Genomic DNA, 144,179 nt, shown 5'->3' on the forward strand with positions numbered 1-144,179 from the left:
AATGGATGTTTGACCACGCTCCCACTCAGGAGCATCACAAAATACCATGCTATGCCAGCACAATCTTACTGGAGTGTTATTCTCGGTTCAGAGAAAAAAAAATAGACATTTGTCTGAGCAAGAATATGTACCAACAGTTTCTAACAGTGGGGAAAGTTCAATACCAAGCTTAAAATATTTAATGGTTTTATTAAAGTGGTTTCATAAGCTTTAATATGCTCTCTTGCACTTGGCTAGTGATATTTTAAGTAAATATTCCACAGATTTAGTTTATAGATTCAATCTTAGATGGGTTTGAGGGGAAAAAAATGAATAAAACCCTCCAAAGGGAAACATGTCCATCTTTTGTTGTGACTACTCAAATGCCTAAAAGCATTTTATACAGAATACTACTTAGGAAACATACTTGGCCCACACATCTGTGCTCCATTGTATTTTCCTGGGCAAATCAACCCAGCGACTATAAAACAAGAATTCGTATAAAAGTGTATGTGAGGAAGACACATTTCCCTTTTTAAAAGCTCATTCATCCGTGATGAAGCTATTAAAAGTAAGTTCAAGTTAACAATAAAAACAAGGGATAATTATGTGGATATATGTGGTGGGAAGACCAACCCAGTCAAATAGTGGGTTAGAATGATGGAGACTCAGATACTGCACAGACCACAAGGATGTCCTCTGGGGCATGTTTGGGTAGAAATAAAAAGAAGAAAAGCTATCTAGATGTGCTGAAGACTCATGCAGCAGGCAGCTGCATTCCAGCTGGTGAGGAAGGTGCCATGGGATGTGCCCAAGTTATAAAAGGAGAAGGCTAAGTGGGGAACAGGATTAGTGTTGGAAAGGAATGAGCAGGCAACAATACACAGAGGTTAAGCCTTCAGTATCTGGGAGCCCAGCTGTAGCATGGGATTTGTACACATCTCACAGGGCCCGAGTTCTTGAGAAACTGGGATAATAGGTAGGATCACAAAGCAAAGGTTCAAGCACAAAGTGAACCTCCTTCTGAGAACAGAAGGTCCAGAAAGAATTCTCAAAATGGGAAGAGGACCTTTGAATAAGTGTCCCTTGAGTAGAGTAAGGAAAAGCTGTTGCCAAAATGCATGATTCTTTTACTCCTATCTAGCCTCTTCTCTATTGTCACAAGCTAACCTTACCAATAAGATAAACATCTTGTTGCACAAGTGTGTTTGTGCAAATTAAAGAGATGGAATGCAGAAAATCACTGAAAAACATGCTTGGTCATAAAAGAGCCAAGTAGAGAGTTCACTATGCATAATTCCTGAGCTCAGTATCAGAAGCAGAACTGCATTTAGGTAGATCTAGATGCTGAGCTGTGAGTACCAGGGAACTGGGTAAATGGAGAGTTAATATACCTTGGAGTGAGGGTGACTAGGGCTCAATTCCCAACCTGCCATAGAGCTTAGGCATATTTTCAAGTTCACTGACTCTCATTCTCTTTGTACTACTTTAGATCTTCATGATCATGCGTTTAAGAAAAAGACTCGGCACGTTTTCTATACTTTCGTTCTTCTGTATCTTATAACATCCTCCCAACTAAGCCTACCATCATCTGTCTCTTCCCAACCAGCTGGAAGATGGTAGGAAGTGTCCTCAAGTCTGATTTCTTAGGAGTAAGGATAACAAAGGATGCTAGGAGAAGGAGCAGTAGAAATTAAAGAAAGATAAATTGGGAGTTTAGTGGGAAAGTAATCATGATCATGATTTCTCAGCAAGTCAGGGAAGGGAGGCTGATGAGGATTGGGGACCATCTAGTGTAAAACCAAAAAAAAAAAATACCTGTGGGAAGCCATCCATAAAATACATGAGGATCTTCTCTCAGCATGGAAGCCAGGGAGACATAGGCCTGACATTGGGAACTTTCTGTGGCTCTCCCAGGGCAATAGAATGCCCAATGCATGTGACCTTTCCCTTCACTCGTCTAGGAAGGTTCCTCATAGTAGCTCTGGAGAGGGCATAACCCATTAGGAACTGAACAGCCCACCTTTAACCTTTTTAGGAAAAGAATATTCTATATAATCTCTTTGATGTCTCCCAATATAAATAAAGTAGGCGGGGGGGGGGGGCTTTATCTTTGCCAGAAGCCCCATCTGTCTGATCTTGCCCATCCTGTCCCCACTTTTGAAACTACTTCCTGTGTTCTGTAGTGTTTTTTTTCCCATTCTATTTCTCTTAGCTTTTATTTCTACGCCATCCCATTCCACAGAGGGGAACCCTATTTCCACCCCTACTTGAGATGTGGGCCTGAAACACCCACCCTTGCATGGCCAGAGGAGTCTGGGTTCAACATTCTCTTTGTGTTCTTGGGTTTCCAGTTACCACTTGCCATCTCTTATCTCTTTATCATGGATCTCTTTATCTCTTTTCTTCTTGATTCTCTGAAGAGTGTCCTATGGTTGCAAACATTAAAATAAATTAATAACACAAAAATACATATGTATAAACCAAGATAAGTATTAAGTAAGAAAAGGAAAGAATAGAATGAGAAAGGATCATGAGGATTCTATTTCAGACTGGAGGTTAGCATTGAGAATTGGGGAAGTAGAAAGGGTAGAAGTTAAACACACAGAGAATAGGAGAAAAGGAGTTTCTAGGCAAAGGGGATGCTAAGATATCTATTTTTTTATCACTTGTAATAATTCTAAGAAGTTATGTAAGTACCTGTCTCTCTTATCTAGAAACCAGCTGCTTCAGAACTAATTCACCTATTTGCTTAATGAACCAAAAGGAAAAATAACCTGGCAACACTTAAATTTTTCAGAAGACTAAATTGGGAATATAAAATGAGAAAATAAATTATAATTATTGGAATGTGTTTATTTTCATGTCATGTAAAATACTGTATATAACTTTTAGCAGGCCAATAGAAGGAAGGGGGAGATAAAACATCAGAAACCAGGGATTTTCTGTGCTGTCAAAAGCATGAGACATCTGCTCAATTGAAGGTGAAGAGATGTGACTTGGGGTAAATAAAAGAAATGTTCAACTCTGTTCAAGTCTTAGAGATTCATAGGAAGGGGAAAATGAGAGTATGAGGCAAATGGTTTCTTCTGATTTTCCCTCTGAGGTGGGGAGAACATTCCAGAAGGGTGAGGAAAGCACTGAAGGCAGAGAAAACGTAAGAGGATGGTGTTGGAGAATATCATGCTAAGTGAAGTAAGCCAATCCCAAAAAAACCAACGGCCAAATGTTGTCTTTGGTAAGTGGATGCTGATCCATAATGGGGGTGGGAGTGTGTGTGGGGAGAATGGAGGAACATTGATTGGGCAAAGGGGAGGGAGCAGAGGGGAGGGGCCATGGAAGCAGGCAAGATGGTGGAATGAGATGGACATCATTACCCTAGGTACATGTAAGGCTGCACAAATGGTGACTACATCCTGTACAACCAGAGAAATGAAAATTTGTGCCCCATTTGTGTACAATGAACCAAAATGTATTCTGCTGTTACGTATAACTAATTAGAAAAAAAAAAGAGGTCACTTCTGAAAACTCCTCAAGGTAATTGGTATGAAGCTGGAATGTGGCCACAGCGACTGGGCACCACCTGGTAGTCAGACAGAGATTGGCCTCAAAGGTTAACTTTCTGGAGCCATCCTGGGTTTTAAAGTAACTGAGACTCTGGCTATGGAGCTTGTCACACTGGTTTGACAAGATAACTTTGTACCAAGGTTATTGTGTAGACTATAAGGCTGAAATCCAACTGAATTAAACACCTGCAGTGTCTGTACACAGAAGCCATTGTGAAGCTCATTCTCCAGGCTATTGCTCCGATCTGACCAGGCTGAGAAAGACCAATTCAGGAATTGACCATGCTGCAGACTCCAGCTACAAATGCAAGAAAACTAGGGCCTTACCAGTTTAGGCATTGCAAGCCATATTTGTGCTTGCAATAACTTAGGAAGAGAAAGACTGAAAGGTTAAAAATACCATTTAAATTAAGGTAATAGTTATACCAGGTGTTTATGCTCAATATTATTGTTGGATTTATTTTTAATTCTTATTTTTGATGATGGTGATTGAATGAGCATCTCAAGTTGAAGAATCGTGTTTTTATTTTTCATTTTTGCATCATTTACAGTACCTGACCCATAGCTCCTATTATAGAGGGAGATAAAAATCAAAAGACAAACAGAAAACCCTGTTGAATGAGTAATGAGTAAATAGATATTACTATTTTAAATTCTCAATGGTTCACAAAATCCTAGAGAGCAGAACGTGCTATCTTAAACTTTTCTCCTTATTTCCACACTTCCCTAACTCAGAGCTCCAGAGATATAAATTACCGTGTGTGAGAAGAAAACCAAGTCCCCATGATTGGCTTTCAAAACTAAGGTTTTTTTGGTTTTGTTTTGATTTTTCCTGTTTTCCTCTAACTTTTATATTGGGAAGAGACAAGCACATCTAGTTTGTGGAATCCTGGCTATAAGAAACTTTTTTGGTCTACACACAAAGACTCACAGAGATTGTTCCTTCCAAGAATAATCTCCCAGGGCCCCATTCAACAATAAATATTTCCCAACTTCTCTGGGCAGAAGTCAGCACAAGGCTGCAAATACTAAGGAAATTGCCTCTGCATCCAGCCGGCTGATTTGGCAGACCAAGAGTCAATGCACAAAGAAGGTCTGTCTCTGTTTGTATTCTTCATACTTTCCTCCTCACTGAGCAGTAAGCCATGGAGAATTATAGAAAAGCCTGGGAAGAATGTGATAGAGACTCCCTCTTCCTACAGACCCTCTAATTATGAAAACCCAAAGATGTGCTTTCACTGACTGGACAGTAGTGATTCCAACCATTGGACAGAGTGAAAACCTGTAAAACAGTCTGGAAGGAGAAAGCTCTGAATCTTCACTCATTTTATTTCATTTGGGGCTTCTTCCCCAGCAAAATTAAAATTAAGGGAATAGCCATTGTATGACTCATTGCCCTTTTTACCCAGGAGAATCCTAAGGGACATTCCAGTTCTGGTGTCACAGAAAGAACACCAAAAATAAAAATAAATAAGTAGTTAGATATCTTTTTTAAAAAAAGGAACTTAGCTTGTGTTATTGTATGGGTGAAGCCACTAACTTTCTATGTGACATTGGCCAAGACCCCTGACCTCCCCGGATCTAAATTTCTATCCTTAGTTAAAAGAGACCTTGGAATTGTTTTAAAATTCTGTTATACAGATTTATTTATTTTTATTGTTAACTGAATTTAATACTTGGGCATTTTAGCCTCAGTTATGCTTTTGTTGCAAGGATAATTTTGGATTATTTTCTAACTCGCTTATTGAATATATCAGCTTGAACTATTCAATAAATATAAAGTATCCTTACAAACTATTTTGATTCTTTAAGATAAAATTCATATAGGGAATATAGAATAGATATTCAATTCATTCCTATTATCACAGATGCTATTATCAAAGCAGAGAGTGTCATGATTTATGCATAGAATTCTTTGTGATTTTTTCATTGTAGTTGTGAATAACTGTCTCTTCTAGATAACTGTGGTTAGTTTGTGTATTCAGCTGAAATAAGGTGTTTTCTAAAACCAGTGTTGGTCCATTGACTAGTTTTGGAATTTGTAATAATCTAATAGCTTTATTAATCAAAGGTCTCTTGTGCTGTATAATATATACATACACACACACACACACACACACACACAAATAATCTAGGTACTCTAAATAAAAGAAAAAGTACTTGTTATGGAAGATAAAACATCAGTGAGACATTGAGAAGGCAATTTGAAAATAGGAATTTGGGGTAAGAAATACCATAGAAAAGAGTTGCAACACACATTCAGAAGCATATATTCAAAATGATTAAGTGAAATTGTTCCTATAATTTGCACTGGTTATGCAAAATGGAGGTCATTGTGTTAAAAATTGTATATGTGTTGGAAAGAAGACCTTTCAACAAAAGCATGCTATTTGTGTTTTTGAAATACTAGCTTCCATAAACTATATATATATACACATACTGCTCTATTCTTATCAATATACACTTGGCAAGCCAAGAATGGCTTTATTAATTTTTAAAGAATATCTAGATTAGCAACCCCTAACATCTACACTTGAGTCAAACAAGGTCAACTATCTAACAGAAATCAATAAAGAACATAACATGTGGAACCACTACTTTTGCATTTACAGGTGATTATGTCCCCAAAAGAATGCAATAATTCCTTTAATGTTAACTCTACTTAAATGTCCATTTTCCACCTTTGTCTCTTGCCAGAAGCACAATAATTATTCCAGATCTAGGCTGTGTTATAAATGTCTGGGAATAGTTAACTTGCTTGATCTGTTCTTCAAACTAAGACATAGAACATGTGGTATTCCACCATCTGGGTTCATTATATGTAACTCTTCCTGGTTCTCTACTAGAGTTAGTCACATGTTCTGAATACAATAATGCAAATAATAATACAATAGTGTTTCACCTTTGGTTCAACTTACTACTCAAAGACCCTAAGGAAACCAATTAAACTGTTCATTTAAAATGAGTTCTTAAAAAAAAAGTTTTGTTAGAAAATAATGCAGAAATTACACTTATATTTTAAATTCTAAAACTATTACCAAAGTATTAGAAGTTTACAGCTTCATGGTAATCCTCAAACAGAAACCAAGTGGAGGGAGGATTTAGGAATCAAATGATCACATTTTAACATGTAACAAGGGAGGTGATGAAAGCATATTAAGAATGAAAAAAAGTAAAATGCTAACAGATGTGAAATATTGTACCAAGTCCAAACCCAATAGGCATCCATGTGGAGAAGAGATGAACCATGGAAATGAAAAGCTAAAAGGAGTTTCCTGCAGTTGTTTTTTTGGAGGCTGGACTTGGTAAAATTTGCCTAGAAATTTGCATTTGCCTGCCCACCCTGAATACATGATAAATAAGTCTTAAATGTCAAGATAAGTGAGTGACCCACTGGGTTCAAGTGTGGACTAGAAACAGCATAGGTGAGACATTCTCAGTGCTAAAATGTACAACACTGTACACATCTCATTACACAATGTGCTCTTGAAAATGCAAAAGCTCATTCTGAAAGCATCTTGGTGGACAATAGTCATGGTCCTGTGTTTCTCTTCTAGCCATCACCCCAGATCCTGGCTGGACATGTCTATTCAGGGTTTACCCAACTGGTGACTTCCTTGAATTATCACCTGAGCTCACCCATCATCAGAGGTCACACAAGGTTACTCTTACTGAAGAGTATTATTCTTCAAGAGTTTGCTATAACCTACAGGGTTCCATGATCTGGCCCAGCTTTGCCCACTAAACTCAATCTGGTATACTCTGAAACTCCACAGCTCACTGGATTTCTGTCAATCTCCAAAATAAAACATGCTCGTTCCTTTTCCCTGCCTTTTCATGTGCCTGAAATGTCTTTCCCCATGTTCTTCCATGTTTGAATTGGTTTTGTTATTCAGATCTCAACTTAAATGTAAAAACTCTTCAAAGAAGCTTCTCCTGAACACCAGGTAAAGCATTTCTCCTTTATGTAGAAAGGGATCCTTCTCATTAGTATCTGTAGCAGCCACCCCCCACTCTGCATCGTTTTTGTTGATGTGTTTACTGTTGGCTCCCCTCACTGGAGTGTGACTGTGTGGGGAATTGTTGTCTCATCTGTTATAACATCCCCACAGCCTAGCCCCGCTTCTGGAACATGGTAGGCCTCAGAACAATGTCATTAATAAAAGTGAATTAAGCATGAAAAAGTTTTATAGACAAAATGGAAAGATGGAAGGAGAAAAGTACATGTGGATAACGAAGATGTGTAAAGAGAATTAGCATAAGAAGTTTCTTCCTGTGAATTATTTCTAACCACCCTCCTCCAAGAAAAAAAAAAAAAAAAAGAAAACTGTGGACAAGAGATCCTTCAGGGATACAACTAAGGGATTTGACCTCAGGAAAGAAAGGAGAGTTAGGGAGGAATAGCTAAAATACCACAAACAAAAGTCTTCAGATTGCCTACCAGGGCTAATGGAGCCTCTTAAAACTCTCAGAGACTGGTTACCTTAGTCATTTACCTTGTCTGTGAGTGGAAAAATTCAGCCCTGCTAGAAGACTGAAGCTTAAACATCTGAAATGTGTTAATTCAAATGAATAATAAGAATGGAGGACAAAAATCAGAACAAGGTTTGCTAGAAGACAGAAAAAAAGGCAGTAAAAAGCATGCTTATTATAAACACAGTTCAAACTCTTTAGAAACAGCATGTGATTGAAGGTGTGTATTTAGAGAGGTCAAGAATGGGAATCAGAACAGGGGCACAGCTGAGAGCAGGGTTGGGGCAACCTGCAGCCAGATCCCCTCCTGGCAGAAGCCCTTGGTTCAGGTCAGTTGGTTCAGTGACCTTCCGTTAGGCTGCTTGAATGCAATGGATGTTTCCGCTACCACTGAGAATGGAGCAGTTTTTCCCTGATGTCTACTAAGTGGAACTTGGACTATAAAACAACATCAGCAAAAAGGGAATGGTCCACTGAAGCGTTTTCCCACAAGCACAGGGCTCTCATTCGTCCCTGGCAAAGGCTCTACCCAGTCTGCACTGAGCCTCACGCAGAAGCCCTGCTGAGGGAACAGCTGCAGCTGGCCTGGCGCCCACTGTGGACCTGAGGAGAATAATGCTCCCCACTTCACTCAGGGCTTAAAATAAAGCTGAGTCACTACTTTGGAGATACAGAATATGTCAGCCTGGGGAGACTGAGGTCATTGTCTGTGATCCTTCTGGATCCGACAGGAATGGAGGCCTTCAGAAGATATGTCAACTGTACCACAAACCGAATCACTTCAGCTCACCAACTTGAATTATTTCCCTGGATACTACAGAGAAGATACATGCATGGATTTTTCTAAATGATTTTTGCTCCTTCAGTCATTTCAGAAAGTTGAGGATAACTTTCCAGATCTTGAAAAGTACTTCTAACATAATGCTTTCTAAAGAGATCATAGAATGCTCCCAGACCAGGGTATGTGTGGTCCAAAATATCTAGGGACATGCAGGCTCCAGAATCATCATCAAGCATCCTGAATTTCCTTTCCCTTCTACCCCAAGGTGATGGCAGAGTTTCAAGAAATAGATAGAGCAGCATTTTCACAAATGATTAGACACAGAATTAGTTAACAGGAGAAAGAATGCAACCATGGCTTCTTAGAATACCCGAATAATATAATTACAAAGGTTTCCTGGGATGCAGCTCCTAAAGATTCATCTTCCTTTTGGACACAGCATTCTTAAACAAATATAATAATTCACTATGTACAAAGACTCTGTGTCATCAGAAACAATTTATGAAGCAGTAGGAGGTAGTATGTGGCAGTATATTAAACACTTCTCAAACACATGAACAGCTGGGGGGGCTTATATGTAAATAATTTAAGTTTTCTATTAATCATCTCACAAACTTCAGAGGAAAAGAGAGCACAGAAGGGGCATGGAAGCACTAGAGATATAGAAATATCTTTAAATACATCTAAGAGACTAGATAATATCTTAAGGATGTAGTGTAGTTCTTTTAAAATTGGTGAACTAAATGTTTTAACAGAGGTGTACATATGGACCAGAATATTCCATCCCCCTTTCTATTAAATAAAATTATTTATTTCTTAAATATTTGTTGACACCTGCTTTTGTGTCAGGCACTGTGTTGGACAATAGGGATATAAAAGTAATAATGAGGTAGACAAGATTCATGCTCTCAGACAACTGATTATCACAGCATGCAGACTAATTAGCATATTGAATTATTTCAATTGTATCTAAGAAAGAAATAACTGGCCTTAAAAGAGTTGGTTGCAGGATATCCTGATTTAATCCGGAAAGTCAAATGAGGGTTTTCTGAGGAAGTGGCATTACTCTGATATGAGAAGGGTGAATAGTATTAAAGGAGAGGAAAAGCATTCTAGGCCAAGGAACAGCATTGTGAAAGAGTAGAGACTGGAAGAGGTGAGCAAGCCTAATAACTGAAAAGAGTGCTCCCCCAGTGGCTGGAACATCAGATACAAGAAAGGGAATGATGAAGGTGAAAATATAAATGCAAGCAGGATGGTGCCCATTTCTTATATTAAAATTTCAAATTTTATGTTGAGTCAATTAGAAATTTCTGAGATATTTGATACACTAGAATGGTAATAATTGCACATGCAATTTTAATGATTGATGTTTTACAAAAACATGAATTTAAACATTTTTCTTGGGAACAAAGATTTGTGTAGAGAGATGCATTTGGCAGCTATTGCAAGGACCGGAAGAGTGAGCATAGCAGCATGAGTTTGGGTGGTAGTAGTGGTAGAAATGGAAAAGAGTAAATGGATCTGCATTATAATGAGGAACACTTGACTTATCTGGTACATAGAAGCCTTAAATAAATACTTGTTAAATGAATGACTGATTCATTTTGTATTTGGGAAGAGAGAAGAATCAAGGATAACTCTTACATTGATTTAAGAACGTATTAGGATGGGCTGGGGTTGTGGCTCAGCAGTAGAGCGCCCCCCTAGCACAGGTGAGGCACTGGGTTTGATCCTCAGCACCACATAAAAATAAATAAAAGTATTGTGTCTAACTACAACTAAAATATAAATATTTTTTAAAAGAATGTATTAGTAATAAAGCTCTCTCTACTTAAACAGTTGTCTACATACTCTAACATACTGGTTCAGGCACTGACTTCCTTAACAAGACCTGTAAAGCTCAAGAAATAAAGCCAATAATCAATTAATGAGATGGCATCAAATTAAAAAGCTTCTGCAAAGCAAAGGAAATTATTAAGAATAATTAAGAGGAGCCTACAGAATGGGAGATAATCTTTGCCAACTGTTCCTCTGACTGGGGATTAATATCCAGAATATATAAAGAACTTAAAAAGCATAACACCCCAAAATAACAACCCAATCAAAAAATGAACAAAAGAACCAAATAGTCAGAGTCCCAGTAAGCAAAAAAAAAAAAAAAAGACATATAAATTGCCAACAAATATATGAAAAAATGTTCAACATCCCTAATAATCAGGGAAATGCAAATCAAAATTACATTAAGATTTTATCTTACTCCAGTTCTAATGGCAATCATCAAGAATACAAATAATAATAAATGTTTGTGATGGTGTGAGGGGAAAGATATATTCATACACTGTGACACTGGAAATTTATACAAACACTCTGAAAAACAGAATGGACATTCCTAAAAAAATCTAGGAATGGAATCACCACATGACCCAACTATTCCACTTCTCTTTTATCCAAAAGAACCAGAATTAACAAGCTATATAGTGATACAGGCACATCAATGTTTATAGCAGCAAGACTTGCAATAATCAAGTTATGGAACCAGCCCAGGTGCCCATTGACAGATGAATGTTTTAAGAAAATGTATGTATACACAATCAAGTTTTATTCAGCCATAAAGAACAATGAAATTGTGCAATTTTTCAGTAAATTGATGAAACTGGAGAACACTGTGCTAAGTAAAATAAGCCCAACTCAGAAAATTAAAGGTTGAATGTTTTCTCTCATATGGAATCTAGAGCAAAATAAGGGCAAAGGAGGAGAGGATCTCCTATGAATAGAGGTAAGATCAGTGGAATACAAGAGGGAGATTAGTGAAGAGGGAGGAGCGATGGAAAAAGGAAGGAAATACAGAATAAATTTGACAAAATTACACTATGTACATGTACAAATATGCAACAGTGAATTCCATCTTTATATCTATTAAGCACCAATTAAAATATAAATAAACAAATAGAAGGAATACCAGTAGAACAGGGGTATATGGGGAGGAAGGAGGGGAGGGAAAGAGGCGGCACTGAGGACTGAAATGGAGCAATGCATGTGTGGTTATGTCAAAATGAACCCGACTATCATCTATAAATATATTGCACTAATCAAATCAATACAAAAAACAGTTGTCTGCACACCAGCAGCATCAGCATCACCTGAGAGCTTACTAGAAATGCAGATGTTGACCCTCTCCCCAGACTTACTGGGACTCTATTAGTGAGATCCCCAGGTGATCTGTATGCACATTAAAGACAGAGTGTTCTGAGACAAGGCAACACTGAGGCTCAGTGTTGATAACATAATCATCACATAAAATTTTAAGAGGGCATGTTAGAATCAAAGCCAAATGAAGGAAATGCAGGGATGATAGATAAAAACCTACCCAAAAGGGGCTTGAGTTCATAATTAGATGAGACCTTTTATGTAACTCCTCACCAATATAACCAAATTAAATTTTCAAAAATTTAAAATAATAAAACAATGTTGGTGAGGAAGTTATTTCTCTGCCAAATGATGATGTTGATAATTGTGAGCAACATGGAAGGGTTGTGTTTTAGAGTTACTTATTTCTTGTTTTATATATTTTTTCTTTAGAGAAATTTAAGTTAAAGAAAAAAAAATCACTTCAGGGCAGAGAGCAAAGGCATTGTATGTTTTATCATGTACATGAAAATGTTGAAATTCTTAATTACTTCCAAGTAGTTTGACAGAGGTTAATAAAAAAACTAGAATCAATATTAAAGTCCTACATAGCAATTTAATAAAATCAATGTGCCCTATGTACAAGAAAAATTATGCTGGGCATTTCTACTGAGCAAGCACTGAAATATTGAAATATGGAGGAGAAGTGTGTCCAGTGTTGTTATATCAGTATGAATCTTAATAGAAGGAAAATGTCAAAAATAGTTCTGAGCTGCACTTTAACCCCAAGTACCATGCAACCAAGATTACTAGTCTGCTCACCATTATGCACTAGATCAGTTCCATATAGCCCAAAAGCATAAGGAGAGGGGGCGGTGAGCCACAGTATTGCACGTATCCATAATATATTGCCAAAAATAGACAAGGTTCAATGGTGCTCAATGGTTCCTGAGGTCACAGAACATCATTCTTTTCTAAAGTTCCAGCTGGCAGATACTTTCTCTGACTCTCCTCTGCTCCCTTGTGTTTATTTTACATTCATGCACATGACAATGAAGTTACCAACTCTGCCTGTGCAATCTTGCAATTACTGTTTTCTGAAGAAAAGCACATGATAAGCATTAGATCAACAACTGAATAATTCAAAGCAGTCAGTTAATATTAATATCATATGTATATAACTTGAAAAGGGCACAGAGAGGAGCAACCAAGAATGTTGCAAGGTAGAAATATTTGACCTAAGAAGAAAGAATAAAAAGGTGACTTGCTTGACTTTGGAAACAGGAGGCTGGAGAAGGAAATAAGAAGACTAAGAATACATAAGACAGGCATTAAAGGGGCAGGCACCAGAACTTGGTCAACATGGAAACAAAGGACCATGATGAAAATGAGCTCTAATGGTCAAAAAGGTTCAGGATAAACCTTGTAGGAATCAGAGAACCCTAGTATAGTGAACAACAACACAGAGCTTTGGGTGTCAATATTCCTGGATCCAAAAGTCAACAGATTGACATGTTTCTATTATTTCAATATATTCGTATACATGATAAAACATACAATGCCTTTCCTCTAGGTTAGGATAAAACTAACCAGAAAACTGTAGACAGAGAAAAAATATGTAACGCTGTTTTGGTAATGTTTTAAAAGGTTAGAGCACAAAAATCGGGAATGCTCTTATTTAAAACACATCAGCCACCTCTGATTTGTGATTCTATCAGTTACTTGGTAAGTTAATTTATTTTTTTATTTCACCAGCTCTGAAGTCACACTTCCTGGGTTTGAATATTTATTCACTCATTTGAAGTCTTTGGTCTCATATTTTAACATAGAAATAAGAGTACCTTTGTTGTATGATAATGTCACCTTTCTGGTTGACTGGGGTATAGTAAACCCTCAATGAATTTTAGCTTTTTTATTATTCTTGGACTGTATAAGGCACTAAGTACTTGTAAGAAATTTAAAAATGGGGCTGAGGGGTGGTGGTATAGTACCTACTAGCATGCAAGAGGCCCTGAGTTTCATCCCCAGTAACACACACACACACACACACACACACACACACACATCAAAGATGAATCTAGTAAGGAAAATAAATATAATAGGTTTTAGAATCAAGTAGAAGATATAAGACATGAATTTAAATGACCTTAATAAAGAGGACTGTATCTGCCTCAAGGGAGAGGTCAAATAATATGTGCATTTAAAAAATAGAACTGACTTTAAAGGACAGCATGAATATGGGAAGAATTTTGAGGGAAGGTGGTATTTGACTGGATTTAAATACATAGGGTTTGATTCTCTGGAGTTGGGGTTAGTATGGTACAGTCAGCAAAATAGTGGCACCTTGCATTGGTAAGTTAGGGAATAGGATAGGCATTCATTTGGCAAGGTCTCAGATTCTAATGCTGGCACAAAGATATGTTTAATCAAATTTTCCCTCTAAACATATTCCAACACTCTTTTGCATTTTGAGAAGTCAGTTGACCTGCACCCCAGCCTCAACCCTGTGATGCTTTTGTAAAGAAGCAGCAACCACTTCTGTGAAACACCACAGCCTAGCATCGGCACAACCCGGTACAGTGAGTTTTCATTGTTATCCCATTATGGACTTACTCCCCAATTTTATCATTTAATCATCCATGTTGTGCAAGAACAGTAGTTTATTCATGATTGCTAAAAGTGCAAGTAAAACCCCAACTATTCAAAACAAAACTATTTAGACTCTGAGTATAAAACTCGAAAGAGCATCTATTTTGCAACTACTGTTCCATTTCACACTTTGATTCAAATTGAAATTTTGGAAATCCTGAACATCAATAAATTAAAGATTTTAGAAAAGAATGGATTCATTTTCTGAGACACAGAGAATTTATTGGGATTAAAATACTAGGGGGAAATGTACTTGGCAAAATACATTCTTGATGTTCCTTCAGACAGTTAGCTTGGACACTTGCATAACAACAAGGAAATGACTGGGAGACTCCTACACAAAGCTTTCTCTCTCTGCTCCCCATCCCATCCTTGCTTATAATATAGTTTTTAAAAAACCACACTTATATAAATATAAGCCTTTTAGAGTTGTGCATAGCAATAAAAATTCTACTGGTGTTGTCTGGGAACTTAAATTCTTACCTCCACCCAGGGGGCCTTGCTTTCTGAAATTTTGCTGAATAAGGTATAAGGAAGGTGAGGATGCCATCATTTTAATAACTTGACCCAATCAATTCAGAACAGCTGAGAGGAAAATAGAAACAGATACAGAGTAAACTAGCCCACCTTGGGGAACATTAACATCCTCCAGCTAAAGTGTCCCAATGAATCGAGTATGCATCTCTGACCTCCATAAGATGGCAAAACTTTGAGCAAAGGGTCATGGTGAAACTTTTTCAACTTTAGTCATAAGCGATAGCATTTTACTCATCTTTGAAATGAAATAAATTGAATTTTTTTCAGAATCTTACATTCCTAAACTTCCTAAAAATTAAATCTATTACCAGATCAAGTTTCTTCAAAGATAAATCAGATTTGTAATCTCAAAAGAGCTGATATGAATTGATTTCAGTCCAATATGGAGACCCCTCCTGGGGCTGCATTTCTTCTACTAATATCCTTTCTACATTTGAGACATAATTTTATTTTTATTCCCTTGTATTTTTCTCCATAAATGAAAAAGTTCAGAGAATTTCTTAAGAAGGGTAATGCCCAGATTTATGAAAAACATAATGTCTTGGGAAACTCACTTTGTTGTAAACATTTAAAAAAAAATACTTCCATGAAGTAGACTGTCCTGTGGGAAATCGAGGGCAGCCCGTCATCTGTAGACCAGATGATCTGATAGTTGAACAGCTGTGGTATACATATGCATTGATTCACATATTGAAAGTGATAGCTACATCGGAGCCCACAATTCTAAAGAAAACTACATTGAGTATCATCAGATTGTAGCAGTGCAGCAAGGTTTATCAAAAGTGGATGAGGACACAAGCCTGCCCTAGGGAGTTCATTTTATGAGAAGATCAATGAATTCTAAATTCTGGGTCATGAGAAATGCCAAATATTGAGAAAGGAATGCTGTGCCTGTCTGTGTCAAACAGAAGACACAGCAGTATTTTTTTTAAACACATGATCTCAGGAAGGCAGTATTGCACAGTGGAAAGAACGTGAACTTTTTAGAGCAAGAATAGCTGCATTTGAATCCAACCTCTGCTACTCACAGGAATCCTGATCTTAAGTTGTTTATTTCTCTGAGTTATAGTTTCTTATATATCTCACGTAGAAATAGTAATGCATATCTAGAAAGCTAACTGTGGGGGCTTAGATAAAATCATCTACATAGTCCAATCATCTCTAGACTTCATGAGGCCCTGGGTACTCTTGGCAACAATGCAGATTTCAGTGTCTCTTGCCCAGTGCCTCATAATGGAATATTTGTATCTTATCTAGGTCTTACCCATGTATTAACATCCCTGGAGAAATTTCCTTAAAAGTTTATAACACCCAATACCTTCTTCAGAAGGTTTCTCTGAGCACAAAACCCTCCCTAAGCCTGGGCTGCTGATGTACTTTATGACAAGCACAATGGATGTGCTGAGAACATTGGCTTCCAACACTTCCTGAGAGGAACCCCCTCAAGGTGTTTGGAGACTTCTCTTGAATCCTACTTGTACTGAAACCAGGAAGAGATCTACTCAGAACTGAAAGAGAGTCTCTTTGTCTCAAATTCTGTTACACTGTGTCATCTTAGTCCAAAACCTGTTTGTGCCACCTTGGTTTTCAAAGTCACTTACAAATCCAGTTTCTTCACCCTTTGTCTGCCACTTCTCTCTCCACACTGCCAAGAATGAATGCACCTAGGCTATAGAGAATGGCTGTGTGATCATAAGTCTCTTAAACGTTCTATATCTCAGTCTCCTGCTATATAATAAAGTTACTATAATAATATGTGCTATATAGGGTTGTTGTCGTGACCAGATGTAAGACAAATGCACACTGTAAAGACTGCATAAGGATTGGTGCTTATTAGAACTAGCATCATCCTCAGAATTGTTCTAGAATGCAGGCTCTGGGAATAAGAGGAAAATGTTGGAAGAGGTTATGTGACTCAAACTATTTAATTGAAATATTACAAGGAGAGTGGGTTAACACTGTGCCCCACACTAGTATAGTTATTTCCATTTATAATTAAGTTTCAAAAAAATATTTATTTTTCTTGTATTCTTAGAAAATGCAGGAAAAATTAAGTTTTCTTAGGGATGCAAGTGGGACAGGATTCATATTAGAGTTAGTGTTTTTGAAGGATCTGGAAAATACAGAGTGATTTTGAAAAAAGAGAAGATGAGATGGTAAAGCCAGATTGATGCTATGTCAAGCAGTAGAGACAGGCATAAAATAAAGGAAAACTGGAGAATGCTGACTGGTATGTGGGGTAATGGAAATGGAAGAACAGTGGAAGATCAAGTTTGAAAAATAAGATTGGATGACATTGAATAATATGCTCAGAAGTTTAGACTTTCTCAAACAAATGAATAAACACCAAAAATCTTTGTAAATGGAGCTCTCAATGATTTTGATGTTTTCAAACAATGCACATTTTTAGATATACTGAGAACCCTTAAAATTGCCTTTTATTTTCTAATTTACACATTTATACCCATCCAATGAATTATCATTTTGGTAGGAGTGCTTACCATATAATTTGCAGGTGTGTCAACGTCTTCACACAGGAATTTCTGGAATGTATATGTCTTATTGAATTTTACCCATAATATTTCATAAGCAGAAAATGTTTTAAAATAGTGATGACATTTGTGATAAGCAACGACCTGATGAACTAAATAAATTCGAGATCAAGATGGTAATCATTAAACTAAACACAGAGACTACTAAGGCTCCATTGGACACTCTTTGGACCTAAGCCTGTTGACTACAAAATGAGTAATTAGGAAAGGAAAGAACAAAGTTAAAGAACATGTGTGAAACGCTAGTCATAAAATTTTAAGACTGTGTCTAAAAAGTGAACTTTAATTAAGCATTTGGATTAGTTTTTAGACTTCCAGCAATAGTTTTCCTGATACTATTTAATGACATAGGTGACTCACATACATTTGGGTTTGGTAAGTTTTTAGGAACATTGTTATGTAGGAAAATCAGGGACTATTTGAAGTTGATACTCTAGATAGGAACCTAAGATAGCTATGCAAATGGGGGAGGAAACCTTTGTTATAACCCAAATTAAAGATGCTGCAGACCCAAGGCAAAAGCAGAGAGAATGGAAAGAGGTCCCATAGGAACTGCACAAGGAAGAGAAGGAAGATCAGAAAGGAAAGGAACTGGGATGATGGAAGGTGGTCCTGACTCTTCAGTATGTTTCATGAGGTGTCTATGGGCTTAAAAGCAGACAAGGACAAACAGAAAAGGAAAATTGCAGTGCAATCTGTTTTCACATTTTCATAAAAGTCCTAAGAAAATATGATCAAACCAAAGATAATGGTACATAAAAAAAAATCATGACCCCATGGATTTATTCCATGAGTGAAAGTTTCACATTAAATATTTAATGTACATCATTACATTAGCAAAAACAAATCATCATTTTAAGTTGTACAGGGAAAACCCTTTAACTAAATTTAATGTCTATTCATAATTACATTTATAATAAATTTTTTAACAAAATAAGAATGGAAGAAAACCTGCCTAACCTGGTGTATCTGTCCGAGACCAATCAGGAGAGGGAAACCAGAGAGCAATATGAATAGGAAAAGTATGATGTAAAGGGTTTTTTTGTTTTGTTTTTAACTCTTAACAAGTAATTGGAGTAATGGATTGACCCGGTGAGATATCAAAAGAATACTAAATAACACAGATAATATAAAAAAGCAGTACTGAAAAGAAGTTGGCCCAGGACTGATCACATAAACACATGAAGAATAAAGGCAAAAGCAGATTGATTGTCATGAGCCTGACAGGATGCCCCTTGCCACACACACACACCCTCTCTACCCTGCAGAAAAAGAGCAGCAGCATCTCCCCCTCAATCCTTACCTTTACTAGGTAAAAATCATGGCCTTGAATTAGAGATGGGGTTAGCCCTTGAGATTGGCATTGTAAGCATCACCTGATTTCAGGGAAGGCAAGTTTCTATTTCTTGTGGAAAGAGACTGGCAAGTTTCTATTTTTCAAGGATGGGCAAGTTATTTCTTAAGAACAATAATAATATTCATTAGGTGGGGGTGGGGAAAGGAAGACAGCTGTAGTTATGCCAACAAGCACTGTGCCTAGGGTTGGATACTGTGTCTAAGGAGGACCCTACTACCACCTCTGCTGAGGTCCAGACTTCCCTGAAGAATGAGATGGCAGAGAAATTACTATGGAGCCATGTCAGAAATTTGGTTGAAATCCTGCCTCAAGGAATTCTCAGAAACCTACTTAAGGATTTTGGGGAAAAAAATCATTCATAGGGAGGTGTCTTGCTGGGGAAGCCATGCAGTGAGGCAATATAAGAGGGAAGCTTGTGGAAGCTGCTGCTCATTAATTGTTATTGACTTCCAGGCAGGACATTAGCCCAGTTATGAAGGAGCTGGATATTGGGGAAGTTGACAAAGCTAATGGTGCCTAGGAGCCCGGCCCCTGAAGACTACAGTGCAAAAAGCAAAACTGCCTTTGCGGCTGGGTTGCAGTGGTGCACGCCTGTAATCCCAGCAGCTCAGGAGACTGAGGCAGGAGAATCTCGAGTTTAAAGCCAGTCTCAGTCAAAGCGAGGTGCCAAGCAACTCAGCAAGAATCCCATCTCTAAATAAAGTACAAAATAGGAGTCAGTGGTTGAGTGCTTCTGAGTTCAATCCCTAGTAACCCCCTGCCCCACCACCCAAAACAAACAAACAACAACAACAAAATAAAACTGCTTTTGTTTCTATTGCTGGGCACTGCAGAATCCAATGAGCAGGAGCAGGTTCAGTTAGCACCCTGCCATCAGGAAAGAAAACACTTCCTTCTTGCAGTATCACTCTACAAACTGAAATTGGCCAAGTTTAACACCAGCTTGTCAGAGGGAAAACATTTAAAGGATATATTCCAGTTTCACTTTCCATTTTCACAGAGCAGACAAAGAAAGGGGTATGTGGCACCGAGAGGCAATAATTTGATAACTAGTGCAGCTAGTAATAGAAATCTAACATAAGTATGTAGTCTATACAGCAACTAATGTGATTTTACAATGTTTTAAAGCATTCCACTTAAAATCAAGAACAGAACACAGATTCTAGCTGTTATTGCTTCAATTTAACATGGAACTAAAAAATCTAGCTGGTAAAATAAGATAGAAAATAAAATATATAAATATTGGGATCAAGGGAGAGTACTCTTATATTTTTATTAAAAACATAAAATATATTGTAGATAAGAAATCAGACTTAATATTATTTTTAATCTAGGCTGTCATATCTTTAATCACTTTTGTATGTTGTGCTCTTAAACAATTTTCAAAGACGAGCGGGCCTTTAAACATTTGTCTGTGTCATATTTTTAGGTTCCATCTACTTCATGCTTCTAAAGCTGAAGAATATACTCTGAGCATTCCCTACAGATATGGAAATTCATTAAACCCTATAGTACATAAACATGCACACACATATACAAATAAATGCAAAGAGGAAAGAACTGAAGAAACAGATTATATTAGCCATGGGACTATGGCCCGGTTTTTACTTCATCTGGATATCTGATATGGCTCACATTTTTATGGTTGAGATTCAATATACTACTTCAATATCCAACAAATATTCATTGAGCATTTGCTATGGGTCAGATGATTTTTAAGATGCTGGGAAAACAGCAGTAAAAAGATAAGCAACGTCCTTGCTCTCTTCAACTTATGTTCAGATTACAGAAGTTCTATGAACAAAGACAAGGTGATCTATCAGGAGTCTTGGTAGGCTTAGCAAAAGTCCTTCTTCTAACAAATCAATTCAACATATATCGTCTGTCTCATGAGTTTTAGTACTGGTTACAAAACCAAATTTGATATGGCATCCTTAACAAACTCACAATCCTACCCATCACTTTCAGTATTATTCAATACCTAAGATAGTCTTGAATAAACGAACCTCAATTTAAAGCCTCCATTCACCACTTTCTGGGTATTCATGATAAAATAAGGCTGGTGATTGGGCTGGGGATGTGGCTCAAGTGGTAACGCGCTTGCCTGACATGCGCAGGGCGCTGGGTTCGATCCTCAGCACCACAAAAAAATAAAATGTTGTGTCCACCAAAAACTAAAAAATAAATATTAAAAAAACTTCTCTCTCTCTCTTTAAAAAAATTAAAAATAAGGATGGTGATAAAAATGATGATGCATATCTAATACATAAAAGCATGTACACTCTCTTATGGTGGTTATCAGGATTGGATGAAGCATGACCATTAAAGTGCTGGGGACAGTTAATCAAAAGGTAGCTTGTACTCAATAAATATTGAAGATGACAATTTTATTTTATTAAAAAGGATCTTATTTGTGTAAAAAGTCATATATCTTAACTCATAAACAGATACCCTATCCAAAACATACAGCCACTCAAATGGCAGGCTTGTCTGATCGTTACTGAGCTGGGTGAATGAGTTTGTTGATCTACATCCAACTACAAAATCTAAAGGGTTTTGCTGTTAAAGACATTATTAAGGCCAGGGAAACAGTGTTCTACATGTTTCTCACCACTGGGTATAGGCACTCCAGTTTTAGTGGAAACACATTTATCGGCAAGCTTACATGGAACCATAGTTTGGATTTATATAAAACTATACATTTTCAAAGCATGTTATGATTATTTCCCACATTGCCACGATAAAAAGCTAAAGCTATAAATTAGTATTGTTTGGGAAATGCTTACAAATTGACTACAAAGAATAAATAAAAAGTGCTTACAGAAGTTTTAAAGGAAAGAATAAAAAAGTCTTAAAAAAAAACCCCATTCAGTATTTTTATTTTTTGTTGAAATGCTGAATCAACCTTCTGTGGTGATCACTGTAGGTTAAGATTGGTGATGTAATAATGTTACCTCACAAGTCTCTTGCCAGTAGTAGATTACCAGGTTTTGAGTACTGGTATCAAAATGAAGTTAAAGCGAGAAGGGGACAGAGTGACAGAGAGAGGGAGGCATGGAAGGAAGATGAGAGAGAAGGTGGAGGTGGAGAGAGGACTCTACAGCTTCTGATAATGGCTCATGGGTATGTTCCATTTAAAGCTATAGCTGAGACACTCCTGTAAATGAATTTCTTTTCTTTTCCTTCTCACCATCCAGACTCCCTCATTCTCCTTCTCTTATACTACTTTTCTTATTTCCTTTTGACTCCTTCCCTAAGCCAGTTATTATATTGACTTTTGACACTTTACTATCTATTTGTTAACAGAAAGAATGCTCTCTCCATGTCATTGGAGAAACTAAATAACAATGTTGAGCCCTCTACCCTTATAGATATAACACAACTAAAGCCTTACCTAGAAGGAGGAATTAAGCAAATTACCTAAAAAGTTTATTCTTGGTGGAAAGAATAGATGGAGATATTTTATTGTTTTTCATCATCGGAAAGAGCTGCAGCTATATCCCCAGTAGCACCTTAGTGATAGATATCTCTGGCCCTAAGCATTATTATATGTAAAATGTAATACATAAAAATGATTATAATGGAACTAAGTAATTTTCCACCTACCCAGAAGTCTCTCTTTCCCTAATCCCACTTTGATTTCTGCCTGAGGAATCATCTTTTCTCCAGGTATACAGTTTTGCTGAGCAGTAGTATCTGCCTCCTGTTGCAGAGTCACATGATCAGATTTTTCTCTGTATGCCTCTGTGCATACAATGTATTATGTACTCAAGGCCAGGACAAAGAGATGCTTTGTCCCTGGACCAGAATAGAAATTCCATGAGGGCAGGGACCTTACCTATGTTCAGCAACCCATGGTACTTGACTTTTGGAAGGCACATAATATATACTGCTGGAACAAATGATTGCATTTCATTTTTTAAATTTAATGTGATAATATGGTATTTACTAGAGTACTAAAATAATTATAATAATATTTTTAATTCCCATAACAACCCTATGAGGTTGGAATCAGTATTATCTTCATTTGAATGATTTATCAAGCTGAGGCACTAGGGTGTTAAGACAGGAGTAGGAGAGCTAAGGTTCATAATCGGCAGCTGGCTCTAAAATCACCTTCCTTCATGTCTTGCTTCCTGAATGACAATTAGAATGATTTAATTAACAAGTTGACTAATAAAATACTAGTCCACTATAGGTGGTCTGAGAAGGCACAGTTTAAACTTAAAAAGCCGGGATTGCTCATGTAACTCATGAGTTTGCCCTAAGAGGTCCAGCCAGGCTGCAGGAATGCCTCTCTCACCAACCACAATTGTACTGGACAGGGTTGAAGGTTGTTAGGCTGCAGTGATAGTTTATGAATGTTGATAAAATATTTCATATCTGTTTAATTTTGTTCTATAACTATTGTCTGTTGAAAAGACATCAATTATCTTATTCATGGGGAAAGATCGAGATGAGGAAAGACCTCAAAGGCAAATTTTTCCCATTCTTTACAAAGTAGTCTCAACATTTTATAATGTTAGACCAACCATTTTATAGTTGCTGCTGTTAAATTTCTGAAATGCATTTCAAATCCTACCTCCCATTTTCTTTAAAAATTTTGCAATACTTATGACTCCACAGTACTCATTATCCGCAAATACAATAAATTATAATAGAAAGGATGTTCCTCATTTAATCTTCAAAGCCATTTTTATGTTAACCAACCTTTAAAAGCTGTGGGTATATCCTTTTCTTTCCATTGAAAACATTATTCTTCCCTTGTGATACATGACTTTCCCCCCCCCCTTCTTTGGGTACAACTTAATCCTTACTGAAACAAGTTGCAGCTGTTGTACAAATTCATATTTTTATGCTGATAGAAAGCAGTGAGACATTTCAAGTATTCAGTTTTGTTTAAAAGTAAGTGAACAGTTCAGTTCATTCTTAAGAAAACACCAATGAAGAAATGGTACAAGAATGTATTTATGGCCAATGAATGTTTGTGATTAAAAATACTTGTGAAGGCAGCACAGATAGACTTGAAAAGAGATACGAGTATGTAGGCTGGGAGAACTGTATTGAGGAAGAATCCACTAACTCTGGAAGTGGTAGCTTTTGACCTCTGGCACTGGTAAATACCAGCCAAATGATGAACAGATTCACTTCTAAGTGAATCAGCCCTTACATAATTTCCTTTTCTTAACAACTCCATGAAGGCTATGATACTTAGAACTACAGAACCTTACATAACAAGATCCATTTTGATTCCAGTCTCCCCTGAAAACCAACCACTCTTTCCTCATATCTCTATTCCTGACACAGAACCACATTAATTTCCTTTGCTGAAAACTTGGAAAGCATTGAAAAAAAAATCATCATTTTGTACACTGTCTCTACTCACCCATATTTCTCACTAGCAACTCACATTTTACTTAATCTTATAAAACAGTGGTTAAAGGCATGGCCCTGGGTTTAAACTTACCAGAAGTGGAATATGCTTAATGTAGGCTTGTTAGAAAGTAGCCCTACCATTTAACAGCTGGGTATTATTCAGGGTAGATAACTTTCAAAAACCGCAGGTTTTTTTTTTTTTCTATAGCAAAGGGATAAAAATTTTTTACTTCATAGAATATCAGGGGGCATTAAAGAAAACAATCTATGCCAATACCAGGTATCTGATAGTTCATCAACAAATTCCCCCAATAATTATAGGAAATATCAAAAGCTTAACTTACAATCAAATATTTAGTTACAGCTTGTATGAGTTTGTATGTGTTAGGACTTATTCAAATTAATCTTAGGGAAAAATTCTTAGTCATACCCCAATACTAGAGTATCTTATAGAAATCAAGGATAGCAATGCCACCGCTCTCAGGAAGGACTGGGTAAGGAACTTCAAAACCATCAGGATTCTGTCTCTCCTCCATCCATATGTCTGAATATCCACGTGATCCTTATCTTCCCTGGTTTCTTCTCCTTCTCTTGACCATGTGGTAGATGTCATGACCATAAATATCTACCAAAGGTTACAAATTCAGCTATTCAAGAAGAAAATTATTTATCTACTTACATGCCAAATCCAAATCCCTGATGAAAAGCTTCTTTACTCCACTGGCTTAAGTGTCCACTGTTGGCCCAGTAACTGCGGCCAGGGGACCCCTTGCTACAACCATGCTGGGGGAAGGGTTAGCAGTATTCAGAACAATTTACTTTCTTGGAAAGGGTTTTCTTGGGGGGCCATGAAAATCACCAGCCTGATCTAACTCTGTCTGCCCAGCTCTCTTCTTTTGTCATGTGCACTTGGAATGGAGAGATTCCTTTTTCTTGAGTCAATTCTTGGACATTCTGGCTGTCATGGTTGCTGACACTCTTCTAAACCCAGGCCATGATACCCTTTTGCAGTATTTGTTTTATGAGCAAGCTACAGCCATTGAAATAACATTTTCTCAAAAGTGTGTACCTGGTCTAAATGCCTTTTTCTATCCTCCTCCAGGTAGATTTAGAATTTCAGTACTTCAAAGTTACAGAAACCACACACATATCACACAACACACACACACACACACACACACACACACACACACACACACATTTTAAGGATGAGAAGACTAAAGTCCAGATAAGCAAAGTCCTTAGCTAATGTCACACAGCCAATTAATAAATCAGGGACATAAGCCAACTCTTTGGATTGTAAACCAATCCTCTTCTTTCTCAATAAGCTGATTATTTCTGTGTCACCTATCACCACTCATGACCCAATCCAGTTCTTTCTCTACAACATGCTGACTGTTTCTGGGTCAAGAGCACTGTTCTTTGCCAAAAGTAGCTTCCTTTCTCAACTCACCCTAGTGATGATGGCTTTGCTGATTATATCCAACCACAGCAAAGGGAGTGCTGCACACAGTTGTAAACTTCTGTTGCTTTTACCTTGGAGGCAACAAACTATATGTGAAGGGGATTTAAATTGTAGATCATAATCATTATCTTTGTTATTTATTTTTCTTTGATAAGTTTTTTTGTTTTTAGTACATATATTAAACAGCCAAATTTCTCATTAGTGACTCTTTTCAAGTATTTATAGGTGCAGACAGCAAATAATGCACAGAAGTGAAGAATTTGTACTACATTCTGAGACATTATAAATGTGCCTGTGCCTTTGAAGTAGCTTGACTTTTTTTTTTCCTAATTTCAAAAGGGAAAGGGATCAATCATTCCTATAAGAAAAAATTAGAGAGAAACCCCAATTAAAAATTATTTTTTCTTTTGGTGAGTCTCCAAATAACCTTAAATATAAAAACTAAGGAATATTCAACAATTACTGCCCAATGTACAATGTTTCATTGATTAGGTTATGATGTACTAAGTTCTATGATTATTTTTATATTATCTCTATATATGTATATACTCCCTATTGATATAATATCTGTACTTTTCCTCATCTGTACATAGTTCATATTGCTTGATTTGGGCTGCTTAGATAGTACTCTAATTTTCTAAAGTTACGCTTTCTCCACTGTGGTTCATATGGTTCTAGAAAATTGGTTCCAACTTTATAGCCATGTCATCAAAATTAGAACACCAATATCCTCTGGCCATGCTCAGGAATAATTATGTGTTCTAATAAAAGATACTGAAACTCAATTTTAAGACATTAACTGGAATAATTGGATAGAATGCTTAAAGTTAAATTGTAAGTTCAAGTAATTGGAAATCTCCAGGAAAAGGAAGTTATTCTGAGACTTGAAACAACACGGAAGAAAGCCAACTGAAAGATAAATTAAATAAAGGTTTTAGTTGGTACTGATATGCATACTAGATCTAGCCATGCATGCTTTTTTAAAAACAAATTTAAGATAGTTTAATTATTCTTATCTTCAGTTGTAGTTGGAGGAATAGGAATACTGACCACGTTGATGTGAAAACTTCTTTTACAAATCTCTACTTCATATAATCACTCTTTGATAGCCTGCTTTTTAGAAATGTAGAACTCATTGAAAAGTAAAATTGGAATAGCACAAGATCCAAAAGAAGAGAATGTTATATTTTCCAAAATGAAAAGACTGATAATTAACAATAATGCACTCACACTAGAATTGGATTTTTTAAAAGTAGACTATAGTAATCAAGATGGGATAGCCACCCCTTAAAAGATGAAGAAGAGAGCAGGGATTGCACATTGTAAATCTGGAGGGGGAACACCAGCATTGGTAATAATGCTATTTGCATTCTTGTTTTCATACCTTTGGTGATAGGTGGTATGATTCAGTGCATTTGGAGACAGGGAAGAACAAGGGATCATGAAAGGAAAATTCAATGTTCTTTGCTGAATTTTCTTTGATTTGCCACCAAGACAGCTGGGTTCAGAGTTCTGCAGCCTGGCTCATAGGTGAATAAATCAATTTGCATATGTTGTGTGTGCGTAGAGAAGGTGGTTAAATGAGAGTAGAGGAATGAGCAATGGGGGACCTTAGAGATTAGAGCACAAGGTCCAAACTAGCGTGCTAGAAGCTCACAGAAATTGTGAAGAGAACTGTGAGAAATGGTACCCCTGGCATCAGGAATTTTAAAAGGTAGGAGAGGTAAGCTGGAGAGGGACACATCTTTTCTGTTGGAACATTCAGAGAGGCCAGAGAAGCTGAGCTGGGAGTAATTTTCTAGCCCTTGGCCTGTGTGTCAGAGGCTACTCACAGTATAACATGAATTAAGGGGAAGAAAATCAAGATCTTGAGTTTTACTTTAATGTAAATTTAGCCATTGTATCAATTTTTTATAATACTCTCCTAGTTTGCTTATTTTCAAAAAAATCACATGGCAGAAAAAAGTCCTCAGATACGTGTTCAATCAGTGCAAAATAGGTCATGAAGCAAAACATTGTGGTTGTTCTCTTCTTACCAGTAAGACACCTGTTTCTCAACTACTAAATTCCTGGTGATTTACTTAAAGCAACATTCTCTTAAAAAAATTTAATAAAAATGATAGTTTGATGATATACAACAATCTATAGTGTATGATGTTGAGGGGTCTTTGACCTTATGTTCTGTTAAAACATAGTTTACACTGAAGCATCACTTTAGTATAATTTAAATAACTAAACATATGTCGATGTTAATATTACCTTTCATATAAATAGTATAAGGATTTGTCATTTGGAACAAAAATAGACATGGCATAGTACTTAATTTTCTTGAAAATGGAATATTATTCATTTATATACATTGTTTGAATTGATACATCTTGATCAATTCTTAAAACACTTTGTTTTATTGCCAGAATATTATGCATGGGATTATTTGCATTTCGGGAAATAACTATAGAAACTATAATTATTAACAAAAATAAATTTATTAATTCTATAACTAGAATTACTTTATTAATTCTAATATGATTTTCATAAAATGATTCTTTGCTTAATAGAGCTATGTGATCATTAATTTTGTTAATCCTTTTTCTTTGAAAAATTAGAAAGGATACTTGGAAGTAAAAATAAACATGGATTTTCACAAGAATGTATCTCAATCCCCCAAAAGTCAATGAACAACTAGTAGATAAAAATCACATGTTAAATATTTTAATACTTCATGATGGTTAAGTTAAAAAGTACATTTAGACAATACTTATGCCTAAATCAACCTACTTCTAAACTTTTGTGACTAATTTAAAAGAATGGAGAAAAAAGAAGAGAAAGAAGAATAGCATGTTTGCCTTTCTTTTCAGTTCTAACAGTAATTCTAATTAAAGTATACAAATATCAAGAATGAAATTTACAAAAACATGGTATGGACTTGATGGTCCACCAATTTGGAACACCTTAAGAGGCATCCTGCACTATTGCAGTACTCTTTTTTGAGATTTGAGACAAATAGGACCTGTTTTTGAGGTAAAAACATAAAATTCTATGGCCAAGGTGTTTTCCCATGTATTTGACTTCCAGATGGGATTCTTGCCTTGAATCTCCCATTTAAAAAATTCCTCAGAGTCTCATTTAATCCATAAAACCCTCTCTAACAATTCCTGCCCTGCTCTTATCCCAACTATCTTTAGACAACAGTTTTAAAATGAGAACATGTAAGTGGCCAGAGTGTTGACTGCCATCTTTAACACTAAAAATACATCACTAGTTGATATTATAAGGGTCATGTCTTTTCCTTGACTTACAGTTTTTATTCAGTTTCCCTACTTTAACTATGTCTATTTTTATCCCTCAGACCATATTATCATCTTATAGAGAATTTTTTTCCTTTCATGCTTCTAAAATTTATCTTATGTGCTCAGGAGTTTGTCCCACTGCCTCTTATAAATTCTAATATTTATTACTATGTTAAATGTACTGGATAACATTTTGATTGAAGAATCTAACTATAAAAGTCATCTTGTATCATCTTCAGGTCTTTTATTTTTATATTTCTAGTTTCTTTAGAAATGCCTGAGTAGAAATCTAAGTAAATTTAACAATGTTTGATGGGCTGAAAGATATATTGTTTGGAAACACACACTGGAAAGGCTGCAGGCAATCATTTAAACAAAGCACATAACTCATTTATTTAGTGATTCACTAGTCTAGGTGGAATATTTTCTATACAGTAATCATAGATGGAGGTATATTAGGAGTAGTAGTAATAGAGAAGTATCCAATTTCATTGTTCCATAATTTTTCTCCTTTCTATACCCAACCAAACAGAAGCAATAAAAAGCACTTTTTTTTTTCCTACTCCTTGAAGTTGTGCTATTTTGGAAACTTTATTACATTTCCATTTTATTCTTCAATAGGGAATACACTATGATTACCCAAAACATATCCACATAATCTGAAACACTAAAATCCAAAAAACTCTATACTGGGGTTTTGCTCTCTGTTTCTCCAGCTTTGTTTCTTCTTATAGTATTCATCTTAGATTTATATTTGGGAAGCTAGATACGCAAGGCTGCAAGGTACTTAGGCCTAAACTGATGAATACATCCATTACTCTCTTCTGAGTGACTGGCTCCCATGTGAGCACTTCAAGGAGAGGTAACAATATGCAATGGAATTTTTCTGGGAAAATTGCAATAGAGGCTTCCCCTTTCCATTGGCATCCCATTTAGGAGCGTATGGGAAGATGATTCAGCCATCTTGCCACCGCAGTGGAAAATCCTGGAGCTTCTTGGTTCCTATTATTGAACCTAAGTCTAAAACCAATGCAGGGACAAAAAGGACTGGTATATGAAGGGGAACAATCCTAGCAACATTTGAGTCCAAAATTCCTACACGTTTGGGGGTCCTGCTTCTAAATGTTCCTGATACCATTGATAAATGTACTTGAACTTATAAAACCTCTTACACTTTACATCACAATTGGGAAGTTATTTGATGTATAATTCTTAAAATAGGATATCTTTAAGTTTTGGCCAAAGTGTCTTCCAAATATGTAACTCCCAGGAAATTTTTCATCAAAATAAACTTTCATTTTCAAATGTATTTGGGGAAAGCTAAATATAACACTACACTTTCTTCAGGAAAATGGTATTTTACACATCAGTCCCCTCATTAAAATTCTGTCTTAAAAGTCATCATTCATAAGGTTTCTGAATTTTGCATAAATTACCTGTGATTACTTCTTCTACTTTACATTGGGTCATTTGTCTACTGTAGTCTAACCACATTGGCCTTTTTTCTCCTCCAACATAGCAAACTACTTGCATTGAGCCTATGAATTTGCATTCTTTCTTCCTGGAATGCCCCTATTTATCTGGCTAATTCCTACGTCTTGCTTCATTTGACCTCACTTCCCATGGGAGAACTTCCCTAAATTCATCCTCAAATTAAATTGCTAACTCTTGTTGTTCATTCTCATGGTGTCTTGGTTTTTGTTTGCTTGTTTTTGTCTTCATGGTACACTACAATTTACTATATAAATATTTAAAACTTTATTTGTTTAATCTCTATCTTCCCATTACTCTGGAAATCCTATGAGGACAGAAACCATGTCTGATTTGTTGATATTTCTTTGAACAGAGCATAGTGCCTTCTTGGCACACATTAGAAACTAAGTAGTTATTACCTGAATAGTATCTGGAACTGTGAAGCACTTTATGATATTACAGTGCTTTAGTAAACTATCCTGTTTTAATTTGTCCCCAATTTTTTAAGAAACAACTTTTTGTGGGTGTTTAACATGTGTTAATATTCCTACATGCTGTTATTCTGTAGTTTCTATTTCCAGAAACACTGTTTTATGTTGTTTAGGTCACTTTCAGTTTAACGAGTATGCCTTCAGCTTTGAAGCCTGAGCATTGGGTGAGTCTAAGCTTCAGAGGTCCAAATGAAACAAGGTAACAGTGAGACTTTCAGATATTAACCCAAATCACTTTAGTGAACATTATATAATATTCATATATAACATTTCTTATGTTGTTTTTCAGAGAGAAGATTTAAAGTATGTATCTTAAATATCATCAGCATAGAGATTTATATGGTACTAGACTCTAAAAACTAATATAAATTCCCTTAAATTAAAAAAAAACTTAATAATTTTTCATTAAAGAATATGGTTCTGGCTTTGAGTTTTTAGGCATCTCTTAAATTAGATAATGGCAATTAAATACATTGTTTTGAGAATTAAATAATACCCCAGGGCAGATTCTAAAGTTCATATAAAAATAGGCTAAAAGCTCAATAAATGATGATGGTTTTAGTTATGTGTCCATGTACATTTGAAGTGTATATTTTACCAATACAGAACACTTGATATTAATGAGTACATTTTAAATAGAATCTGCAAAGAAATTAAATCTGACACTTGCATTACTTTCCCTTCATAATTTTGAGTTAATTGAATTTTGCCAAAAAGAAATGAGATGAGTGCAGGAATATTTTACATGACCGCACACATGGACAGTCAAATCTTCAAGCTCATTTTCCTCACTCCAGAGCACCATGGAATGCAGAAAGCCTTGAAAGCTTCCATTATTCTGAGCATGTGTTGAGTAAACTATTATTTCCTCTGCTGGCAGGAAGTCTGTCCCAAATGCAGGATTCTTCAGAAGCCACAAACTCTTCACTAAACATACATATGAACGGCTTGCTCAAAGAAGGGTTGGGAAAACATCATCAGCTAGACTTGACATTCCTCTTCCCTTCCACGCACATCTATATCTACTTTCCCAATTTTATTTGAAGCCAATGGATTTCAAACTAAAATTTACCAAGGAATGTTATGATTTTCCACTTGTGATTTGCCCAACACCATCTGTGGTGGCTTCTTTGATGTGTCCAAATTCATTTTCAACAGCTGTGGAAGGTAAGAGGTTTTCTTCTTCTTAGCCCCACACTGGAACATAACACATACTCACTACCCTTCTGGAAGTTGAACTTAAAAGGCTGGACAACAAAAGAGAGACCCTGCACTGAACCCAAGAGCAAGATAGGAGACAAAGAGTCTCTCTGGTGAAATAATACTCAGGTGTCCTGCATGAACCTCGCTATGCCAAAGGCTGTTTAGCCAGTAGAGACTTGGCACTGAGATCAGACTAATAAGAGTTTTTCCAATGACCTCACTTCAAAAATTTCCAACCCTCCTTGGATTTGAAGGTTCTCCAGTTTCATCTAGGGAAAAGGAAAAACTAAACTCCCAGCCAAAAGAGAAAGCGGGTGATCCTATGGCAAGAGGTGGGGTGTGTGCTATGTGAAAGAGGATCTAGAAGGCCAATGGGGAAGGGGTAGAGAGAGAGGAGTCCTGGAAAGAAACAGGTCCTTGGATGCAGGAGAGAAGAGTGTGGTTGGTGGAGATGGTCTGCCAAGGTGAGGACTGGTCTAAATGGCCTGCCCTGCTACTAGCTTGTGGTTGACTTGTGTGTGACTGATCAATCAGCACTGACTTCCTTCAGTGATGGATATTACTCTTCCACCTACCCAAAGCTAAGATCAGATTAAGGAAATGTTTAACAAAGGTTAAAATAAACACTCATACAAAACAGAAGATTCTGGAATAAACATATTTTACTGTTATTGGTGGAATAAATGCCTATTTTAGGACAAAATTCTACATCACTTTACACATTATCAAATATACAGATAGCAAGGGTATATATAATTCCAAGCATACATAAGAATGTCCAATGCATGGCAGAATTATTTTTTGTAAAAAAACTGAGATTCTACACACATACACACACACACACACACACACACACACACATACTGCACACCATTGCCTTTAGAATGATGATTCCACTGATAAATCTTATTAATGCCACATATTTGCTCTGATGCTGTTCTGCTTCCTGAAAATAAATGTGATAATTTAAAACAGGGAGCTTTACTAATGAACTCTGATATTAAAGTGAGAAGAAAAAACAAAATATTTGTATTTCTGCAAATTCAAGCCAAATTGGGGTGGGGGACTATTAAGAACTTTACTTCTTTTTTCTGGGGTCAATGAAGTCTCACCAATGGGAGCCAACAGTTCTGTAAGCCACCCATTGAACATCATTTTACCAGGCTTCAGCTGTAACACAATCATTATGGCTCCTTATTTTCATTTACAATGAAGAGTAGATAACACTTAACAAAGCTTCACCTAAATGTTTAACTAAATGTTGAAATAAAAATGCCTAATGCAAGACAGACTCAATTTCTTCAGGAAAATCTTCATTCAATTAATTTTTAAATATATGAAAAGGACCAGGATGCAAAATCACTAAAGAAAGTCTTAACAATGGAGAAAGGGTAAGAAATGCAAGTAAAAACAAACATGAGGGCAACAAAGGAGAAAGAAAAAAAACCGACATCGAGAAATTCAAATTTCAAAGCCTGAAACCACAATAAGAATAAGCTAGAAAATATACACATAGAAAACAGAAAATTAAGAAAATAAGATAAATAGGTTTTTTTGTTGTTGTTGTTTGGTTTGATTCTGGGGATTGAACTCAGGGACCTTATCCACTGAACCACATCCCCGGCCTTTTTCTTATATTTTATTTATAGACAGTGTCTTGCTGATTTGCTTAGGGCCTCACTAAGTTGCTGAGGCTGGTTTTGAAATTGCAATCTTCCTGCCTCAGCTTCCCGAGCCACTGGGATTACAGGAATATGCCACTGCACCTGGGTAGTTTGTTTGTTTGTTTGTTTAATATGAAAAAATAATTAAAAAAAGAAATAGGAGACTAATTTTTACTTAAAGAAATGGAGGTTTAGGCCACCTAAATAAATGGTATACGCTTCGGTAGAGAAATTTCAGAATAAGAACATATCTTTGTGCTTAAATGTAAAGCAAATTAACAAAAGAGATGCACAAAAGAATCAGATATAGTGTTGTATATATTTTTAAAGAAATACCTATGCTCAATAAAATATCAGAAGGGCCCTTGCTTAAATTAATAGCCAAATCTCCATCCTGGGATTCTACCTACTTAGGTTTGAGGGCTGGTCTTATGGGATGGGTTCACCAGGAGCATGTTCATTTAATGGGTGAACATGGGTGAACAGGGAGGCTGGAAGGGTGCTACCTGGCAAGGATGCCATCTTAAAGAAGAAAAGGACAGAAATTTGAGATGAGCCAGTAACAATATGTCAGTATTCAAGGGGCAGGCCTCTTTGAAAACAGCATGGTACCTCTTATTTAGCATCTGCTGTGTATTGAGTGCTTCTGCCATGACCGCTACAGCCGAGGGTCATTCATCACCCTTCCTCTGTCCCTGGCTCCTTCCCATCCTCTTTGTAAATATGCCTCAGGTACAGGGATGGGAACTTGCTCATATTAAAAATAATTAAAAAACAAAATAAGAATCAATAGACATTTAATATCCAAATCTTTGTGAGACCTCTTTGATTTGTAACAATAAACAAAAGAAGAAGAAAATATATTTTTCTCCCTTAGTAGCTAACACATCATGAATCTCTGGAGAACACAGCCTGTCACTGACCTCATAATAATAGCACCTCAGGGGCCTGAAGAACAAGACCATCACTGCCCTGACTGTGCCACGACTGTCATTACAACCCTGAGCACTAGTGCCATAAGCTGCTCTCATGAGGTTTATTATTTGAATTTTAAAAAATTGGTTCTCATTAGTTATACATGATAGCGCAATGCATTTCAAATCATTGTACACAAATGGAGCACAACTTCTCATTCCTCTGGCTGTACATGATGCAGAGTCATGCTGTTCATTGAATCATACATGTACATAGGATAATAATGTCCATCTCATTCTACCATCCTCTCCCCCACAGCCCCACATTGCCTCACTCCCATCTGTTCAATCCAAATTTCCTCCATTCTTCCCTACCTGCCTCGCATTATGGATCAGCATTCGCATATTAGAGAAAACCTTTGGCCTTTGGTTTTTTCATTCTTCTTTAAGGTTGAGTAATATTCCATTGTGTATATATACCATATTTTTATCTATTCATCTGTTGAAGGGCATCTAGGTTTGTTCCACTTTGAGTTGAGTTTAGTGCAAGGTGAGAGATAAGAGCCTAATTTCATTTTGTTACATGCGGATTTCCAATTTTCTCAGCACCATTTGTTGAAGAGGCTATCTTTTCTCCAATGTATGTTTTTGGTGCCTTTGTCTAGTATGAGTAACTGTTTATGTGGGTTTGCCTCTGTGTCTTCTATTCTGTACCATTTGTCTGCATGTCTATTTTAGTGCCAATACCATGCTCTTTTTGTTACTATTGCTCTGTTAAGGTCTGATCTTTCATCTGGTAATTGCTCTGGCTAGAGTTTCCAGGACTATGTTGAATAGAAACGGGTGAAAGAGGACATCCCTGCCCTGTCTTGTTCTAGTTTTTAGAAGGAATGCTTTCAATTTTTCTCCATTTAGAATGATGTTGGCCTGGGGTTTAGTATAAATAGCTTTTATAATGTTGAGGTATGTTCCTTCTATCCATAGTTTTTCTAGTGTTTTGAACATTAAGGTGTGCTATGTTTTGTCACATGCTTTTTTTGCATCTATTGAGATCATCATATGATTCTTACCTTTAAATCTATTGATGTGATGAATTCCATATATTGATTTCCATATGTTGAACCAATCTTGCATTCCATCATGGTATCTCATGAGGTTTTATAGGCATGTAAGGCCCAGAGAAAAAAAGTTTCTGGGAAAAAAAAATGATACCTTCCACAAGATAGCAGAAGTGACATATTTGTAAACACAGAGAGACATCCCTGGGGACTTTCCAAGAACAGTATGGAAACTCTGAAGGAAAAGCTGGATTTCTATGAAATTTCTTGTAGAAAGGGGAGCCAGAATAAAAAAGAAAGTATGTTACCAAACTCTTATCCTACCTTGGTTTGAAATTAAAATGGTCTACAAATCAGGAATGTATTTCACAATTATAACAGGCATAAAACTGCTTGTATGACTGCATACTTACCAATAGATATTTTGCAGATTGAGAACAAATATAGTACATAGGACTAGATTCCCTATGTATTAAATTTCTATGAATTGAAACTCAAATGAATTGAAAGTCTGGATGAAGTCTGCTTTCTATAATCAAGACCTGAGATTCAAAAGATCTTTTCCAGTGATCCTAATCTCCATTTTTCAGGCCCCAAATCATCACAGATTTTTCTCACCCAATTGTCTTTGAAATCCTTCTGAAAATTAGTGACATCTAAATGGGTCCCTTTGGAACAGCAATGTTCATTCTGAGTGATTAAGGGTAAGAGCTGATGCTCCATTCAGCCTGTGTACACATCACACTTTCCCCATTGACTATTCTAAATGTTCTACACCCCAGTATCCTTATCAGTGAGATGGACTTAAACACAGGACCTAAGCTCATAACAAAATTGTATCCACCACAATGATATAAATTAAACACTTACTTATCTTAATAACATAGATATCATTATGAAAAGTACATAATTTCTTGATTAGCTACCCAAGGGAAAAGCCATGCAATTTATGCAAGTTCATTATATTGATTTCTATGCGATTCTAATGAAAACTGAGATGCTTTATCAAATATTTATGATTTGCATAATTACCCCGAGATATTTTACAGATTGAGAAAATATATAGTACACAGAACTAGATTTACCTCTTCCTTCAACACATATCTATTGAGTGCCTACTTTGAATCAGGTTTTGTTTTGGAGCCATAGACACAGTGATGAGACAAACTAATTTTTTTTCTTCCCCTCCTGGCCTTAGATGTTCTCGAAGATGAAATAAAAAAGTCATAGAAACATATTATATTCTAAAAGGCAGTCTATAATATGAAGAGATGAGAGGGTGCTAATTTAAATACTCTTCAGGGTTAGAAATACATCTTTGAAAAAGCGATAGTGAGAAAGACAAAGAACAAAGAGGGACAATGTGACTTGAAAAGATATGAAGTAAGGTTATCCCACCAGAGGCAACAATAAGTGCAAAGGCGCTGAGTCAGGAACAAGCTGAGCATGTTCCAAAAAGAGCAAGGAGTCCAATGTGGCTGTTGAGAATGAACAGAAGAGAGTAGCAAAAGATGAGATCACAGATATATGCAGGAGCCAGATGAGGCCATGGTACATTAGGTACCATGAAAACATCTAATTAAGAGTTTTGGATTCATGTAATAAGAACTAAATTGCAAATATGGAACTAATAGATTATTGTCTCAAAAAAGGAGGGGGAAATCAGAAAGTCTTTTAATTATCTCAGGGTCTGTGGAAGAGCAAATAATTATATAACTCAAGGACTGGCAGTACTTCTCAGGAAGTAGAGCAACATGGTCAAGGGTCACGGATTGAAGGCTATGAGAAGCAGCAATCTGAACCCATAAAGGGGGTCGTATGACTCTCATTTTCTCTGATCAAGGCTCCCAGTTATTAGTTCTTAGGAGGGGGAAGGTGACAGATAAGACAAGGTAACTAATGGGCAAGCTTACAAAAGATAATTGAAAATACAAAGTTTGTGTGCCTTAATATTAGACTTACTATGGGAAGTTAAAAATAAATGGTCTAGTTAGAACCTGTATGTTTTTATTGGTGCCTATTAATCATAATAATGGTGGATTTCATTGTGGAATAGTCATACATACCTAAAAATATAATTTGATCATTTTCACTGCTTAGTAACTTCTCCCTCCCCCTGATTCCCTTCTTTTAACCCAATGGACTCCTTTCTACTTTCATGGAATCCTTGTTTCTTGTGTTTTTGCTTGTTCCTTCTAGCTTCCACATATGAGAGAAAACATATCACTCTGAGTCTGACTTATTTTGCTCAAAATTTTGGTCACCAATTCCATCCATTTGTTGCAAATTACATTTCATTCTTTATGACCAAATAAAACTCCATTGTGTGTATCATATTTTCTTTTTAAATCTAGTTGTACATGAATACAATAGCTTTATTTTCCTCATTTATTTTAGGTGGTGCTGAGGTTTGAACCTAGGGCCTCACGTGTTCAAGGCAAGCACTCTACCACTGAGCCACAATCAAGCCCATCATATTTTCTTTATTTATTTGTTAACAGACACCTAGGCTAATTCCATAATTTTGGTACGGTGAATTATGATTCAATAAACATGGATATGCATGTATTTCTAAAGTAAGCTGACTTTAAATTTTTTGGATAAATACCAAGGAATGGTATAGCTAGATCCTATAGTAATCCTATTTTCAGCTTTTTGAGGAAACTACACACTGATTTTTCATAGTGGCTATACTAATTTATATTCCCATCAGTTCCTTTTTCTTACATCCTTGGGAATATCTATTGTTGTTTGTATTCTTGATGATTGCCACTCTTATTGGAGTGAGACAAAAATCTCAAATCAGTTTTTATTTGCATTTTCCTGATGAATAAAGATGTTGAACATCTTTTCACATAATTGTTATTCATTTGTACTGCTTTTTATTGAGAAATGTCTGTTTAGTTCATTTGTCCATTACATATACTGTATGATCTCAAAATAAAAATCACCACACATATGAAGAAATAAGCCATATTAATTACAGTCAGCAGAAACACAAATTGTGAAATCATACCTGAAAAAAAAGTGAGATCATCACATATGTGTTATAAAATTATGTTGGATAGTAATCTTAAAAATGAAAGAAAAGTATGGAAAAAAGAATATACTACAAATTGAACATATTTTTGTTTATCTTCGTGTGTGTGTGTGTGTGTGTGTGTGTGTGTGTGTGTGTGTGTGTCTAGAGATTGCTTTGCCACTGAGTCAAATTCCTAGAAAAGGTCTCATTGAGTTGCTGAGGTTCGTCTTGAACTTACCAAGATTGGCTTCAAACTTGCAGTCTTCCCACCTTAGCCTTCTGAGTTGTAGGGATTATAGGCATGTGCCACTGTACCCAGCTTGAACATATAAAGACATAATTAGACTTTTTATTATAAATAAAAAATTTAAAATATGAAATTCCATGAATAAGTTAGCCATCAGTTTATACAAAGAATTGGAAGATAGAACTGAATTTCAAGTGGAAGATCTAAAGACATTATCTAGCAGTTCCACCATTATCTGATAAGTAAAACAATAGTCTTAGATGTAGGGCAGATTGTTTTATCTGGTTGGTTCTCTGAGGTAATATCTACAGCAAGGATCTAGACCCAAATGTTCTCCTCTTTCCCATGGGCCCTCAACTCCAAGTCAGTGGCAGTGAAAGGAATGAATCTATTTTGTATAATTAATGTTTCACAAGACAAATAAAAGTTAAAAATTTTAAATAAAGAAACTTGTAAATCATGACTAGTTTAGCTATATTAACATCACAGAAAGACCAATTTTAAAATAGAAAGCAAAACTAATAATATTTATTTTAGATTTATCACACTTTGACAAATTATTTAATTCATAATGCTAACAGCTCTAAACTAGGATGCACTTAAGAAACTTTCAAATACAAGGAAAAAAATGTTGATACATCTACATACAAATTGACAAAATCATTTATGAATGTTGGTCATTTCTTTAATACATCCTTCCTGATGTTGATATATCAAGCACACAAAGTATACTGATAAAACTACAAAAATTTCATCTAAAAATTAACAAAAATGATTTAGAGGGTATATGCAGATATTCAAAATGTTCAAACCCATATAGAATCTCATAGTGAATTTCTCACATCTTTATGTACATACTTAACCCCAAATACAATTATGATAAACTTCAGAAAAATCTTAATATTTATATGTAAAAAAAAGAACTACTACTAAAGATTTAAAAATACCCAGAACTGATCACTATTTTATAACGATAAATGTGGCATGAGTGGAGATATAACAAGATGTAAGATAAAATATTATAAACAATTTTTTAGCAATGTATGAAAAATCTAGATGACATAAAGTTCAAGATTTAAAAAGAACAAAATATTTATTAAAAACTAAATAGAGAGCAAGGGATGTGCCTCTATGGGAGAGTGTAAAGCTCTGGGTTCAATCCCCAGCATTGCAAAAACAAACAACAATTTAAAAAAACACATAAAACAGTATTTTAAATATTTTTTTCCAAATAGTATGTCATGTTTTGATATCTTGCTTCATATTATAAAAAGAATCATTTTCTTTTTTATAAACAAAGAAAAATCATCTTTTAGACTATACAAGAATTTTACAAATAAATTAGATGTATAAGGATTAGGAATAAGTGGTATTTTCCATTGTTTTTAAATACTTTGTGTACACAGAAAACTCAAAATTGATTATCTTTAATAGGAGATTTTAGCAAGATTGATAGACAATTAGTATTCCAGACTCCATTGTATTTGTTTATACCAGAGAGATAAGCGTAGACAAGAAAAATTTTAAAATAATTTTCAATAATATTTTTTTAAATATCTAGGAATAAATCCAGCAAATAATGTCCAAGACTATTTTGGAGCAATAATAACGTTAATAGCAAATAATAAAATTCAATAGGGGGAAACTGCTTCTCGGTCCGGGTCCTGCTGAGGGCCGGTCAGGACTCACCCGTTGCATTGGTTGCCCGGCAAGGGGAAAGAAATGCTGCCATTCGCATAGGATACCAACATGGAAGAGATCTGATGTCAGCAGAAAGCGGCGGAGGAGAGAACTTCATCAATACCAGCGGTGACATAAGCAGTTGGTCTCCTGGTAGGGGGGGTGAGGCACAGTCACCCGAGTCTCCTCAATTTGTCGTCGAGCCAGAGGGGAGGAGCCGGGCCGCCGCCAGCGCCCGGAGCAGGCCCAGCGGCTCGCCAGCGTGGTGACCACGTGACCCCAATTGGAGAGGGGGCGGAGCGGAGCCGCCACCCGCACCCGCAAGGTGGGCAGACCCGCGACCCAGTGGTACATGGGCGTGGTAGGAGAGGCAGGGCAGAGCCGCTGTTTGCGCTTGCAAGGTAAACAGACCTGTGACAGCCTGGCGGGTCAGGCCCAGTGGCCTGCCAGTGTGGTACACACGTCACCCCAACTGGAGTAGGGGCAGAGCAGATCCTTCTCCCACGCCCGGATTAGGCCCTGCGTGGTGGTCACATGACCCCAATTGGAGTGGGGGCGGAGCGGAACCGCCACCCGTGCCCGCAGGGTGAGCAGACCAGTGATCAACCTGCAGATCAGGCCCAGGGGTCCGCAGGCATGGTAGGAGGGGCAGGGCAGATCCACCGCCCGCGCCTCCAAGGTAGGCAGACCTACAACAGACCGGCGGATCAGGCCCAGGAGCCTGCCGGCGTGGTACAAACACCACCCTAATTGGGGTAGTGGCAGAGCAGAGTCGCCGCCCGTGCCAGGAACAGGCCCAGCGTCCTGTCCTGCAGGCGGGGTAGTCACGACACCCCAATTGGAGTAGGGGCAGAGCAGAGCCTCCACCCGTGCCCGAAAGTTGGGCAGATCTGCGACCGACCAGCGGGACAGGCCCAGTGGCCTGCCGGTACGACAGACACGTCACCCCATTTGGAGTAGGGGCAGAGTAGAGCCGCCTCCCGTGCCTGCAGGGTAGGCAAACCTGCAACCGACCGGCGGATCAGGCCTGGTGGCCTGCCGGCGTGGTACACTCGTCACCCCAATTGGAGTAGGGGCAGAACAGAGCCGCCGCCAGCTCCCAGAACAGGCCCAGTGACCTGCCGGCGTGGTAGCCACGACACCCCAATTGGAATAAGGAGAGAGCAGAGCCGCCGCCCGCACCTGCAGGAAAGATACGCAAGCAGTATGAAAAGACAAGGAAAGAAAGGACCACAAGCAATGCAGGTCAACGCAACTTTAGAAGAGGTAACAGCTGCAGCAGATGGAATGTCAGATAAAGAATTCAGGATATACATGCTTCAGATGATCTGGAGTATCAAGGAAGACATTAAACAGCAAAATCAGACAATGAAAGATCACTTCGACAACGAATTACGCAAACAAATCCAGGAAGCAAAGGATCAACTATACAGGGAGATAGAGGTTATAAAAAACAAACAAACAGAAATCCTAGAAATGCAGGAAGCAATAAACCAACTTAAAAACTCAATGGAGAATACTACCAGCAGAGTAGAACACTTAGAAGATAGAACATCAGACAATGAAGACAAAGTATTTCAACTGGAAAAGAACATAGACAGCTCAGCAAGACTGTTAAGAAACCATGAGCAGAACATCCAAGAAATATGGGATAACATTAAGAGACCAAACTTAAGAGTCATTGGGATACAGGAAGGTACAGAGCTCCAAACCAAAGGAATGAGAAGTCTATTCAATGAAATAATACAAGAAAACTTCCCAGACTTGAAGAATGAGACAGAACCCCAAATCCTAGAAGCCTACAGGACGCCGAATGTGCAAAATCATAAGAGATCCACACCTAGACACATTATAATGAAGATGCCCAACATACAGAATAAGGAGAGAATTTTAAAAGCTACAAGAGAAAGGAAGCAGATTACATTTAGGGGTAAGCCAATCAGGATAACAGCTGATCTGTCAACACAGACTCTGAAAGCTAGAAGATCCTGGAATAACATATTTCAAACACTGAAAGAAAATGGGTTCCAACCAAGAATTGTGTATCCAGCGAAATTAAGCTTCAGGATGGAGGATGAAATTAAAACCTTCCACGATAAACAAAAGTTTAAAGAATTCGCAGCTAGAAAACCATCTCTTCAAAACATCCTCGCCAAAGCATTACAGGAAGAGGAAATGGAAAATAACAATGAAAACCAACAGTGGGAGGTAGGACAGTAAAGGGGGGGGGGAATAATCAAAGAGGAAAACAAACCATGTTTAGTAACAGAAATAAACAAATATGGCTGAAGAACAACCCATATCTCAATAATAACCCTAAATGTTAATGGCTTAAACTCACCAATTAAGAGACACAGGCTAGTAGAATGGATCACAAAACAAGACCCAACAATATGCTGCCTACAGGAGACGCATTTGATAGGAAAAGACATACATAGGCTGAAGGTGAAAGGTTGGGAAAAATCATATCACTCATATGGACTTCGGAAACAAGCAGGAGTGTCCATACTAATATCAAATAAAATAGATTTCAAGCCAAAGTTAATCAAAAGGGATAAAGAGGGACACTACATACTGCTCAAGGGAACCATACACCAACAAGACATAACAATCATAAATATATATGCCCCAAACAATGGTGCAGCTATGTTCATCAAACAAACTCTTCTCAAGTTCAAGAGTCTAATAGACCACCATACAATAATCATGGGAGACTTCAACACACCTCTATCACCACTGGACAGATCTTCCAAACAAAAGTTGAATAAGGAAACTATAGAACACAATAACACTATTAATAACCTAGACCTAATTGACATATATAGAGTATACCACCCAACAGCAAGCAGTTACACTTTTTTCTCAGCAGCACATGGATCCTTCTCAAAAATAGATCATATATTATGTCACAGGGCAACTCTTAGACAATATAAAGGAGTAGAGATAATACCATGCATCTTATCTGATCATAATGGAATGAAACTGAAAATCAACGATAAAAGAAGGAAGGAAAAAGCATACATCACTTGGAGAATGAACAATAGGTTACTGAATGATCAATGGGTTATAGAAGACATCAAGGAGGAAATTAAAAAATTCTTAGAGATTAATGAAAACACAGACACAACATATCGGAATCTATGGGACACATTGAAAGCAGTTCTAAGAGGAAAATTCATTGCTTGGAGTTCATTCCTTAAAAAAAGAAAAAAACCAACAAATAAATGATCTCATACTTCATCTCAAAATCCTAGAAAAAGAAGAGCAAAACAACAGCAAAAGAAGTAGAAGGCAAGAAATAATTAAAATCAGAGCTGAAATTAATGAAATTGAAACAAAAGAAACAATTGAAAAAATTGACAAAACTAAAAGATGGTTCTTTGAAAAAATAAACAAAATCGACAGACCCTTAGCCATGCTAGCGAAGAGAAGAAGAGAGAGAACTCAAATTACTAGGATACGGGATGAAAAAGGCAATATCACAACAGACACTTCAGAAATACAGAAGATAATCAAAAACTATTTTGAATCCTTATACTCCAACAAATTAGAAGATAGTGAAGGCATAGATAAATTTCTTAAGTCATATGATCTGCCCAGATTGAGTCAGGAGGATATAGAAAACCTAAACAGACCAATATCAATTGAGGAAATAGAAGAAACCATAAAAAGACTACCAACTAAGAAAAGCCCAGGTCCGGATGGGTATACAGCAGAATTTTACAAAACCTTTAAAGAAGAACTAATACCAATACTTTTCAAGCTACTTCAGGAAATAGAAAAGGAGGGAGAAATTCCAAATTCATTCTATGAGGCCAACATCACCCTGATACCTAAACCAGACAAAGACACTTCAAAGAAAGAAAACTACAGACCAATATCTCTAATGAACCTAGATGCAAAAATCCTCAATAAAATTCTGGCGAATCGGATACAAAAACATATCAAAAAAATTGTACACCATGATCAAGTAGGATTCATCCCTGGGATGCAAGGCTGGTTCAATATATGGAAATCAATAAATGTTATTCACCACATCAATAGACTTAAAAATAAGAACCATATGATCATCTTGATAGATGCGGAAAAAGCATTCGACAAAGTACAGCATCCCTTTATGTTCAAAACTCTAGAAAAACTAGGGATAACAGGAACATACCTCAATATTGTAAAAGCAATCTATGCTAAGCCTCAGGCTAGCATCATTCTGAATGGAGAAAAACTGAAGGCATTCCCTCTAAAATCTGGAACAAGACAGGGATGCCCTCTCTCTCCACTTCTGTTCAACATAGTTCTCGAAACATTGGCCAGAGCAATTAGACAGACGAAAGAAATTAAAGGCATAAAAATAGGAAAAGAAGAACTTAAATTATCACTATTTGCAGATGATATGATTTTATACCTAGCAGACCCAAAAGGCTCTACAAAGAAACTGTTAGAGCTAATAAATGAATTCAGCAAAGTGGCAGGATATAAAATCAACACGCATAAATCAAAGGCATTCCTGTATATCAGCGACAAATCCTCTGAAATGGAAATGAGGACAACCACTCCATTCACAATATCTTCAAAAAAAATAAAATACTTGTGAATCAACCTAACAAAAGAGGTGAAAGACTTATACAATGAAAACTACAGAACCCTAAAGAGAGAAATAGAAGAAGATCTTAGAAGATGGAAAAATATACCCTGTTCATGGATAGGCAGAACTAACATCATCAAATAGCGATATTACCAAAAGTTCTCTATAGGTTTAATGCAATGCCAATCAAAATCCCAACGGCATTTCTTGTAGAAATAGAGAAAGCAATCATGAAATTCATATGGAAAAATAAAAGACCCAGAATAGCAAAAACAATGCTAAGCAGGAAGTGTGAATCAGGCGGTATAGCGATACCAGACTTCAAACTATACTACAGAGCAATAGTAACAAAAACAGCATGGTACTGGTACCAAAACAGGCGGGTGGACCAATGGTACAGAATAGAGGACACAGAAACCAATCCACAAAACTACAACTTTCTTATATTTGATAAAGGGGCTAAAAGCATGCAATGGAGGAAGGATAGCATCTTCAACAAATGGTGCTGGGAAAACTGGAAATCCATATGCAACAAAATGAAACTGAATCCCTTTCTCTCGCCATGCACAAAAGTGAATTCAAAATGGATCAAGGAGCTTGATATCAAATCAGAGACGCGCCGTCTGATAGAAGAAAAAGTTGGCTACGATCTACAGTTGGTGGGGTCGGGCTCCAAATTCCTCAATAGGACACCCATAGCACAAAAGTTAATAACTAGAATCAACAAATGGGACTTAATCAAACTAAAAAGTTTTTTCTCAGCAAAAGAAACAATAAGAGAGGTAAATAGGGAGCCTACACCCTGGGAACAAATCTTTACTCCTCACACTTCAGATAGAGCCCTAATATCCAGAGTATACAAAGAACTCAAAAAATTAGACAATAAGAGAACAAACAACCCAATCAACAAATGGGCCAAGGACCTGAACAGACACTTCTCAGAGGAGGACATACAGTCAATCAACAAGTACATGAAAAAATGCTCAACATCTCCAGCTGGCAGAAAAATGCAAATCAAAACCACCCTAAGATACCATCTCACTCCAGTAAGATTGGCAGCCATTAAGAAGTCAAACAACAACAAGTGCTGGCGAGGATGTGGGGAAAAGGGTACGCTTGTACATTGCTGGTGGGACTGCAGATTGGTGCAGCCAATTTGGAAAGCAGTATGGAGATTTCTTGGAAAGCTGGGAATGGAGCCACCATTTGACCCAGCTATTCCCCTTCTTGGTCTATTCCCTAAAGACCTAAAAAGAGCATGCTACAGGGACACTGCTACATCGATGTTCATAGCAGCACAGTTCACAATAGCAAGACTGTGGAACCAACCTAGATGCCCTTCAATAGACGAATGGATAAAAAAAATGTGGCATTTATACACAATGGAGTATTACTCTGCATTAAAAAATGACAAAATCATAGAATTTACAGGGAAATGGATGGCATTAGAGCAGATTATGCTAAGTGAAGCTAGCCAATCCCTAAAAAACAAATGCCAAATGTCTTCTTTGATATAAGGAGAGTAACTAAGAACAGAGTAGGGACGAAGAGCAGGAGAAGAAGATTAACATTTAACAGGGATGAGAGGTGGGAGGGAAAGGGAGAGAGAAGGGAAATTGCATGGTAATGGAAGGAGACCCTCAGGGTTATACAGTGGAGGAGGTAGAGAGAGAGGAGGGGAGGGGAGGGGGGAGGGGGGAGGATGGGAAAGGCAGCGGAGCACAACAGACACTAGTATGGCAATTTGTAAATCAACGGATGTGTAACTGATGTGATTCTGCAATCTGTGTATGGGGTGAAGGTGGGAGTTCATAACCCACTTGAATCAAAGTGTGGAATATGATATGTCAAGAAATTTGTAGTGTTTTGAACAACCCACAATAAAAAAATTAAAAATAATTCAATAGGAATGTTTTAAAAGAGATTTTAGAGAAAGCCAAAATAGGTGTAAATATATAATATGGTCACAGAACAGGACATAATAGGTTAAAGACATCAATTTCAATTACCTACTTAAATTGTTCTATAAATTAATATAAAATCGACTTAAAATACTGTGACAAATACCTGATAAAATCAGCCTAAAGAAGGAGAGGTTTATTTGGGCTCAGAGTTTAAGAGGTTTAGTCCATGTCCAACTGGTACAATAGTTTTCAGGCCTGTGATAAGGTAGAAGCATCATTGTGAAAGTGTATGGTGGAAGAAAGCTGCTTACCCCTTGCTAGCTGGGAAGCATATAGAAAAAAGAACTGAGTTCTTTATATATATCCTAGAGATTAGTGCTCTATCTGATGTGTTTGTGGTAAAAATTTGCTCCCCTATATAAAGAACTCAAAAATCTTAACACTAAAAAAACAATTTACCCAATCAAGAAATGGGCCACAGAACTGAACAGACACTTCTCAGAAGTTGATATACAATCAGTCAACAAATATATGAAACAATGTTCAACATCTATAGCAATTAGAGAAATGAAAATCAAAACTATTCTAAGATTTCAACTCACTCCTGTCAGAATGGCAGCTATTATGGATAGAAACAATAGTAAGTGTTGGCGAGGATGTGGGGAAAAAGGCACACTCATACATTGCTGGTGGGACTGCAAACTGGTGCAGCCAATATGAAAAGCACTATGGAGATTCCTTGGAAAACTGGGAATGGAACCACCATTTGACCCAGCTATCCAATTCCTCCGTATGTACCCTAAGAATTTAAAGACAGCATACTACAGGGACACAGCCACATCAATGTTTATAGCAGCACAATTCACAATAGCTAAACTGGGGAACCAACCTAGATGCCCTTCAGTAGATGAATGGATAAAGATATACACAATGGAATGTTATTCAGCAATAAAAGAAAATACAATCATGGCATTTGCAGGCAAATGGATGGAGTTAGAGAATATAATGCTAAGTGAAGTTAACCAATCCCAAAAACCAAATGGCAAATGTTTTCTCTGATATAAGGATGCTGATTCATAATGGGGTTGGGGTGGGAGAGCATGGGAAGATTAGACAAACTCTAGATAGGGCAAAGGGGTGGGGGGGGGGGAAGGGAGGGGCATGGGGCTAGAAAAGATGGTGGAATAAGATAGACATCATTACCCTAAGTACATATATGAAGACACGAATGGTGTGACTATGTGTACAACCAGAGAGATGAAAAATTGTGTTCTTTATATGTAATATGAAATGTAATGCATTCTGCTGTCACATGACATATATATCAAATTAGAATAAAAAATAAATAAACTAACAAACAAGGAAAAAGAGGGCCTGAGATCAGACACAGCCTTCCAGAGCATGCCCCCCAGTGACATATTTCCTCCAAGACCCACAGAGTTTCCTGCCACCTCTCAGTAATGCCATCAAATTATTAATCCATCAATGAATTAATCTACTAATAAGGTCAAAGTTCTCATGATCGAATTATTTCCCAAGAGTCTTACCTCTGCATATTGTCACATTGGAGATAAAGCCTTCGACACATGAGCATTATGGGGACATTCTAGATTCAAACCATAACAAAAACCAGTAAGGATTTTTTTTTCTGAATGTGAAAGTTATATAAAAAATAAAAAATCAGTGAGCCAAGAAAAGCTAAAACATTCCTAAATGATTATCTAGGGGAAATGACTTATTAGATATTGACATATTTAGAGCTACAATGTGTTAGTGTGATTGTGCAAGAAGTTCTATAATTAAACAAAATGGAGAGCTCAGATAAAACACAAAATCGGTGGGAAAAGGTTCAATACAAAGATGTGCTGCCGAGAAATGGGAAAATGCAGGCCCATTATTCAATAATTGTACGTAAAGTAGAATATTGGGGATAAAATTGGGTTTCAAACTCAAAATATAAACAAAAACAACTCCAAATTATTTATGAACTTACATATGAAAGATAACACCTTAAAACTTTTAGAAAAATATGTAAGGGATAATTTTCTAAGCTTGTAGTGCAGAAGAATTTCTCAAGATTCTAAATATGCAAACTAAAAAATATTTCTAACAAATTTGAAGGAAAAAGACAAACCAAAAGAAAAACAAGTAGATATGGACAAACATTTCTCTAGAAAGAAAAAATGTGAGCAATATAAATATGAAAAAAATAATAAACTTTGATAATAGAGAAATAACATTTCACTGTGAGCTGACTTGTAAAATATTTGAATTTTAGATCTAGTGCCATTGAGATGATAATCCAAAAAGAATTCTTATTCACTATATATAGAAATAGGGTCAACTTTTTGAAAAATAATTGTATCTTATATGGTAAAGTTGAACTGAAATGTTAAGTCTACAATAGCTGTTTCATTTCTAAGGCACATGACCTAGACAATGTTGGCACATACTTACACAGAATTACACAAAACATGAATTTTAAGAGTATCATTCTTATTATTTAAAACACTGATGCAAACCCAGAAGTCCTTCAAGAGAAGAAATGACTTAAAGTGGCAATCCATAAAATGAACTATAATACCACAGTAAAAGCAAATGGACTTTAGCTATACACACTGAGGTGAATGAAACTCAAAAACATATACTGAGCAAAATAAGCAAGTGACAAAAGAACTAATACAATATAGTTGCATATATATAAAACTCAAAACTGAGCAAAGTTGAATACCATGTCTTGGGAGATACACACAGATGTGGGGAAATGATAAGAAAATCAAGAGAATGATTGATTCCAAGCTCAGGTTAGTCATTTTATCTCTGGTGGGAGGAGGGAGGGGATGAGATGGGGGTAGAGAAAGGCATTTGAAGGTTCCATTTCCAAAGCAGGTTCATGAACTTTCATTTTTATCATTCTTGTGTATACCTGTAAGTACATTATATCCATTTTTTGTATGCATTAGATATTTCATTTTTGAATAGAAAACCATGTCTTCAATGTGTAGTGTATTTTTAATTTTAAAAAGTGGGCTGAGAGTTCACCATACTCTCCCTCATATGCATAGTGACTTTGAAGCAAGGTAGCTACTTATCATCAGGGTCCCTGCTACAGTTGACAGACTGGAGCAAGAGAAGCATCTGTAATTTTTGTTTTAAATGGTGCTGTTTCAAGGATAGAGAATCATATCATCTAGAACAAACAAAGATCCAAGGATGATTAGCATGGAACTAGTAAAGAAGAATCCCCTAGCCACTCCTGAAATCAGCAGATAAACCAAACACTTTTTAAACAGGAGCAAAAAATGTTCTAGACCATTCAGATTTCAACAAGAATGCTGGAGAGAGAGGATATAGACAGAAGTTATTATTTTGTTTTTATTTTGCAATGCACCACAGGCTGCCGTGGCCTAAGGAAATAAGAAAAACGTGTCAGTGTAATTAAATCAAACATATTTCCCACATTGAATAACATAACTATGCAGAGTTTCTAATCGCTAAGTCCTTTGTCTTTTAAAGCAAACTACACAAGACAATCTGCATTTGAAAAATGAAAGTCTATGTAGGTCACTTACAATTCTAATGTTCTTCAACAGAGCTAAAATTAGCCAAGTATTGCATTGCTTAAGTTTGTTCTGAAATTATTAGCATTCTCTGAGAAGCTAACCTTCTTCCAGGAAGGCTTTTAACCTCAGAGGGGTAAAGTCTTTCTGCTTCTTCTACAACAGCTATAATATGAGACTAGTATTTCCTGCCTTACTCAAGAGATGGTAGTGATTGCTGAGAATCTTTAAAAGAATTATATCACTCTATGGAATAAAGGACAAGTAAGGTATTGTTATATTTGGGCATTTTTTTTCCTCTAAATGAACTCTTCAATGTTTTTGATTGGTATCATTCCAAAAATTATAAATGAGGAAGAAATATGTGTTGTCTCCCAAAGGGCAGTTGAACTTTGTTCAGAATGCTTAAGAAAACATCCGGTGGGATGTTTGCTGATGGAGTTATGTCAACTCATCTTCAAGATTTCTCTTTGAGAACAGTGCAGCAGTTACAAGTCCAAATGCCATGAATATTTTCGTATCACTGAGATCTCATCTCCTAGTGGCCACAGAGCAGTTCCAATCAGCTACTGCTAGAAGCCTGGACAAGCTGTTTATTCAAGACCAAACCGAAGGTTAAGGGATAACATAAAAGTTAGGATAAGCACAGGAACTAAGTACAAGAGATATTTTCAGCAAATGAGAAATAAGTGTGTGTGTGTGTGTGTGTGTGTGTGTGTGTGTCTGTCTGTCTGTCTGTCTGTTTAGTACTCCTCCACTGAGAAGCACTTAAACATTGAATTGTTACTAAGCAAAAATGCCTAAAAAGATCTTCACAGGCAAGAACTGAGCCTCAGAACATCATCGATATTTACATGAGAAGAAGTTACTATTTGACCTAGAGTCCCTGTCCCCTCATTTCTTCTTATCTTGTTCCCTTCCAGGGTTGCAGCACAGACATCTTCCTGATAGAGAGATTCAGAGGCAGGGACAAAGGTCATGAATGTGTGACTCTACAAAGAGAGGAATTTAAAAGGAGATTACTTGGATACTTTCTGTTCTTTTCATCTCTTAATCAAATTATATGTAAAAAAGTTATATAATTTCAGGCATTTAAAAAAGTCTTGATTTGTTTTTCTAATTCAATTCATTTCAGCAAATACGTTTGGTAGCCCATTATGAACAAATTAATGAGAGATTAATCAAAATTTAGAATATCATCAGCTGGGTGTGATTGTGCACATTGGTAATCCCAGTGACTCTGGAGGCTGAGGCATAAGGATTGCCAAGTTTGAGGACAGGCTCAGCAACTTTGCTAGGCCCTCATCAACTTAACAAGACCCTCTCTAAAGATAAAAAATGAAAAGGGCTAAGAATATGGATTAGTGGTATAGCACTTCTGGATTCAATCACCAGTATCAAAAAAATTAAAATATCACCAGATTTAAACATAGATCTGAAAAATTAAATATAAACTAGAAAAATGAGATCATTCATTTTTCCATAGCTAATTATCATAACCAACTATGTGCCCAGCACTGCACTGTACACTGGGAGATATATACATTACCCATGTGAAACATAATCTAGTGGAATGAGCTACTGTTATATATTGTCACACAAAGTCTAATTAGTAACTCTAAGTGCTTAGGTCTGAGAACTGTAGTAAAGACTATGCGGCAGGTAGATCCTGACCTGAGTTGGATGTCAGAGAAGGAAGTCTTCCTTTCCAAAGGAAGTGATTGTTGATCTTATATCCAAGGATGAAGAGAAGTCAGTTTGGCAAAGGATTGAAGATAAAGGACTGTATGAAGACAGTTCTGGACACTTTCACATTTTTTTAAAATTTAAAAGGAGGAAAGGCGTGGTGTTTCAGTAAGGAGAATTTTCAAATATATTTCCTAGAGTCATTCATCCTCCAATACGGCCCAGGCTGAGAAAGACTGCTGGCAGAATTGCTCATCAGTGGCTTCAACTCTGGTGTAAGCACACCCGTGTGCAAGGCCCACTACCACTACACAGGACACCTGAAACTTTGTAAGGTCAAAGAAGGCTGAGTTTTTCAAATTTAATCAACTTAATATATTGAATATTAGTTTCAGATTCTCAGTAACTACAAAGATTTTTCTTTTGATTCATCCAGAGTTATATATACCCCCAATATTTTTTTTTTAAAAAGTATATATTGACAAATACCAGTTGCTATTAGTCACTATGAACTTAAAATAGGATAAAACCTCTAAGAATTTCTCAAAGTATCTTCTAATATGTGTTAAGAGACTATATTCACTATGCACCACTCTAAGAGTCAACCTGCTTATTAGCAGGTTGATAAACCCACTCAAATGTATCCATCCTAGATTCCCCAACAGTATTTCCCTAAGGGACATTTAATTTTTAGATGTCTATTATCTCTTTGAACTTTAAGCTCTATATCGGTGGAGAATTTATAAATCAGGAACTTCTGTGTGTCCAAGATGTAACCCTTCTCTCAGTTAGCAGTAGCCCCTGAAGGGGGCTAAAGAAGAGACCCAGCAGGAATGGTAGGGAGTTTGCTGGGCAGGGAGAGAAGAAACCATAGAGCAAATCTCTGAAGTACACTTCGCTCATGGACACCATATTAGGCCATGCCTATCTGATGTTTTTCATACACATATTCCTATGCATAACAAGATGATATTGATCTATTCCTTTTTACTCCTCATTTCAATTTCTATTACACCTGGGGGAAAATTATGAAATATTTTATTGACAATTTTGTAATTGGTGATTTTAGTACTGTGTCATTTGAGAGGCTGGTATATGGAACTGGTAAAATATTCGCTTGCTACCACAAAATTCTAATACATGTGAGTCACCCACTTCCTCCACATTCCTCTGATGTCCATGTTTTAGTACCTAAGACGTTCATCTTTGGGTTCTATGGGTTCCATCTACACTGGGCTGCTGCCCCATCAAGGGCACAACAGTTATTGCACAGGAACACTTTGCTCCTCAAATCTTAAACGTGTCTAGGATACATTTTTTTTTTATCTTCAACTTTCTCAAGCCTGGAAATTATCATTTTTATTTCCTGTGGAGGTTTTTCTCCCCCAGCCAATCTCTTCTCTTTTTCATAAGACATGATGAAATGGTGTGGGTTGTGGGAATGCTATGTGTGTGGGTGTCTGTGTGTGCATATGTGTTTGTGTGTGTGTGTGGGGGGGTGTATGTGTGTTTGGTATTCTGTTTTCTAAAGCATTACATTATACATAATTTTTGTCAAACCTTGTGTTGGCCAGAGAAAATTATGACTGTTTTTTAGTTCCTGGTGGTGGTAGTGGTGTGTGTGTGTGTGTGTGTGTGTGTGTGTGTGTGTGTGTGTTTGTGTGTGTGTGTGTGTGTTCGTTCTTTGAAATTGCTCTAATTACTTGCTGTTATAATTTTGTATGGTTGAGGTTAGCCAGAGGAAATTCATGAAAAAAAAAGGGACGGTCTGAAGAATTTTGTTTCCTGTCCATTTTTTCAAGATATTGTAAAAACAAAGATGATATTCTGTTCAAACATATGAGAAAATAAAATTTTCATTGGAGAATTGAACTTCAGAAATTGAATGTGATTATATAAAGAATATGAGCAAAATTTCTGCCTGGAATGACCTGGAGTTATCTCAAAGGGTTTGATATCAGTCAACATTTGTCCTGAAATTTACATGCTTAAGGCATATAAACAATGAAACATAACATTGACCCTTCTGTAAAATTATTCTGGGCTCCAGGCTATCTAAGAGATAAAACTTTTGTGTTAATACTATTACTAACCTACTTTATCTAAATCACACATTCTCAAAGGGAATGATATTAACTCCAGTGGGACCAAATGTTTCTTGATAGGTGAAAAATCTTAATTATTACAATGGTTTGAGGTTGCATACAAACAGACATACAGAATATCTATGGTATTAAAATTTCATGGAGTGAGGGAGAAGTAATTAGGAAAAAAGTCTGAAAAAAGCTCATTGGCAGGAGAATCATCAGACTGACAAACAACTCTAAAATAAAACTTAAGATGAATTGTTGGAATTATTGAAAGTTTATTTCTCTTACATTTATCAGTCCTTGCTCTGAAGTTATGCTTTATATACAGAACCCTTTGCCTGTTAGAATCTTGTTCCTTTGATGATAAAGAGTTGTGTCATTTCTCATTGCCATGCAATTTTTGGTATTTCTTAGATGACATTTTGGGAGAAGGCTATATATGTGAAATGCAAAATGACATTTTTCAATGGTTCATTTCACTAAACCAAATTTGACCTTCTTATTGGCCTAAGAAAACCCTAAATGATTGGACTACATTGCCACATAATTCGTAAGTACTTATATTTTATTCAAACTCATAATTTTCATGCCTACTCAATCTTCAAGATCCAAATCAAGCATCACCCTTTTTTGAAGGCTAAATAAAGCTCCAAGGTCCAAAGAATAATTATTCCTTCTTTTGAGTTGGCAGTATGGAGTACATATGTCAATTCTTATACTGACCACACTGCATGGTAATTATTTGTTTCTGTATCCATTTCACCTTCCTCATTGAAAAATCTGGGTAGAAAGCAATGCCTTCTATTTTTAGACCCTAAACACTAACTAACAGATGAGCTGTGATATTGCAGCTGAGTAATGTTTGGTGTGCCACGTGCCATGTGCAAAGGCGAAAATGGAAGTACAAGACACCATGTATGAGGATCCCTTTGGGGTTTTGCAGCAATTTTACAGGAAAGATGTTTCCATTAAGTTGCTTCAGTGTCCAACTCCCAACAATCACAAGCCAGAAACAGTTATTTGCAAATGACAGTGCTATTTTGTGCCTACTAAAAATATTTAAAATTTAAATTCATTTTCTTCTTTCTTCATCCTTCCTCCTCTTCCTTTTTCTCCAGTTTGGATGATGACACCAAATTTTACGAGTTGACCAAACATGGAAGTTGAGCTTGCTTCATTTTAATCTCCACATTATGTTGATCTGTTTTCTACCTCCTTAATATTCAATCCTGTTTCATTTTCTAGTGTGATAGAAATCGTTTCATAAAAGCACATCTCTTCACAGGCTGAAGGATTAAGTTTGCTGTGGGTGCAAAGGCATTGTTTTTTTCAGGCTCTGCAGCAGGTAGTAGTAGAGTGTTACAATTCAGTATCATTTGGAAAGGGATGTACAATGATCTCAGAATCTGTAGCCATTTTATTGCATAGAAGGGAGAACACTGGAAAGAAGCTATATTAGCTGGACTACTTTTGAAGTAATGAAGAATTTTTAAAATTTAAGACCCACTCATTGCTTATCTAAGACTTCTCCATAAAACATACATTCCATACAAAGTTCATAATAGGCTAATACTTATTATTATATATGTACCTCCAGTTCTGAAAATATAGTTGCAAACTTAATATATTTTCCAGAATTATATATTTTTTATTTTTTAAATAATTGTAAACCTTCTCTGGTTAGCCACAATTCTCTATCAAGTAATTTTAAAATGGGTCTGCTTCTTTCTGATCTTTGGAATTTATATGAGGTATCTATCATCATGCCACATAATATTTTTCAACTTTTAATTGCACTTAACACTTTGAAAAATAATCATATGCATAAACCTTCATACATCTTACTGATTTTATATTCTGGAAAATTCCAGGAAGTCAAGATGCTGAGTCATGGATCACAAGCATGTTTTTTTTTTTTTTTTTTTCTTTTTTTATGTCTTCTCTTGAGCACTGCTGAGTTTCCTTCCAGAAGGGCTGCACAGAGTCATAAGAAAAATATATTAAAGACAATATTCTAAAACCACAGAGTGGCCCACCTCTACCACACGGCATGCGATGACTTTCACGACATACCACAGCAAATACAATGGCTTATTATGTGGCAGTGAGGAAAGTTCTCTTATGGAAAAGTTTGAGGCAAAGTTACACAGTAGCTAATGGCAACAGCCTTGATCTAGGGTTCAAACCACAAGCAAGTATTTATGCCTACTTTCCTTCCTGGTCACATTAATAGCTTTTATTTTTAGCCTAAGGCAGGTGAGTGCAATCACTTTCAGGATTGTGTGTGTGTGTTTGAGTCCTATGGCACAAAATGAGCACAGCAGAAAAGGAAATAAATGAAAATACACATAAAAGCCTTCCAAGTAAAGACTCTACACGAAGAGGTTTTAAAAGACAACTTTGGAAATTGTACCTTTCTCTACAGATGATCTCTGCATCTACATGTCAAATAAACTTCTCTCTTACACTGTAGGAAGATTTTGGGGACTTAATATTAACTTGGTCAGCCATTTGCTTCCTTAGAAATGATACATAAAGAAAGTAGAAGCCGCAGACTTTATTGAGCCATTTCTCCCAGATGCGCAAAGCATTTCACACAGTGAGAGACACAGTCATTTTTGAAAGCTAAGTAATATGTTTTTATTTGCATAGTTCTCTTAGGACTAGATCATGACACATCATATTCTCATAGACAGAAATAGGCTTTACAGTTCCCTTTTTTTTACTCCCATGGTTACCAGAGGAAAATACCCAAATGTCCGAAAGCAAAGATCTGAGTTTTGGAAGAGTTAATGCTGTCATCAACTCATAGCCCATGGGTCCTGGTTTTGGATATGGCATTCTAGTAGAAAGTGGCTAACATGACACTGCTGAGGGTAATGGGACTCAAAGCCATAGAATCCATCAGGCTAGTCATCCTGCACGACTCCATTTATAGACAAAACCCATAAAATTTTACAGTCAGGAAAGAAACCTTCAAAGAGTTTCATCTGTTCAAAGGATCAATTTTCATAATTAAGGCCACAATTTCAGGCAGCAAAATATGTTTAGTGGGAATACGGCCTGGTGATTATCTATACAAAATAAGCAGCTCTCAACGCACAAAGGAATTTGCCCATGCACACTTCTGTTTGTACAAGCAATCTTCTCCTTTGCACAGGAGGCTATATACTGTGCAGACATGGCTCCTTAAAATGATCTGGAACCACTGTGATTTAGCTGCTTGGTATTCACCTAATGTCAGTAATTAGAGTACAAGTGCTGACCTAGGGGCAAATTCAAGTTCTTTATTGTCTTAGAGCGAAATATGTGTATCTTAAAAACCAGAGTAGTTTAAAAATTGATATTGTTTACAGTTAAAGTGTTCAAGGAGAAATACTTAAGAAATTTAACCTCTATAAGAAATTTTTCTCAGACCTGGTTCTTTTTAAGTCTCCAACTCAGAAGCATCCAATCTTCAAAGAACCTAAAGTCTATCAACAGTTCCTCTTCTTCACTATCTTCTGAAATACCTGCTAAAAGCATTGTTGTGAACCCTTGCCATATATTCACAGAGAATTTGTTGGTTCAAAACAGGAAGTAAGGAATAAATTGTGAAAAGCAGAAATCATGAAGAATAGTTAATTTCAAAGAATAGTCAATTTCGAAGAATAGATTAACAAAAATGTTTTCACTATGTGTGTGTTGAATAGAGCCCTCCTAAGTCTATGCAGGACACTGGCAATGATTTTACAATTTATTTTGTCTCATCCCTTGGCATTTCAAAGACTAGGTGTATATTTTGGAAATACCATCTCAGTGCAAAGAGCTCTAACAGTTTCCATTCTTAAAATCTCCACATATCTCTAAGGTCTATGTAAGATAAAAATGAAATGTTTTTTAGCCTATAAATCCCTTCATAAATGAATGATCCCCTGTACTATTGCCTAGCAAGCTTTAAATTATTCCTTATATCCCTTCTTGCCATGTGAGAACTTGGTGTCTTATGGAAAATATGCTTTGAGAGTTATCCAGACTCAAAATTGAGTTTATTTGCAGCTAGAAACATGGCACCATAGGACAAGTGTGCGCATACAGGTCGTACTTTAAAAACGTCAATAGAAATAATGACTAAGACCCAGTCTAACCACTGAAATGTAGAGAAGAAACCTATGCAAGGATGAATCAGGGACAGGAGAGGTGGTACAGGGATATAAGAAACTATTTTTATAAACTTAAATGGCTCAATAATGATGGAGAAGGTATATTTTCTTAGAAAACAGTTTTATTTAATAGATCCTTGAAATGTTAGTGACAGATATGACCGTTCCCAAAGCAGATTAAAAAGTGATGAATGAGAAAAAGCAAAGATAACAGCCAACAGAACAGGGCACTAAAATTTATCATCAACAATAAGTGCAGCTCATGAATCAAGATGTTAATGCTCTGTCTCATATACAAAACAAATAGTGTAACTCATCTATTAATTCTGACCTCAAATGAGAACATTTTATGTGTCTTCCCAAGATATTGCTAATATATACTTCTTCCAAGTAGCTAAGAACAAATCACACAATGAATGTTTGACGTAATGACAGATTGGGGCTTGGAGTGAAATAAGTGTCCAAAGTATAACATAACATAACATTATGAAAAGCAGTATTGAAATTTCTCAGAAACTTGGAATGGAACCACCATTTGACGCAGCTAGCCCACTCCTTGGTTTATACTCAAAGAACTTAAAAGCAGTATACTACAGTGATGCAGCCACAGCAATGTTTATAGCAGCACAATTCACAATAACCAAACTCTCAATTATCCTAGATGCCCTTTAACAGTGGATGGATAAAGAAAGTGTGCTATATATTCACAATGGAATATGACTCAGCCTTAAAGAGGAATGAAATCATGGCTTTTGCAGGTAAATGGGTGGAGCTGGAGACTACCAAGCTTAGTGAAATAAGACAATCCTATAAAACCAAAGTCTGAGTGTTTTCTCTGATATGTGGATGCTAATTCACAATAAGCAGGGGGACTAGGGAAAAACAGAGGCACTTTGCATTAGGCAGAGGGGAGCGAAGAGAGGGGAGGGGTTATGGGGGTAGAAAGGATAGTAGAATGAATCGAACATTATTGCCCTAAGTACATATAAAATTGTACAACTGGTGAGATTCTACATCATGTACAACCAGAAGAAAGAGAACTTATACTCCATTTACGTATGATGTGTCAAAATGCATTCTACTGTCATGTATAACTAATTAGAATAAATAAAAATTTAAAAAGAAAAACAAAGTCTCTGTTGGAAAAAAAAAATACACAGGCCAGGCATGGTGGCCTATAATCCTAGTACCTTTGGAGGCTGAGACAGGAGTACCACAACTATAAAGCCAGCCTCAGCAACTTAGTGAGACCCTAAGCAACTTAAGGAGGCCCTGTCTTAAAATAAAAAAGGGCTAGGGATGTGGCTTAGTGATAAATGATAAAGCACCCCTAGGTTCAATCCCCTGTACAAAAGAAAAAAAAAAGAAAAAGAATACCCAGAAGGGAAAGTAAGTTTTTCTTAACTCATAAGGCAGAAAAGGCAAAAAGCACAGAAAGACAGATTCAGAGCAACATAATCCAAGAAAGAACTGCATTCAATAACAATCTGAGAAAGAATATTTAGCAACCAGAGTTGACTAACAATGAAACTGACTCCTTATGAAGTTGTGTGCTCCTTGTTAACAGATGCTATATAGAGTTTTAGCAGAGTCTAGACGACTGTTTTCTAAGGCAGTTCTATGACAGCATCTTATAGTTCATTTTTTACATATTTATTGAGTGTTGAATACCAAGCATACTGAGTTATTACAACCATGTGTTTCTGGAAAGACAAATCTATATTGCAGCATACCTGTCACTGGGAAATGCCACATCCCACCAATATTGGGAAAAGAGGTCAGGCCTTAGCCAAGGCTTTACCACCTGTTATGGTTTGGTAATGAGGAGTCCCCCAAAGCACTAGTGTTACTGCAGGAATAGTCAGAAGTAAAATTATTAGATTGTAAGAGCTATAACCTAATTAGTCCATCCTAGTTTGAATGAACTGACTAGGCAGGTAACTGTAGGCAGGTAGGGCATGGCTGGAAGAGGTGGGTCACTGGGGGCATGCCCTACAAAGGTCCATCTTCCTTGCAGACCATTTTCACTTCTCTCACTCTCTCAGCTTCCTTACCCTGCAAAGAGCAGAACAGCAGCATTCCTCTGTTGGACCTTCCCCCCATGATGTGCTGCCTCACCTTGCCCCAGAGCAGAAGGAGTTGGCCATCCATGGACAGGAACCTCTGAAACTGTGAGTCTCAGATAAATTCTGCCTCCTCTAAGTTGTTCTTGTCAGGTATTTTGGTCACAGTTAACACAAAAGCAGACTAAAATACCACACTAATCCTAAACTCCTTTCAATCTATGAGTGTTATATACCACAGGACAGATCAAGAGCAGCCTTTGAGGACACCATGTGATAGATGTCAAGGAATTGGCAATAATGTTGAGCTAACAGTCTAAATAATCATCTCAAGACCATACTGTGTGTCTAGATAGAGCCTTGGTTCTTGTCTACCACCTCTTCTTTATCTTTTGTTCTTGATCTCACCTGGTTTGAAAACTTAAGATCACAATGAATATATGTTCACAGAAGACAGTCGTGATTTATATGTTTTGTTCAAACATTAATTAATTGTGTCGTTTTTACTCTCAAACCTGTCTCAGTTGGAATACTCAATTGTATTGCTGCCTACCTGTGATCCCTGGAGTAACTACAAGTTATCCTCAATTTACATGGTATTGTTACCGAAAACTTAAGCAGGTCAGAACTGCTTCTTTGCTTTGTAGAGAAAAACATACAAAATAATGTTTCTGACATCTGGTGTGCACAAATGTCATTTGAAACAATGTAAAGAATGCCTCTACTTTCTGTTATTTATAGCAGAACACTTCTAAAGCAATTTTATCTGGCTAACTGAATTGCAGATTCTCTCTCTACCTTACTGTAGATATTGCCCAACTATATACATATCAAGGAGACTTTTCCAATTTGGATGCTAAATGTAAAATAGGTTATTCAGCTTTCCATGCTGAAATAAGTACTTTGGATAATCAATTTATAAAGAAAAGGTTTATTTGGGCTCATGGTTTCAGAAGTTCAAGTGTGAGATCAATTGTCCCTGTTGCTTTGGGCCTATGGTAAGGCAGCATAGCCCCGTGAGAGTGCATAGTGGAGCAAAGCTGCTCACCTCCTGCAACCAGAAAGCAAAAGGAAAAGATAGGGTTCCACAATTTCCTTTAAGAGCACACCCCAAATGACCTAAGACCTCCCGGTAGGTCCCCATTCTTAAAGGCTATTCCACAGCCTCACAGTGCCATAGACTTTGGTCCAAGTCTTTAACATGTGGACCTTTGGCCAACATTCCAGATCCAAATTGTAGCATTGGGCCTACCCTAAAATTTTTATTTTGCAACTGACTGAGTGTCATGAATAAAGGAACTAGGGCTTCTGGCCTAATAGGTCTTCTCAGATTCAAGGTAGTTATTAATATTGGTTTGTTTACCTGGATTAGACAATCCTATGTCTATAAAAACGGGGCTTCTGAGATATTTACAAACTGCTCTGCATACACATCTAGGCCAATTCAGGGTTCATATATATTTGGCTTATAATATACATATATATGGCATATGTATATATACTGTGTGCAATTGGTTAACGAAAGATTTACTCTGTGAATTCCTGTTCTGGGAATGATTAGTGGTAATGTGTAATAAATTTAATATCGTCAATATAGTGTGTAAGATATTTAATATAATTTACATTTGTCTTATATACTACTCAGACTTTCTTACAGAAAGGTTTTTAAAACCAAAGTACTATCAATGCTCTTTTTCCATATTTATGAAAAAATATTTGCCGCATTTTTAAAGTGAAAGAATTTTGTTGCCTTGTAAACATTCTTTCTTTTCTACCTTTAGAAATTCATTGTCTAAATTAAGAAAAAGGCTTTATAAAAATTTTACTTATTGTATTTTTACTTTACTTGATTTTGATTGCTTTAATAAATCTTCAAATGTTAACATGGGACTTCGATTTAAGGTGGAATTTAAGGTAAAGAATTGGGTTCTTTTGTTTGGTTGGTTGGTCTTGTTATTGCCTGACTCTCTCATTCCCATTCTCTCCCCTACCTACTTCCTCCCTTTCTTCTTCCCTTCCTTCCTTCTATATTCTCTACCAGAGATCCAGAATCACTAGGCAGATTTATGCTCTTAAAGGTATAATACCAAATGGAGAGCACAGGGTCCTCCATCTGTAGAAATCCCCCATCCTCTGAAAAGTCCCTTCAACAGATTAGCTGGGATTGGAATCACATAGGCAGGATTAATGTTACACATGCAGTGGTGTGTTTCTTCTTTGGTGTATTTCAAATTTCACCAATAAATGATATAGTTTGCTAATATTCATGTTATATTAAACTTCACTGCACTTCTCCACTGAGAATATATAATTCCTAAAATCTTAGCTTCCATGGCCAATAGTTCCTCTGTAGCTCTATATGTCATCACAACACTGGAGGTGAGCTGGAAAAGCATCAGATCACACAGAAGATTACAGCACACAGTCAAGTGCTCCAACAAACACCACATTCAACATAAACCACGTATAGGTAGACAGACATGGGCTATCAGAAGACACTGATTTCCAAAAACATTGTTACAGTAAGAACTCAATACATAGCAACCAATCCACTTTTAATTTGCTGCATAAATATTTTTAATAGCATAGCAACCCCATAAGGTAGATGCTATTATCTCAAATCTACTAAGGAAGAAACTGACATTCAGAGAAGTTAAGGAATTTTTCTTCATATCTGCTCACTGATGCCACTTTTTTTAGTGTTCCTCAACCTACATGACTTTTCCTAATCTCCATGAGAGATGAGCCACCCAACCTTGCTCCTGCTGTCCAGCACACACTCCTAGAGAAACTGCTTTTTTTTTCTCTCTTTCTAAGTGCTCTTTATAAACACTTAAGACTTGGCACCAGTGAGGTTTGGTATTGACCACCTGCTCATCCTTTCTGCTGGTCATAAGCTAAGCTCCTGTGTATTTTATATCTCTCTCAGCTCTTGAGAATTTCTTTTACTCTTCACTATAGTCTTTGACTTGCTCAATCTTGATAGTTGACTTTTCTGAAAGATTTAAAGATCTATAAATAAGAAGATTGACTAACAAAGGCATTAATTACTCCAGTGAAATGGAGGAGAAGTATATTTGAATGCCATGAACAACAACAAAAAAACACCCTGATGTTCTTCAATGAAGTGTTTTGGTGTGTGTGTATAAGTATACTTATGTATCTGTGTGTCTCTACATATGAATATACATCTATCTATTTTAATGAATATAAAATATTTTCAGGAAAAAGTAATTACTGACCCACGTCTTTCCCAGATATGGATGTAATCTCTGGGGAGATTGGCCATCCCTTTTGTGTTAGGCAGTTTTTCATCCCTGTGACCAAACTACCTGACAAGAACAACTTAGAGGAGAAAAAGTTTATTTTAAGTTCATGACCTCAGAGTTTCAAACCATGGTTAGCCACACCATCCCTCTGGGCCAGAGGTAGGAAGAAGATCATGGAGGAAAGACCAGGTGAAGAAAAGCTTCTCCACTCATAGCAGCTGGGAAACAGTTGGCGGGAGAAGGGGCTACAGGGAAGATGAGTCCTTCCAGGACACACCCCCATTGACCCACCTCCTCCCTCCATGCGCCACCTGCCTTCAGTGACCACCCAGTCAGTCCACTCAAATTACTAACCTATCAGATAGATTCATCCACTGGTTAGTTCAAGCTCTCATAATCTAATCATTTCATCTCTGACTATTCTGCCTTAACACAGGAGATTTGGGAGGACACCTCATATCCAAACCATAACAACTTTCATTGCTATCCTGGTTTATAAGTTGCCTTAAAGACATTTCTTTATTTGGGATGTATATATAGATGGCAATATAGTTTGGATATTTCATATATCCTCTAATATGACCCTCCCCCATGACTTATCATTGAAATGAGGTAGGTAAAAAAAAATCATGAATTTTCTTCAAAAAGAAATTTTATTATTATTATTTATTTTTATTTTTTATTTTTTGCTTTTTGTTTTATTTGTAACAGCAACTTAAGGGACCTAATTTGTAATGTCAAACCAGTGTCATAAACTCTTTGATAGTGAATGGAAATGGATAGAGCCATGAGGTGAGCAGGTTTGCTTTGCTACACCCTTCCACCATAACATACTGCATTTCCACAGGCCTAGAAACAGTGGAGCCAGCCTATCATGAGCTACAACTTTGAAATCATGAGCCAAAATAAACTTTTCTTCCCTTAAGTTGATTTTTAAGGGAACTCCAGTGAAATGGAGGAAAAGTATATTTGAATGCCATGAAAAAAACAAAACAAAAAAACCCTGATGTTCTTCATGCACATTGACATTTGGGATGTGCATCAGAGCACAGTACAGAGTACTTTTTTAAAAAAAGAAAAAATAAGAAACCACAAGTAACAAAAGCAGCCTGCTCAGTCTAGCGTGATCCCCAGTCGACCACCCAACAATTTAAATAAGACTTCCTGTCCCACAAACTTCCTCTAGGCAAAGATTTGATTAAACAGAAGTCTAGATATTTTCTTCTTCTGTCCATTTCCATTCGCTATGAAAGAGTTTATGACACTGGTTTGACATTACAAATTAGGTCCCTTACGTTTCTGTTACAAATAAAACAAAAAGCAAAAAAAAAAAAAAAAAAAAAAAACTATAAAATTTCTTTTTGAAGAAAACTCATGATTTTTTTTTACCTACCTCAATTCAATAAGTCATGGGGGAGGGTCATATTAGAGGATTATGAAATATCCAAACTATATTGCCTTTGTCTTATGACCAATGGCCTCACTCTTGCTACACCACTACAGTAGCACATAATGAATTACCAGGATGAAACAGCAAGAAGATATTGCTACGCACCTATTATAATGGTCAAAATCTAAAACAATAGCATCAACAAATGATGGTGAAGCTCTGGGGCCATAGGAAATCTCATTGGTTGCTAGTAGGTATGCAACATTTTGCAGCCAACATTGGAAGATAATTTGGTGGTTTCTTACAAACTAACATCCTCTTACCATGTGATCAAATGTCTTAATCAGTCTTCCATTAATATAACAAAATATCTGAGGAAAAATCAACTTAAGGGAAGAAAAGTTTATTTTGGCTCATGGTTTAAAAGTTGTAGCTCATGTTAGGCTGGCTCCACTGTTTCTAGGCCTGTGGAAACGCAGTATGTTATGGTGGAAGGGTTTAGCAAAGCAAAACTGCTCTCCTCATGGCAGCTGCAAAGCAGTGAGAAAGACATAGAAGGGATGGGAACAAAATATATTTACAGCACACCCCCAGTATATACTCCCTTCAACTAGATCCCACCTTCTGTAGTTTCTACCACCTCCCACTGGTCCATTCAGATTATAAATTTATCAATGGATTGATCCACCCATGAGGCTAGAGCCTTCATGATCTAATCACTTCCCCCAAATCTCCACCTCTGAACATTGTTTCATTGAACTTCAACACATGAGCCTTGGGGAAACATTCCATATCCAAACTAGAATATCTAGAAATAACTATATTTCACACTTACCCATATTTACCCAAAGAATCTAAAATACTATGTCCACACAAAAATATGGGTATTTATATGCAGCAGCTTTATTCATAATTACCAAAACTTGGCAGCCACAAAAATGTTCTTCAGTAGGTCCTGGGTAAATAACCTATAGTATATCCAGACAATCAACTATTATCAACACTGAAACAAAACCATCAAACCACAAAAAGACATACAAGAGACTTAAATGTGTATTACTTTGTAAAAGAAATCAACCTGAACAGTCTATGTAGAACATACAGTAAATGATTTTAACTATTTTAAATTCTATAAAAGGCAAAATTAGAAAATAATACAAAGATCAGTGTTTGCCAGGAATGAGGGAGTGGTGGGAGGAATGTATAAGAGAAGCACTTAAGAGGCTATAAGAGGACTTCTAGAATATTTCAGAAAATATTCAATATGATAACATGATGATGGATATACATAATTATAGATTTGTCCAAACCCATAGAATGTACAAGAGTAAGCTCTAAGGTAATGTGTTAGTCAGCTTTGCATCACTTTGACCAAAGTACCTGACAAGAACAATTTAAAAGAGAGAAAGTTTATTTTGGTTCATGGTTTCAGAAAGTTAGTCAATGGTTGGTCCACTGCATTGCTCTGGGCCCAAGATAATGCAAAACATCATGTACTAGAGGGAAGCTATTTCACTCATGGTGACCAGGAAGTGAAGTGATAGGAGCAGGGTATTAGCTGCAGAAAAAATGATAATTTCAAGGTTATGCCCCCCACTCACCTCCTCCAGCCATGTCCCACCTGCCTACAGTTACCACTCAGTCCATTTAAACTAGGATGAACTGATTAGGTTATGCTTCTCATGATCTGGTAATTCACTTCTGAATATTCTTGCATTAGCACAGAAGCTTTTGAGGGAAACCTCATATCCAAACTATAACAGGTAAACTATACTCTTTGGGTGATTATGATGTGGCAATGTAGGGTTATCAAGTGTAACAAATGTACCATGCCAGTGGGGGAATTAGATAATGAGGCAGGGGATGTATGTGTGGGGACAGGAGGTACAAGGGAAATCTCTGTACCTTCTTCCAATTTTAGAGGGAACCAAAAACTACTGGGAAAAAAACAGTCTTAAAAAAAAAAAAAAAAAGCTAAGATGAGACTCCTATAGAGAGATCTATTAGATCTCCAGTGAGATCCAAATTGCCAGTTGAAAAGACCAATCACTCAGTTAACAACCAGTTGTGTTTTCAGCACCGCAAAAGACTGATTCTTGCGCAATGAATAAGACAAACCATTTAGCAGTATTAGCACAGACTTCTAAACCCAAATTGAAGTCTGAAAATTCCTTCTTTAAGTTTCAGGGAGAAAAGAGAAACTAATTTCCAGGCAGTTAATTTTTGTTTAGATAATGGAGGAAACATAAATAACTGCCTGGTCATGTGTGACTTGATAAATGTCCTTTAGACTACCAGAAAAACTAAGTGAATTGTTTTTTAAATGACAAGATTTACCCAGAATGTTAACCAATAAGGATTTAGTATAAAATCTTTGGAAGCAAGAATACATTCTTGCTTTCTCACTCCTTTAAATTAATTAAAACTTGATATAAATGAGACAAACGATTTACTTGTAGTAATGACATCTTTCAAAATAATGATTCACACCTGAAGAATTTTCAAGTATTCTGAAAAGTAGCTACTCCTGACAGAAAATTATTTTGAAATATGTTAAGAACAATATGGTATTTTATAAATAAAAGAGAAATGATGTATTGATAGCAGAACTCTGGAAATTTATATCCTTTTCTCTTTTCTTAAAAGCAGTGGATTATATTCTCTGATATAAAAATTCTTTGGCCAAAAGAGAATTTTTAATATTATCAGAATATGTATCTATACATAATTCTCACATTCCTTTAATTATTTGCTTGACAAACTAAGTATTGAACATAAATTTGCGTACATTTGTGTATATTACTGATTAATAATTTCAATGATCTTTAATCACACATCTTTACACAAATATAAATATATATATATCTGTTATAGGACTTTCACAAATACATGAGTGTGAATTTATTGGTAAATTAAATTCTTACAAGTTAGATAGATAAGATAGATGTAGTAATGTGTATATAATTATGTTCAATCAGGATTTTGTTGTTCTTAGCAATCGTCTAATTTGGTTTGGGCTTTCTTTCTCACTGTCTTATAGATTGTACAGGCCCAAATAGCCAAAAACAAATTCATCCGCATCTATCACTCTTATTTCCCCAAACCTCTCATCTGTGGTGGCTGCTCTGTTGGGAATCGTTTCTCTATATGTTTTTATTTTTTATTTTTTTAAATATTGTAGTTGTAGATTAAGAAAATACCTTTATTTTATTTATTTATTTTTATCTGGTGCTGAGGATAGAACCCAGTTCCTCACACATGCTAAGCAAGACTCTACCATTGAGCCACAACCCCAGCCCCTCTATATGTTAATAGAACATTTCTCAGACTGTTCTGGCAAGCTAATCTGATATCAAATTACAGCAAGTGTTTTTTATCATTACTGGCTCAGGAGGCTGAGGCAGGAGGATTCTGAATTCAGGACCAGGCTCAGAAACTTAGTGAGGCCCTGAGCAACTGAGCAAGAATCTGTCTCAAAATTAAAAATAAAATGGCCTGGGATGTGGGTCAGTGGTTGAGTACCCCGGCTTCAATCCCTGGTACCAAAATCAAAACCAAAACCAAAACAAACAAACAAACAAAAAAACACAGTCCCTACCACATGGGAATCTTGCTGTCATCTGTTTTCCACATAACCACCTCAACAGAACTGTCTAAAACAACTTTGTGAGGCCCCAGATTACCTGTTGGAGATTTTGCTTCTGATTATTTTGCCCTATTACTATGAGATTAAGCCCATGTAAATCCTTCTTCAGTGTATTTAATAACTACTGAACACCTGTACCATGCCTAGTACAAGGTTGGGGAAGAGACAACATTTTAAATACAAAGTGTTTTATGCAAGTTCCACTATAGTTGTCATAATCTTGTGAATTGATTAGTCTTACCCATTCTTAAAGATGAGTAAACTAGCACTGAGAATGCTATGATTTAGATATGAGTTGTCCCCCTAAAGCTCATGTATGAGGCAAAATAAGAAAATTTAGAGCCGAAATGATTGGATTATGAGAGCCTTAACCTAATCTATGCATTAATCCATTTGAATACATTAACTGGGTGGTAACTGGAGGCAGGCAGGTAGGATATGGCTGGAAGAGGTGGGTCATTCGAAGCAAGCCTTTGGGGTATATATTTTGTCCCTGGTTGTCAGAGTGCTCTCTTTTTTTGACATGTCTTGAGCTGATTTCCTCTGCCATAGTCTTCCACCAGGATGTTCTGCCTCACCTTTGGCCAAGAACAGTGTAGTTAGTTGTATGTGGACTGAAACCTGTGAAACTATGAACTCCAAATAAACTTTTCCTTCTCTAATTGTGAGGTCTTTTGATTGCAGTAACAAAAAAAGCTAACTAATGGGTTAATGGGTCTTGTGCAGTTAGTAATGGTCGAGTCAAGATTCAAATTTTACAATTATCTATTCTAAAATCAATGCATTGTTTTTTTGCATAGTGTTTTAAAGTCAGAAATATTCGGTGTTGGACCTAAAAAACCTATAGCTAAATGACAGTCCAAGAACTAAATTATGTCATATGAATAGAAGGATAAATAAGTCAAAAGCATCACTAGATCACCGTCAGGAGACTGATATGATGTGATAAAAGCTTGAGAAGAGATATTAATGTGATTTGAAGTTGTCAAGAAGGGGGTGGTGAGGGCTCGGGGGCTTTGCTCAGTGTTAGAGTGTTTGCCTAGCATTTGTGGGACCCTCAATTCAATCCCCCAGCATCAGAAAAACAAAAACAAAACACATAAGAGCTGAACTGAACCTGGAAATACAGGTATTTATTTTGAAAAGTAATTGGAATTAAAAATAACACAAAGTGAAAAGAGAGCTGTCATAGAAGGAATAATAACTAGGTCTCTTTTTAAAAACAGTGAATGATCACAGAAAAATGGAAAAAAAAACGAGTAGCAGATAGAATCTCAAAGGTGATTTTTATCATTGATTATGTAAAGTTTTTAAGATCTAATAGCAATTTAGATACTACCCTATGGGGGAAAAAGAAAGAAATCATTGAAAATTTGAGTAAGAAAAATGACATGAGGAGAAGAAGACTGAGTTTATTCTGGAATAAATATAATGAGAGGAAAAGAAAACTGGACCCAATAGAATAGTTAGGAAGCTACCAGGTATGAATTTTTGTAGATACACATAATGATGTTGGCAGGTAATGACAAAAAGACTTAAGGACATGTGAAATGTTTAGGCAGGCATCTTCAATTTGACAACAATGCATGGTCCATTATTAAAGGTGTGAAGTTAAACATTTTATAGATTATATTTTATTTTTAAATGGATTGTCTCATATATTAATTGCATGTTTCAAAAGACATAATATCACAATCCCTTATGCTAATCATGAGGAAGTTACAGACAGTAACCTATTTTTAAGTCTCTATAACAATTTAATTTTTACAAAGTTTTAGCTGTCCTTGAAAGGGCAATTTTTAGGGCTGGAGTTGTGGCTCAGCAATAGAACGCTTGTCTAGCATGTGCGAGGCCCTAGGTTTGATCTCAGCACCACATAAAAATAAATAAATAAAATAAAGGTATTGTGTCCAACTACAACTAAAAAATAAATATTTTTTAAAAAAGAATGGGGAATTTTTAATTTTTTTTTTTGGTGAGGAGGAGACTAAAGGATAAGTACTGATATTAATTTTGACAAAAAAGTTCATATTGACAGTTTAAAAATAATAACTTAATGTGTGCACTATTCTTATTTTTTCACTGTTATTAACATCTAATTTTCTAAAATATTATCTTGATTTAAAGACCACTAAAACGTCAACTAAGCAATGTTACATCATAGCTTTTGGATAGAATAATAAATGAGTTTCTTGACTTGCAATGTTAAATTGTGAATTAACATTTACTTTACTACCACAAGAGAAATATTAATTTTTGAATATAGTGACAATTCTCATTATCAAGATAATCCTCCCATATATAACTGCCTCTGCAAAGATATGTCATTCCTGGGTCTGTAGTGAAAGACTCATAATCTTATTCTTGAATGTGTTTCATGCTCTTATTTATGAGCTTCTTATCATTGCGGTATTTATATTTTAAATAAGATGTGTAATTTATACTCTCTAATCTAAATGTGACTAAGTGAAGTTGAGGTTACATGATCAGAAAGAGCCAACGTCTGCTCCTTGAAATTTCATCTAAGAGCAATAATACATGTGTCAGTTGAAAAACATAGTGAAATTTCTGCTTAATGTTTAACTCTCAATTTAAGTAGAGCTACTTCATTAGATAAGCAGACTTCTTAGAATCCATACCTCACAAACCAACATTGGTTATAAAGAAAGAAATGAGGTAATTGCTTAATACAATTACCTCGTTGTTGGTAGAGTTTTATATTTTTTGTTTCTGTTTGGGGTGATTTAAAAAAAAAAATGATCAGCAGAGCCAGAAGAAGTTTCTATTATTGAAATGAGAAGAGAAGAAACTTTAAGGAGGAACATAATTAAGTCCCTGTCATCCAAAATATCTATAATCTAAGTAGATAAATCTGTGAGTTTAAATAAATAAATAACATTAAGTCATGTTGTTTTCTTACTACCATTATTCTAAATAATATGATTCCCTGTTCTAAAATACAATCATTACTGGCCCTGTCATTACTGTATGAAACTCATTTCACCATGCTATATTATACTCTAATATATATTGTTAGATGCAACTTCCCTGGTAGTTAACCCCAATACTAGCCCATCTTCTCCTCAAGCTTGCCTCCACAAATACACATATGGATGTGGAGTGGCTTGCCTGAACTTTTGCTTTAAAAACTAGTTCTGCCCCAGTTTCCATCTCTCAATAGAGAACTGACTCTAAGACAAAAGGAGGAATTGTAATCGTTCACTGAGGGCCAATGGCACTGAAAATAAGAAACCCTAAACACTCTATCTCAAGAGACCAAAATGTAAATACCACAAAATCCTGGTGGTAATCATGATAAAATTATATTTGATGTTGGAAAATATTCTTTCTTTATATATTACTTAGAAAAGACACTATGTTTGTTTTCAATATAAATTTTAAATTTTGAGTGTTCCTGAGTGACCCCACAGATACAAGGTGTCTGTGTTATTTGTGATTTGACTGCCTAGCAAGTGAGTACTAAAGCCAAGCATCCTCTAACAAGTGCACACATCTTTGTGTGTGTAACTTGACATAAGAAGTTATTCCTGAATCCAGGCACTGCAAAAGGCCCCTGTGGAATAATGAAAATCCATTTTACATGTTGTACTGGATAAAGCCAAGCTAGAATAAGAGAACATCTAAATGTACACAGATCCAGACAGGAAAAAAAAGTTTACATTGAAGAATCTTAACAGTTATTTGAAACATCTTGATTTTTTAATTCAATATTATCAATAAAATTGCTAAGTCAGAAGATCATTCAAAATCTTTTAAATGCAATATATTAGAATATACTGGAGCTAGAAATCTAATTCACAGTAGTGTTAAATTAGTATGCCAAGTGATAAGAACAAAATGATAATGACATGAACATATTATTGTCTTCCTTTTTATAATGGACAAGTGAATCAGCCTACACTATATCTTATAACCATTTCAATTTTCAACATAAACCATAATTAAATCCTCTAAAGCTCAGTTACAATAAGGAAAAACAAATAATAAAGTCTCTAATTAGGATTATCCCTTACCAGCTTTTCCATAAAATGCAATTGAACCTACATACAGTATTGTCCTAGAATTAATTGCTTCATATTTTTTCATCTTACCTTACCAGCAAAACTTACAGTTCTTCAGTGCAGAAATTATGTCTTTATTCATTCAACAAAGATGTATATTTATTTTTCTCCCTGTGCCAAAATGAACAGTGCAGAACCTGTAGTTGAAGCTCAATAAGGAATTATTAATTAGGCTTGCTTATATAACATTTCACTAGGCTCAGACAGAAGTTTCAAGGATGGACATCTTTAATGAAGGTGTTGTATTTCATGTAAGGAAATACATGACTATTCTTAGTAATTCATAAACAAACCCAAGAATATGTATGCTTTCATTATTCTTCTCTACTATGGCTATCACTTCCACTCACCAAAATGCAATTGATTGCTTCAAATATAGATGTGCCAATGATTCTCCAAGTAAGGGAGAAACATTTCTTTCCTTCCATGTTTTGTTTCAAGCCTACAAATAACATAGATTCTCTACATCATCACCTCTCATGGAAGGAAATCCCACTATGATACAAAGAAAGAATCCATGCACAATCATTGATTCGACTGCGTCCTCAGCTGTGAACAGCAGATTATGTGACCAAAAATGGATTGGCCAAAATTGGAACAGTGGACAACAAAATTAATAATTATATGATTGTATTATAACCCAAAGAATAAAATAAATATTCATGAATTCATGCCAATACAAATGCATGATTAAACAAACAAACAATAAGCAGACTGGGGAAGACAATTATTTTCTTACAGAAGAATTCTAAGCAGTAAGTGTTAAATGTATGAGGGAAACAGAAAACCACCATTGGAACACCACAGTAATAACTGCAGTGAGCAAGGCTCCCTGAAGTGTGCTAAAGAGGAAGAAAGCCTGGCCTTGACCTCCCTCCCTCAACATGTTTATTAATAACTGTGGTCATTTTAGCATCACAACCTATTTTATAGCACATAGATTCTTTGTTGCTCCTTTCTAGGAAGTGAAGCTACATCCTCTTCCCCTTGAGTGTAGGCTGGACTTAGTGATTCAATTTCAAAGAACTGAGTATAGAAAAGGAAAAAGGAGTGAGCAAAACTTGGCAAGTACTGCTCTAACCAAGTGATCAGAGTTCATGTCACTCGTGATTAAAAAATTGATATCAGGAATTTCTTATATGATGAGGAAGACATAGCATCTCTCTGCATTCTTCCCCCAAATCCATAACCTCATTGTAGTAATAAGAAAACAACAAGAGAACTCAAGGTGAGCCACATTCTATAATGTATGACCAATACTCTTCAACAGTGCCCAAGTCATGAAAAACAAGGCAGAGGAGGGACTGTCCAGGATTGAAGGATGCATGGTAGCTAACTGCAGTGTACTATCCAGGCTTGGACACCAGAACAGCCCAAAGACATGAGGGAGAACAAAACCTATAGTTTGGTAAATAACATTGGTACAATGTTAAGATCTTAAATGTTGACCATTTTACCAGGCAAGATGTACAATGCTTAGGGAAACAACAGAATTCTGTACCATCTCTGTAACTCTTCTTGAACTAAAATTATTTCAAAATAAAAAGGATTTTTTTTAAGGGCTGGGGATGTGGCTCAGTGGTTGAATGCCCCTGAGTATCCTTTTTTTTTATGTTGAAAGGAATATTAAGTGAAAAAAAATTAGCAACCTGGCTTCTGTCAGTTGTAGATCACCTATTCAAGCATGTATTCCTAGAATGCAAGTTTCACAAGAGCAAGGAATTTCCCTGTGTTGTTCACTATTGCAGGCCCAACACCCAGGCATTACAAGAGAGCTTTTCCAATTTTGAATTAAAAATAAAATATAACTTAATAAATTTGGCTTATCCTTATATCTTAAAAGTAAAAAAAAATGTAATAATACTAAGCATAACAATAAGAGCAACAATACAAGACATCCAGGGTGTTTTCACATGTGCTGTGTTCCATAGAAGCTTTCAAATTCCCATAAGCCATTTCTCATCCTTCCTAGGTTGGAGAGCTAAGATGAATTTATGGATAAAGAATCACAGCGCACATTGTTTAAAAATTCTTTAATTGCGAAGTTAGATGTTGCCCTCTGAAAATTCAGTGAACAGCTGTGGTGGCTTGGTGCAAAAGCCAGCCAGTCAGCATTTAGAGTGATCTGGAACTCATTCCTGATCACCAGGAACTTGTTAAATGATGTACTCTGAGACTCATGGAGCTTTTTGAGTTAACACTCTGCAGGAAGCTGACAGGGCACAGGTTACACTCTGCTTTATCTTCAAACAGGTTTCCAGAGGAAGGGAAAATAGGAGGGAGATTACAAACACCTCTGGTGAGAATTCTTTAAATGTGAGAGAGTTTCACCCTGTTGTCAGAAAGCTTCATTCCTGACACTTTCCTCTACCTAAACAGAATCATCTTTGGAGCATAAAAATGACAGGATATGGCTTTTCAGTTAGAGAAAGGCTAACTATTGGTGAAATTATTCAACTCCAGGAATCTGACACAACAAAGAAAAAAAAATTCTGATCCATATTCAAAATGGACTACTTTGGAGCCAAGACGCAAATAATATGTCTGCTTAGCAACTGAATTGGCCAAAATAAATAATGTTTTCTCTTCTGCTTTTTACCTCTCTATAGAATATATAATTCTTGCTGAAAACCAAAGAGAACATACCATATGGATGGCTTTTTTTTTCTAATCTCATAAAATTACAAATAAAACTTTCACAGAATCATAACATCTGCTTCACCATTACCCTGGAGAAAAGTCGTCTTTGCAGAATCACACGAGGACATATAGTTTAATGTCCAACTTGCCTTTCACATTTGGTATTCACGTTGTCTTGGAGGGGGTTGGAGAACCCCAGCAATAAATACCAGATGAGCAAAACGGAGCCTCTGGACATAAAATGGCTTTTGCTTTATGTTACTGATAGTAATATCAAAATTGAAGTATGCTGCTATTAATTTGCTCACAAGAATCTGTGGTAAGACTTTTAGTGCACACTGTCTCAACAAACAAATGGTTTGACTAAATGGACAATGGACAATGGAATGCCTGAGAGTTCACCTTTACCTTCCAACTGGAGCTACTTACAAGGTGTCAGGGTGGATAATGTACTGATGTATTAGAAATAAACCTGGTGCATTCTCTGCCTTTCTTCTATCTCTATGCCTGCATTTCCAAAAACAGATCACACCTAAATATTTCACAAACATAAACATATCTTTCTGTTCCCTATTGTGATCACCCCAATCCAGGCCAGCATTTTTCTTCTTCTTGCTTACATCTATCCAGTGGTAAAAGCTGATAAACCAGCTTTCCAATAACAAAACCCAAAAAAGCAATTACCAAAACATTTATTTGAAAGTTTTACCAATTTCCTACATGAAAATATTCCCACCGCAGCCAATAATTTCAAACCCAGTTCAAAAAGTTCATGAATATTTAACAATTGGCACTCTGTACCAGTATGAACTAGCTCCGGTGTCCCACTTTCTTGATGCCTTGTGGAATAGAGCTTTTTATGTATAATCTTGCCTAAATTCTTCAATAGTTCCCATTTTCCTTAACACTAAATGCAAAATCCCTCCTTTACAATTTACAAGGCTGTCTACAATATTACCCACTGTTATTTCTTTGTTTTGCATTTTCCTTACTTTAATATGGGATTTCTAGTTGTAGGACCATCAAACATGCTGTGCCTGCTCTCTTCATCTTGAAAATATCCATTTCATTAGGTATCAGCAAAAACATTCATCATCTGGGAAGACTTTGGATATCCTTTCCTATCAGAAAACTCCTCAGTTTATAGAATTACTATTTTAATTACCTTGCTAATCCCAAACTGTAAGTTATCTGAAGTCTTTTTGACCTCTCCATAACAATCTGAAACCAAGGGCTTAGCAAAAGCACCCAGTACCAAGGAGGCCCTTATGTTCTATAAATAGTAAGCAGGGGTTTTCATCTTACATAATCTGCTCATAGGTGAATGTGCAAATTTATAAATCAAATAAATTCATAGTTACATTCAAAATCATAACTTTTGCCATATGGAATTAAATAAATTCCAAAAGGGAAAGTTCCCCAGATTCTTGAAACAAAAGTATGGTTTTAAAAGTAATATATTCTGAAAGCTGAGTTCCTAGGAAATCAAAGTGTAGCTTATAGCGATGACTGAGAAATGCCACCCTTAAAGAGGCTTTCTGACTATAATACAGGAACACATTCTTTCCTACTCCAGGGCACAACACTTTTGAATCTTGGTTCAGAGCCTAGAACCCAAAGACGAATTTTTATAAACTTGTCAGTTCTGATATGTAAGAGATTCCTGCCTTAAGAAAGACCTGAAACCAGACAATCTTCCAGTTTGCTTCCAATTCAAGGATTCTGATTCCACAAAATAAATATGGGTGGTGAGTGGTGATAGAATTATATAGTTCTCTTCTTCTGACTCCCCTGGTTATTTTGTCCTGATGCTGGGAAAGTCCTTGGAAGTTAGGAGAAACTATACCTACAAACAGGGAGACATTTTCTGAGTTCCCAGAAAGCAGAAATGGAGAAACATGGCAAAACAGTTTTTCTATACAAACCTTCAATCTCTTATCTAAAGTCAATGTCCTAAAACAAAATCAGTTACAGAGATTTGAAGAACTAAATGTGTAAAAACAAAACATAAAATGCTTAAGACACTGCATATGTATATTCTTAAAACTTATAGACTCCTAGATGTGGTTTTCCACATAAAGCAAAATATCAAAATATCAGAGCAATGTATAAAACATGACTTATAAATATTAAAATGTATTTTTGAAAGTTCAACTCAAATTATAACCCCAGAAATAAGAAACAGTCTTTCATTCTTTCAGGATACAAGTACTCAATACCTTCTATTAGAAACCTAAAATTAGCTCTGCAGGTGGTTTTGGTAGTATACATCTGAATAGGACACAGTCCATACCCTCAGGGTATCTATAGGGTAATAAAAGAGACAGACATAGTGTAAATACTTGTAATTCTGAGTGATAAGTACTGTCATAAAGAATGTAATAGCCATTATTTGAGAACAAGGACTGAATGCCACTATTTCCTTTTAATTAGTTCTTTAAAAGACAATAGAATGTTTTTAAATATATCTTAACTTGTAATTCATAATATAATTTCCTCCAAATGTTAATATACCCCAAACACTGTTAAATGCGCACATTGATTATAAATCATATCAGTATCACATTTTCAAAAATATCCATGTGAAAACAATATGTTCCTATAAAAGCAGTGAGAAAATGAGGCAAATAAAACTTACAAATAGCAGTTGAAATCTGCTTATGTAGGAATTCTATTAGTGAGGAAATGTTGTACTGCAGGTATATTTGATAAGTGATGTGCTAATAAAGTACATTCCTCTCCAGAGCTTCTGTTCTGGCCAGGCAATTTAGGTGGGAATGAAAATAGAGATAGTACTATATTATGTAAAGAGATATTGAAAAGATTTTGGATTTTTTCCAGGACAAATACATGAGTGAGAGAAGCAAAAATGAGAGAGGGAGAGGAAATATGAATATTGGGAATAATTCACAATACACACACTAATCAGCATATCCATAACTTGTATCATTAACTTTGCGTGTGTGGATAATGAAATAACTTAAGATCCACCATCTTAACAAATTTCATGTATACAATGCAGTATTGTTAACTATAGTCTCATTGTTGTACAAAAGATCTTCTTAAAGATATATAGTTTTAATTGCCAACTATATCACAATAAAATTGGGATAAAAACTTGAAACTTAAAATATTGTGAGCCTTGTCATCAAATACATGAGAATGTAGGAATTTTCTTCTTGAATTTTAATGAAATGGATAGATTTGCATCATGAAATGTGAGATGAAGACAGGGCTGAATTTATGAGCATGCTGCCTGTATGGTCACCCCACACTTCATTTAATGTTCTGTCATTGTTATCTTGAAATTCTTAATCTTTGAAGATGCTTTTTGTAGGTAAAGTCCAATGGGACAATGGGCCCTGGGCACGAGTAGAAGAGAAGTGTGCAATATGCATACCTGCCATCTATGCTGCCCCATTTGCATATTGTGGCTTCAGTCTCCCATGAGCATAGAAATCCCACAGACCTACCATGCCTGGGAGTTCAGCAAGTCTTAGAGCATGGACGGAGTTAGCAAATTATCTCTACTACTGAGTAAGTGGGACCACTAACAGGTCCTAGAAACCACATTGTCCATTCAAACCAGATCTATATTCAAATGCAAAAAGGAGGCAATGACATTCCAAGAAACACAAATGACAAAGACAGTCTATCATACCTTTACTTACTACCATTGTCTCTGTGTCTTAGCTGACTCTTATGTTCAACATATGTTGACATCATAGGAAAGGGAAAGATAAGATAATGCATAGCTTCTTTTCCTTTCAGTTATTCCTTACTCATCTATAAGCTGGAAGTGAGAGAGTTGGTAGGATGTGCACACAAGAAGAAATAAAGCCTGGAGTGGTGGCACATACCTATAATCCTAGCAACTTGGGAGGCTGAAGCATGAAAATCACAAGTTTGAGGCCAGCCTCAGAAATTTAGCAAGACCCTGTCTTCAAAGCACAAAAGGGCTGGCCAGGCTCAGCGGCTCATGCCTGTAATCTCAGTGGCTCCAGAGGCTGATGCAGGAGGATCAAGAGTTCAAAGTCAGCCTCAGCAACTGCAAAGCACTAAGGAACTCAATGAGTCCCTGTCTGTAAATAAAATACAAAATTGGGCTATAGATGTGGTTCAGTGGGCCAGTGCCCCTGAGTTCAATCCCCAGTACCTGCTCCCCCGAAAAAAAAAAAAATAATAATACAAAAGGGCTGAAGGTATAGTTCAGCAATATAGAGCACCTGGGTTAAATCCTCAATTCGGGGGAAAAATGGGGGGTGAAGGAGAAAAAGATTTACGAAATAAAATAGATTGTGTACAGCATTTTCATGGTTCTGGTAAAAAATTATATGGATGTATAGAGTTACAAAACTCAAACTGTGATTTCAGTAATTCTACATATGAATAAATGCCGTTATATTTGTATTTAAAACTGGCACTGTGCAATATAAAGACGAACAGCAAAGTTGATTCTAATAATTTAAGCTTTTATTTTCTTAGAACATCAACAAGTAACAAATGGAAAAACACTATAACAAACAGAGGGGGAAAACATTAATATTTTAGTATGTTTAATAGCACTTTTTCTAGTTGTTTTTTTTAACAAGAGACCACATCATCTTATTTTTCAGTGGGTCCTAAAATTATGTAAATGGCCTTCATCAAGAATGCACCAAAAACAAGGCAGGGGAAGAGAAGGGGTGAAGGAGGTAAGCACAGAGTCAGAGAGATTTAGAAGCGAATAGGGGAGGGGTGCTTCTTTTAACATCTTCACCTTAATTGTACTAAATCTCTTGTCACCAGAAAGTGGTGAGGTGAGAGCACCACACTGCAGGTACTTCAGAGATTGCAGGGAAGCTGTCAGGGGCTCCTAATCCAGCAGCCTAGTCAAGCACTTGCCCTTGATTAACACCTTGAATATTCTCAGCATGTCTGTGGTTTGGTTTTGGTGCTGTTATTGACTTGGGGAGCTGGGATGAGATTCTTAAGCCAAGTGGCCTCTTCTGCTCCTGAGGTACATTAGAGCATGAGAAACTGCCAGCCTATTCCAATATGAATATGTTTCCCTTAATTCAAGAAATTCTGATCCCACTTTGTAAACTGCAGTCTACCTATTAATACTATGGACCTAAAACTTGAAAACTGTTAAATATTTTTAATGCATCCCTTCCAACATAAAGTTGTCCTTAGAAAATTATAAATGTATAAAAGGCCAATTCATAGTTTTTAAGATCTTTTTAGCCAAAGTAACTTTTAGAAGGCAAAATGTTTATTTTCAGAATTCTTTTCATTGAAAATAACAGAAAAACATCTCAAAATAGATGAAGAAAAAAGTGAATACATCTAAGGGGAAAGGTTGGTATTTAAATATGTGTATTTGGGGATTCAACAGATACTATATGAATCTCCCTTTCTCCCTCTCCTTCTTCCTCTTTTTTATGTTGTAAGCAAGATAACTGATAACATATCTGACCTATATCCTGCCAATTCATCAATCTCAATGGAAAGAGAATTTCATTAACATTTGTGGTGAAGAAAATAGGAAGAATTTCCTGTCTGAGATGATAAGCCACATGCCCATCCTTTAACCAACCTGCCCTGCTCCCTGCCTTGTAGTGCTGGGGATCAACCTTGACCAATTTATTTAGCCAAAGAAAGTAAAAGTCTGATTGGCTGGGTCTGGGATTTATGTCCTCCTTTTAACAGAATAGTGGAGTAAAGAGGGTTAATGCAACCACAGAACCCAAGGGAAGAATGCTACTTCTCCTGAAAACACTCAGCAAAAGGAATCATAAAGTATTCCCTGGATTATTATTTATAATATCTATTTCTAGTCATGTTTTAGGGTTTGTATCACAGAGAGACTTCCCGAATACAGGAGGCACGAATTGGCAGTGGGGTGGTCACACAGGGACTAGTGGATCCCAGCTGTAACAGGCAACACTTACTATGTTAGATTTTACCTCCCTCATTTTCTGTTTAAGGTTCAAAGCAGGCCTGAGAGGTAGATGTTATTATTACTTCTCATTTTACAGATGAGTATATAAGTTTCCCAAGATCACACCTGGTCACACACAAATCAGAGTTCGATTTTGAACCCAAATCTAATTCTGAAAACCACATGCTTTTGAACACATGAACATGTTCTTACTTGGAAATTGTTGTCTGCCTAACAAAAGTAGGGGTTTCATTTTATTAACTTTCCTTCTTAATTTTCTCTAAGAAAAAGGACCTGCTATCTGCGAGAAGTCAATTTTGGGAAAGTGATCCATTTCTTGGATCTAGAACCATGGGTCCTGGAAGACTAGGAGGTCATTCATTGAAAGCAACAAGAAGGATGGGAAAGGCCTTTAGAGGTGACCTCAAGATAGAGTTTTTACTATGTGAAAAGAAAGGCAATATGGTACCTCTCCCATTTCCCTATGCAATTGACAAATTATTTGTTTATTTTTTTTGGATTTTATACTAAGTAGTTGGTATAGAAAGAAAGACTGTGTTAGAAACTTATGTAACAACTATTATTGAGTTTTTAATACGGGCTAAGTGTGAAACAAGACATCTAAGGGCCAGAAATACCCTATGAAACCGTTACAATATAAACCAGTGCAAAAGACACAGAAAAGTACCAAAGGAAAGAGCAAATTTAAGCTAAAACAACAAAATCTCACATAGGCCACCCAATGTCATTTGACTATTCTGATCCTCCTAAATTTAAGGGAAGAATATGTTATGGCCAAGTTCAGCTCTTGTTCTTCCTCCTACAAAATTACAGTACACTATGAACAGTGTGGTTTCTGTCCAAGTGAAAACTTCCCACGATTATGTTCCTGACATCTCACTGTATGAAAAGAAAAACCTAATGTCTCTACAGAAAAGCAGGGCTTCAAAATTAAACCTGCAGAGGTGAATAGTTCAAGCTACACAATCTCTCAGTTATTTGGGATGGCCTTCAAGGACACTCACTTGGAGCCACTAAAGAGCAAAGGTCTTCAGTTTTAGTTTTTGGTTTTAAAAACATATCTCTATATAAAGATCCAAAACCCCAAAGGGAGCTGGACAGAGCTGTTTAATCCAGAATAGACATCATCAGTATCCACAAATATTTATTCACAGAAACCTGCAGAGTTACTCAATCCCTACAGGACTAAGTCCTAAATCTTAGAATGGCATACATGGGTTTCTATCTCCAGGACCCTATGTACCCTTACATCGTCCTCCTGCAGGATGTAAAGGTGGACTTGCTATTTCCTCCATGCCTTTATAAACACCTCTTTGGGAAAAGATACTTTTGCAGTTTTAGAATTAGCAAACTCCAATAGTCCATTTCTTTAGCTCAAACAAAATCCAGAGTAGTGTTGCCAAAGGAAAAAAAAAAAATTCAACCCAACTATTTTTTCTCTCAGAGTGTTTTGTTGTTGTCTTTTGTTTTTTGCATACCTCTATCACCGATTTTTTATTATGTTATTTTTATATTAAATTGCATTAAACTCATTGTATTTAATCACATATTTTGTTTGATTTACTTCATTTAAGGTCATTTGATCTGCAAGTTTCTCATGAGACCTGTCTTATTCTTCTTTATGTTCTCAACCCCATAAAGGCTTTGTGTCAGAGTAGGCATTCAATTTCTTATTGGTCAATTATTTCTCCTAATATCTACTATATGCAAAACATTCTACTCACTCCATATAAAGAGCTGGGCACAGAGGCAAATTTCTATAGCTACCAGGGTGGCTAAAGAGAGAGGATTGCTTGAGCCAGAAGTTCAAGACCAGACTGAGCAACACAGTAAGTCCTGGTCTCAAAATAATAATAATAAGAAGAAAAACAACAATAATAACTCTGATTCCAGGAAGTTTGCCATCTGTTTACAAATGAAAGATACAGAAAATGATATTTTAATGACAAAATAATAGAAAATACGTATATAGCACATGGCACGTGCCAGGAACCTTTCTACGTATTTTAGATGTATTACTTTAATCTTCATAACAGCATCTATAAAGTAAATACAGCTTTACCAGTGAAAAACTGAGGCACAGAAAGAATAAGGAATTTGTCCAAGATAAGCAGTGAAACTGAACTAAATCCTAATTTGTATGGATTTAGAGTTACTCTTAACCTATATATGATGTTGTAAATAAATTATTAATTCCAAAAGTTAAATTCAAATAACTTTTAGCACCAAAATACTATATAATTATTAGCACATGCAAAATACCTTACAAAATAATCAATATTTTTAATTTCACTTTGAATCAAGGTTTGTGCTTTAACATTATACATCTTCTTAACCATTAAATATATAAATTCCTGACAGCTGCTTCTCACAGCCCCCTCACGAGAAGTAGAACGCAGTGATACCAACTGCCACTTCAACCAGGGAAGCTCTGTTTTTATTGCCCTTATGTTTGAGGCTCTATGTAAACTTTTGTTCACTAATATTATAAAATGTACTTTAAAAATCACTATTATATCCTGTAAGACTCAAGAGTGGTCCCCCCCAAACATAAAAAATTAAGTAGAATGTACCTTCTAAGATCAGACGGTACACTTTCTTCCTGCACCCCATCATGCCAACATTATAACACCACTTTCCACAGCCACAATCAACCACATGCAGTTCAGCCAACCCTTCCTTGAATGAAATGTCGACCCTCCAAAAACCTTACCTTCTTTAGCCAGTCTTGAACCTTTCAAGCCATCTCCCATCTCCTACTCCTACACTATTGGCAAATCAGTACTTGATTGCCTCTATTTCTCATCTGCAAACCTCCTTCAACCTTGAAAGTGATTCTGTGTGCACATTTACTTCAATACTCACAGTCTGTGAGGTCTTGTTTCCTAAATTGTTACAGGTATAAAACTCCTCCCCCGGCCTAAGTGATCATTCTGGTACCTTTAGATCACCAGTATTCAGGAGAAAATTGGACAATTACAAGATCTCCATTAAGGCTATGGAATTTTCTGATCACAGTTGTCCCAACTTCTGAGACTTCACATAAAATAGAGATTCTTGTGAAGCTAAAAAAGTGAATTTCTCGCTGGATGTGGTGGCACACGCCAATAAACCCAGCAGCCTGAGAGACTGAGGCAGGAGGATCAGAAATTTAAAGCCAACTTAGTGAGGCCCTAAGCAACTGAGTGAGACCCTGTGTCAAAATAAAAAAAAAAATTAAAAACAAGCTGGTAGTTGGGAGTATTGCTGGAAGTTGAGCTCCAGAGGCTTATCTGCCTACCATCAGGTTTCTGACCATCCATCTCTTCCAAACTCACATAAAAGGCAACTATAAACTGTGGTGTCACCACCTCTTCTATTTCATGTTTTTCCAATATAGTATCAGGAAATATAAGCCTCTGTTTGTATGTGGTACTGTTCTCAACTCCAGAAACCATGAAGTACAGGCTTTGAAATAGGGCCACATAGTTAAAACTCATCCAGAAATAGAATCAAATCAACTAGACCTTCAAACTCTTCTTTGACATTAGAAGACAAAAATGTCGAGTAAAAGTACCCGTAGGCCAACATTGGTTTCATAAGTATCATCATATGTAGGTTTCTGAAATCCCTAAAGAACATTATGTGCTTAAGGTAGACAAGATCACTCAGAGGGCAGCTATTCTATATTCTTGAAATCAGGCTGTGGCTTGTGGAAACACACAACCACTGGGCTTCATAACTGAGCAAAAGACACAAGTACTCCTGGATGTGATATGAAATGGTTGAATACAACATGTGTAGAAAAAGAGAAAGCTGGAAAAGAGATATGAAAGTAGAGGCTTAAATTCTGGTAAGTCAAAACCAGTGCACAGACAGTAATAGTACCTTATGCACGGTGAGAATCTAAGGCAAGAATCCTGTGATCTCTACACAAGGCCATTTAGTAAGGTGCATGGATGTCTGTAAATAACCCCAGTGAAATCAGATAATTGATATATTGTCAAGGGCCACAGCCGAGTCGGGATGACACCTGGCATTTTGCCAGAAGTAATGGTTGAGAGGCTAGCCAGATATCTCAGGCAAGGACAATGTTGGAGAAAGAGTGGGTATTATGAAAACCTCACCTAATGCTTTGATTTCTAGCTTTGAAGACTTGGGTTTTTGTTTGTTTTGGTTTTGTTTTCACCTACCCTATGGTAAGAGTTTGATGGTAGTCCCCTAACAGATACGTAAAGCATGCGAATGTGACTTTTTGTTTGGGAAAAGAATCTCCAAGGTTGTAATTGGGTTAAGAGTATTGAGATAGAATCAATCTGGATTATCTGGGTAAAACCTGAATCCAGTGATGCCGCAGTCTGGCTGGGCACAAATCACTGAGCCACCACAAAGCACTTGTATGTTCAAACAGGAAACTTTATTGCCTGAACTCCAACAGCACTCCACACACACTCCCTGGGAACTCTCCCAAATGCCACCCACGCAGCCCTCTCAGGCACACCACACCAATCGGAACTCTCTCCACTGGTACTTCACCAATCAATGCGAACTCCCCAGGAAATCCCCGCGGGAAAACTCCAAAGTAGCGGGTGCCCAAGGCGGACAGCAGGGGTCTATATACAATTGAATCAATCCAGCTTCATCTTAATGGCTGGCCTCTCAACCATACTTCTGGCAAAATGCCAGGCATCATCCCAACTCGGCTGTGGCCCTCAACATCTTATGCATCACAACATCACACAGCAATATATATTGGTAAAAGATCAATCATGTGTACATCTTTTAAAAAACAAAAAACTGAGAAGGAAAGTGTCATGATTTAGGTATTAGGTGTGTGAGACAATGCTAGGTTTAGAGGAGAATGATTGGATCATGAAAAGCCTTAATCCAATCTATGAATTAATCCCCTGAATGGGATTAACTAATTGTAACTGAAGGCAGGTGTGTGTGGCTGGAGGAAGTGGATTGGGGATGTGCATGTGGAATATATATTTTGTATGTGGTGAGTGGAATTTCTTAGCTTCCTGATCATCATGTGACCTGCATCCCTCCATCACATTCTTCCCCCAGGGTGTTCAGCCTCACCTTGAGCCCCAAGGAATGGAAGCAGCTGTCTATGGATTGAGATCTCTGGAACCATGAGCCCCCAAATAAACTGTTCCTTCTCTAAAATGGTTCTTGTCAGGATATTAGCTGAATAAAACAGAAATGAAATAATCTCAAGGTGCATCTTTGTGTACAGAGAACACAAATATGCCTACTACTCATTCAATACTTTATAGGAAAAAAATGGGAGATTCTTAACAGGTCATTTATCTGATTATCTATCTTGCAGTTCTTTGAATATAACTTCTTTTTTCTTCCTTTCCTTCCTCCTCCCCTCATTATACTTTTCTTCCTTCCCTTGCCTTGGCTTTCCTTCAACAAATAGTTATTAAATTCATACTCCAAGTCAGGAACTTTACTAAACAGTTCATATGTTTATATACTATCTCCCCACAGTAATAGTCCAGCCTACATCCCTGAAAAGCAATGCATATACCCAATGGGTCTTGATGTTATTCAGCATAGGATGGAGTCCAACTGTGTAGTCTTTGGCAAGTTATTTAGTCCTTCTACTGCTATACTCTTCATTTATTGCCTGAGAATAACAGTTAGCTATCTACCTCCTAAGTTTGTAATAAATACTAACTGAGATAACCCAAGTAGAGAATTTTATTATTACACCTTACATATAGTAATGGTTTAATAAATCTTAGCTGTTGTTATCATTGATGTTTTGAAGATACATGGTAGACTCACCACCTATGATCTACTCCTGAAGGCTGAGTGGCAATTTCTAGAGTTCCGATGTTTCCATGATATGTGGCTGACAGAGATGCACCCCTCAGATGTCAGATGCAAGAAAGGATCTGCTTCCTAGCTCACAGGGAGTGTGGATAAGACAGCTTTCTGCTGTCAGCTTTAGGGTCTAACTCCACTGCAAAGAGCGACCTGACTTCACTCAAGGTCATGCCCTTCCTAGGGAAGCCCACATTCAGCCAATGAGTAGAGAATGGGATTTAAAGACCCAGGTTGATGTGGGACCGATCTAATGAGCAGTATTTACTCCAGAAATCCCATTGTGTTGTCTAACACTTTGGCAAAAAGAAGCACATTTTGACTTTTCCCTTTGCCCAATTCAGCTTCCTCCACCATCTTTTCATAAGTGTTCATCCTTCATAAACAACATGGTACCCAAATTTCATCAAAGTATCTGTTTCCAGAAATCCTAACCTGGTACCACAATATAATTAGCTGATTTCTATCTAGTTCACTGACGGGACTATATATAATATTTGAGGATTGGGAGAATCTTATTTAGCTTTGTATTCCCAGAACCTAGCAAGTGATGTTTAACTAGAAAACCCAATCAGGATTCATTCATTGAATGAATTAAAAATGAAATCAGCTTGAGAGGAAAGTTAAAATAAAAAAAAAAGATAAAAATAAAATTATGTTTCATGTTAACTTAAAATGCTTCCTATGAATGTGGTAGCAGTATGTACACTGTTAGAGGAAGTGAACTTTATTAGTCAACTCAGTGCAGCTCTGGACAGAATCCTCTTAGCCACTTAGCAGCTGCAGTAACTTTTTTTTCTATCCAGTGCTTACTACATGTACTTGCAGAAATCAAATAATGAACAATGTATGTACGACATCTGGTGGCTTCCAGATTATGTTACATCCACCTTGCCTGCCTGGAGTCTGAGCCACAGGGGTTGGCGATGTGTGAGCCTGCACCTTCAGTTACATTGAAATTCTACACTAGATGCACAGGGGCGAGTCAGCCAGTGGTAGGAGGGAGAGAGCTATTAATTTACCCAAGATGCCAGTTGTGATGAATATAGCAGCCCCATTCTCTAAATCCTTTTATTTATATTGTATTTAGAATTAATAATCATTCATCCAATTAAATGTCCTTGCTCTGGGCCTCTGGCCAATTCTATGTCATAGAGGTGATAAGATCTATTAGCTGTAAGTCTTAAATTAGCCAACATCCGACCCAAGGGAAGTATGTTGCCCAAAGGAGACACCTCCTTCCTAAGCCCACACTATCGTGACTGATGCTGGAAAATATCTTTATTTCATTGCTGCTGTTGTAGCCTGCAGAACAGATTTACATGCTACAGTCAGGACTAGAAAGCTGAAAAACTCATGATACTTGAAGCTTCAACTCTTAGTGAATTAAATTTAGGCATTTCTAAAAATCCATGCAAATATTATTTGGCCTAAAATAAATTTATTTAATCATAAACATTTTGAGGTTGGAAGGGTAGACTAATAATGATAGAAAAATTTTATGAGATGCTGCTATTATTATGATAACACACTCTGGGGACCAGCAATTTTAACCTGATTGAAAAATACTCCGAGAAAAGAAAGAGAAAGGTCAGACTTTGGTTTTTATTAATAGGTAGCAGGACTAAATGTGAAATTATCTTTATTTGTATTAGTTGGATAATTAACTTTATTCTAATTTTTTAAAATTCTGCATGAATTCTTATAGTTTTAGCTGACGAAAAACATAAACATAGGGAGAAATAGATCAAATGTTGGAGAAATTGTTAAGAAAAAAATAAATTAAAATTAGGAAACATTTGCAAAGTATCTAAACTTCTGCTTCTTCAGGATGCCAAAAAAAAAAAAAAAAAAAAAAGTCCACTAAATCTAAATTTAGGTTTGGGGCCATTCACATGGATTTGAGCATATGCTACTTTGTAATGGGCTAAACTGTGAACCTTACTTTGAACTACAAATCCTCAAAAATAAGAACTGATGAAAAGGGTCAGCAAAGTTAATCACCATGGAAATCCAGGCAGTTTTACACTCCTCAGTTTCAAAGTTGACAAGTGTCATTGGGTTGAGGTCAACATTGGTATTCAAATAAGAATGTATCTACATTCCTTATAACCAAAGCCTAACAAGCATTTTTGGAATATGTTATTAGTGGAAACTCCAACAAACCCTTTCAAATCTTTTAAATTTTCTTCTACTGTTTAAAAAAAAATGGAAGTTTTCTCCAACAATGATACTGGAAAAGATATCTTTATTAGTTTTCATATAAGTACATGAGTTGTCTAAATTAGAATTATTAGAATTTATTGAACATGGTTCAGAGAAAAGCCAGGAGATTTTCTGGATCAAATTACCTCACCACAGCTCATTGTACTCCACTTCATTTATGATGATTTGTGTATAATCTCACGACTTCAGTTTCCACAAGCACTTGATTAGTTAAGAAGCATATGAGACAATATTTGTTCTTATTGCCTGCCAGAGAACATGCTATAAATCCACAGTACAGTAAACTTAGGTATGGGTATTCATATATTGTGTTTTAATTCTCTTTATTTATCATGCTTATTATAGTATCATGCTCTTTCATTTATCATTCTTCATCTTTTGTTAAACTTTGAACTTAAAATATTTCTCAAAAGTTATCTTCATTGCTTTCTATCTTACATAAACTTCTGAAGAACTGAAGTAGCTTAAATTTGTATTTTATTCTTTTTTTGGGGTTGGTATGCTGTGAATCAAACCCAGGGCCTTGTGCATGTGAGGCAAGCATCCTACAAACTGAGCTATATCCCCAGGCCTTGTATTTATTTCTTAAATGCCAGGATTGTATCATATTTGGAAATATATTACTAAAGGAAAAAAAAGTGCAGGATTTAAAGATAGCTAAAAGAAGATGTCAAAAAATCCAATCTTAATTGTAACTTTACTCCAGAAGCTCTGAAAATTCAGAAGGGAAAAGAAACTATATGTCAATAATTGTCAATAATGCTGCAATCAACTAAGGAACACAGGTATCTCTACAAGGTGCTGGTTTCATTTCCTTTGGATTTATACCCAAAAGAGGATCACTGGGGCATATTTTAGTTATATGCTTAATGTGATGAACAATATGGGCATTTTCCATACTGTTTTCTACCATAACTGTACTGATTTCATTCCAACCAACAATATATAACTTTTCTTTATTCTCTGTTTGATAACAGCCATCCTAACAGTGTGAGATGATAGCTTATTATGGTTTTGATCTGTTTTCTTGATGATTAGTTATGTTGAACCCCTTTACATATATCTGCTGGCCATTTTTGTGTCTTCTTTGGAGATTTTTCTATTCAATTTTTGCCTATTTTTAAATTGTGTTACTGATTTTTTTATAATTGAGTTTTGCAAATTGTTTATCTATTTTAGATATTATCCCTTGTCAGATATATAGTTTGCTAATATCTTCTCCCAATTCATAGGCTGCTTTTTCATTTCACAGATTGTTTTCTTTGCTGGGCAGAAGCTTTTCAGTTTGGTGTAGTCCCAATTATTTATTTTTTTATTTCATTATCTGAACTTTTGGTTTCATGCCCCCCCCCAAAAAAAATCATTGCCAAAACCATCACCAAGGAGATTTTTTTCTCCTTATATTTCTTAAAGGGGTTTTATTGTTTCAATTCTTATATTGAGGTGTTCAATTCAATTTGATTTGATTTTTGTATATGGTAATACAGAGATTCATTTTCATTCTTTTGCATGTAAACATCCAGTTCCATCCAGTGCCATTTATTGAAGAGGCTATTCTTTCCCCATTGTGAATTCTTAGTGTTCTTGGTGGAAATCAGTTGACCATATACATACTTGGGTTTGTTCCTGGATTCTCTGTTCTGCTCCATTGGTCTGCCTGTTTTTATACCAGTACTATACTATTTTGACTGCAATAACTTCGTAATTTTTTTCAAAGTTAATTCAAAATCAGGAAGTGAAGCCTACACTTTCATTTTTCTTTCTCAAGATTGTTTGGTTATTTGGAGACTTTTTGTGGTTCCATGTACATTTTAGGATTGTTTTGTCTGTTTCTGTGAAAAATATCTTTGGAATTCTCATAGCAGCTGAATAGACTACATATTATTTTGAGTAATATGGATACTTTAACAATATTAATTCTTCTAATCCATGAGTAATATCTTTTCATTTGTTTGTATCTTCTTCAATTTCTTTTATCAATGTTTTACAGTTTTCCTTGTGTAGAGCTTTCACTTTCTTGATTAAATGCCTTCCTAAGTATTTCATTCTTTTTGATGCTATCATACATAGCATTGTTTTAATGAAGCACATGTTATTTTTTAAAATAATACATACAAAAACCCATACCTTATTTCTAATTTTAATAAATTACCACTTTATAAAATATACCAGGACCTGAACGGGGCAATAGCATTCAGGAGAATCCAGTGATGATGCAAATAGATTATGGATTAGGAAATTGTGAGTATGTCCTAGAGGCTGGAATTCTCCCATCTACAGATAGAGTGATGCTCTATCTGTAGTCTTGTTCTTCCATTTGTGACACCTTGTGATCTCAGACAAATTCTTAAATATTTCTGTGTTTCCCTATCTCCCCCTTTAAAATGCATATACTAAGGATCAATTTCTTGGGTTATTATATATAATAATTCTCACAGTATTTAATACTTTGACTCATAATTGACACATAATGCATGTTAGCTGTTACTATTATGGAATGGTTTTTTGGTAGAGTCAAATGTTGCAAAAAAGTAAAGAAAAATAAAGAACCAATAAAGAACTTCAGATAATTGTTTTGCGATTAAACAACATTAAATTTTACAGGTTAAAGGCAGAGAGAAAACATTGCCTTTGAAATCAGGAAAAAACATTTGTTGTTTTGTGGATTAAATGAACATATATAAATCCAAACTCCAGTGCTTAGCATATAGATCAACAGATGCAATCTATAATTAGTAATGTTATTATTACTAATATAATGGCAGTGTTATACTCTACATGGCTAAATCTTGGAACAAAAGTGCTAAAGACAAGCTTGAAAAAACAAGCTGAAATCTCATTAAGGAAAATGCCAACTCCTCCTTTTGGCCTTTTGATACAGGCAAAGGGCAAAAGCATTTATCATCAACTTGATAGATATGTCAAATTTAAGTCATTTTATAAAAATAGGAAAATTATTTGAAGGAAGTAGTGTGTTTTTTGTTGGGGGTGTGGGCAGGGATCGTTCACAATGGGATATGTATTCCAAAAGATGTATATCAAATGTCAAAATGCTGCCACAGTCATGGGAGAGATTTAAAAAGAAAATGAGGAGTGAAGAAAAACAAAGCACAATAAAAAATGGAAAATAAAATGAAATTTGGGTACAGAAGATGAGAATTGTACAAAATTAAGTCATTGCAAATTTTCTAAATTTAATAGAATTCACAGTGGTTCTGGATCTGACTCTTCTTTCCAGCCACCTAGTTTGGTCACAAGGAAGCTAGTAAAGGCTCAGGAAGGAACCAACTGTATCAAATGCACATGGCTGCCTAATAAGGCAGCAACAATGCAATGTGATTCCTAATCCTTTTTTATATCCTCCTCACCACATGCTGGAACCAATTTCCATCATTTCAGGCAGGTGAGGCAATGAAGTTAAATAGTGCCCAATGCAACATGGCAGGTGTACTGTACTTCATTTCTAGCACTAGCACCTTTTTAAAAGGTAAACCTTGTAACACCTTCTTTCTTTTCCTTCTTCTGCTAGGTGTATGCAAGGGATCCAGTATACAATACTGAGGCTGAGGGGATAACAGACCCCTTATTTGAAGAGGGTGTGGGTCATAAAATGATTGCATGGCAATGCCTTCCCCTAACCCAACTTTCATTTCTTTCTAGCATGAGCAAGAAAGAAACTTTCACTCTTCTCAGACATTCAGATTTCATGAATATCAATATGCCTAGCCCAAAGAAGACTATGAATTAATCCTTGGTTTTGCTAGTAATCGAAAACATGAGCTAAGTTTCTAGTGGAATGGTGGGAAAGAAAAGATGACTATCCTACGTTCAAGAGATGATGTGAAGAGGTTGTTGAGACACAATTGTTAGGGGAGTTTTCTTCTAAGGGTGGAAACAGTTTATATGTTTGTATAAATATTTATATGTATGCATCAGTAGCATATGTGCTACTGATATAATATGCATAATGAGGGGTATGGCAAGCAGAATGTGGTTTCCAAAAAAACTCTACAACTTAATCCCTAGAACCTGTAAATGTGTTGAGTTGTATGCCAAGGGGGAATTTGAAAAGTCACAGGTAGAATACAGTTTCTAATCAATGGTTCGTAATATAAGATTATTCAGGTGAACCCAATGCTGTTTACAAGCCTTAAATGGAGAAAAGAGGCAAATGACTTAACTGGGCACAGGTGGCTTTGAAGATCAAAGGGGACCAAGAGCCAATGAAATAAGTCATCTTCTGGGACCCTGAATAAAGAAGGAAATATATATAGGCAAGTAGAAGAAACTCAGCCTGGCTGACATCTTGATTTTGGCCCAGCAAGACTGCCTTTGGACTTCTGATCTTCAGAACGGTAAGATTTCTTTTTAAAAATTTGTACTGATTTAAGCCTCTAAGTGTTGAGAGCCACAGCTGAGTCGGAATGGGGGTAATTTGTTAAAGAAGCAATAGATTCAAAAATGGAGGAAACAACTCTTTGTAACAAAAGTAACCAAAAATGGAATGTCTAAAAATATACACTATTAGGAATATGTCGCTTATCTGTGGAGAAAATTTTAAAATTTTATTCTTATTATAAAAGAAAATCCAAAAATCAAAGCATAATTCACTCTGAAACAAAATGTTAATTCCTAGATTTTTATAAAAAATTAATGCAATAGCACTCACATTCTCCAAGGCCTCATGTGTTAGTCATGTCTACTAAAGCAGCTCAAACCAGAATTTTTAATTGTGGTTTTGTTTTGGAGAGAAAGGTAAGTGAAGATAGAAAAACATTGAATATTTTAATGTTTTCTCCCTCCTATCTCTGTTCCTCTCTTTAATTTTTTTCAACTACAGACTGGTTTCTTCTGGTTCTCTAGGGAAGTGGGTCAGACTTCTCTGTAATACACAATCAATAAGTTGACTAGCCCATTCTGGGTCATATGACAGTCCCTGAACTAGTATGTGTGGTTAGAGGATTGGATATCTAGTCTGGGACATTTGCCAGTCCTGTAGCCAAAGCAGATGAGTCTGCTATACTAAGCAGGAAAGACTCGGATAAACAGAAGAGGTCTTCAACCTCATAATTTTGTTTCTAGGAAGCTACTCTAGGAAAATAGATGCAGAAAAAATATAGAAATGCTTTTTATCACTGTTTATTTATAAAAATGAAACAAACTAAATATTCAGTAAGATAATATATTAAATTATAGTCTGTCCACCAGATGAAATAATTTGAAGTCATTAGAAGTATTTTTCACATTTTAGAACTGATAGAATTCAAAATCCATACAAAAATACTCAGAAGATAGAGGTGAGCAAAAATGAAACCTACACATGTGTGCGCACACACACGCACGGTGGCCTAATCTTACAAAAATGGTATATATTTATGTAATTAATCAAATATCAACAATATAGAACCTGTAAATGTGTTAAGTTATATGCCAAGAAGGAATTTGAAAAGTCACAGGTAGAATTCAGTTGCTAATCAATGGTTCCTAATATAAGATTCAGGTGAACCCAATGTTGTTTACAAGCCTTAAATTGAGAAGAGAGGCAAAGAATCAGCATTAGTGAGAATGACTTAGTGGCCACAGGTGGCTTTGAAGATCAAAGGGGACTCAAAGCCAATGAAATAAGTCAGCTTCTGGGACCCTGAATAGAGAAGGAAATATAATAAGATTACACTTTTAATATTTTCTATATTTTCAAATACTCCAAAATGATGTTATTTTCTTCATTTTTAACTCTCCATATAAAACTAATTTCATAATTCATATAAATATTCAACAGGTGTGGCTATCTCTTGCCACTAATTCCCAGTTCCATTGTCCTGGTGGTGCTTAAGCTTAATTTTGCATCACAATCACCTGACAGTCATGTTAGGTCACAGCATACTGGGACACAGCCTAGAATCAGATTCATTTGGTCTGTGAAGGGGACTGACAAATTATAGCCCTAACAAGTTCCCAAATGATGAAGGTCTGGGACCACAGATAGAGAACTGCTCTAATCATAGCTGACCAAATGAAATGCCTTGAGCACCCTTCTCAGATGCACCTCTGAGCTTTTGCAGGCTGCCTTTCCACCAGCTGTACCACCATCCTTTCTGGCTTACCCAAATTCTCCCTTTTGAAGAATCGGCTGAGTCCTCACCTCTCCTAAGAGGTGTTTTCTTAACTTCCTAATCTGGATCTGATGACTTTCCCATATTTTCTCAAAACATCTTGCATTGACTTCTGTCAGCCTCTCCAGGGATCTACAAGCCAGCATAGCCCCTAGCATGGCCTGAATGCATAAATGAGCCAATTACCTTTTTTGTATCTACAGTTTTGCAAAGAGGTAACCTTCACCAAACTTAGCCACATTGTATAAATGCATAAACAGGTTCACAGAAATTACCTTTCCATAGTGAACCAGATAGTTAAAATCATTGTCAAGTCTCAGCTGTAGTTTTCCTGATTTCAAGTCTTGTCTTTTCCATGTCATTTCATGCTATTCCCCAATCACAGTGAAGTATGCTATACATATAAAACATCTTCTCACCATCCTCTACTAATAATGAATCTGAACACTTCATCCTTGTATCTTTGGAAGAAGCCACCAGTAGTAGAAAAGTAGAGAGGGGAAAGGGATGATTCCTATTTTAAAAACAATAAAATGAAAACACTCTGGGTTTTTTTGTTTTGTTTTTACTTTTTGTAATAAGTTTATTGGATATAATTCACATATCACAATTTGCTCATTTAAGGTGTATAATTCAATAATTTATAGTAATTTACATTTGTGCAATCATCACCACAATTTTAGAACATTTACCCACATTGAAACATTTTAGCTTTCATCTCCCAACCCCATATTCCTCTAGCCCTAGGAACAATGGATTATCTCTATCAATTAGTCTGTTTGAACATTTCGTGCAAATGGAATCATGAAAAATGTAGACTTTTGTGACTCTTTTCAGTTAGCATATTTTCCAGGTTCTTCCATATCGTAGCATAATTCATTCCTTATTGTATACCGTATTTTATATATTCATCATGTGAGGACATTCATTTGGTTCCAATTCTTGGTTTTTAGGATTAATGTTGCTGCAAACATTTGTGTACAAGTTTTTGTGTGGGAATTTTCATTTCTCTTGGATAGACTGCAATTGATGGGTTGTATGCTAATTCTCATATTTAACTGTTCTCTTTGGGCTGTTTTCCAAGGAGGCTACATCATTTTAAATGAGTTTTGTGAATGGTGAATTTGTTTAACTGGTGAACTTTATTTATCCAAAGTTTAACCAAAATATTCACTTTCTTTTCAACTATTCATTGCCAAATCAACGCAAATGACAGTCTGAGAAGTGTCCCCTATCTTCTTACCTGTTCTTATTATCCATGTTTGATTTATCATTTCACTCACTATCACCTAGTTTGCCCTTTCTATAACCTGGACTAAGGCTAATTGAGCAATTGTAGTTTCAAGTAAGAAACTAAAAATTATTTAGTAAAAATATGTGAGTTTGCTCAACCAGCAGATAATGTTTGGCCCGTTTTTTCCTTTTCTTTCTTTTTTTTTCCCACTAGTGATCACTTTTAACATTTTGATGTGTTTCCGCTGAGTGCATGGAAAATATTGTGCCTTTTAGAATACTAATCAAAATATCTGTTTCCCATTCCAAAAATATTTATCTGTGATCCCATATAGGTTGTTCTTTTATTCATGTTTCAATTAGACTTTTTCATAATCAGAGTTAGGTCTCTTCTTAAGAAATATCTAATTTGCCAAATACTTCAAATTGGGGGAAGAAATGAGGGTGCAGAAACCTGTACTCTTTTTGAATTTAAATTTCAGTTTACATTTATTCTGAAAATTAAAGGGAATAAGCCATTGAAATAATGATACTCAATTAATGAAGAGTTAGCAATACTCAATATTTCTCAAATGAATATATAATTTTTTAAGATTATAAGCTTTGGTGGGAGTCCTGGCTCTGCAGTCACAAGCTGGGTAACCTTAGATAAGCAGTGAAATATCTAGTATCTTTATTGGTAATACATAAGTATCAATAATATCATACAGGATTTTGTAAGACTTAAACCTGGTCTGTAATCAAAGCTCATTCCCCAATACCTAGAAGATAGTAAGTACTCAATAGGTTCTAATAATTATTTTATTTTTGGTATTACTGGTAAAACTGAAACAATCTTAATGGAAAAAATAGCTTCTGAAATAACTGTACCAAAATTAACTCTAAACTCTGAAACTGTGGCAAATAGAAATATCAAGTCAATAAGAAAAAATTTCAAAGGATTTATTTACCTTCAGCCAACACTTACAAGCAAATACAGTTTTCAGAGAAGAATTTTGTGCAGTCCCTCTTGAATACATTCATTCTCTTTCATGCACTATTTGAATCTTCTTCAGGTTATTTAAGCAATTTTTATTAGCTGGTCCCCTTTCCAATTCTCTGTTCTTTCTCTCTAGCTATATCACTGCAATCTTTAGTTTCCCACAAATGGATCCTCCTTTAAAGTTTTTCTTTTCAGATGCAGTCTTAGAAATAATATAAAAAATCATTAGCACCTAATAAGTAGTTTCTTTTTCCACCTCTATCATTTTCAAAGCTTAGAATCCTCTTGTTTTGCCACATCAATCTTTATAGCAGCACAATTCACAATAACTAAACTGTGGAACCAACCTGGATGCCCTTCAATAGATTAATGTAGCATATTTACACAATGGAATATTACTCAGCAATAAAAGAGAATAAATCATGGCATTTGCAGGTACATTGATGGAATTAGATAATGCTAAGTGAAGTTAGCCAGTCCCCAAAAAACAGATGCTGAATGTTTTCTTTAAGGAGGCTGATTCATAGTGGGATAGGGAGTGGGGAACATGGGAGGAATAGATGAACTCTAGATAGGACAGAGGAGTTGGAGGGAAAGGGAGGGGGCATGGGGTTATTAATGATGGTGGAATGTGATGATCATTACTATCAAAGTACAGGTATAAAGACATGAATTGGTGTGAATATACTATGCATACAATCAGAGATATAAAAAATTGTGCTGTATATGTGTAATAAGAATTGTAATGCATTCCACTGTCATATATAAATTTTAAAAATTTCAAAATGTGCAAGCATGTACATTATTGGCTTTCAGTGTAATCAAAAAAAAAATCTATAAATAGAATTAATATATATACAGCAAACTATTATTATTTTTCCTGCATTTTCTGATATTTGACTACTTTATCCCTTAGAAAATTGAAACATGAAGATATTGGTTGTATATTAAATCATATGAGGTGCCAGAATTATGTCTCTTGTTAAAATGTGTAAATGTGTAATTAAAAGGACATACTTTCATTCAAAAAAAAATCTTCTAGTTTCTATTCTTACCTGTCAACACAGGCCAAATATCATGTTCACTGAGAGGCCTTCATTCCTCTCTACCACTGCCTCTAATCCTATTTGAAGGGTTTCTCAGTACTTGAAAGACACTTCTAACTTAGATTTTTATCATCTATTATTCAAAGTACTGTTTTGCCTCCCTTAAGAAAAAGTAAGTCACCGAGGTATAAAATCCTTACTATTTCTCCCTATGGCCTGACACATTGTTGCTATTCATTAAACACATGGTGAAAAAATTAATCAACTAACCCTTGAGCACATGATGGAGGCCTGCAGTGCAGGCAATTTCACAGAGTTCTTTGGGAGATAAAGTGGTGTGCTGGTTCTGAATTACTTAGGGATCTAAGAATGCCTTTAAAAGTTGTATAAAAGTTCAGAACCCACTCACCATAAGAGTGTTTACATGGACAACCACACAAAATCTCTTACAATGTCAAGTCTGTGGGCTGGGCTGTAGATACTCACTTCTGTGGATGATGATTTTTTTCTGTCAATAAAGTTTAGTTGATTTCAGATTATACCTCTGGGAAAAGCAAACAGATCCCGCATCCATTTGTCTAGAAAATAACTTAAGCTGGCAGAGCAGTACCATGTTGACAACAGAAATTTAAATAATTACTGTAGTATTTTAACGTTAAAACAACTGGTGCCAGCTGTGTCTACTAGTTCCAGATGAATTTGCATGGTTAAGCTCAGGATAGTAGAGAAAGGAGTCCTTGGTATCCATAGATTCTGCACCCACAGGGTCAACTAACTATAGTTTAAATGTTTGAAAAAAATCATTGCATCTGTACTGGTCATGTATAGGTTTCTTGCTATTATTCCCTAAGCAAATACAGTATAACAACTTTTTGGATAACCTTTGCATTTTATGCAAATAGTATGCCATTGTATATGAGATATGTAAATAGCCATAGAGTTTCATATCCATGGGGCACCCTGGATATGGTCACCCAGCTTGGAGACTGCAGAGCGAGGACTCCAACCAAAGCTGAATCCAAAACTTGTGCTCTGAAAAATATTTATTTTGTTTGGGAAATATTAAAACCTATAGCATATTTCTAACTCCTCACATACTGACGACAACTATATTCCTTTTCTGAATTCATGCTCAGGACTTTAAAGCATCTTTACCTTCAGAAAAGATTTAAATTTAAGGAAAAAATGGACATTTCAACATGGAGAAACTAGCCACTGAAAAATCAGCTTTCCTAAATTACATTATTCTATAATTTAATCAAGCTAAGTCAATAGTTTTCAACTTCGAAGAGTATGTTCAAAGACTGCATCTTAAAAATGTGGTCAAGAATATTTTATAAATTCAGTGGTATAACAGATTACTCTGTAAACTTCCTGAAATAGAAAACTAATGAGAAAATAGTGTTAAAGCTAGACTTTCCAGATATCCATGATGCAAAAGATATTAAAGTAGAAATTTAAAGGAGAATAGCACAATTTTAGATGGAGCAAATATGTTTAAATAATATTTTTTTCCTACAGAATTTGATCTTCACTGGTTTTTTTAGAGTCCAAATTTGCCACGAATAACATGGATTTGAAATGTTAGTGACTAAAATGAGTACTTATATGGTCAAACTATATAGATAATTTAAAACTACAAGTTTGGCAATTATGATTCTTCAATAATTTAGAGTTTAAGATAATAGTCTCAAAATTTTTCCACAAATGAGGCAAACAGTGGATTCTGCTCTTTGTGTTTTTTGGGGGGTGAGGGGAGAAAGGTTATTCTAAACCCTCCTATGTCTGCAAATGAACTGGCAAAAATGGATTAATAGGAAGAAAACATAGATTTAAGTTTTATATCACAGGAAAGCCTTTGTAAATGCAGACACAAATAAGGAGACCTGTGTATTTTAATGCTGATTCTGAAAGAAGTGGATAGTCATGGAGAAGCATAACTGAACAAAGAGGTTTATGATCTAATGGTAATAGATTGGAGAATTTAGGGAGACTATTCAGATTCTTCTGTGCACTTTATCTTCAGAGATAAAGACCTTTCATTCCTCCAGGTACAGGGTGTGTACCTCTCACTTGAGGGTATTGCAACCTGTGTCAGGGGAAAGTCAGGAAATGCTCTTTTACAGTCTGCTTCAGGACAGAAAGGTGAAAGAAGCTCAGAGACCTTTCTGCTACTGCAATTTGCTCAACCTTCAGTTCAACATACTAGTGTGTCTTATTTGGTACTGGTGTGTTTCAAGTCCTGTCAGAGAAAAATAATGAAGACATATAAAGTGAAAAAGGACATGCTCAGGCTAATTTGCTTTAATCCCTCTAAAATTAATATTTTATTTCAAGTATAATTATATATGATAGAAGTATTACATAGAAGAATAATGTTAGAGGATAGGAGAAGGGAGAGGTCATGATTCTTCCATGTTATTTTGATGATTTTTCTGTTGCTATTTTTTTTAATATTTTATTTTTTAGTTATAAGTGGACACAATATCTTTTTTTAATTTTATTTTTATGTGGTGCTGAGGATCAAACCAGGTGCCTCACGCATGGTAGGCGAGTGCTCTACCTCTGAGCCACAACCCCAGCGACTCTGTTGCTATTTTTAAAGAGAATAAGTCCCAGGAGGGACTCTCATTTTTGTTTAATCGTGGTTAATAGGCGCAAATTATAAAATGTCCACATTTTAGTCAGTGTTTTCACTGCTATGACCGAAAAATCTGACAAGAACAACTTTAAGAGGAAAACTTTATTTGGGGGGCTCAGTTTCAAATGTCTCAGTCCATTGATGGCCAACTCCATTCCTGGGGCTCCAGGTGAGACAGAACATCATGGCAGATGAGTATGGCAGAGGAAAATGGGTCAGGACATGGCCACCAAGAAGGAGGGGGAGAGAGAAAACGGGAGAAAATGTGTCCCTCAGGGTAAAAAATATAAACCCCAAGGGCACATCCCTAACAGAACCATCTCCTCCAGTCACACCCTACCTGCCTACAGTCACTGGTTAATCCCTATCAAGAGGTTATCAGGAGAGTCATTGTAACAAAGAATGGTAGCATTCTGAGTTGGTAGAATGTCAATTGTGATGAGTTATGTAAATACAAATAGTTGAATAATGTTTAACTGGATCAAATTACATCTGACAAAATGGGCGACAGAACAGAAACATGATTTATTGTAGCAAAGTAGGGTATACTAGCAAATAATTCTTATTAGTCTTTTTGAGTTGCTTCTATGAATTATGAACATTTCCAATTTGAAAATAATTTTGTGTTAATTTTAGAAACAAACATTAGAAACCTATTATAATGGACTCATATTGGGACTTGTAGTAAGTTATTTAAAATGTTACTTCATTGAAAAATATTTTAAAACCAGACAAAATTGCTGACAATAGAGTTAAAAATATGTAGAGATGTGATCAAGAAAACTATCTTTTTGTTTAACATTGACAACTTTATAACTGCCTCTATTTGTGCAGTAAAATTTCTCTTTGTACAACTTTATTAAAATGACTTTTTATGCTCCATGAAGGCTAAATAGATTTAGATATGCTGTGTTTAATTAAGTAACATATTGTTGGAATACCTACTTATTATTTTATCTCAATTTTATTAAAAGGACATGTAAAGAAATAAACATACTAAACATCTTTTCCTGCTAGAATATAAAACCATCTTCATTTATTGTTTGTGGGGAAAATGTTATAGAGTTATGAAAGCATAATATGCTTGCTAAGAAGTATGATAGAGCAATAGGTATAATGTTAGCCCTTTCACAGGCAAAATGGGTATTATACTCACCCTAATTATTAAGTGTATGTTAACATGACAAGCATAGAAGATTTTGTTTTGTATTGGGAATTGAAACCAGGGGTACTTAACCATGTTTTTATATTTGGAGACAGGGTCTTGCTAAGTTGTTTAGGCCCTCATTAAGTTGCTGAGGCTGGCTTTGAAATTGCTATCCTCCTGCCTCAGCTTCCCAAGCTAATGGAGTTGCAGGTATGTGCCTCAACACCTGGCCACATAGACATTTTTTAAAAGCAAAATAATAATTGCTGACCAAAAGGTTCTCACAGTATAGCAAGTGAAATACATCAGTAAGTTCTACAAAATAGAACATAAATAATGTCTCACCTTTCCAGCAAGATGCCCTAAGGATTAATATGCTTTCCTTGGAGGTCTCCTTCTGCCTGGTCTCCATTTGTGGTGGGACATGATCCTTACATTTAAGGGGGAGCACATGAATACTCTCAGTATCAGAACTGAACATGCCATAGAAATGCTTGAGCCAGTTCTGAGTGTGTTCTCACTCTTGAATATTTGATAGAAATGGTATTTTCTTGAAGCTCTCTGTTGACATTTCCAAGTGTAAAATATTTTGTTTTTTATAATATGCTAGAAACTGTCCTTTGTTTTGTCACCTTTAAATATATTGACTTATGATACCTTCAAACCATGATCTCATGGTTATGTCTAATTTACAGATGACAAAACTGAGTTTCAGAGAGGTTAACTTGTGTCAGTGCCTGATCTAATAAGCATGGAAATCATGATTCAAATCCAGAAGTGTGGCTGAAAACTCTGACTCATAACCAGTGCACTGTACTAGATTTGGCAGAATACCAGTTTGAACTTGGAATTGGCATTTATGCATCGATAATTCTTAACTATCATTTCATGTGAAACATAGGTAGGTTAAATGTTATCAATCTCCTATACAGCTAAATCTGCTTACCTTATAGTTGATTATCTTCCCAAATAGTATCCATGCTTAAAAATGAAGGCATCTAAAATTGCCTGGGGGTACATTCTGTATTTAAGGGTCAGTGAAAAAGTAGCTATGTAAGCTCCAAAACCCACAGGAAATCCATAATTTTTATCCAACAGAGCAATCAGTCGAGTGGTCCAAGTATCCATCATTCTAAATAAACCTCCCAGAAGACCAAATGAAGATGATAGGTTCAGTCAAAATTTTCAGTCAGAAAAGCTCTCTAACATGCTGGTCACATAAAGATACCTGGCTCGTATCTACATTTTGAGTAAGTTGGTTTAAATTTTATTTCAACTCTAAACAGATGCAATTACCAGAATAGTACTAGAAACACAGGAACATGAAGAGGGTTGAGGGTTCTCGTGGCCTACCTCCATAAGTACCGTTCATAACAGGGTTTCTTATTATTGTTGTGTTTGCTAACAGAATTGGTTAGAGCCCTCTTACTCTCAGCCAGAATTGTTGAATAGCCTTCCTCCCTAACTGAATTTGTTCACTTTCCTGTTTGCAGTCAACTAGAAAGATCTTAAGATAGCCTCTACCAGTTTCTGAAGGAGGCAGTGTAAAGCAGTCAACTTCAGAGTAAAAATAAGTTTCAATTGTTATCTGTTCCTAAAACTTAATAGCTGTTATTGAGGAACACAACTGACTTTTTGCCAAATATATACAACTTATTGGTAATTCTTGACTGAACCAAACTACCATCTCCACTGTTCCCTAATGAGGTATTCATCTACATACACATCTATTTAACCATGTCTGTCGTTTATTAAAAATATATTTGAAAATACTTTAGCAGAAAAGTTGATCCAATTTGTTTTTAACGAGTTCACTGCCATATAGTTTAACTTATTAAAGGTATGTAGTGATTACTATGTTTTATATTTTATTTTCTGCATTTCTGTACTAAAATAGATCTTCTCTTTTGAATATTTTCTTTTAGAATTTAAGAAGCTTTGTACTTTTGTCTTTTTGGTTACCTTTGTATTTATAGTTCTAATAGAGCCCTTAACTCTTCCTTCTTACTCTTATATAGTCCATTTTTTAAAATAGTAACCTTCAACTGCCACCTGTTACCTTTCAACCATCAGTGACTGCCATTTCTCTCTCCCTTTCTTCTTTGTAGTTGCCGTCTTTCTAAAAGAACAGGTATCATTACCCATATTCTTCTCTTATTCCCACTTGTTTTTCTTGGCTTTATAATTAAGCATATCGACTGTATATTCACCATAAATGTTTTATTCCCACCAGTCCTTTTATTGAAGTTTCATGTTTTTGTTGTTATTTTTTTTTTGGGGGGGGGGCTGGAAAATACTTATTTAGTGGATATTTCTGAGCAATATCCCCTGATTATCAACATTTTAAAACTGTTTTTCTATAGCTCTGCTAATTTAAGGACAGGATGTATGAATAGACATTCCTGGTTCTCACATTGCTTCCTTGAGGAGCCATTGGAAATCTGTATTGAAAGTTCCTCAAGAGTTGCACAATGCCCTGACCTTATTAATGATTTTGGTACTTTGCATGGAAGCCCTGAGGATATTTTTCATCTAGTAGTTTTAATCAGCATATAGTGAAGTCTTTTGATTTGAAGATGTATTATTTTCTTATTTCTAGAGGACTTTCTTGGATTATAACCATAAATACTAAATATGCTTTATATATTTTTCTCACAGAGACTCCAATTATTTGTGCCTTTTGGGTTTGGATTGCTTTCAACCATTTCTCTTTGACCACCCCCCCCCCACACACACACACACACATACACACTTTTTCCTCTGTCTCATTTTGTTGGATTACATTATTCTTTTCTTCAATACTTCATGTTAATTTTTTATTTGAAACTTCTCCTTTGTGATCTTATAATTTATTCTTTACTTTCGAGGCGATTTGGGGTTTTCTCTATTTTATTTTTCCTGAATATGATAAGACCTGTTTTCTCCCCACTCCTTGGTTATTGAATTTGATTCTAGTTGTTTAATCGGTTTCTTTCTTTAAATATTCAAATGCCTTTTAACATGTACTAAACTAAGTTTGAAATGCTGTTATGATTTTCTTCTGCTTCAAAATGGTAAATGAAGGATTAAAATATTCCAACTTGCATTTTCTGTTTCTTTTGCCATGAATTTCCATGGATTTTTTTTTTCCTATTACCTTCTATTTCTAGACATTTTGGGGAAGGCTGTGCTATTTTAAGGTATCACTCTTCAGCTACCCACTTGCTAGTAGCTTTTTCAAAGGGATAATATTAGTGGTGGTAGTTGTGGGGAATTGGGAGTGGTTAAAATGTCTTGAATTTTTTTTTCTGAAAGATTTCATTTTTCCCCAATTGTTTTTTTTTTTTTTAACCCCATAAAAATCCACCTTTCTGAAAATACCATCCTTCTCTATCAAATTCTCTTCCAAAAGCAAGACTTCTCTGAGGTTGTCACTTTGGGCCCCACTCACTTTCAGGTCCTTTCCCTGTAGCTGGTGCTATCAAGTTCCAAGTTTCAGATCTTAGTTGAATGCTGCTGGCACTTAGTTTAGAACTTATCTTTCTAGAGGTGATTTTATTCATGTGACCTGGACCTTTTCAACTTTGACACAAAGAATTCTGACTCTTAATAATGCTAAAGAAATGGGTCATATGTGATTCAGTTTACACCCTTTATATTCATATTTTATGATTTTGAGGAGAAAGTATAGAGATTTGATTCAGGTTGTATCACTAACCTCCAAATCCTGAACTCAGATTGGTTACTGCTTAATGATGAGTTAAGGGAAGTGTCAGGGAAATACAAAGAGAAAAATGTCCAGAAAGAATGACATAGTTAATAAAAAATAAGAAAAATGTAGAGTCAGGGAAGAAAAGATGTAAAGAAGGAAAGAAACGTAAAGAGTGAGAAGAGACTAATGGGGGGAAAACTGAGTGACATAAAGAGATATACTTATGTAAAAAAATACACATACAAGACATTTAGGAAAAACCAGCTAAGTGATACTGCTAAATTCTTCATCTGTGTAACTGAAATAATTCTAATACTTTGGGAGTGCTATGAGAATTAAAGGAATTAATATAATCAAATGATGTAAAGTAGGGGATGGGTATTGTAAGTACTCACTATATGTTAGGAGTTATTATTACTACTACTATACCACAAGAAAAGTACAAATGCAAATTTGAAGAGAGTTGTATAGGCAAAAGCATACTCATAGGGGAAAACTATCAGGAAGAAAACCTCAAAGAATCAGAAAAAGATTTTCTCATTTTGGTATTAGTGGGACATTTCCTCTTGAGTCAAGGTTTATAATTATGATTGAACATAGAGATATGAATTAAAGAGGACATATATGTTGAAATTATTTACCAATACATGATCAATTTAAGCCTGACAATACCTGTGGTTTGAAACTTTGAAGCACTCTGGTATTGTCTCACTTGGTTTGTTTGAAACTAAAAAAGTATTTTGAAGTCTTATAAAAATACATGCAGAAATATATATATATATATATATATATATATATATATATATATATATATATATATATATTTTTTTTTTAAAGCATAAAAAGGCAGATGACCTTTTAAAAAGTTATGTCAAATTCCTTCTGTAGTCTTTTTTTCTTGGTAAAATTAATTTTTTCATGCTCTTTGTAGTTCTTCATTTTTCCTATTCTTTCCTAGTTATTTTGGTGTTTTTACAAGGTACAAAAATTTTTAAATGGTCCAGATTAGTTAGAATAGGTATATCATTGATATATAATAGTCACTGATATAATAATTTACTATTATATCTATGTGATGGTTAAGACTTAAATTATGTGAATTTGGCTTAATTATTGTTCTAAAAAAAAGGTATCTGGTATGGTGTCATCCTTTTCATTCCTACAAAACTACTATGGTTACTGGAGACCAATTATTACCAAATACAGCGTTTACCTATCTCTCTTTTTTTTTTTAATCCACTTTTAATAATGTTTGCTGTTTTCTTTTTTTTCCTGAATTCTTTTTCTGCAAAGCTTCTAAGTCCACAACATGCCTATTTTATTTTTTTTCCTCAGGGGCTGCTCTTATCATTTAAGATCTTTCTGCTCTGCCAGACCTTGACAACGCTACTTGCACAAGAGTTCTGCCCTTAACAACTCCTCTTGTTCTCCTTTCTGTCTTCACAGAACCTTCCCAGGCTCCATGGCTTAAATATCATCTATATGCCAATGTCTCATAGCTGAGATATAGATAACTAAATATATAAACTTAGATATATAATTGCCATCTACTCTTGAATGTCTAAGGATAGTTTTAATAGTTTTTATATTGTGCATTGAACATCCGTGTGGGGATGTCATTCCAATAAAAGATGATATGGATGACTTGTATAAATCACTTAAGTTATCCAATTAATATAATCATCTGGAAAAGAAATTCATCTAAATAAATTCTAAGGTTTCTCCATACATTAAATAGTAGCTGTCCATTATATTTTTACTGTATCCTTTATATTTTAAGCAAAACTGGAATTACACTTGCATTATTCAAATACTAAAAGCTATAAATTAGTAATAGGCTTTAGAACTTACTTATATAAATTATTATAATCCCAGCAGCTCAGGAGGCTAAGACAGGAGGATCACTAGTTCAAAGCCAGCCTCAGCAAAAGTGAGGTGCTAAGCAACTCGGTGAGACCCTGTCTCAAAATACAAAATAGGGCTGGGAATGTGGCTCAATGGTTGAGTGCCCCTAAGTTTAATCCCTAGTACTCCCCACTGCCCCCCAAAAAAGTTGTCTACAGGCTTATATAAATGAATCCTATTCAAAGATAGTAAGCATAATTTTGAAAGACACTTTTTAATCACTGCTACAAAAGCAAATACACTGAGACTATGATAAACACATGTGCAGCTACATTTTACTTAAGGAAGAGCGAATACCCATTCATCTACTCAGACATAAAGCAGCTTGGAGAATAATTCTCCCATGGAGGGATAACAGTAGTGAAAACAAAATGTTGCCAGACTTCTTGGTAATGAGTGAAAGAGGAACAGTATCTTTCGAGTCATCGGTTTGGCTATTAAATAACAACTGATTACGAATGCAGTTCTTCAGTTTTCAATAGTTGACTGAGAGAGCTTCCAGATCCTTTAAGATTTGTCATGCGTTTTCTAGTGTATTCCACAGAACCTCAACTCTATTCTGGCTTAGATTCTTATATCCAAATTAAATTGTATTTCCCAGATTTGTGTAATTTTTTGCTACTAGTTCTTCATATATGCTTGCAGCCCTATTTGTCTCTGTTCCTTTTGAACTCCTGTAACTTGATCATTTGCTCTTTTGATGCTGCCCCATAAATCCCATGAGCTTTATTCCTTTGTATTTTCCCCTCTAATTGTATATTTTCAAGTAGCCTGTCTTTGAGTTCAGATTCTTTCTTCTGCTTCATTTATACTCTGTAATATTAACTTTTTATTTTATTCAATATATTTTTCAACTCATGAGATATATATACATATATATATTTTTATTTAATATGTATATATATCTCCCCCCACACACACACACTGTTAAATGTCTCGTTTGGATAATTTATTCTTTTCCTGACTTCATTAACTTTTTTTCCTGTATGTCCTTGAAGGCAACTTGGTTTTGCCGAGTTTTTTTAATTACTTTAAATTCTTAGGCAATTCATATACCTTTATTTTGTGGGGGTAAACTACTGTGTTGTGTTCTTTCAGTAGTGTCAAATATCCCTGGATTTTCATGCTTCTTGTTAACTTATATTGTGATCTGTAGTTGACTCTTCCACACGTTTTGGCTAGTGTAGCTGTGGATATACCTCCCTCTGTGGTGGGGATATAAGGGTACATACTAGGTGGGATGAAGTGATTTTGGCAAAAGTGATTGTGTCAACTGTATAGTATCTGTGTAGTTCTTATAACTGAGGTCAGTGTAGGCAAAGATTGCAGGATCCTCAGTGGTCAAAGTTATGAATTTCCAATGTAGTGGTAAGGGTTTTTAGGATTTTCAGTGGTTATGTCTGCTAAGGGTCTCAGTCTCTGGAGGAACCTCCCCTCCCCTCCTCTCCCTTCCCCTCCCATCCCTTCCTCTCCCTTCCCCTCCCCTCCCCCTGGAGAAGTTGTGGCTGCAGGAATCCATCTCCATTGAGTATGGTTTGTGAGCTTGCTTACAGTGTCACCACACTGGTATCTAATGAGTTGCAAGCATGGAGAATTCATGGAGCTATGGTAGGCCTAAAACATGGCATGTACGGGCGACCAATGGCTCTGAGATCTGAATGGAAAGGCACTGGTGCCTCAGGCACAGGTAACCCTGCTTGTTCATTAACAATAGAATTCAAGGTGTTACTATTTCTGAAAAATTTTGGGAAAACAGACCATAGGTAGTCACAAATTTACCATGGCTGCAGAGTCCGAGAGGGATCTAGTTCTCTCTAGTAGTTAAGTTAGTTTCAGAGCATGGACTTGCACAGTGAGAGCTTGACTTGGGCTGGAGAGTGAACCAGACTCTAGTGTCTATGGATTGGCCCAGTGTAGTCACAGAGCTTGGGTGTAGCATGTGGGCACTTGTGGGCCACCATGGCTTGGGAATCAGGGCTGCTGTAGTGTTGAGAAGTGGTGGCTTATTCTCAGAGTGGCTCAAAAGCAGCCATTTCTTGGATGGGGAAGGATGTAGAGGTACATTTTTCACTTGGATTCTCCAGTGCAAATGATTATTGGTTACCTCGGTGCCAAGAGATACAGGTATCCTCTGTGGGGCAGATTAATGTGTGGTTGGTACTGAAAGCCTCTGCCTTTCTCCCCTCCTTCAAACCATCTTCTGGCATCTTAGGTATATTATACCATCCTTTCTTTGTGGATAGTTTCCTTTTTATTCTCTTGTGTTGTAGATTCATTAATTGGCCTTTGAGTCCTCTGTGGCATGCATACATATATATATAATCTCTTTTTGTAATTACCTGTTTATATTTATTGTTTGTTTGTGAGGGAATGAGGACTGCTGTCCCCTTCTCTACCATCTTGGTGATAACTTTTTGTCATTTTTATATTCTTGGGAATGAGTACATTGCATCATGGCAAATACCCAAGAATCATTGATTGAACTTGACTAAACTTGAGTTGTATATATTTTATTTTCTAAATACCAAATCTTATGACATACATCAGTAATTATGAGGTTCAAACATTCTTACAAGTAAGGTGAAAGCAATTTTCCAGAAAAGACTTTTAAAACTACATGACTTTATTGAGCTTATATGTTTTTAATTACTTCTTGGATCCAAATCAACCAATAGCCCTATTCTCCTAGAATACAACAAAATAAAAAGCAGATATTAAAGTAATATAATAGGACTCTAATTCTCTTTCAACAGTGCTTTCTTTATGCCTATGAGGAAAGTTTAGTACTAAGCACAGAACAAAGTGAAGAAATTTTTTCTGAAAATGTGATTCTCCTCCCCATTGATACCTGAAGTTCCATCACCAACTAATTCTAAGAGACAAAATTATCTTCATTGTTAATATATATTACTTTGATAATATTTCTGTCAGTGAGAAATATAAAATTATCTTCATGTCTCCCTTTCCCCAGTGTGTTCCAAAGTAGTAAATTTACAATTGAAAGTCACTAGGAAAACAAATAGAATTAAAATCTTAATTAAAACCCAGATGTTGAAAAATCCATGGCCAAAGTCCAGGTCAAAAATCTATAAATTTCAGGGGCATAGCTGCCAAAGGAATTCAATTTAAAATCTGGTGTTGACAGGAGACCAGCAGTGCAAGATCATAGGAGGCAAAAAAGCATATAATTAGATACTTGATCTGAGACATATTAAAGTTAAGTCAAGATGATGTGAACCAAGTTATGGCACAGTTTGAAAGGCCTACCATGAAGCCAAAGGTAAAAACAGAAGGATTGTATAGCCAAAGGACCCAAAGCAGTAAATAAACCAAGACAAGCTTTTGAAGCAAAATGACATCTCTACTGGTAAGGACCTGGGGTTATCATGTGAAAAGCAATCACATCTGTATACAATAACCTTGGTCTATGTATACAATATTCTATATATGTACATACATATACATATTACAAAAATGTTTTCACCTATGGCTTTCACATATCCAAAAGCCTGAAAAACTCTCAATCCACCAAATACAAAGCTGTCCTGTGCCTGGCACAAGATGATTTCTGCAGTTACAAAGCCAGGCATAATAAATAACTCCAAGCTAGCAAGGAATTAGCAAAAATAAGTAATCTGAGCAGACACTAAGCAAAGCACAGTTAAGATTCTGGTGCTTTGTGTTTCTAGAAGACTCAAAAGCCAGGTCTCAATTGAATTATAAACCTAAGCCTACAGGCTATATTTCTGCAGATTCTTTGCTTGGGGGAGAAAAACCCCAAAATTCCAAAATGAATCTAAAGAAATGTTGAGTGCTCAGTTTTCAGCAATCATTAAGTGGAATGTAAGTACCTCATTAATAGTACTACTGTGATTTAAAAAAATACCATGTCCTGTTCAATTCTTATGCAGCACCTATTACAAAACAAAGATGTTCTCAGAATCTAGGCACACAAGTGTTCATAAAAGAATTTGCTATTAAAGCAGTAATCCATAGTCAAGATTTAATTTATATATAAAATTAGTTGAAAGGATGGATGAGGAAGGGAGGAAGTATATCTGCCTCTTCATGTTTAAGTGCAAGTGACATGACATTAAATGCTATTTTCAGTGGTGTGTTGATTAAATTTTAAATACTGTGCAAGAGTGATTTAGAATAAATCGGATTTAAATGTATCAAAATTTTTGTTCTCAGTTATTAGCTCTATGATCTCAGACAAGTTTCTTAATCTTTCTGAGCATCACCTTCCTAATTTATAAACAGGATTAAAATGTGAAATACAATGTAACAGATAAAATATACAAAGTGCCTGATTTGATGTTTGTCATATAGCAAGTGCTCGTAAACTGTTCACAGAGTGGGATTTACCATGCCTGTAATAAAACATTTCCTGTCACCTCATTTGTTTGAGACATCTTCAAAGTTTCTGAGAGAAGCTATAGCAATGTTTGATTTTTGTGTTTTAAGTTAACCTCAATTTTTTAGATTTGGTTTTGTTGTGTTATTTCATTCTAAATAAGTTTGACTCTTACACCTAGATTTGCCTTTATAATATTGTATGTATGTTCTAAAGAAAGTCTCCGAAATGTAGCTTGAAGTCCCACAAAACCTTTTTCTACTTATAATTGTGCCCATAATTATTAGTCTTTTGAGTGAGAATTACTTAACACTAATATTCTATATGACTTGGCTACTTTTCATGGCCCAAGTTAATAATTTTACATTTACAGAAAATAGATGTTAAACTGAACTCATGAGTACCTGTAGTCAGTTTTGATTTTGAAATAGTCATTGTCAACAATAGGTTTGTATTTTGAGGACAAAGTCAAAGCCAATGAGCATTTAGAAGTCAGGTATTCTTTCAAGCCTGTTGTCTCCAAAGAGACAGTTGTTTCATTAAATAAAACCAGGCATTTTTTAAAAGGTAGCATATTCTCAACCTCAGTGCACTTGGAGAAGAACTTCTTCAGATGAAGAACAAAATATTTTTTCCATATTTTAATTGGTGCATGAAAATTATACATACTGTTGGGATTCACTGAAACACAATCTTCATGATATTAGAGCTAGTTTAAATTGTCAAGCCACAAAGACATTTATATATGTTCTGTCTACCCAGAGCCAAAACTTACAAATCAAAACATTAAGAATGAACAGAGTCCAATTACCAATATATAACTTAATCAACTGTACAAGAGCAAGAACCTGAGAGTAGAGAGAGTGAACAATGTGATGGAAGTTGCCTTCCTTCCCCTGAATGATGCCTTGAGTGGTGGTAGGAATATGTCCTCTTAGTTGGTATCTAATTCCATGAGTCTCTTTTGCTGGGAAGTCTTCGAGCTTAGTGTCTGGAGATACAAAACACACAGATTAACCTGGTGTCACCTGAAGAAACAGCTATTCCTCCAGCCTGTTGGGTTAACTGAATGAGAGCTTGCAGTACTATGTGCTTAGTCTAAGTGTTTTTCTATTATAAACAATTTTACTTTCCACCCTGGTTTGAGAAACTAATCCTTAATTATAAAATGATCTCATTTTACCCCAAGATAACATAACTTCCAATAGAGTGCACAGAGAAATGGGAGGAATGCTAGTATAAATATCAGGTCCTAACATTCAGATAGGCAAAAATAATATCATCAACTCAATCCCTATCCCATCTGACTTTTTACATTCTAAATAAAATTAGTCATATAAAATGTAAGGCAACTAAGAGGTTCCCTTACCTAAGTTCTTACAGAATTTTGAGATAATGAGCAAGTCTATAGGGGTAGGGAATAGAAGGTTTGGTCATGGTGAGCGTCTAGTCATTCAGACATTTTCACCCTCTCTGGTCCCTGACATCTCATCCTCTCAGTCTGGCTTCCACTGAGATCCACTTACCCATTGGTCATAATCATTATTCCACAAAGTTTAAGACAGATTCAAACTGAGAGGTCCTTTCTGATATGCTCGCTCTCATTCATCCATTTCTCTTCCAATCTTGTGACATGAATCATAAAATAACAACTGCTATAAAGAAAATAGATTGTGATGAGCCAAATAATCATAGCATGGAAACAGATTCAAGTTACTCTGAATGACATGTGCCAACATGGAAGAAGTTATATGAACTTTTATAGGCAAAAAGTCATAAATTTATGAAACACATCAATGGGAGGATCAAGGATATGGGCCACAGTGTTGCAGGAAATTTTCTTCTATAGGTTTTAAATTAGTTTTGGGGTTGGTGAAGGCTAGATGTCTGCTAAGCTCCATGATATAGCTGAAAAGTTTGTCATGAGAATGTTAGATTGGATACAAAAGGCAAGGTGATTGGCTATTAAAAACACTAAGATATCCCAAGATTATTCAGGCTTTTAAACTACAATGTTCCACCTCTCCATAATCAATGTTCCACCTCTCCATAATCATGATGTACTAGTAACTCAAGGGTAAGCTGTCAGCAGGATCCTTAAAATAGATGCAGCTTTGTCAGAGAACTTCAGTTCACGGTTCACCTTTTTGGCCAAGCAGCACACTCTACATGTGCAGAAGCCAATTTTTTTATTTCCATAGAGCTAGGAAGGCTTGTTCCTAGGATCAGAGAAAGATGAGGCTGAGTAGGGAGGAAATAATTGTTATATCCATTAAGGAAGATGTCCCTAGATTATGTGAATGTTATCAGCCATAATGATCCAGTTTTGAATATTCTTCCCCCACCCTTTACATTTAACATTTATATGCAACACATAATTGGAATATGATACCTAAAGTTATGATAATTGAGAACATAGGATAGCCTAGAGATTTTTTTTAAAAGGAGGGAAACAGGCTATCTAATCAGCCAGAACATTCTCTATGTGTATTATCATACTCCTTAATCATACTGATAGCAGTCATCTGTATGTTATGACATATTCCATTACCTTTAATTCTAATTTTTGTTTTTGCTAATTTGGCTCCATTGCTATGAACTCATGTGGTATAATTCTAAAAGAGATTTGGTATTTAATATCCAAATAATTGTGGCTATTATTTGCTACTAATTTATTTCATCCCATTTTGCTTTTATACCAGATTCTTGTCTAGAGTATTCAAGTCATATTCCAGAAGAAATCAGAAAACTCAGTATCTTCTTAATTTTTTTTAACCAACAAAATTGTTCATTTCCTATGTACCAAATGTTCTTAGTAGGGGTGGAGACAAAAGACTAGACTTATGAGAATTTGGGATGTCACAGATGTTGTGGATATAATCAAATCTTATTGCTTTTCACAATCAGAAAGGAAATGGGACTCCAATGGGAGTTGTTTTCCAATATGGCCCATTGACTTCTTTTGGTAAAATGAGTATGGGTATTTTTTCCAATGCCAACTGACTGTGTTACAGGATATCTTAAAGACATTTAAGTTGGGAACATGGGCTCTTATTGTATAGTATCTCAGGTTTCGAGTTCCATCTATTTTCCATAATGCATGCTTTCTCATAGGTCCCTAACTTTGCACTAAGAAGTGTTGGCCATTGTCCCAATGCCACTTTAGAGTAACATTGTCAGTAACCCTGTTGGGTAATATTGTATACCCTTTTCCACCTTTGAGTTCAGGAGTAGACTCATATAGTTTGCCCAGTATTTTTTAATCCATTATTTTTATAAATAATTTTCTTAAGAGTTTTTTCATCCTTGTTCTTTCATTGTGAAATATTATTGCCTTATGTCCTATTTTTTTAAGGTGAATTCTTCTTAAGGAGTGGTTTTTACAGGAAATTCAGCTTGTCCTACAATTCCCACTCCAATATTTACACTTTCGGTGAAGTCTCTTTGGTCCTAGTATTTGGCCAGTTTTGATAAATCCAACAATGCATGTTGTTGCCACTGGAGACTAAATTTAATAGGGACTTTGCAAAAACTAAAACATGGAATGTTTTCCATAAAATTTTAATCTTCCTAAATATAAGGATTCACCTTAAGGAAGGCGATTTGGGAAAGCAAACACACATAACAAAAATATGATCAATGAGAGGATGTAATATCATTTGCAGTTTCATTAAAATCTTCAAGTTCAGTATTCTCTTTATTTAAGAAAATATGCCAAGGAAAATTCCAAATAGCTCAGATAATGTCATAAAGTTCTACATAAAGATAATTTGGACTATTGGGAATATTTTCTGAAAGAGTGACAGCCTGTGGATTTGTTAGAAGGGTTTGGGGTTTGTTCAGTGACAGTCCTTAATTGTCAATATAGTTCAAGATGAGTGTTGCTCAATGTTTTAAAATCATGTGAAAAAGTTCACATAAAAGGTGAAACTTTTTATGGTGCACATAAAAAGGTGAAAAATGTGAATTCAAGAGTTTACTCCCTGAAATTTTGCAGTACAGTAAGTGTTTAATAGCCCCTGAGAGGGCCCTTTACTAAGAAGCTGAAGGGAGTCTTTGATGTGGTGTCTCTTCCGATAGACAAAAATCACCTAGTTTTAGCTCATTCTTTTCAATCCTTTGTCTCCTGGGAGCTCCCTGTGGAAATGACCTGAAGTCCACTGTTAAGTTGTTTTATCTGTTCTTTAGGCAATGGGTCTCATCTCAGAGCACTAAGCCAACGTTGTTAGAAGTTCTAGTTCTGCAGAAGTAGAATTTTGATGGGCAGCAGGTCAAAGTTAAGATACTATCCTTTTAAACATGTTTTTTTTTGTATAGTAATGCCAATTTTAACTAGGTAACCAAAGATAAAAACAATTTATAAAACATGTTTAGGTCTTTCAAAAAACTGAATGCCAAAAGAAAGAATAGCCCTGGTTAAAGGCCTGATGATTACTCAAAATTGACACAGAAATTTGGTTCTTTTATACCACATATTAATGGAACGTTAGAATTATGACTGATAACATATACTGTGACATAGATTTCTAGGGATCTTACACAACTTTGGAACTTAATAGTGTCGTTATATAAATATAGGTCTATTATGAATCTTTTGGATTTCCAGGGACCCTCTGAAAATCCCCAAATCACTTCAAGACTAAAATGGACCTTAGAATTTGTCAAGCATAGAAAGATTTTAGAATATTTAGTCAAGAAAGATAATAATGATATAAAATCAAGGTTATAGTTTAAGATGTGAAAACCAATAAATACGTAACTTGCATAAAAGTCAGTGTTAAAGTGGAAAAAAAAAAAACTTTCACAAACTCCTATTAAAAGCAAGAATATTTCGTCATTAAAACCCAGGATATCCTGGGTTTTGGTATATGTTTAGCCCCCAAAGGTAAAAAATCATTTTTGTAAAATCTTCCATAAGTTCTATTCCTTTTTAAAGTCCTTTTACAACTTTTTCAAACCTTTATAACATGTCCAAACCCTCAGTTCTGTACTATACATTGTTTGAGTATTTTAGAACCACAGTCATCTTTGGGACAAAATTTACCTTCTTTTTTCTCGTCAAATTTTCATATTCTACAACTTCCTTTAAAAAACATATATCATTTTCCTCAGAGTTGTTGGCCTTCCTATTGTTTGTTTTGGTTATCAACACTCAGCAGTGTGAAGACTAACTTTTAGAGTATGTGCTTTCTTGTGATACAATTTTTAGATGTAGAAAATGAATCCAAATATATTTAACATTTTTTCTTTTATGTCCTATAAAAACAAAATGTCAAAGTATATGGACCTTAAGATGATACACAACAACTGATATCTAGATTCTAAGATAAAATATTAAGACATCTAATAAGTATTAGTGAATTTAGCATAAGATAGTCTTAGGAATTTTAGGTTACTAAAAAAGATTGAAGCTTTACGGGAATCATGGACATTTTGAGGCACTACACAAAACTACACAGCCACCTTTTCTTTTTCTTTATTTGTTGTAACATCATGAGGGTGTCAGGCAGGCTTTACCTAAGCAGGAACTCATAAAGTTGACTATATGGGTACGTTGATTAGAAGACACAGCTGCTTTTTATTAACCCAATATTAAATGAATCTTATCTACTTAAGATTTTCCGAAATCACAAACTTAATTTATGAGCATTCATTTATTTCTAAGTCAATTTACTACCATATAAATAATATCTACAAACATAAACACACTTGTAGACATAAAATTCTCACAAGCACCTATACATAAAAATACAAAACAAAGATTTTATAGGTTTTAGACTCATCATTTGCCAGTTTTCAAAATGTTACACTGGTGCGCTAATAAGCTCCACCACAGCAGTTTTTAACCCTAAATTTGCCTATACAAAGGTGATATTCTTAAAGATGCAGAACTTTACCTAAACATCACTGAGAAAGAGCATGACTAAAGCCCAGTGCAAGCCAAGAGGTCAAAAGGTGAGGCTTGTTTTGCAGTCTTAAGTTAATACCTTTCCCTATTTTAATAGTTAATCAGCAAAGAGGGACACAAACTTACAGATGAAAATTTCTTTCATAAAGGGTCCAAAAGTCATACTGTGGAGAACTATATAGTAGACAAATCCTTCTAATTTATTTTTTAAATTAGATGTGGCTCTTAAAAGAGTAGGGCAAAGACCATTTTCTTTGCCCACCCAAACTGGGAAAAGCATCCTCGGAGCTTTCTAAAGCTTACCCTTTCTGCAGATTTCAGTCTTTTAAGATGGATTCTGCTGGGCCTTTAAAACGTTTTCCTCTGTTGAGAGAAAGAAAAGAGTGCATTGAGTGTCTAAGAAATTTCTGTCAAGAAGTATCAGCATAGATGGACCAAGAAGAAAGCAGTGAGATTTGAAGAGACCTCACTTAAAACATTATGGGTTGGGACTTGTAAATGGTCCTCAAACTGTTAGAAGAACCCTCAGTATTTGAGTGGCTTCAGTACTCCAAGAAAGAGAAGGACTTAAACTGATTGGGTTGAGAACAAAGAGTGACTCCAGCCAGTGTATATGTGAGCCTGGGTTTGTTCTGCATTACAGACATTTGTACTTCTCCTAAGGCTTTTGTGTCATGAGCACGCCATGCTAATAACACGGAACATCATACTTGCATCTTTCAGCAAAGAATTTATTGAATACCAATGGATTCACAAGCTACCTGGGTTTCATTGGCTTTACTCTCAGGTTCATTTGGAGTCATGACCATGACAATTACAAGTTCTTTATTCCCTTTCAATCTTGATTACTAATATCTACATCATTCAAATCATGCTTCACAAAATTTATATACACATGTTACTGAAAAAGGGTAAAGAAACCATAGGATTTAGAGGTAATGCAAAGTCAAAGCAAAAGCAATGAGTCACTGCAGGTGGTCAGGTTTTAGGTTAATGAACTGATTGTAGATGGTCACAGCAGGGAGTACTCATGTTGAGCTGAGCCAAGGGCCAGCCAGGAGTTTGTAGGTTGCTGATGTCCTGGGCAGAGGTCACGATGAGGATGCCACAGTGATCCATGGTAAAGTGATAGGCTGGTAAGCTCTATTGAGTCTGAGGCATCTTTTTATGTGTCTTGGATAAGGTAGTTGCATCATTTATTGACCTGGGGCATCTAACACACTCACAGATAAATGACTTGTGTGTGCTAATAAAAAATTATTAACAGCTTGTGCCTTGTGGTTGTGCCAGGTAATTTTAAATGGCAGTGGAAAGAAATTTGAAAGCTATTAGTACTTATATGTTAACTCTAACTGCAGTTTTAAGAATGATCTTAAAGATGCTTACAAGGAAATTTTAAATTAGGCATGCCTGTCAAACAAAATATTAAACTAGGCACTCGGAGCCAAAAGTGAGTTCGCCAGAAAAGGTCATAGGATGTTACCATGAATAATGTTATATTGAAGAGTAAAGATGAAATCCCTTCTAGGCAAGAGTAGGGTGCCATAGGGACTCCTGCCAAAGCTATTACTGAGACTTCTGGGACAGTTAATCTTTATGAGCTTGAATTCTGTCAATACTGGTCCTAGGACCCATTTTCAGGTCACTTCTTTCCTGATTCCAAAGAGTATTGAGTCCAGGCTGTATTAGAAAGGTCTCTCTTTCATCGATTCATTGTTGAAAGTTGACCAGTTTTAGAGAACATAACCCAATAAGCTCTATGTGGAGAACAAATTAACATTTTCCATTATGTCAAAATTTAGTTACAGCTGGTCAGCAGTTTATATATGCTTTTCCTTTTGTTTTATTGCCCCAGGTCTCCAGGTTAGCTAGCAACACCACCACCAATTTTAAAATACCAAATGTCCCCCATTGATAGAAATATAAAGCCAAGTCATCCTTAGTTGATTTCTCTTTCTAAGCAATTGCAATTTGAGGCACCATGATTATCAAACATAAATCCAGCTGGAGTACTGAGTGTCAGTTTTTATTGAAAACTATTTCCTTATAATGGAGGAAGGTGTCAGGAGAAAGACCAGATGTTGGCAAATAAATGTTCTGATGAAGGTGTTGAAGTGACAAAGGACATCCAAATTAAACAGCTCAAGACAAACCAAGGATCATCAGTCCCAGGGAGGTCCAGGCCCCAGAAAGGCCTTGCCAACCTCCACCCAAGAGGTGATTCAGTCTGTAGACACAAAAAAACCTATGCTGCTACCTGGCACCAATCCTGGCCACTCCTCTGGACAAAGTGGATCATCTATGAGGACCCATGTTAGGCACCAACATTTCTGAGATAAAGTAACAATCCTATAAAGGAAAGAATAGTTTATTCTGAGCCAAATATGAGTGATGGTGGCACAGAAACATGGATTCAAGTTACCCTGAATGTGAAATTGTGGAAGAGGTTATGTGAGCTTTTATAGGCACAGAAAAAAAGTCATAAGTAATATATTTACCAATGAAATTGGTGGGAGGTTCAGGAAGGGCAAGGCAAGAAACTTCTATAGGTTTTAGATGTCATATCATTCTTAACTTCAGAGCTGGTTGAGGCTAGTGGTCCACTAAACTTAATGATTTATTCTGAGAACTTGTTATGAGAATGTTAGGTCCAATACAAAAATTAAATAGATAGTAAAAGGCCTAAGATAGACCAAGATAATTTAGGTGCTTTTTGGGGGTGGGTACTGGTGATTGAACCTAGGGTTGCTTTACCCCTGAGCAATATCCCTAGTCCTTTTTATTTAAGACAGCTTCTCATTGTGTTGCTTTGTGTCTCACTAAGTTGGTGAGACTGGCCTTAAACTTGTGATACCCCTTGCCTCAGTCTTCCTAGTCACTGGGATTATAGGAGTGTGCCAGCATGCCTGGCTAATTTAGGCTCTTGACCTACAACATTTCATTTCTTCATAGTCCCAATGTTCTGGTTATCCAAGGTAAAGCAGTCAGGAGAATCTTTAAAATAGATGATGCAGTTTCTTCAGAGAACGTTAGTTCAGAGGCCAGTGGGATAGCTTGACGCTTGTCCTGGACCTTCCTGGACCATATGAAAATATCCATTATCTGCCTGCTCCTGTCACACCATTTACACCACACGGCTATTGCCCTATGCTGTTATACAGGGAGAATGTCCAAATTTGCTGGATTCTTTGGATTGTACCTTAGAAGAAAGCATAGGTCCCTCTTACTTATGAATGTCAGACCTAAATATTAGGGCATAAGCGATTCTATTATCTGTCTCCAGTTGAAATTAATGAGAGGGGAAATGCAGAAAAACTTATTTATCTCCGAGACTCCAAGATTCACTGTGTTGTGCTTTTGTCTTTTACCACCTAAGCCTAATTTGAAGGATCTTTGTCAAGATTGTGGGGGGGGGAGGAGTTTACTGATTTTTTTTTTTTTTTACAGTATTAACTTTATGTTCTAAACTTGGCTTTCTGCCTCTTAAAAATATAAAACCTGGCCAACACAATTTAAAATTCCCAAGTACTATTACCTTTGCCCATAACTCTCCAATAGTAAAAACAACATTTTTTAAATTTTTAGATGAAAGCCAAGTGAAATAACTTAAAATGGGGGAAATTACGTCTGTAAATAATTTTTCCTAGAATCTTTTAAAGGCTGCTACTGTTTCTTGTTTTCTGTTAAATTCTACTTAGTCCATATACAGTAGTGTTTCTTGAGCTATCATGGAACTCTCTGATCTTCCTGTAATAACTTATTTTTATTCCACTTCCTGACTTGGAAGCCACTGATTCTTATAACTTGCCTCCTCTTGTCATGGGTTGCAAACAGTATAAAAGTACAAAAAGAATGGTTTTGAGACCCAATGTGGTTCAGTTTTGTTAAAAGCAAAACTAACCTGAGGCTTCTCATAGGTATAGGGCCATAGGGCAATAGTATTCTGCTGTTTTTCTTATTTATGTGTTTATTTTTGCTTATATTGGGTTTAAGTGAAAAACAGCCACAACTTAAATAAAATACACTTATAAAGGATTTCCATTATGAGGAAATGTTGCCCAGAACCTCTCAGTCCAGGCGGTAATATATTTCCTGCCAAAACTTATTCAAAAATATTTCAGTTATTCTTGTTACTGGAGAACCTTTGGAAGGAGTAGCACCAGAGAAGTCTACTTGCTGCAATTCTCCTTTTGCATCAATTTGAGAAACAGTAGAAACAGAAGAAGCAGTAGAGTTATAACTGATATAATCCATGGAGTTCAGACAGAAAGCATCTGTCTTTTACAGGCCAAGCTCTGAACAATCTCAGGCAAGTACCTGAAGTTCTCAACATGAGCTTCAGATGTAGGGTACAGAAGCCTGTCATCTCTAACAGGGACAATTTACCTTCCTGATTTGCATGACTTTGACATCTCTCTTGCCCAACTGCTCTAAGGTTTCCAGTAGAGTTGAGAAGAATGTGCATCCTTGTCTTGTTCTAGATCTTAAAGGAAAATCTTTCAGCTTCCCACCATTTGGGTGTGATGTTAGGTGGGCTTGCCATATGCAGACTTCATTGTATTGAGGAACATTCCTTCAGCTTCTACGTTCTTGGAGAGCTTTGATCATGAAAGGATGTCAGATTGAATGTATATTCTGCATCCATAAAGATGTCACTGTAGTCCTTCAGTCTGGTAATGCATCACATTTATAGAATTGCATGTATTGAGCAACATTTTTACTCCAGGGGGAAAAAATCCCACTTTATAATGGTGATACTTCTAATATGTTCTCTAATTCAGTTTTCTAGTGCTGAGGATTTTTGCATCTAAGCTCATGAGGGATATTGGCCTGTAATGTTCATGCAGCATCTTTGCCTTGCTCTACAGTAGGGATAATGCTGGACTTATAAAATGAATTTGCAAGTATGTCCTTCCCTTCACTTTTTGGATGAGTTGAGGAGAGATTGGTATCAGTTTTTCTTTTAGTATTTGATAAAAGTTCAGCAGCGAAACCAGCAGGTAATAAGCTTTGTTTGAGAGGAAATGTTTTTTACAGATGTAATCTTATTTGTTATTGGTGTGTTCAGATATTTTTTTTCTTCATAATTTTGTCTTGGTGTATTATCTAGGAATTCAAACTCCTCTTCTAGGTTAGCTAATCTGTCGTGTCATTTATAGTCTATTGTGATCCTTTTTATTTCTGTTATTAGTTGTAATATTTCCTCTTTCATTTTATTTTGAATATTTTTTTTCTTGGTCAACTAAAGGGTGCTTTTGTAACCGTTTCTAAAATATCCTTAGTTTTGTTCCCTTTTATAATGCTTTTCTAGCCACTATTTGTTTCTATACTGATCTTATTTCTTTCTCTTTGCTAATATTGGCCTTCATTTGTTGTTTTTTTTTTCCTAGTCCCCTGAGGAGTAAACCAGGTTGTTTATTTTGGTTCTTTTTTTCTTTTATGAGGTTCAAACACTCTTAGAGCTGCCTTTACTGCATCCCATAAGTTTTGGTATGTTATGTGCCCATTTGTTTGTCCCAAGAGATTTTTAATTTCCCTTTCAGCTTTTTCTTTGACCATTGGTTATTTAGGAACATGTTGTTTAATTTCCACATATGTGAATTTTCCAAAATTCCTGTTGATTTCTGATCCTATATTACTATGGCTTAAAAAGATACTTGATATGATTTCAGTCTTCTTCAATTTATTAAGTCTTGTTTTGTGGCCTAAATATGATATATTCTGAAAAAAATGTATATTCTGCTGCTGTTGATGGAATGTGTTATACATACCAATCAGTTCCATTTGAAGTGTAGTTCAAGTTCAATATTTTCTTATTGAGGTCCATCCAAATTATGTTCATTGCTGAAAATGAGTTATTCAATTCCTCTGCTGTCATATTAAAATCTGTCTTTCTCTCCAAATCTAGTAATATGTGCTTTACATATTTATGTTCCAAGGTTAGGCATGTGTGCATTTATAATTTTTATATTTTACTGAATTTCCCCCTTTATCATTACATATTACTTTCTTTGTCTCATTTTACAATTTACATTTTGTTCTTTGGTGCTGAAGATCAAAACCAGGGCCTCATGCATGGTAAACAAGCACTCTACCTCTGTGCTATGCTCCTAGCACACATTGTGCAGTTTTTGAATGAAGTTATTCTAATACAAATATAGCTATTTCTACTCTATTTTATTTCTAATTGCATAAAATATCTTCTTCCATCTCTTCATTTTCAATCTACATGTTTTCTGACCAGTTAAGAGAGTCTTTTGTGGGTAGCACATAGTTAGAATGGATGAATGGATAAAAATTTTATCTTTAAATAGAGAAATTATAAAAAAGGTAGCTAGTATAAAAAAACTTAATAATGCTACTTTGTAATTGTTTGTAGATCTTTTTTTCCTCTTTGCTGTCTTCTTTCGTCATACAATGATTTCATTAAGGATATGTCTTGAATCAAGTTCCTGTATTCAAATCTTATTTTGAATGCTGGCAGGTTTCTGTACTTCCCTTTGTTTCTTCGTCTATAAAATGGGGCTTATGATAAAGAATTTTAAGATGGATTCACTGCATTTTATGCCAATTTAGTATTTCCATTGCTTAGGCTCCAATCCTTAAATCATCTTAATCCCTTCCACACCCACATACAATCTTTCAGCAAATTCTGCTATCTGCCTTCAGAATAATGCAGACTCTACCCACTTCTTGTAACTTTCACTGCCACCAACGTGATACAAGCTTCCATCATTTTTTTTCCTGAGTCATTGCAAAATCTTCCCATACCTCTTCCTCCCTATGATCCATTCTTTACAAACAACTACATAAAATCATGTACTGCTTGGCAAAATCCCTTCAATAACTACTCATCTTGCTCAAAAGCAGAATTAAATGCCCAGCCAAGGTCTAGAAGACCTTATGAATGCTGCTGTCTTGTTCTAGCCTTACTCTGACTGCTGTAGTCCTGCTTACTGTCCATTTAGGATAAAAGCATAGAATAACACACTGTGCTAATATGAATTTGATAGAACTCGTAGGTCTAGAAAAAAAAAAAAAACTGGCACCTAGCAGCTAATAATTTCTGAATGAATGTGTAAATGCCCTCAGTACAGTGCCTGAAAGATAGCGAGCATTATAAATTTTAAATATACTCATTATGTGAGAATATCATGAATTGTTGGAAATATTAAACTACCAAGTTAAGGTAGAGATTTGAAAGACAATTATCTGACCTTTAAGGAAGCTCATTCTCAGAGTATTTGCTACCAGTTTTAGATCATTCTATTTGCTACCTAATGACTGAAACTGTCTCCTTGTCAGTTCTTATTGATACACACTCTGAAACTTAAGTCTATCCAACTTCTATGTAAGGTACAATTCTAAATATTTGAGGACAGTGTTGAATTTAATTCATCTTTTGTTTAAAAAAAAAAACAAACCTTCAGTTTAGTAGAGTTTACATGAAAAAAGAACACTTCATAAATTGAATAGCACTCAGAACTAGAAGTGGTTCAACAGTGGGAGCTTTTACAGGCCAAAGTAAATTAGAGAAACTGGCTATAGACAGGCATTATTTGTACCTGGTATAATTATTTGGCTGCCTGTGATCAGACTGACTGAAACTTGGTTGCTATATGCCCCAAAACATACTGGATTCAGTATGTTTTCAAAGTAAACTGGGTTGCGGTTTGTTACTTAGAGGCCATTAGCCATCTTTATACTTTGAGGCTCTAACAATTCACCTAATCAGCCTCTTGATCTTGAGAGATTGAGCCAGATGACCCTTGGGCATTGATACCATTTTATAATAATGCCCTTGTTTGTCTTGGTGTGGAATTCAGAGCATAAAGTCAACTGAATAATTCTTTTGTTTTTGTCACTTTAACTGGGGTGACTCCATCTGATCCACAGTAGTGGGCTACACACAAACATTTAAGCCTCTGGAGGGAACGTAGTGCACCAGGGAGATAACTATGAAGAGAACTAAGAGACTGGAGGGCACTCCTTAAGGAGGCCCTATAAACCAATTAAAATTTTTTTAAAAAATCAAAATAGGAGCCAAAAGAGGAATTCTACTATATAAAAAGCCTTTATCGAAGTGCAGCAAGAGGTGGTATTATCAAACACAATCTTACAGAAAGGCCCACATGTGCAACTGGAACAAATAGTCCTACTTTGAATATTAATATTTGTAAGAAGATGAACTCAAGATCTCTAGTGTTATGTGCAGATTTAAGTTATCATGACATATCCACTATTTGTTTTCCATGTGGAAGATATTAGTGTAGAGCTTTAATTATCACAACATCTTGCTATACTGTAAACAAAAGATACAGGCACAAGGATTTGGGGGTGACGAAGTCTTGATCCATGATTTTGGGAAAGCTGTCCCTATTTTGGACGTCATCTACTTCTGAGGGAAAAAACTCCCTCATCAGTTTACTTTGAGGCCTCCAACAGGTGTACAGGTCCAAGAATCTGGAGGGGCCATCTTAAGAGATATGGACCCAATATCCAATACCCCCAAATTCTACTACAGTGATAAGTGGTTAGAATGGCCCCATCTATCAGAGTTCAAGGGCAGTCTTTATCTAGTGTTATTTCAAAAAGACCCAATCTCCAGGCTTTAGGTTGTTCTCAGTTTCTTATTTCACCTAGTGAGAATATACTATGACATAGTGCATTAAAGTCATTCAGTATTTAGTCATATCAGTTCATAAGCACAGGAGATATGTGATTCATTTGTTTTTCAGTAGGGGAAAATCTAATTGCCATCAACACTAATGGTAATAACTTTGGCCAAATCAATCTAGTTGATTATTAGCTTTGCCAATTTCAGATTTAAAAGGCCACTTCTCTTTCTGACCTTCTCAGGTGATTGAGAATGACAGGAACAATGATAATGCTATTGTATCATAATACCTTCTTTTATAATTTGTCCAATGGAATAAATACCAATTTCTAGACATGTCTTAGGAATGCCCCACAAAAATACATTTTCACATAAGATTCCAGCTACTTGCCACAGTCTGGCTGGGCACAAAATCACGAGCCACTCACAGCCTTGTAGATTCAAACAGCAATTCTTTATTCCCGAACTCACACCAGCACTCTACACACGTTCTGGGGGAATTCACGTTCTGGGCCAAATCCCAAATACTCTCTGAATCCCAGGAGAACTCAAGGAGAACTCAATGAGCAGGCGCGCCTGAGGCAGCAGGATACGCCCTATTCCCAGCAGGGTACACCTTAAACCCCGATCAGCCCTAAACCCGGATCCGCCCTGGTCCTTGAGCAAGGTCACCTTACATGCAATGACACTGCAAATGACCTGGGTCATGCCATGCGTCATTCTTACTTAGCAATGGCCCTCAGCAGCTACTGTTACAGCATCAGCCTTCCTGCATAAGATTCTATCCATCCAGAGAACATATTGATAAAGAGAACATTTTGATAACCATTGCAGTAGCAATGGAATAAAATTCACCTGTAAATGTTAAAAAATAGAAATGTGCCACCTCAGGTTTTACTGATATTATAGGTTTAACAAACCAAAAATGAGTTATTAACTATTTGAGTAATTTTATAGTAGTTACCACACTGATATTTTCCCATAATCTGTATCATTTTATCTACTCCATGATGAGTTGTGGAGTACAGATTGTAACAAGTGAAGTTTTAAGGAGTTGGAAAGGACCAGATAGCTCTCCTGCCCCTCCACAAGCCCATGCATCATATTACATTTCTATCCTTTTTGGAGTGGGAGAATATCATGCTAAGTGAAATGAGCCAATTCCCAAACACCAAAAGCTAAATGTTTTCTGATATGTGGATGCTAATTGACAATAAAGGCAGGGGAGTTGGGGAAGAATAGTTGCTTTAGATTAGGTAGAGGGGAGGGGGCATGAGGGTTGGAAGGCGTAGAATGAAACGGACATTATTAAAGTACATATGACTGCCTGACCGATGTGATTCTACAACATGTATGTTCAGAAAAATGAGAAATTATACTCCCTTTATGTATATCAAAGTGCATAAATGCATTCTACTGTCATGTATTACTAAGTAGAACCCATATTTTTTTCCTTGTAAATACCAGTTTTGTTTCTCAAGCTTGGAGACATAGCATTTTGAAAAATAAGTTATCCTAGGTCATTTGACTTGGATCAATCTTATGGAGCTTATTAAAATTGCATAGTTTAGTAAATTCAGTACTGGCTGTCAGCATGAAAATCTGCCAAGGCATTTCCTTAGTATTAAATTAATTCTTGATTTTGGGTTAGCAGTTTTATGAACCAGTTTTTTCACTAGAGTTCTGAGAATTCTTACCCACTCTAATGGTATAATCTTAAAGAGGAATCTGTACTTAACAGATTTATTTCCATGAATCTATTAGAAAAGAAAATTTTAATTTATGGCTGTTTAAATTCACTTTCATAAAAGTACCAGAGTAAAAAAAAAAATTAATTCCTTTAGATGATAAAACTTCCAATGGCCATGTTTAGAGACCTGATGAGAGTTCATTATAATGCAATTGATAATGATATATTCTAAGATAATAACCAGAATCATAATATCAGGATTGTCTAATTTATAGGAATTTCATGATTTATGAAATCTATGTTGACAACATATCTGGACAATGTAACTTAAGGTCCAGTATCACTTAGTTGACAATGCTTTCTATGAAATATATCAAATGAATCTAAGTTAACATCTTTTTTTTCATAGAACAAATTTTTTGAGGTATCCCTAGGGCCCATTTGAAAATGCTCAGTTAATTGGTCAGGAGGTCTTAATGTTGAAGTTTTCAAAATGTTTAAAACAATAATTAAAATAGGATCACAGATAATCATCAGCTAATGCTCATTAACTACAGTAAAAATTAAAAGACCTCAAGAGAAAATATAGAAAGATACATAGTTGTGGAAAAAATTGTTTCCTTTAATAGAATTGTATTATTTTAAGTAATAAAAGACCTAGTGTATGTCCCAGTATGGTGGTGCCTGGAATACCAGTGGCTGGTGAGGATGAGGCAGAAGGATCTGGAGTTCAAAGCCAGCCTCAGCAAAAGTGAGGCACTAAAGAACTCAGACCCCATCTCTAAAGAAAATACAAAATAGGGCTGGGATGTATGTGGCTCAATGATCAAGTGTCCCTGAGTTCAATCCCTGGTACCTGCCCTCTCCAAAAAAAGATCTAATAATAATGTAAAGGAAATTATCTTGCTAAAGCATGGAATCTTAGACTCATAGGCTAATTACTTAAAACCTTATTTTAACAGAGAACCAAATACTAGTTTTTTTTTTTTTTACCAGTGTATTCTTTTTATTACTTCTCTTAATATTACCTCTCAATTTTTAGAAAAAAATGTAAATAATTTACTTGACATCTTAGATTGATCACACAAAACATTCTTCTTGCACAAAACTTTTATGACTTTCTCATATCCACTTAGTTTTTGCTCTATACTTCCCCCCCCCCCTTTTTAGAAAAACCAATCTTTCTATCTTAAGAAATGACTCTTCTTCCCTTAACAAAACTTATCCTCATATATTTCCTTACCAGTCTCGCCTTCCTTACTTTTGTATATAGGGATATTTCCCTTATTATTACTACTAATATTAGCTACATATATCAATTAAAATTCAGAAACCTTACTAATCTTCATTTCTACTGAATGCTAAGAAGCCAGCATCGTAACATTGTTATACCAGCATTCTGTAGGTTGACAAATGTACAAAATTTCTAGCAGCGTGGGCTTATAGTACCATTTCTCACGGTGGCACATAATGTATCTACTGATAGTTCCAACTTCCCTAGCCTCTTTTTGAAGAGCCCTTTGGAGGAGGAATAATTCATCTCTAGCCCCTTAGGTTTTTTTGTTGTTATTTTGTATTGTTGGTATGGAGAGGAATAGAAGGCCAGATTTCTTTCAGCCTCAAGTTTTTCTTAATGTCAAGAATTATTAAAACTTACTAGTGTTGAACACATCATCCATATAGGAATGTTGTATTACATCTCTTTATCTCACTTGTTTTTAAAAATTATGCTTAATGTTTCATCTTCATGAGCAATCCAAAGAACTAGGTATCTTGTATAAATAGGAAAAGCTGTGCATATGTATTATATTTAATGCTAAAAACTTAAAACATTCCCATTTAATCAAACAAGTTTTTAAATAGCTTTTATTTGATGAAAATTATCCCAGATCATGTGAGCTTCAGAATCATTTTGGGTTGGTTTCGAAGAATTTATGTAAATATTTATTTTATATTTGTTTCTTTTGGCCAAGTAAATAGAGCTCTTTAACAGTTTAGTTTTCCATAGCATCATGTGAAGGCAAAAAAAAAAAAAAATTCATAAACATAGACAGAAGCAGATTTTATAACTTTGATCTCATAATTTCAGGCATTTGCCAGGTCAATAACACAAAGCTCACTAATTTGTTAAAGAATATCTAGAGCCTGTTATGATTTGGATATGAGGCAATGCAAGAGGATTTAGGGGTAAAATGATATGGCTGTGAGAACCTTAATCCAATCAGTGAACTAATCCTCTGATGGGATTAACTGGGTTGGGGCTGAAGGCGAGTGTGGCTGGAGGAGGTGGGTCATTGGGGGCATGGCTTTGGGATTTATAATTTGTATCTAATGAGTGGATTTTCCCTCTGCTTCCCAATCATGATGTGAGACACATTCCTCTGCTACCTTCTTCCACCCTGGTGTTTAGCCTCACCACAAGCCCCAAGGAATGGAGCTGGCCTTCTATAGACTGAGACCTCTGAAACCATGAGTTCATAAATAAACTCTAATATTGTTATTGTCAGGTTTTTTAGCCATGGCAGCAGAAAAGCTGACTAAAACAGAGCCAAGCTGTATTTCTGGCCAATGGGACAAGATTTTTCAACTAGAAAGATAAAGATTTATACTTGCCCAGCTTTCAAATCTACTTTTCTTTTCTGATGATGAGCTATTATCCCAAGAAACTTGCATATTAAAGGGATAACTATGAAGTCCTACAGAAGACAGGGTAGGTAATTTTTATCTAAAATGCAGCAGACATCAGGTTTTAAAACTGATTTTTCTAAATCAAGAAACCTGTAGGTAAAGCTCCAATTAAAACAAGATGGCCAGGAAAGCACCTCAACAAGGTAAGCTTGGGATGTAATTTGAAGCTTCCATTGTAAGAGTTTCTGGTGGGACACTCCTTCCCTCTTAGTACCAGAAGGAGACACTTACAAATACAGATTTCTTTGGTAGATATAAATTTTTCCTATAAAAGTACCTCAATGACCAGCTAAAAAGTCCTAATGCCAGAAAGGTAGATTTCAGAAACCAATTCAGATAGATCATCAGTTTTCTAAGTCCAGTTTGCTTTTCAACTAGATAATTGAGTTCAGGATGTCCCTTTGAGGAATAGAAAAAGCATTTTTTATTCCTCACTTGGCATAAATACTTTGGTCTTACCTGATAGTCATAGACTAGTTTATCCTCATAGGTTGGTTTTTAAGAATTGAATGATAGAACAACTGTTGGGAGTTTTTCCTCTGAGGAGTTTCTGAGGCATAAAAATGACAAAAAAAAAAAAAAAAAAGAGGTGGACAGGCAGCAGAACATATGGTCAGCAGGAGATTAAGAAGGGGGTTTCAGTTGAGAGGTTCCCAGGAGAGTAGCAGGATTGAATAGAGAAAATAGGACTAACTCTTATAAATGTTTTCTCTGAAAATTGTCAGTTGAACAGACTTGGACACAGACATTTGGGCTTGGGTTGAAACCCCCACCCTAGAAATATTCCAATACCCTCAGGGAATGCTGGTTATTGCCATAGTATTGAAGACACTGGTTTTTTCAGAGGTCCAAATCTTAGGGGGCAGGGGAGTCTCAACAAATCGGTCTAGTCACTTGACCCAATAATCAAACAGAAACGTTATGGTGAAAAGGAATTTTAATCAGTATGGCTGATTAAAAGTAAAACTGATTCCTAGGAAAGTTGGAAAGACAAAGGGACCAGTGTGTCCAGCCATGGCTTCAGGGGTACTGATGTGAGCTTCCAGCTTATATAGATGGGGGCAGGGTGCAGAAGAATAAATAATCAAGCAGCCTTTGTCAAACTGTGGTCTGGTTGATCATCATCTCTGGATTGGTCAGGTCTGGTTGATGGTGATGAAAAGATATTGCTCTTGCCTGGGGAGATACTTTCAACTCATTACAAGAGGTTTATTGACTATACATATTGTTTCCAGGAATTTAACTGAGGACAAAGGGGACAGATACAAAATGGAGGCAGGGTGCCAAGTGAAGAGTTGGTGTCCCTAAGGCCTGGTTACAATTCCACCTCTGGTCCATTCTCCAATCTTAAGGAAATCGGGCATTGGCCAACCTGGCTTGGCAGGTTTCTTGAACATGGTCTAAACTAGTAAGAAGGGAACAAGCTCGAACTTTTCTGCTTCAGCCATTGTGTAAAGATCCAGATGATTAAGGCCAAAAGGGAAAATATTACTGATATCCTAGGGGGAAGGCTTCAGTGGGTCCTATGCCAATCAGAGGCAGAAGGAGTGGTGAGGGCAGGAAAGGAACTTTAATCAGCATGATTTTGCCAGGAATAACAGATTTAGGACTATAGTGACCAAAAGGCTGTATTTGACAAGAACATTATCAAACAGGTTTTTTAGAAAAGGGGAACAAATGCAAGGATAGGGGGCTTGTACATCTGGAAGGGTGGGCTACCATGGTGACGTCATTGACTGGTACATCATTATCTTAGGATGGATTTTGTGAAACTCTGGATAAGTCATCACTTGAGGGAGCAAGTTCTCATCATGAAATGACTTCTTCATCTCATGAAATCTCATTGGGGGATGATCTTTTCTGTGACGCTCGCCAGTGCTTGAGAGTAGTTTCAGTCCCTTATTACACAGGTGATTACTAGAATCCAAGGTGACTACAAAAGAAAGAAGTTCGGAACAGAGTCAAAGAGGGATAAAATGGAGTTGGTTAGGTTAGTGACTGAAACCTCCTTCAAAAGTATCCTTATAAATTCAAAGCAGAATCCAAAAGGGAGACAAAATCAGAAGAGATCCAAGTAAATAAAATCATAAGAATCCTCTCTTCTCTCCTTCCTTTACATAAACAGAGGGCCTTTGTCAAAGCTATGCATTCCATGTTCTGGTGGAAGGGCTTTAGTATCATGCATAAGAACACTTTCCATAACCTCTCAGCTTCTCTTATTTTATGTAGAGCTGATACAAATGACTCCCTTTTCATTCTGATAATTTCAGAGGCAAGGGGGCAGGGAGTTATTTATTAATCACCCAGGGTGTTGGTCCCTTATGGCTAGAAGAACTCATCCCATTCTCTCTGATCTGGCCCCACATCAGAGGGGAAGTGATAGATGGTTAAAAGACCCATATACTCAAATTCAGGCACCTGAGATGTTGAGAAAGGGTGAGAATTAGGTAAGCTTACCTGGCGTACATCATCAAGCTTAATTCTCTGTCCCATCTACCATCTCAAAATGTTGAATCAGATTATTTTGTTAGAAGTTGTACTTCTGCAGAATGTTAACAGGTGACAGTTATAGCAATCTATAGGGTTTTTTTTGTTTTGTTTTTTTTACAAAAACTAAAATTAACACAGAAAAAAACTAATCCAATTGAACCAAGAAACAATGTCTTTGGAACACAAATGTGGCTTTGATATCTGCTTAGCCTCTAGAAAACCACAAACAATCTGTCAACTTGATGACACAAACTCTGTTGTAAGTTGTACTTCTTTCTAAAATCCTATTATAATTTAAGGACATTTTTTATAAAATAAAACAGAATTAAGTAAGGGGTTTAGTATATCACAATTTTTGTTTGGGGATCACACAAATGTAGGACAAAAATTTACCCTTTTATAAAACACATTTTAAATGGATTTAATTTTGGCCCCCATTGGGGGTCATCCTGACATGGAATAGGGCAAAGGGCAGAGCCTTATTGCATGTGAGGCTGGCCTTTGACACATCTTAACTGAAGTGTTTATATTTGTAGCTAGTCCTTAAATAGAATGGCACTTAGAGAGGGTTAAGAGTATACAAAAATTAATTTCCTGAAATTATTTAAAAATCAGTAAACATAACCTTTTTTTTTTTTTAGAAAAATCACATTTAAATGTTAAGACAGCTCTTTTGTTGAAAAAGTAAAAAAAAAAAAAAGTTTTTTTCCATTGTCAAGTGTATTAGCTTTTAATTCTGTGACCAAATACCTGATGCAAACAACTTGGAGCCAAAACAAATGCTTTTTCCTCTATTTTAAAAGTTTGATTCCATGGTTGGTCTGCTCCATTGCTCTGGACCTGATATGAGGCAGAACATTAGGTTGAAGGGCATGTCCAAGGAAAGCTCATCAGTTAATGGAAGCCACTAGAAAAGAGCTGGGGACAAGACACAGTCCCTGAGGCATGCCCCAGTAGTCCATTCTAATTATGTATCTATCAAAAGATTAATTCATTGACGAGGTTAGAGCCCTTGTGATCCAATCACTTTTCAAAAGCTCCATTTCTGGACATTGCATCAACACATGAACTTTTGGGGGACATTCCAGATTCAAACCGCAACAGCACCACCTTTTAAATCATTCATGTTCTCATTATCTTTCCAGAAATACACTTAAGCTCCCACCCCATTGTAAAGAAAAACAATTTTTCATATATCAAATGACTGCTCTTATATAATCACAAAATAATTCCACTTAGATTTGATATTTCTTCCTTATCTAAAGTTGATACAGGTTTTTAATTGAATACCCTTGTTTACAGATATACTGTCTAGATGACCAGTTTAATTATCAGAGTGGCACTTCTTGTAATGCCAAGTGTTCAACACATCTAATTATCTTTACTAAAAGATGCAAGTCATGACACAAAGGAAACAAACCTGAAAAACAGTTATCACTACTAGCAGTTTTAGTTAGGAGAGTACTTCTAGCAAGTGACCTCCAAAGTTCTGTGTTTTAGAAGACTTTTATATTTGGGGGATAGAAATACACTTAATGTACTAAGAAATCAGTAATAATTAGTATCATAGCTACATAGAAATACTTATATATTACATATTTATAATGTGTGTGAACACATGTGGGTATACACATACACTTAAATTTCACTTTAAAGGTAAAAGCTAATCTGTGGTTCAATGGGATGACTATGTGGCTCTGCCTTTCATAAGTGTACATAGGTTGATAGCACTGACAAAATCAAAGTATAGCTTTAGACTGTTTGCAAGTTTGGGAGACAGTGATAGTGACCACAAGTTATTACCAGACGTACAAGTGTATCTCATATACATGATAACAAAATACTTATTCAAAGCAACAAATGCATACCAAGACTTAAAGGGTAGGAATACACAAATGACAGGCTTGCCACATCTGAATGCTACAGTATATAAATGGAAGAAACACTGAAAGTTTCATTGGCTATATATGTTTAAGACCCAGATACAATATATACTGTATAAAAGAAACACTAGTGGTTACCTTTTATACTAAATCTAAGGCTCATATGTATTAATTCTACACACTTTTGTACAACTTTTAGACAAAGCTCAGATACTTGGCCCTCAAAAGTAAACACATCTCTAACAGATGATTGTGTGTTGGACACCCTATATACCTAATAAATATTTATTTATTTTACCAGTTTATAAAGTGATCATTTAAAAGACTTTAAAACAAACCTTAATTCTTGGTTTCCATTACTTAAGAAAATAGCAGTAACACAAATTTTTTTGATAAAAACAAGAAAAAAAACATTGCTCTTTAAGCCAGTTCTTTGTAAATGTTACTAACAGAAGATCAATATTTTAAGAAAGCTTTGTTGCTTTAATCTGAAAATTAGGTTCCGGTTTTATATTGGTCAAATATTTTTTGTATATTTTTTAGTTATAGGTGAACACAATACTTTATTTGTTTTATTTTTATGTGGTGCTGAGGATCAAACCCAGGGCCTCATGCATGCTAGGCGAGTGCTTTACCTCTGAGCCACAACCCTGGTCAAATTTTGACCTTAGGAAACCCTTTAAATATTTAAAGTTATAGCCACAGACAAAGAAAAATTATAACACTCCACTAACTGTGACCTGCTTCAACCCTCTTATAACTTATTTACAGCTCTATTTCATGTCCTCTCTTCTTCCCATTGTGGACTATAGGACAAAAATTTTACTTTACCATACAAAATCCTTTCTTTAAAAAAATAGACTTAAATTTTATTTCCTTCTCTTACTTTCCATTTCTTTTTTGCCTTTTGTCTTAGAATTTTAGCTTTTTAAAAAAGGTAAACCTAAAATATTCTGTATGGAAAAAATAATTTAAACTCTTAATAATCTTATTTTAAAGATAATCAAGGAATAAATATAAATAAATTATTCATTAATAATTTACAAAACCATATTAAATATACCCCAATATATTATCTTTTTATAGAGTTTAAGAAACCAAGCATACTTGAATATTTACCAATTGATGTTCTAGTATTTTAACTTGCAAGTGCTGTTTTTCCATCATATATTCTTATAAATGTTCTCTCCCACATATTTTAACAGCTTTTTTTAGATTACTTATGAAAACCGAGATATCAGATCTGCATAGTTAACATTTTAGGTTATTTTATTTTTCTTTTTGCCAAATATACTCTACAACTTTCTGTTCTTGAAACAGAAAGTAATGAACATCTTAAATATCTAACAGACAATTATAATCCTGTTTGGCAAGCAACACAGGCAGAAAAACATGTTAGCAATTTTAAAGACTTTTTTCAAGCTTAACCCATTTGTCAAAGATTTATCTAAGTCATGTGAGCCAAAAGATATTTGTGCCAACTTAACAGTTTTAATTTATGTGAGTGCATATCTACAAGCCAATTTGGTATCATGCAAACAATTTCTACGTGGGCTTATGTCGTTATAAAACACAATACGAACATGTACTAAAACACACAAATATAAAAAAAAAACCTCAAAGGTTTTAGACTGTTGATCGATGATTCCCTTCATAACCCTAAGTGTCATCTCAGAAGTGAGCCTCAACATCATTAAGAAATGTGTAAGTAAAAGCCCAGTGAAAGCAGAAGGGGCTAAAGGTAAAACTTGTCATGTGGACTCAATCTTTTTCCTATTTTAAGAGCTAATAGAGAGGAAGATACTCTTACAAAAGTTATTTCCATTTGTAAGGGTAAGAGAATCATTTGGAGCGCTATGTAGTTAAATTCCTTGTTCTCTCATCAGAGGTAGCCCTTCAACAAGTAGAACAAAAAGTGCTTTCTATGCCCATCCAACCTGGAATGCTTCCTTTGGGCTTTCTAAAACTTTTTCTTACTGTTTAACAAATCAAGTTCTTTCTAAATTGTCTAAGTTAAATTTCCAATTGTCAAAATTTAGATGAAGCCAGTCATAATTATAAACATTTTATCCTTTTGTTTTCCTACCAGACAGCCCTAAGTGAGATTGAAAATTAACCCTTAACACCTGCATTTTGGCTAGGACAACTTCAGATAACAACCTTGAGGAACTGCTTTTCTTAGTAAATAACCAGGGGATGGGGGATAAAACAGAACCTTCAATCTGAACAAAAATATATTAATTTAAGCACACAGACTCCAAAACTGAGTTCACGAGAAACTGATCTCAAAAAGGCAAAAGTTCTTGCCAAAGAATAAAATGACCACAGCTACTTTAGTCAAAAGTCATTTCTATAAATTTCTAGGGCTATTTACCTTGGTGAATTTGGGGTAAACTTTTGCCAATACCAAAATGTTTAGAATTCATTTTGTTAGATGCTGGTCTGTGGACTGGAGTAAGAGTTGATGCTAGAGACTGCCTAAAGGATTCCTTCCCAGTCAGCCATGGTACAGGTAAGGGTACCCCCTTTGACTTGTTCTGGAAATTCCTGAACACCAAGGGGTTCAGGGTGGCTGAAAGTGTGGAATGACCAATTCTTTACATGAACCTCTAGGAGGATCTGTGAGAGTTCCTTCCAACCTAGGAAACAAATATGTTCTTCTGAAATGGAATCCGATGAGACTATGGCTCTCATGGGATGATATTCGCCCCTCACACCTCTGTCAAGATGCTCATGTAGGTAAATCTATGATAGAAGTATTGCTGGAGCCATAAAATTGTTTTTAGCATTTATTAAGTCAAGTATTTATTAAGTCAATCATTGTAAAGTGAGTTTTCAGATACATAGGCCATCCCATATTATAATAAATCATGTTTTTCTTAGTCATTGGTTAGTAACTATAAATAGAAGAGTAACCCTGGAGTCTCCCTAGGGCAGTCTAGGATAGAAACAGCACTTTCATTCTTACACAAATCATAACACAGATCTCAAACATCCTTGTTTTTCTGTGTACCTTACAGTCAATCCAAATTTTTCTTTAACTGGCAAGGATAATGTAAATTTGTTGTACTAAGACAACAGCAAAAGCCAGAATTGGCTGAAAAGATTCCGAAAGGACAGAGCCCCAAGTAATCGATGCTGTCCTGAAATATAAGTTGTACCTCGAAATTCATGAAATTTTGGCAGCCACCTCAGACCCTCATTTTCTGCCTTCTTTTCGTCCTGGGGTCAGCTAGCTGAAAGTAGCTAATACCCACTGGGGGGCCCAACAAATCAGGTTCAGTCACTTGCCCCAAGACCAAATGGAAAAGTAATGATGAAAAGGGAGGAAGGGAACATTAATCAGTATATCTATACTGGGAAGACAAAGGAACTGGTGTTTCCATTCCTGACTTCAGGGATACTGACATGAGCTTCCAGATTCTATAGACAAGGGGGACCAGAAATATGCATAGTAAAGCAGTCTTGGTCAAACTGTGGTCTGATTCATCCTTGTCTCAGGATTGGTCAGGTCTTGCCAGTTGCTGTTGGCTGGGGGAAAATTTCAACTCATCACCAGATGTTTATTAATCAACATGTTCCTGGAACTGTTTCCCTGGAGAAAAGGAAACAAATGCAAAATGGAGGCAGAGATGTCAAGTTGTTATATTTTACAAGTCCAACTGTAGAGTTGTGTCCTTAGAAAAAGCGGTCTCTACGTCCTGGTTTATCTACCAAAGAATCAGTCCAGGAGAAAAAGAATAGGTCCATCAGATAATTGGTGCAAAAGTAGACAATTTATTTACCTTCATCATAAATGGCCAAGCCATTGGAAGTCATTTCAGGGAACACTTCAGTTTGGGACACCTAAGTTTTGATTTAAAATATGAGGTTTTTTTGATCTCTATAGCTTTTAAGACATCCATGTGTTTGCCTTTTCTAAGGAATTTCCTTATTGTGTCCATTATAATTTGTCATGTTTGACCCAAATCTCTCAAGCAAAGATTTTGGGTCCATAGTTCTTATTCATTAAATTAAATTAGCTGGAGTTCTAAATTTATGGGAGTCGGGTGAATCCATGATTCCCTGTCTTCTAATAATCTTACTTACTGGAGGCCTCCTAGTATTTCCAGTTAATTTTCTTTATCAATCCCAATCCAATATTGGAGTAAGTCCAAGAATTGCCCAAATAAAGTAACAGAGCTCAAAATGGAAATTCATGGGCTCGAATCCAAGAAGGAACTAATCATAACTTCTAGTTACTATGAAATAACTACAGATATGATGGGTACTTCTGCTCCATCACTGGAGAGCTCTTTCTAAACTGAAACTGTGCTAAAATTAATTTGTCTAAAGTGTATTAAAGCAAATAATTCATGAATCAGGCAGCACTAAAAACAGGAGGAGTGTCAGTTGTTTACAACAGGATGAGCCCTGAGCTGTTATAGGCTAGACACAGAAACAATTAGAGAAATCACCTGTTTGGCTACAGATTTGTATCTGACTTATTTGAGCATAATGTGATGAATTGCCTGCCTGTGATTGGCTGAAACTTAGCTGTTTTGACACTGTTATTTAATTTACTACCTCCCCATAAATATTTAAAGTCTTTACTATCCTCCATTTCATCCAGAAATGAACAGAGGTTATCATATCAAGCATCAAAACTACATTAATATTTTACCCAATGTCATCACATCATTAGCTTGTGCTGAATTTATAGTGATATAAAATGCTCAGATTATTTTGTTTTCACATTGGCTTCTTTTAAGTAGTTCTCTTCCATTTCATGGAATTCTTTTCTCACATACTTGAGATATTCATTGAGGCCCTGTCCTCTGAGGTTCAGAATCAGAGAAGCATTGTAGCAGAACACTCAGGCTGGAGATGAAAATAAATTTAGTCATCTGTAATCAGAAACACGTGGTATATTTTTAGAGGATCACCCAGGAATTTCCATAAAATCTTTCTCTACCATATTATCTAATTTTTCTTCAGAATTTTCAGCCAAAGATGATTCCATCTTCCATGACATGCCTTCCCATACTCCCCTCAGGCACTCAACACTTGAAATTTTGGTTCTGTGGTAGGTAGAGATTTCCAACATCAAGATTGCTTTTCAAGGACACGTCAAAGGACAGTGACCATTTCTCCCCAAATCAAGGAATCCCCTGATGTGAAAGGAAAATATGGAGTAGAAGCCTTGATTTTGCAAATGCCTTCCTCTGTGATTTTTGTAAACTTATTGCTTAATCTCTTTGTAGGTATTGTGCTATGGTCACACTTTTTATGACAATGAAGTCAGATAGGCTTAATAGGATACATTTTGAGCTCCTTACAAGATACATTATCAGTAATATTGGAGTTAAAGAGTCAATGCAAGCAGTGAAGAAGTATTCAATAGTAGAACAGCTTTTTCTCTATTGAAATGCTTTTCATCATACAAGAAACTTCCCCAATCCACTTCTCAACATGACTAAAGAAAACAGGTTTTCTTCCACCCTCAAGATTTATTACATATGTATAGGTATAAGACAAATTAGTATCCAGGAAGAAGGCAAATCCTACACACTCAGAAACAGAATCATGAATATTGCCATTAAAATAGATTTGTTATGATATACTTCCAGCACAGGTTACACCTGATTATCCAATTTGGACATGAGAAACAAACACACAAAGACTTTCAGAAAATGAAATGTTAATCAAAATGTCTTTCATTTGCCCTTACGTGGCTCTGGCTATAATACGGTTGCCAGATTTCGTAAATTAAATACTGATGCCCATTTAAATTCAAATTTCAGATTAACAATGAATCATTTTTAGTGTAAGTATGTTTTGAATAGTACATGGAATATGCATATATTAAAAATTCATTTTTTATTTGAAATTAGATTTTTTTCTACTGGGTGTCATTTTATTTGGCAGTCAGGCTAAGGTCAAAGTAACATGCCTGTCATTGGAATTCTTACCAATATAACCATACTTTGACTGAAAGTTTTGGTCAAATACTGTAGGGGAGGAAATCTGTCTTTCCTTCTAACCATACTAGGTTCATGCCCAAGTACTCTATAACAAAACAAGAATAAAACATACAAATTATGTAATATAGATTTTACATGACCAGAGAACCCTCATAAGGAAAACAGTTAAACCTGCATCTTTTCTCTTGTGTATTTAATGGAAAATGAAGAGTTTTGGAAAAACGTAATAGGTACCAAACCGTATGAACTAATTGTAACAAATGGGAAATTTAGCAAGACCTGTTCAGGTTCTCTTCAGTGCCCCTGTATCTTTGGGGATTAGGTTGCTCCCTTCCTCTGGGTGGATCCTTGGCACTTCTCACAGGAGGGTGTACTTCTTCCTCAGAGGTAAGTCTGGAAATCTTTACTAGATTTCATGAACTGACCCAGAGGAAAAAGACACAGGAGGACCAAAGAGAACCTCCAACTTCTGTTTTCTTTATCATAAGGTAGAGGAATTTGAAGTGCTATATTTTAGGGATAGTATGTCCTGAACCCCAGTACAGCAAAATGGAAATGAAGATGTAAACAAATCTAAAATCTAGACACAATTCTGGTTCCAAACTTCATGAGCTTCTTAGCCAAATCAAGGATCAAGAAAATGATCATTGGTTGTAGCATGTTGAATAGGATGTTTGGTGGACAGTTTTTTGCTTTCACCACCTTGGAAGAAATGTCCTTCTGCAATCCTAGTGGAATCCAGAATTACAGCTAGAGATCCAGGATCCAAGACAAGGTACTGATGAGTTCCTCTTTCTCTCTGCACCTTCCCTAAATGCCTTAGCCTGTCATTAACAGGCCTGAACTAAACTTGTCGATTAAAGAATGAGTTGCTAATTAATCTTACAATGGATTTTTAAAAGTATGCTTGAATACTGTTTCAAAACTTATTAAAGTAACTAGGTAGCTTAAGCATGATCATACACATTTGGGGATCTGCTGAATTTTCATCCAATGGAGAAACAAAAGCTCTCTCCAACTAAAATTAGAGGTTATTCAGATTATATCCTGTGATTCATGTGTATTACTATATTGGTTATTTTGGGACAGGGATCAAAATTGAGTCCTTTCTGTAAAAATACGGTTGGATGAAAGAGCTTAAGATAAACCTCTGTGTCCAACTGTCCATCATATTGATTAGTCAAGCAAAATGCTGCAGCTACTGCCCTGGCCACTTTGGCTATGCTGCACTTGTTGGCCAAATAGAGTCTATCATTGGACACTTTTACTTTGACAAGAATGGGAAGGGAATATATATAAAAACACTTAAAAATTTTCATAGCTAAGTAAGGTTTTCCTTCGAGTCACTTTGTAGTTTTTTTTATCTGAAACTTCATGCAGTTTTTTCTTTTCCTCGATTTCTTCCAACTCTCAGATTCCTACATTCCTTTCTGCCAGAGAGGGAACAATGCTAGAGATTAACCTCAAGAAACTGAGAATGAGGAAGACATATAAACATATCTGGAATCAATAACAAAATCTATCACAATAATGTATAACAAAAACTCCTGACATAGCCAAAACATGATATTAGCCAAATACTGCACAATCTGAAGGTAGAAATTTAAAAGTAAAAATAGTAGTTTAGCATAGACAGAATGTATATAGTATTGTAATATAATTATCTCACTGGGAATTCAAAAGAGTTAGAAGCAGTGAACTGATGTTCTAAATAAATAGGAGCCACCCTATTTTCCTTACTATTATCTATTATGATAAAGAATAACCAATTCCACTTCTGCGAAAGAAAGAAAAGGCAAGCTTGTTATTGAAAGTAAAATTACATTGTAATATCTTGTTAGTCCACTAGTAAAATTTAGATTTCTGTCCAAAAGT

Source organism: Marmota flaviventris, chromosome 15 (genome assembly GCF_047511675.1).
Source record: "Marmota flaviventris isolate mMarFla1 chromosome 15, mMarFla1.hap1, whole genome shotgun sequence".
Lineage (NCBI taxonomy): Eukaryota > Metazoa > Chordata > Mammalia > Rodentia > Sciuridae > Marmota > Marmota flaviventris.